Source organism: Ambystoma mexicanum, chromosome 2q (assembly GCF_040938575.1).
Source record: "Ambystoma mexicanum isolate Mex_15411 chromosome 2q, UKY_AmexF1_1, whole genome shotgun sequence".
NCBI classification, from domain to species: domain Eukaryota; kingdom Metazoa; phylum Chordata; class Amphibia; order Caudata; family Ambystomatidae; genus Ambystoma; species Ambystoma mexicanum.
In genome coordinates this window covers 1,042,272,062-1,042,416,240 of record NC_090924.1, presented here as the reverse complement: position 1 = coordinate 1,042,416,240, position 144,179 = coordinate 1,042,272,062, and positions in this window count along the sequence as shown.

Genomic DNA, 144,179 nt, shown 5'->3' with positions numbered 1-144,179 from the left:
TTGGTAATTATTTGGGTGCGCAGCTTCTCCCTCTCCTGTATTATTACACCTGTATGCTGGCCGTCATCTGCTGGCATCAAGGGGTGCATTCCCACCATTTCCAGCAACTCGTCAGTAGTGCGTGCCTTTCGTGCCTTCCAAAATCTAATTATGATCAGGGTAGCTCCAGCCAATATAGTACAGCCCACTATTATTTTCAGTCCATCTGACAGCCAGGATGGCATCCATGACCATAATAGTGAAAACCAGCTCTTATCCTTGTTCACACCGTTGCTTTCATCCATCATTTTGGAGTGCATCTGGGCCAATTGCGAAACTGCTTCTGTCAGTGTACCATTGTCAGCATCATTGGCAGGTATGAACGTGCAGCATTATTGTCCTATCTTTGCACAAACTCCTCCTTCCATTGCTGTGAGAAGGTCCAATACATATCTGTTCTGGAGTGCTACCATCCTTACAGCTCGCAGCTCCTCTTTTATTGCGTTGAACCCATTTACTGTAGAATTGATGGTCATCATTAGTTCCCATCTAGTTATTTGGAGCCATTTTGCGTTTGCGTAAGCCTGTAGTCCCGGGTGTATTATTGAGGAGAAGAACATTGCTGCTCTGCTAAATAGTCTGTGTTCTGGCGGTATTGATGTTAGTGCCGTTTCCGACCTTCCCCACAGGTAATTTCCTGTCAGCGGCTCTCCTTGTCTTTTTCTTCTATTTAGGACAGTGTCATTGCTGTTGGTCCTGTTCCCTTGCTCCTCCTGAAGTGGTGCAGATCTCTTTCTTCTCTTATCCCCTTCATTCATTCTAGGAAATTTCGCCACATTGACGTGCTTCTTAGGTACCACTAGTGATGGTACATTGACGTGTACCATTGTGCACACACCATTCCACAGGGGAGGCAGTGTATGGTATGCCTTTTCTCCACAGGCCCAATAATGGTCCATTATTACTGCTGTTCCCGCTCCCCCCTCAGGTAACTCCGTCACACTTGCGCAATTGGTGTTATATCCTACGTCCACCTCTCCTTTATGCTGGTAGCATACCTTGGGCGCAGTCAACGGTAGTATCGTTATTGGGTCTTCATCTTCTTCTACCCACGTGAGCATTGGTACATACTTGATCCACGTCGTCCAACATCGGTGATTGTGTGTCTCGATGGTTGAGATAGTTTCTTTTGTTACCATGTTGCTGCCAATCACTCCTATCTCCCAGCTGTTGTCCAGATACACCTTTCCTGTTATCGTCAGTAGCGGCCTCTCCCAGCATCCTTGTTTACCCGGAACTTCAGTGGCGTACCAATCACATGGTAGATACTGCAGTGTTACTTTCTGTGTTTCTCCTTTTGCAGGGCCACTTGTTATATATTTGAATGCTTCAGCATGTAAACTGGTCTTGTGATAACTCAAGTAGGTCTTGAGGAAGTTGTTTTCATATGGGTATGAGTCTCGTGTTTTCCATGTCATGTGCACTACAGTTCCTTGGAATCTTCCTTTCGTCTGGAACAGTGCCAAGTATATTATGCACTGCGCTATCTTCTCATTTATTTCTGTGGCAACAAATGTTCGTGAAGCACTCATGGCGTATGGTATTAATGAGCAGACGTAGCAGCTATCCTCAGTTGTCTGCTTACCAATGCGGGTCATGTGTTGGTACCATATGTTGTTTGTGACGTGTGCTGAATCTTGTACATAATTATCAATACCTTTATTGTCTGAGTATGTGCTGCGTTTAACTCTATTTTGCTTGGGTGCAATGTTACTACTACCACCTGACGTAACACCTGTTGCAGCAAGGAACGGGGGTATATTAGGTTTGGGTGCAGCAACAAAATTGATAGCACAGCTGTACTGCCAGACAGAGGCAGCCAAAAATCCGGTGATCATCAAAATCCCTATTATTTTTATTACAACTGCTAATCTCACCGGCATTTTGCTCTTACCTTGCTGCAGTCCTGGCAGCGTATTCTTGCGACGTTAAAGTTGCCCGCCTAAAAATTCTCAGAAATGCTCGTTTTTAGATGTTAGTTTTGTTTTATTTAAGCTCTCCCTATCAAATAGTCATTCAGTGCCCAGGCGAAGAGCTGCTCCCACGCTACTCTAAGTGATTGGTCTCTTAGGACCGGCAAGTATGGGCGGAGGTGGGGCATGTAATATTCTATGGCCAGGAGGAAGGCTGTGTAGTAGACACGTACCCTTCTTCTTTTTAGGTATGTTGGCCTTTTTATTTCGTATACAAATTGGTGTGACAATTCTTCTGGGTAGTTATCGTCTGGGAGTACCATCTACGCCTGGACAGTGGACTTGTTAATTAGCTTTCTACTTAACAATACAATAATACGCAGTTCCTGTATGTGCGAGAGAAAAAAGAGAACATTCACGTGTTTACATGTGTATTTGTGCGAGAGAACATTCAGTTTAAGTTGCAATTATACAATAATACGCAGTTCCTGTATGTGCGAGAGAAAAAGAGAACATTCACGTGTTTACATGTGTATTTGTGCGGCCAGTGGCTTTCAGTTTAATTTACAACTGTCCTTGGGAGTCAATGGGCGGGGGGGGGTTTTTAGCGCTCAGATGGCGGAAGTATTTTTACTCTTTGAACGTGTGACCATGGGGTGGGCAGTGTAGTGATCACCCCTTTCTTCGTCAGTTGTTGTCTCTGGGGTAGCTGGGTAGTGACACGGTAAGGGAACAATTGGGTCGTTGTCTGTGGTAGAACTTCCTTCCGCTGTCGGGGATGTTGTTGCTGTTCTTCCAACGGACCTGTCGTTGGCGCTGGGGCGGGTCTGCAGTTTGTATATCTTTACATCATGTAGGTGGTTCCAGGCACGTTTGTCCTTTAGTTTTACTGCTCTTGTTGATACGTCTTCTACCAGGTGTGGGCCGGTGAACCTTTTGTCGTTCCACCTCCTATTGAAATTGCGAAGTAGCACGTGGTCACCTTTGGCAAGTTTGCACAAGTTCTCTTTTTCTAATTCTGTACTTGCGCCTTCTTCTTTATTTCTGGTGGACCCGCCCCGCGTGCGCTCGAGCTGTTGAGACACAAACACAACACTAGTAATCAAAGACGACACATATTGATACATTTCATCACCTAGTACACTCGCTGAACTTTCGTGGTCAGTGAATGCCCTTGACGTTGGCGTAAGGGGAAGGCGCATTTGACGTCCAGTAACCACCTCGTGTGGGGTGAGGTGGTGGTCGGACCCTGGCCTGTTCCTTAGTTCGAATAGGGCTAACGGAAGGCAATACAACCAACTTTTCTTTGTTGTTTGTTGTATCTTTGCAATTGCCTCCTTCAACAAGCCATTTAGGCGTTCACATACACCGTTAGCCTGTGGGTGATATGCACATGCAAATTTGTGCTTTATGCTCAGCAGGGCTGTGATATGTTGGAACATTTCGTTTGCGAAATGTGGCCCGTTGTCTGATCTTAACACCTCGCACACTCCCCACCTGGGGAAGACCTCCCTTACTATGAATTTGGCTGCTCTAAATGCATCTGGGTGTGAACAGGGCCCTGCTTCAATCCACCTAGAAAATGGGCATACTACTACAATCATGTACCTATTACCTTGACATATGTTGATCATATCAACATAGTCAATGTGAAGGTGCCGAAAAGGTCCTTCTGGCCGGGGTATGGTACCTCTTATCACTTTTAGGGTATGACCGGCCGTAAACTGTTGGCATGTGAGACAATTGCTGATAAAATTTGACACATGACAATTTAACTCGGGACAAAACCAATCTTCTCTAATTCGTGCTGCAATTATTTCCTTGCCTGTATGGGCTGGGTGATGTAATTGGCTCAGGGCGGTATTTAAAAGTGCCAACGGTATTACAATTTTCCCAGTACCACCCTGGCGCCATAGTGCGTCGGTTGGTGACATTGTACATCCTCTTTTTACCCATATTTCCTTTTCGGCCATTGGTGCTGCTGCTTGTAATTCCATAATCTGTGTGGCTGGGAGATGGGTGTACCCTTCTCTTATTAACATCTCCCTAGCCATTCCCCTCCCTCTCCCTCTCTGTGAGTCTGTGGGGTTCCATATCTCACCAAAGTATGCAGCATATTTCGCATGTGCGTCTGCTGCTGCATTCCCTTTTGAGACGTGGTCTTCACCATTGGTGTGTGCGGTGCATTTTACTAGGGCTTGCTCTTGGTGGTCGATTATTACTTCAATTAATTCAGCCAACAAGAGGGCATGTTGCACTGGAGTGCCATCAGCTCTCCTAAACCCTCTTCTCCTCCATTTTGATAGCCCTGAGTGGACAGTGGATGTAACATATGCACTGTCGGAATATATTGTTACACGTTTGTTAAAACTTTCCTTTAACGCCAATATTAGTGCAACTAGTTCAGCGGCTTGAGCAGAGTAATGCTGTGGTAACTGTACACACTTCATAGCCACACACACCGGAGCCTCCATCATTTTTACCACTGCTGCCCCAGTTCTCCGTATCCCATCTCCTTGATCAATAGTTGATGACCCATCAATAAACAAAAGCTCACCTCCCTCTAGTGCATTTTCTTCAACTTTTCTAGTACATAAATATATTTCATTTAGTTGGGTGCAGTCGTGGGCGTAATCTCCCTCCTCAATTATTTCTGCTAGAAATCTTGCAGGGTTAACAGTGCTACATCTAACAATCGCTAGTTCAGCCCTAGACAAAATGATCTCATAACCTGATGCCCTTTGTGTCGTTAGTGTTGACTTGGGTTTATTCAATATTGCAAATAGTGCATGTTCCACAAACAGTGTAGTTGGACACCCCATGGTTATTGCTGATGCCTTTTCTACTGCAAAAGCAGCTGCAGCGAGACCTTGTTCGCAATGGAAGTGGCCTAACATCACGGGGTCTAAGTGACCGCTATAAAATGCTACTGGTTTATAGCCCATGCTTGTTTTTTGGGCCAATACTGCTTTCATTACTGCTGAGTCGCAATGTGAAAATATAAAAAAGCGTCGCTCATAGTCTGGGGATGCCAGTACTGGAGCTGTTGATATCGCGTCCTTCAATTCGTCAAATGCCTCCCTCATTTCCATAGTCCACCCCAACTTTTTCTCCCCTTTACTTGCTTCCTTCAAACCCTCAAGCAGGGGTCCTATGTATGAGCTGTAATCAAATACCCATGCTCTACAGTAGTTGCATAACCCCAGAAATTGCTGCAGTTCTCTCACAGTCTGTGGCATGGGAGTGCTTGAGATGGCCTGTGCTCTTTGTGGTGCAATTTTTCTTCCATGTTGTGATATCAGTTGGCCAATGTAAAGTACCTGTTCCTGACAGTATTGTATTTTTTCCATGTCTACCTTATACCCCTTTTCAGCCAATATAGTCAACATTTTTAGAGAGTCCTCTCTGCATTTACTTTCGTTTATACTGCAAATTATTATGTCATCCACATACTGTAACACTGTGCTTTCCACCTCAACGTTACCCAAATCCATCTGTATTACTCTATTGAAAATTGAGGGTGATTCACAATACCCCTGTGGTAACCTGGTATGTTTCCTTTTTGTATTTCGGTAAGTGAAACTTGTCAAATCTTGTGAGTCGGGGTGTAATGGTATTGAGAAAAATGCATTTTTAAGGTCTATTACTGTAAATCGTGATGCTTCTGCTGGAATGCCACACAATATTGTGGCCGGGTTTGCTGTTACTGGATATTCTGCTTCCACTATGTTGTTCAAGGGCCTGAGGTCCTGTATGAAGCGCCAAGACCCCCCTTTAGCCTTGCGCACTGGGTACACAGCCGTGTTACATGGTGATTCTGAGGGGACCAATATGCCATTGTTTATAAGGGCCGTTATAGTTTCATATATGCCCTCATCTGCCTCTTTTGACAATGGGTACTGCTTTACTCTTGGTAGTATGGCACCTTTTTTCAATTTTATCCGTACACCCCCTATGCTTTTTATGCATCCTACGTCATAAGGGCTAATGGTCCATAATGATTTGGGCACCTTTGACATATCCTCCTTAAAGAAAGGGACTGGGGTGCATGCAGGTGCCTCAAGTGCCATCACAATTTTCTGCGCTATTTGTTTGTGAGCCACTCTTAACCATATTTCTACACTCATCATAAACACCATTTCCCCCTCCTCCTTTTCTTCAGAAAACAGCTCCTCATCTGACACCTGGGTCAACCTACATCCTTCTGCTAGTGCTATCACTGCCCTCCATGCTCTTCCTTCTTTGTCTTGGGCGTGCACAGCAATATACTCAGCTGTTGCAATAATGCTCTCAATGTCTATTACAAACACCTTTCCTTCTTGTTCATTAACAGGTGTTTCTGGTCGAAACAGATAAGCTGCTGGCCTCCTCCATATTTTCCCTTCTATCCCTGGCATCCATGCAAATGCCATGTCTGTTCCATACTGGAATAGCTCGCCATCTACTGGTTCCGCCCTAATTGCTGTCTGCCCGCAGTATGCTTGCATAATCTGTCGTGCTGCTAGCATGTTAATCCCTGGAGTAGAGCAAATTATACCATCCTCTGTAAAGGAGATTGTCATATTTAACCTATTCATTATGTCCCTCCCCAGTATATTTACTGGTGAGGCACTATAATACAAAAGTGGAACTGACAGATCATAATCTCCGATAGATAAGGGAACGTTATCAGTAAAAGGAACCAATCCTTTAGCCCCAGAAAATCCTTGGGTGTTCATGGCTTCGCCTGACATCTTAAATTCACCTTCCCTTATGCAAGACCGGGTTGCCCCGGTGTCAACAAGGAATGATAACTTTTTGTCACCTATCGTTACCTCTATGCCTGGCTCCTCCGCACTATTAGGTGTTATTGACAGGATGGGACACACCAAGGCCGTCTGTGGGCTGTCCTATTGGGGGTACAATGATTGGCCATTCCCTGTGTAAGGGTTGTGTCCCAATACCGTCACCCTACCCAATTGCGTTTGTTCAGTTTGGGGTTGTTGTGTTAGCGCTACTTGTTGTTGTGGCAGTGGCTGTTGTTGCGTTATTTGTTGTTGTTGTATGCCCTGCTGTTCTTGTGGTGGCCTAGGTTGTGCCTGCTCATTCCATGCTGGTGTTCCTGGCCTGACCCTACACGTACGTGACATGTGTCCTAGTAGTCCACAACTCCAACACACGGGTGGTTCTCTGCTCTGCCATGGGAAGCTCCCTGTGTTGTCCTGGTATACCGGTTGCCCTGTGGGGTAGGAATTTCCAGGTCCCCCCACCTGCTGTTGGGTATTATATCCGTATCCTCTCCCTCTCATAAATCCTCCTCTCCCCATGTTATAACTATAATACCCTGCTCCTTGCATTGGGTACCCTCCTCCCACGTTTGGTGCGTGTAATTGCAGTGGCGGCACTTGCTGTATTATACTTTGTGGAGGTGCTATTTGAGCTGGATCTTGTGCAGCCACTACTTGTGTGGGGCTTTGGGCCATTGGTGTGGGCGCAGTTATTAGTGCCCCTTCCATTGTGTATTTAGTAAGTTTTTTCTGTACTAGTTTGGCCTCTTCTGTTTTCCTGTCCTCTTCCTTTTGTTTCATTTTTCCTTGCCATATCCTGCAATGATGTACTATAGTCAACTGTATTTCTGGCCATGGTTTTGCTTCCATTCCCACTACTTTCTTTAGTTGTTTCTGAACTCCTTCTGGGAGCCCTTGTACTAGTATATGATAAAATATGGCTGGTGTTTTATCCCATTGTTCTCTAGTTTCCATGCGCCACTTCTCTTGAATATCCTGGATATAATCGACAGGATCCTCATTCTCACGCATCTTACGGGAAGTAATTGCTCCTATGTCTGATGTGTCTGGGTACTGTACTCTCAGTGCCTGCCATAGCGCATGTCTGCAGTTTGCAAATGGCGCCCCATCATGCGATGTGTTCGTTATTGTTACCCCATGGAATCCCGCTCTCTTCCAGATGTCGTCCGCTCAATCCCCTAATATTGATATTAACAGGCCCTTCACATCTCCCACTGCTAGTTTCTGTCCTGCGGTGTGTTTTTCCATTTCATATATCCACTTACCCGCACCTCCACTTAGTGATGGGAGCCTACATTTTATATTTTCTTTATCCGTATGCTTCCAAGGTACATACTGCGGTCTAACCCCTCCTCTCTCCAACAGTGGCATTAAGTTGTGTCTTGTGTCACCCTTTATGCTCCATAATATTGAGTCCTCACACCCCTCCTCTTCCCCCGTTTCCTTTACCACTTCAAATTCTTCCTTACTACCCCTCCTCCTACCTACCTCTCCGTCCTTTCCCCTTTTTCCGTCATTTCCTGTGTTTAATATGGGTATGTTTATTTGTCTGTCTTGCCTGCGGCTAGGGAGGTCTCTAAGCCGACATGCATAGGGAGTCAATTCGTCCATGAAGGGCGCAAGCTTTATTGTGCGCAGCGAGCGTGTGGCGGTTGAGCATGTAGGGTGCGATGGGGGAGGGCGTGATGGAGATGGCGATGATGTGGCTTCATGGATGGTTTGTTTTTCCACTAGTTGTTGCACCCTCTCCTCACTTTGTTCCAGCTCCTCCCTTCTCTTACTGATCCATGGCGAGTCTATGTTTGTTCTAGTGAGGTACAGCTTATCTAAGCTTTCCCTTTCACTCTTTCTTCCTACCCTCTCTACTCCTTCTTCCTCCTCACTGCAAAAATCAGTCATAAATGGTATCCCCCACTCTGCCTTTTTCCCTTTTACTGTTACTGTTTCTAAGTCTATTAGCTCCATTTCTCCTCTTCCTTTGTTACCAACTGTTCCCCCTGGTGTTGATGTTGTTGCTACTTCTCTACTTCTATATACATCCCTCCATTTTTCACTCTCCTTATTACTCCCTCCTCTTTCCCCTTCACTCCTCTCCTCCATCTCCCTACTATTTTCCTCCCTTTTCCTTTTTAATTCCTCCATCACTTCGTTGCTCATCTGTTCCAATATTCTTTCATCTTCTTTCTTTCTTTCCCATTTCACCCTTTCTCTTTCTATTGCTTTCCCCTCTTCATATTTCTTAGCTGCCTCTGATACTACCCTCCTCCTCCATATTTCCAATTCCCTTTCTTTATCTTCTTCTTCCTTCTTTTTTTCTCTCAACACTACTCTTGACACCCTTTCTGCTGCTGCTTTTACCCTTTCAGCTTCTATCTTTTGCTCCTCATTTCGTTCCCTTAATTTGTCCAATTCGTCTTTACCCTCTTTCCTTTTCCTCACTCTCTCTTTTTCCCCCTTCTCAAGCTGTTTTATTAATTCATTCTGCTCATCCCTTAGTTTTGCCAATTTTTCCTCCAAAATCTCTTCTCTTTGTCGTAATAGCTCCTCCCCCTTCATCTCACTCTCCCTTGTACTATCCTCGTCTGTTCTCTTTACTGCCTCCCTCTCTTCTCCCGTTAGTGAACCCCGTAATTTTAATAATATCTGTGCAGCTACCCACTCATCATGTCCTATTTCTACAATCTGCTCTTCTCCAATCCTCCCCTCCCCCACTATCATCTTCCTATGAGCCACATATGGTGGAGGGCTGTATGCCGGGTTCGAGTATCCTTCAGCCGCCCTTAACTGTCCTTCTATTTCTCCTAATTCTCTTAAAGGGTACAACCCTTCTCCCTCTGTTTTCACTCCCGGTGTTATGGGTATCTCGTTGCTCGGTTCCTTTTTTATGTTTTCTAATTTATCAATCTTTTCTCCTCCCTCTCCTTCATTCCCCGTATTCTTTATCCTTTCACACCCCTTTTCCCCATCCGTTCCCTCTTTCTTAATCTCCTTTACTTCCGGTGTTTCTCCCATAGAGAACATTCCATTTGGTCCTGGTCGGGACCCCTGGAACATCCTCCATAAGTTAAACACCTCCACATGGCTCGCCAACTTCTTCCCCTTGTATGTATTGTGCAGGTGGTTTAGCAATGAATGTTGGGCATATGGATCGAAACTACCATTAGGCGGCCATGGTGTTAACATTTTGTTATCCGTCCCCTGGGTCCACTCTATGCTGTACTTAATTAATTTCTCCCTATGGGGTGGCAGTGTGGTGCATATGTGTTGTAGTGGGGTAGTGAGGGTGTTCCCCCACCCTCCCGACCCTGTCCCATGTGACATAGTGGTGCCCCACTTGTTACTCCTCCCTTCACTATCAGTTTGCAATTTACAACCTTATATTGTTTACCTGGCCCCGTAAGTGTGGGGACTTACGACAATCCTTGACAAATTATGCAATAATAATAATTAATAAAAAACAAAAAATAATAAAACACAAATGTATATATGTATAATTTTGTATTGTATATTCCTTCCCCTACGGCCCCCTGCGGCCGAGGCGCACGCAGCCCCCTGTGGCTGCGTACCCCTTACGACGATCTTATACAGTCGTCCTTATTCCTCGTTCTCCTCCCCCTTTTACACTTGCCGTGGCCGGCGTTCTCCGTGCGCAGCCACGCCCCTCTCCCCTTCTCCTCTTCCGATCCTCTCGTTTATCGTTTATCTTCGTATCCGCTCCCTTATCATGTTTCTCTTCCCCACCACTTTCAAAACCCAATGTTCCTTGTGCTCGCGATATCCTATTAAATCCCTACTGGTGACGTCACCGATGTCTTTACGCTACTGGTACATTCTCATTATTAAATTTCAAAATACACTTGCAATCTACCCCCGCTAACCCTACAGCTGTCTTCCTGTCTCTCCTGGAACAAGGTAATCTCATCAATAATATAATCGGACTGCGCACGCTGCGTCGCCTCGCGTGTGATACGCCCCTCAACAGGAGGGCTTAACCAGCCAATTATCTTCCGTATTGGGCAACTATGCAACTAGCTACCGCCTACAGGGAAACGTCATCTACCTATCGAGTTTCTTGCTCGAACAATAGGGAACCTCGTCATCTACCTATCGAGTTTCTTGCTCGAACAATAGGGAACCTCATCTACTCATTGATCAATAAATGCCAAATCGTAGGAAACCACACACACCCCTACACGTTAGTCGCGACTTAGGCCAATCAGTGTCTACGAGCGGCCACACGTGATGTTTCGTGCTCCGCCCCCCTCTTTCGCGTGACGTAGCCGACTGCTCTCGCACTCGTCTCGCCACCATTCATTCCATTATCAACACTCAGTTGTTAATCCTTCGCCGCACATCTGTACAATACCTCCCTCCTCCCTTATTTACTTCCTCCCCCTCCCTCACAATTTCGCATTGCTCGTTGTGTGTGTCATGCTCACCAAGTTCTCTCGATGCAGGGCCGCTCGACTGCGTGCACCCTCCAAGCGGCTCGCCACCTCCCCTCGTCTGGACCACGTCTGGACACTCGCCAACCGCGGGCGGGATACTTCTCAACCGGCTCCCGAGGGCCAATATCCGGATTGCGCTGTCCGGTCTTCTCGCAGCTCCGCAATGGTCCTGTAGTCCTCAGAAGGGGGCAACGGCAGAGGGGGCCGCGCCGCCGGGCCTCCTCGCAACGGGAGTGTCTGGAAAAAGTAAAAATAAAAAGTCGATCTTAAACAGATCTCAGCAGTGCCTCCAACTTGTCGGGGGGAAATTCTGCCGGGGTCGGCCGGGCCGTCCGCGGACCTCCAGGCAGGGAGGCCCCAACTCCTCCCGTGTATATCCCAGATGAGATGAGATAGAGTATGAGACGCACACAAGGAGCAAGGTGACTCTGCTGTTTATTAGACAAAACGGCAGGGATGGGTCAAGGAGCGCACGCGTTCGTCCTGACACACACACAATCGTGGGGCTCGCAGGCCCCTTTTACTGTATTATGACGCGCTACTTGCGTCACTTCAGAAAGTTAACAAAAAACCTATCGCCACTCTTAATTGGGTGTTCGAGTGGTAGGGTTAGTATAGCACACATATAGAGAAAGATATTAGTGGACAAGGTGTAGTCAGGTGGTATATCTGGGTTGTCCCTACAATTAGATACATGAGAATTGTTACATGAAGACTCCTGAGGATTGGCTAAATTTGCTGGCGTCAGTGATAAGAGCCCCATGTTCTGATTGGTGCGCCCGTGAGCTTCCCAGCCTGGGACCACCGTCGTTCCCAGCTCTCGGTGTACCTGTAAGTTGCAACAATGTTTCACTATGGGTACATGCAGACAATGTGAGGACTTATTCATAGCTGGACGGGGTACCGCTCCCACTGTTGCAGATGTCCATTGAGCCTTTCAAGTGTATCTGCCAGTGTCTCGTAGCGAGGGATCCAGACGCCTCTGTTCTCCTGGGTTTGGCATCTCGTCAGGTTCGGCTTGGTCACGTGGGGATGGTCCGTGAAAGAGGCAGAATTCTGCACAATTAATATTGTTTTTCCACTGCGCGTCTGGTTTAATTTGTCGGTGTGACTTTAACGTTGGTGCGCGGAGTACGAGGTTGCAACATCGTGCCTTTGATGATTTGCTCTTGGAACATGGATTTGCAACATTGCGACCTTGGCTGGTTGCTTCGCCGAGCTCATTCTGCAGGATCAGCAACTGACTCTTGCCTTGTTGATGTCCACGGGAGCTCTTGTTTGAGGCCTACTTGGGCCTGGTGCATAAGTTGTCCGTTTGGTGCACAGGTACTTTAGGTTATAGGAGCATATAATTTCATGACCAGTATTGTCTTCATTTTACTTCTCATGGCGGTAACTGGTTTCAAGAGAAGCGTGAGCAAGCTAGTAAAAGAGTTCATGACGCGTCTTGCGTTTCTTCATTCTGAAAGCCTATGTAAAAATAATAAAGATGCACGTCCGTGAATATGCCTGTCGCCTACATCATAGCACTGAGTATATTCTTCGTGTAGGTTGGTGTGGGAATGTCCAGTGTGTACATTTGTCCAGATGTGCTTCCCGTTGTCTAGGTCGTCATGGCATCTCTAACGACGTGTATGTTTTAGTCTAGTTGATCCGTGCCGCAGGTGTCGGCATGGCCAGTGCGGGCTGCTGGGCAAGCAGATGGACACATCCGTATGTTCCTGTACCAGGGTATCTGGTCGTCTGGTAAATGGACAAACTCTTCTCGTGGCGGGTGTTTGGGTCGTGACCCTCTAGGCCAAGCGCGAGAGGCGAAGGACGGGAGCCTGGTCTTCCATTCTCCCACTTCAATGACATGAACAAGTCACAGACAGGGCACCTGTGTGTCCTGGGCCTAATTACATCCCCTTTTCGGGTCAAGTGTGTGGCTGGGTGCCGATCAGGACAGCCACATTGAACACTGCCTTGGGCTGCTCTGCACGGAACTAGCAGGCACTGGTGCATGGGGGAGTTCTGTGGGTGTTTGGTCTAGGAAGGCCTGGAGGAAAATAGCCATTGTCTCAACTATAGATGACATTAAACTGTTGCCCTCCCGTACCCTCCTGGACATCTGTACAATGACTCATATGCAATGGCCAAGTGCACAGCGATTACAATGCCCACTAGCCTGGACGCTCTCACGCATCACTGTGCCACCTGTGGGTACTGCTGCAACAGGGCTGTCAAGGCATCCTGGAGTTGTTCCATGCGGGTGAGTATGCCATCAATTTCCCTCACACTGGTGAAGGGTAGGCATTGTGGGTTAATTGGGCCCATGGGGCTGAATAGCAAAGGCTCATCTTTACTGTGGTCAGTGGTCTCCCCGTGTCCACTCCACTGTCATCTGCTATGTCCTCTACAATGCATGCATGTGCATGTGGCTGCAGTGGTGGTGGTTGCACTGCTGGGGCTGCATGGGTGGGTGCAGCTTGTGGGACCCGGTGGTGGCTCAATATGTTTAGCTTGTGGGACCGGTGGTGGTTCAATGGGTTGAGATTGTGGGACTGGTGGTGGCTCGACGGGCGCAGCTGGAGTGGCAGTTGTGCCTCTTGAGGCCATGGAGTGCTGGGTAGAGGTGATGGTGGTGGTCCATTGGGTTGGCAGCATCGATGACTGCTGCCCCTTGAGGTGCTTGGATGGGCCTCTTCATTGTCAGATGATGTGCCTGAGGGAGACAGAAAAGCAGGTTGTCAGTGAACAGTGTGAATTGATGAGGCAGAGATTCATGCATTATATTGATTGTGCTTGTGCTGTGTTGGGGACATGGCAGGGGACATGGCATGGTGCACACATGCTTGTGTTATGCGTACTGTGCGGGTGGATGTGTGATGTGTGTACATCGTAGGGTGGTGTGCCGGAGATACTGTTGTGGTGTACTGACAATTGCTGGGTACAATGTTAGGGGTGTGGCCTTCACGCTGTGTGATGCTGGGTTGGGCAGGGGGATGCCATGGATGGGGTTGCCATGTGCCTGCTGCCGGTAGCACTTAAAGGGATAGGTGGCCATTTCTGCTCATGGGTCGGTCTGGCTGGGACGAGGGAGTCACATGTTTCCTTTGTGTGTGATGCTGGTCATTTGTGGGTGGAGAGGGGCTTAGCACTGATGTGCCTTTGTACCAGGGGATGCACGGCATACACATGCAAATTAAGCTGTGGGGGATGTGTGTCTGAGTGGCAGCAGAAGCATGTTCTGTTGGGAGTACAGGGTGCCTTTGCTGTGTTCTAGGTGTATTAGTGGTATGAGTGATGTTTTGGGGGAGGGTGTATGTTGGTGTGTGCACCTAGCTTGGTGGTCTCCTGGGGTGGGTCATGCAGGGCTTTATTGTTGTGGACGATGCACTTGACATTCATGTCATATGTTGATACAGGAGTGGGTGCAGGGTGGACAGGGAGATTGACATTACATTGGGGTTACGTGTGCTCACCAGCCTCTTCAGGTGTCCTGGCTCCGGCCCCCGCAGCACTGACCCCTTTGATGGCCTTGAGGTGCAGTACACTGCTGCATGTCTCCTCACAGGGCAGCAGGCGTATTGGGGATGCGCTCCTGCCACCTGTGGCCATACCCTGTCTGTGCTGGGCCGAGAGGAGGTTGCAAACCCTCAAGTGCTGGTCGTCCCACCTCTTGTGGCAGTCTCGCACTGTGCGGGTGTTGTGCCGACTGCAGAGACTTTCTGGGTAAACCTCCTCCCAGATGTTCTTCTTGCGCAGCTGGGTCTGCCTGTGTGGGGAAGTGGAGGCTTTAGCGGTGATGGTGGCACCAGAAATCTGTGTGCCTTTCAATGGAAGCGAAGAGTCAGAAGGATAATGCTACAATCATAATTTCGAAAACCACACTGAACTGTCAGCACATTGTTATTGGGTTGGAGATGAATAGGTATCGCCTTTGCAAGTAAATTGCACTCTGGCAGAACTCTACATGCAGAGTGTATTTGTCAATGCATGCAGTCCACCCCCATCTGGAATAAATATGAGGTATTGGCAAATGTACTTTGTTATTGACCTCCTCTCATCCAATCAGAATGTTAAGAATGCAGTGAATAGCTACTGATATTAACTGCATTCTCAATATTCAGACTCTAAAAGCAGACAAGGAAAGAGCAATGAAACTTCCAGGTATGATTTTGTTTAACAAAACGCTACCTCTTTGGGAGGATCTTTTTTCCCTCTACAACTCCAAATTTACCACACCAAAGAGAAAGCTAAAATGTGAAACGCTTTCACCTGCTTATAGAGAAACCATTTATTTTTACATTGCACCTAATGCATGCTTATAGTAAATCCTTTCCAGCTCAACTAAGTTTGCAATTGAAATGCTTACCCTATAAAGATAGCCTTGTTTATTAAATATTACATAATAAACGCACATTTAGTTTACTATCACAGTGTGAGTATCTATTTTACTCTCTATTAAATGTGTTCTACTTTACAACCACAACTCCGAAATGTATTTATTCATTTTTTGATTTTATTGTGCATTTGTAAGGCACTTATACATCAATACATTGTGTTTCAAAGCACTCATTGGGCAAAAGGGCGGGAACAAGTTAACCAAAGGCAAATAAAATAACAATGATGAGCAAAGACAGAGGCTGTCCTACTAAGCCTTATGAACATTTGGAACGTACAAGTGTAGGGAGAGAGAAGCGACATGGGAAGGGGGGTAAGTGCTAGAGGATCCTCAGAGGGGGGAGAGCCAGAGATGCAGTCTCTGGCAGAGACCACTTACCTGGCAGTGGTCTCTGCCAGGTAAGTGTCTGGCAGAGACCACTTGGTAAAGGGTAGTCACCTGCCAATACAATAAGTGCAGGTCATTAATCCTTGGGAGAATTACCATTCCCCAATTTATGCGTGGGTCATCATCCCACTATAATGACCCCTCCCTCGGTTTATAAGTCTATAGTATGTAACCCCACATTCCCAAGACAGTCTTCCAATTACCTCCCTGCCAAACCACAGTGAAATGCTTTTTCTACAAATCACCTTCAAGTCTTGCTGCATCATCTACAAGGCAGTCGCCCTCAAGTCACCCAGCCACCTCGCAGAGAAACACATCATCTCAACAGACAGCGCACCACCAGAAGCCAGCACATGTGCAGACTTCAAATCCACTGCTGCAAAAATGAAAGGACTAGAAAACAAGCCTTCTCTGCGTATCCAACCTCATCAAGGAACCTCCTCATGGAACCTCCTCAAGGAACCTTTTCAAGGAGTCTCTCCTCCTCAACACCTAGGCCATCAATTCGCCCCTTGTGCCACCTGACTCTAGACGCTGGCCTCCCCTCTCCTCCCTGCTGCCCGATACAGCTCTACCCCTCCTCTGTGTCCCTTTGTATCCTACCCCGCTGTTTATCTGTTCTGGTGTTACTTCTGAAAAGCGCTCAGTTATGCATCTGTAGTGTTGTATAACTCTGAAAAGCGCTCCGTTAAGTGTCTGTATTGTTGTATACCTCTGTAAAGTGCTTCATCACACTCAGTAAATACCATAATAATAATAATAATTCTAACATAGCAAGTTTTTCATCTTCATTGTGGTTATTTCTACTGCACTTATTTTTTGCATCTTTTAATGTTAAGTTCTCTGGCTTTAAAGTCTCTTTGAATGTCCCCTTATCTAAATTCAATTTTACCAAAGTAACAAATACAACCAACCTACTAGCAAGCAGAAGGATCGATTGGCTGCATTTAATGTTTCTAGGTAGTTTTTTTATGGGGTGATGTTTCACAAATATCCACTTTCAGGAACATTACTCAATGCTTCTGGCCCCTTCAGGAGTGCCTCCTGCAGTTGCTCATAGGCAGGTGATTTTGAGGATGATTCCCTCCAAATCATGGATGGGGTGAGTAGTGCCTCCTCGTTCTCCTAGACCGCTCAGCTGCATTCAACACCATTGATCACTGCATCCTTCTCTCCCTTCTTGCTGACAGGATGGGATTCTCTGGCAATGCCCTAAATTGGTTTACTTCCGAACTCTCAGGTAGACATCAGGGTGTCCAGATGAACTTGTTGTGTTCTAACTGACTCCAGATCATCCAAGGCTCCATCCTCTCACCAATCCTTTTCAACCTTCACATGAAGCCTCTGGGCACTCTCCTCAAAGATCCTAATATAGCTATCCACCAATACGCGGACGATACTCAGTTGTACATGAGAATAAATAGCATGCAGGACATCACATTAGTCCCCACAATTACCTAGCCATCATCCAGTCTTGGATGTCAACTGCCTACCTCAAAAGAAACCCATCCAAGCCTGAATTCATCCTCATAGGCCGCTCACTAAAAAAACAACTTGTCCAACAATGGCTCAATGAAATGCGTCTAGAAGTATTTGATCCACAACTCTCAAAATCCTTAGGCTTGACCATTGACAGCAGCCTGTCCTTGCAGAAAAACATAGCCAAGAAGTCCCATGTACCTTGGATCAGAATCTCTAACCTTCGAAAAAGCAAACCATCATCCTACCGCAGGACTTCCGGACCTTACTGCAGGCCCCTGTGGTCTAGCACATCAATGGGGGAAATGCTATCCTTACAGGGCTCCCAGGCTGCTCACTTGGCTCCCCTAAAAGCAGTCCACCACGCTGCAGCACCTCTTATTATGGGAGCACAGACATTTGACTGAATTACCCCATTTTAGGTGAACTACGTTGGCTTCCACTTCAAGCCAGGATACTGTTCAAGACCACATGTATCAGGTACAAAGCAGTCACGAGTAGCACACCAGCGTACCTGGTGGCTAAATTCCACATATCTGGTGGCACACACTCCTCACGCACAAATCGACCAACCTGCACAACTCATCCGGAAAGGGAGGCCCCGCGAACAATCCTTCTCTTGTCATGCACCCACCCTCGGGAACTCCATCCCGGTGTCAGCTCAGAATGCCCCCACAATTCTCCAATTTTTTTAATCTCTCAAAACCTGGCTCTTTCATCAACACCTGACCAATGACTAATTCCAATGGATGCACATACCGATGCACAGACCTCACATTACTGCGCTATTGTTGTTAAAATAACAGTGCCTGAGACCACCAGGGGTTGCAGACCAAGATGGCTGCATAGAGATGGAGCACCGCTGTATGCCGTCCTTTTAGGAGCTAATAGCATACCCCCCAGGCTCGGAGTGCCGTGCCTAGGTGCCCGGTCGAGCTGGCGAGAAGCTCCGGCAGCTTGCCTGGGAACACGCTGAAGGGAACCGCAACAGAGATGGAGGAGAGGTGTACTGACCTGGCCTGGAAGCGGAGGCCATCCAAGGAGCAGGAGGCCCAGCCGGCAGGGCGAAACCCATGGAAAGCCATGGTGGGCCCACGCAGCGAGAAGGGATCACGGAGCAGAGAAGGGATGCCAGCACTGAACGCAGCCCCCAACCGGAGCCTGCACCGTGGGACGGGCAGCGGCGGGGCTCCCCCTCCCCCCGCATTGAAAGCAGCAGTACGGCAGTCCCAGAGGGACAGAGCCACAGCATACACCGCTCGGAGGGCTAACGTGGAGGGGGCCCATACTGAATAGGAGGCCAGGCTGACTTGGAGGGAACCGGGGCACTTGAGAGGACATAGGAGCAGTCTCCAGTAGGGAGAGTACACCAGTAGTGTGGGCCCTGGTGACACCAGGACGGAGAGGAGTCCTGATCCCACCCCGAGGAGTCAGAAGCTGGAGAACATCCCCTGTATCAGAGGATTGTGGTGGCTGGAAATGGAGGGGCCTAGTGAGAATAAGGTAGGGTGGCATCCCAGTACTCCGGGGAAGACATTATGCACCCTGTGTTATTCCAGGAGTGAGGAGGCAGCGGCCTGAGGTCGGAGAGGTGGGTGCTGCACTTGGAAGTGAGATTGGTGCAGGGGGACAGAGGAGCCCTGCTTGGACTGAGGTTGACCGGCCCATGGGGTGGTGGAGCACCTGGAAAGTGGAGGGGTTTGGTGGGCCCACAAGGATGCATTGGTGGCAAGCGGAGGGCCGACCCATGGGAGTGACACCACCTGGGCCACAACCCAGGCCACAACCCACACTAGAGAGAGCAGCAAGCCCAGGCCGGCTAAGGGAGCGTGCGCTGAAAGGGATCATGTCACTACAGCGCTTCCAGGAGGAGTTCAAGGAAGGACATGGGGGAGCCATCGGGCAAGGCAGATAAGATGGCGGTTGGGGAGGGCACACCGGCCCCAGCCCTGACCAGAGAGGACCTGAAGATCATTTTTACTGAAATCAGGGCAATTCGGACAGACACACAGGCCTCAATCTGTGACCTCAAGGGCAGGGTGGACAAATTGGAAGACAAGGTGGAGGGCATGGAAAACAACCACTGACAGGTACACCTCCTTGATATGAAATATGAAGCGAGATTGACAGACCTCAAATCCAGGGAGGAAGATATGCTCCTGAAACTGGATGACCTCAGAAACAGGGAGCGGAGAAATAACTTGCGTATACTAAGGGTGAGAGAACAGAGAGGCGAGACAGTGGCCAACGTCGGCAAGAAGGTGCAAGTTCTGATGAATCAACATTTCAACTGGAAAGCGCCCACAGAGGGGGAGGTGGTGGAGGGAGAGCCTTGAAGTCCATTGTGGTCTACTTCCTCAGATACAGGGAGAAAATGGAAGTCCTAGAGAAGGGTCAAAGTGTTACAGGACTTGTCGGGCCTCACCCTGTTTTGGCGTAGGGACTGCCGGCCACTGACCCAATGACTGACCGAGAGGGACATCATATATCTGTGGTCCTTCCCGTTTGTGCTGTCTTTTGAGAGGGGGGAGGTGGACTGGGTCACCAGTGGTCACAAAGCGCCGCAGGTTCTATAGGAGGGAGCCGCAAAGGAGAATAAAGACGAGGTGCTGAACCTGAGGGGGCTCTGTAAGATGAGGTGGTGCTCGTATGGGAAGGATGGGTATTCAGAAATTATGCAAACATCAATAATAAGGTAGACTCAAGAAGTTTTCAATGTGTACACTGTTTTATTAACAATTATCTAAAACAGGGAGTACAACGGACATCGACAGACATCTCATAGCAAAATCTCAATGATGCACATAAAACATTCTTTTATATACTAAATATTTGTCATCATTGATGTCATACTTCGTGGCAAACTGTAAAAATGTATGTGGGGCTGTGGTTGGGTAACAGGAAACCTCTACATATACTCTCTGTGGGGGTTTAAGTTGTGATTGTGTCTCTACTGTCTGGTGGGCAACTAAGCCCTCCTCTAGTGCAAGTCATCTTCATTGTCACAAAATACGTGACCATCTATTGGGTCTCAAACTATAGTGCTCTTTGATACGTGGCCCTCTTTAATTGGTTGGCACACTTGTACCCTTCTGGAACATTCCCCTAGCTAGCAGCGCACAAACTGGTACTCCAGGTGCTTGTGGGTTGGTCTTGACCATACCTCCCCACCCAATTTGCCCAACATCTATCATCTCTCTTACTTTCTGTCATCAATTAGCCTTTAAACATGGTCTAGTAGACTTCACAACTACTGGGAATGTTAGGCAGTGTTTGCTTGCTTTTAACTTCTGGTCTCTGCAGAGTCTGCTTAAGTCTATTTCATCCAGGTCAAATGACTGATGACTATGGTTCGAGATTCTTTTCAATATTAAATGCTATTAAAACAAATAGAACTTGGCACTCATTGTCTCTTAGCTGCTCCTTGGCAGAAGCTTGGCTCATCTCTTGTATTAATTGTATCCTTTGAATAAACAACCAGTTCTCAGCTTCACTGGCCTTCTTGACACTGGGCCAGACAAGCCTCCTTGATTCTTTCTTGCTCACAGCTACTGTTTGTTAACTCTGGCACACTTTCAGGCTTCCTGCTCATGAGATCTCAGTTTGCTAAAACATGCTGTGGATTTCTTATGCTTATACATACCCTGGCAGCACCGCCTGCAATCTATATACTACGTGTAGCTAGCTTCTATGATCACTTAGTCTACTTGCGTTGCTGGCTCTGTACAATTATAAAACATTTTCCTCTGTGCTCTTCACACGTGTAATCTTAATTTTACACATAACAGGTTATTGATTCTTTACTTCATCACTGGATTCTATATGTTCTCTTTACATTCTCCACTATTATCTCTTCTCAGTGTGTCACTTTACATCATGTGACATCACCAGTCTGTTGTATCATTCATCTTCTCCCACTCTTCAGGGATATTTCCTAAGAGGCTGTCAGCTCTTCGTGGATACACAAAGAATGGCTTTCTCAATGGGTACTTTGCTTCAAAGGCTGCTTGTGTTATTGGCATCATTACAGGTGTCGCCGTTGTCACTATCTCTGGTTACCAACATATAGGCAGGTTAGGGACGGGGCTTCTACTGGAGGCTTTTGGCTCCTGCTCTCCAGTGCGGTTGGAGTAATGGAGGAGTTTTCCCACGAAGGATCCCTACCGACCAATAAGCGGATGCCCGGAGGGAGGAAGTTCAAGAAACTCAACACTCCTCCACAGGAGAAACCTTGAGGCCTTCCAGTGAAAGATGTATTGGTGGACACGGGCCCAGGCCCAGCAATGCTGAGAAACATTGAGCTGCTACAGGGCAGGGGAGAAGGGGTAAGGAGAATCAGCTGGTGAAGCTGCTACTCGCCCTTGGTGGCCCATCACATTGTGAATGTCTGGGTACAGGGGGTTCCTTTTTAGGGGATCCAGAGGGGAAAAGGGGGGGAATAAGGGAAGGGAGGGTGGGCTCAGAAGGGGAGGTAAGGGGAAGGTTGGGGAGAGGTTCAAGAAGACATGGTGATTGACCGGGACGGATTGTCTGTGGGCTGCGGGGGGCCTGCAGGCCAGAGTGATATCCGCCAATGCACAGGTTGAGAATAGGGGCCGGACCAACGAGCTAAACTTGGGGACTTTTAAATGGTAGGGGACTAAACTCGCCCACAAAGCTGTCATTGTTGGGGAGGAAATTTCGTAATAGGGGTTTGGATGTGATGGTGGTCCAGGAAACAAGACTTATCAGGGGAGAAGAAAGGCGTATCCCGGGATCTCAGGTTGGGCAGGTTTTTTGGGATTCAGGTTCAGTCAAAAAGATTGGAGTAGGGATCCTACTCAGTAGGAGGATTAGGATAGCTGAGCCGAGGGTATGGAGCGGGCAGACGGGAGTGCCCTGGTAGTTTCAGGGATACCGAAGGGAGTGCAGGTAGCCATAGCCATGATTTATTGCTTGAATATGGGGCAACCACTGTTCCTCCGTGAAGTTATGGGAGAGATACTGAATTGAACGGTGGGGTTTATTATTTCACAGAGGAGACTTCAACATGTGGGCAGACAGGAGTATGGACCACAGTGGTGGAGAGGGACCCGAGGGGAGTGGGAGAACACAGGAAGGTTGGGAGGGCCTCCTAGACTATATGATGGAGCAGGGCCTGGTTGACGTATGGAGAGAGGGTCACCCGGCTGACAGGGGTACAACTTTTATCATAAGCCCATGGGTCTAGAATGAGGATTGACTACAGGGTTATGTACCAGTCACTTGGGCAGCGGGTCTCCACATGTGGCATTGCCCCAATTAGTTGGTTGAACCACAATATGGTTGTGTTGACAGTTACACTTTGGGACCTCAAAACACGTGAAACCCTCTGGTGCTGTAACGACATGTTGTTGAAAAACGTGATCTTTGTGGAAGAAATAAGGGTTGCAATAGAGGAATATTTTCACACAAATAATAATGGGGGGTTGAACTGGATGTGTGGGATGCTGCTAAGGCTATATTGCGGGGCCTCCTGATATGGGAGGGTACTACCAAGAAGAGGATCAGGAAGCATCAGACGGAGAAACTGAGGGAGTAAATCTGGGCGTGTGAGGCGAGGGGGCTGGAGGGAGGAAGCCCTAGGGAGGAAGGACAAGCCGTGGCCAGGGAGAAATGGAGGGAACTGAAGGAAACTGAGGTGAGGGTCTTCGGTCTGCAATCACTAAAGCAGTGCTATTGTGGGAAAGGGGACAAGGCGGATGCCCTGTAGGCATCGAAACTCTGGGAGAAAAGGGCAGATCACTGGGTAACGTCAGTCGAAGAATCAGAAGGTCTCCTCCATTCCAATACAGGGGAAGTCTTGGAGGTATTTGCGGGGCTCTACAAGCAGTTATACAGGGAGGAAGGGAAGGTAGATGAGGGGTACTTGGACGTATACCTAAATGAAACACTGCTCCCTACTCTGGGTGAGCGGGATAGGGATGTTATGGAGTCTCCAATCACCCCGGAGGAGGTGCTCAGAGCAATTGGGGATTGAAGGTAGGGAAGGCCCCGTGGGAGGACGGATATACCTCCGGATTCTATAAATCATTTTCCAGCAGCCTGGCTTGCAATATCGCAAGACTATTTAACAATATCCTGTCGACCGGGAAGGAGCCACCCTTGTTTGGTAAGGCGTTTATAACGGTTATACCCAGGGCGGGGAAGGACCCTAGCAGTTGCACATTTTATTGCCCCATTTCCCTCTTGAATATAGATGCTAACATTTTTACTAGGTTACTGCCGACCAGGATAAAATGGACAATGCCGCGATTGGTGCATTCTGACCAGGTGGGGTTCATCCAGGGAAGGCAGGGGGCAATGCACTGCGAACGACGCTGCACCTAATGGAGGCGGCGGTGAGGAGGGTAGGTAACCCAGTTCTGGTGGCGATTGACGGCGAAAAAGCTTTTGACCAGGTAAACTGGGACTTTCTATCCAGGGTACTGAGGAAATATGGCTTCGGAGAGAGAATGTTAAGGGGGATTCGGGCATTTTACAGGTTCCCAGTAGCAAGAGTCGTGGCCAGTGGTAGACTGTCAACACCCATTAACTTAAGGAGGGGCACAGGAAAGGGCTGCCCCCTCTCATTGCTCCTTTTTGTGCTGTCAATGGAGCCGCTCTGGGAACAGCTGAGGTGCTCCCTGCAGGTGGAGGGAATTAGGGTAAGGGAGAGGGAGTTTAAACTAGGCTTCTACGCAGACGATGTCCTGCTACACCTGGTCAATCTGATTGACTCGATCCCAGCAGCAGCACTAGATGTGGGAGATACGCGCGCTTTCGGGTGAATAGGGAGAGGTCGGTCATTTTCCCCTTCGTGCTGGATGGCCAGATAGATGTTGAGGCCCTGCGACCACTGGGACTTGAAATCTAACTGGAGGAGATGCATTACTTGGGAGTTACCATTGTAAGGCAGGCCTGAGAAAGACCTGGGAGAGGCCAATTACCCACCTCTCTTCAACAGATTGTTTACAGAAATGTCAGAATGGGGGAAAGGACAGATCTCATGGATGAGTAGACTGAATGCTCTAAAAATGAACCTGTTGTCCAGAATGTTATAGTTTTTCTAGATGTTACCAATAAGGTCCCAGAAGCCCTACTGAGGGAGGCCTAGTCTAGAATGCTCCGGTTTCTATGGCAAGGAAGGAAGCCAAAGGTGGGATACTCAACACTGATACTGGGAAAGGATGAAGGAGGGGTGGGGTTCCCGGACCTGAGGTTGTATTATAGAGCAACACCAATGTGAGCAATGGCCCCACATCTGAGGGAGGACAGGAATAAGCAATGAGTCTTTCTGGAAAACTCACACTTGCACCCGGCCATGGTGGTAGAGTGGCGCTGGGTCCCAAGAAGACGTCTTCCAAATAGAATTAAGGAACACAAATAACAAGGGACCTACTGTGAGGTTTGGGGTAAGGGGACCGAAGGGCAGATGGTCACCACATGGCCCTCCCCAATGAGTCCCATCTGGGCCCACCGGGTGAGGGATGTAATACCTGAACAAGAAAAATACCAGGAGTGGTTTGAGGCAGGGTTGGCCAGGATGGGTCAGCTGTGGGTGAAGGGGAAATTCATTGTGATACAGGAACTAGAAGCAAGTTTGGGGATTGGGAACTGAGGATTGATTCAAAGTAAAAAGGTTTGAGGCTTTTTCCCACATGACATGTTGTACCTTTGCTCAATGCTCTTAAAATTAATAAAGTTCGTTTTCAACAAAACAAAAATAAAACAGCCCAAATGGTGCCTACCCGCATGTTATACAGGGCTCCACTGCACTCGAGTTAGGTTCATGCTTTAAAAAATAAACACATTAATAAACAAATAAATGCATTGAACAATTTTCACTAATTCTTTGCAGTAATTAAGTACTGCATAATCTATCACCTTCACATTGCACAGGGCACTGGTGAAGGTTCACACTCATGCATTGGCCTGCCAATAAGTATCTCATGTAGACTTCATCATGTCACGTTATTCACTGTGCCTTGTATGCTCATTAGAGCAAGTGGCAGTACATCTGGCTACTTCAAAACACTTTCTGCACATATTTTAGTGATTTTATTTTTAAGAATGCATTTTGACTCTTCACCAAGCTTGCTGATTGTGTGTGATTAGAAAAATTGAGCTTATGCTGTGTATTAAGCAGTTTACATATGCCATGTACTAGTTTCTGCACAAAATGTGTACCTTTATCAGTGGCACCCAAAAACTAGGGATACGGTCATGAATTGGAGCCTTATGACCAGATTATCTGCCTTAAATGTCAGACATGCGTCTATCCATTTGGAGAACATGTCAATAACAAATAACTTAAACTCAGACCTGCCACTTTCAGAATTTAGATACATCCTCACTGCAAATGTGTAATCAGTGAAAAAAGGAAGGAGTATGCCCCCTGCCTCTCGTTAGCTGATTTTCTAATATTTTGTTGCTTGACAAATCCAAAACTGAATGACTAATTGGTCTGCAACCTGTGAAAAACCAGGAGCCTTTCTTTCTTTATCTGTGCTGTCCTTACCCTATCGCAACGTGTGCGGTGCCATGCAGAATATGTGCAAAATAATGTTTGATCAATTTAGGAACAACACGTGTTCGACAAAGCTTATCACTGTGAAAAACCTACTACCATTTCTAATTCCTCACACAAGAACCATCCACTAGCATTCATAGTCTGCGTTTAATAATTGTATTTACTGCAAATCCTTTTGCGGTTTAGTAAGCACTGATGTTATTAGAATGCAATCATGTGGTTCCTTATCTGCTGGACATGGCACTAATGATGCTGTATTTAACACAGATTTAATACAGGACAACATGCAAGGGTGACAATGGCTGAATTCACCAATTTTGATTCATATTTTATAATTCTCAAGTCAAAAAATTCAGATCTTTGGTTTTGTATAATAGTGCTGTGACTGAGTGTAGTACTGCTACGACAAAGGGTGATTCTGGCACCATATTCTTAGTGTTCTGCTCTAAAAGCACAACTGTGGCTTCAGATCACAGGTAATGCTTTATCTAGTGCTGTAATGTAATATGCTCTTAGCAATGTCAATCCCATTGTTAATTGTGCTTGTGCATAACCTTATTTTTTAATATAGAATACATGGCTTTTTATCGAGCAACACAAGAGTGAATGAGCTTGCTGACTCTTCTCGTGTTATTTAACCTAATATCAATTGCTGGCAATATCCGGTTGAGCCAAAAAGGACCTTATTTGTTACTGGGTTGTGAAAATTTAGAATCATCTTAATTATTGATTCTGCACGGTTTCAATGTCACGCTGATATGTCATGTCCTAAGTAATGTACTTTACATTTACATAACTGACGATTGTGCTTAGCAGCTTTGTGTCCCTTTCTTGTAATACTAACATGTCTTCCTATGAGAATGATGTGACCAGCGTGTCGTCTATATACAGTACCAATGTCGAACGCCCTGAAAATGTAATATCTACATCTTTTTTTAGAGCCTGTGAAAAGAAGGTAGTACTTTCTGTGTAGCCTTGAGGTGAAAAGGTCAATATAATTTGACAACACAATATGCAAAAGCAAAGAGACATTGACTATTTGGGTTTATTATGACTGGAAAGAAGGCTGAACATAAACGGACAACTGTAAAATACGTGGCTGTGTGTGGTACACATGTCAATGCAGTTGCTATATTGGGTGCTATGGGCAAGGTCTGAAAAATGAATGCATTTACTGCCCTTAAATACTGTACAATTCTATAAATATCATGGCCAGGTTTCTTTATGGTATATCGAATTCCTCCCTCTGCTTCTCATTTAAATGGATATTGTTTTTTTTTTTCGTTAATAATTTTGTATTATCTATCTGAATGTTGTAAGGGAGGCATGGTATCACAAGTATGACACTGACACAAAAGGTACAATTTGTAAAACCTTTTTTGAAGTTTCAATAGGGTTGGAGAAGCTCCTACTTTGCCATATGGATAAGATGGGAGTATTCTCGACCATCAAATAATAAATTAAACAGTCCTTGTTGAGTCTGTCAAATCAAAATGGCCTATACTAACAAAATCCCAATGCCTTCCCTATATTTTGTACAAAGGTGTAAAAGGAGAAAATGTATGCAAAGGAAAGTCAAGAATAAATGTGGCTGGGTCAGCTCTTCTCCCCATGTTGGACAGCACGGAATAAGGCGGTCCCTGTAAGCAAGATGACACACTCTGGCTCAGGCTCTTAACACACAGACAGTTCATGACATAGATCAAGACTCACCTGGTCTTTCACCTTAAAGTCTTACTTTCCAATTTCCAAAACACAGTTCACCAAAAAGTTCACGTTGTTCCCCCTCAGCCAGACTCAGACCTCTTAAAGCAGAAAGTTCACATCGGTCTCCCTCAGTCGGGCTCAGACCTTTCATAGCTAAACAAAACACTTGCAGGGTTCCCTTTGTCAAGCTTATTTCACCTACTTTAGGGGTTCCCTTCCCCTAACTTATTACAACTTCGGTCTCCCCCAGTTGGGCTCAGACTGTTTACCGATGCCGAAGACTTTCAAATGGGCATGGCTTTTTTCTACAGACCTCTGTAGGACCACTTTGACTTTCCAGCTTTCAACTCACACTCCTATGTTATTTGCCCCAGTTCTTCCTGGTCTGGGTAGTTCACTGTGTTATGCACCAAAGTTCATTGTTCACCTTTTTACTCTCCCCTTTTCTCAGGGTTAATTTCAATCACCTCGCTTTTACAGTTTATTCACTTTATAAATACAAACTTTTCACATTTCACAGAGACTTTCGAGTGGGCTACTTCCTTTCGCCGGACCACTCCATTACTCAGTATAGCTGACTTTACAGATATCGTTACTTCAAGGTTCATTCGCAGGTCTGCCTTTCTTCGAATCTCATCCAAAAGCGCGCAGCTTTCAATTGTGCAATATAATGTTGCCACTTCAATCTTTCTTTAGCACACATCGGTCTCTCACGTTGGTTGCCAACACACTGGCTGTGTGCGTTTCTTTCTTGTCTTTACTGTCCTCCAGTTTACAAATCAAGGTTAGTACCACAGGCTTGGCCTTGTTCACCCGGGAGGGTCGCTGGTGTCCTTGAAACACAGTGCAGCATTCTTGTTTGGGATTCAACCTTCTCAACATGTCTTTTGCAGCCCTTTGGAGGCAACAACATCCTGCAGGGAACTCCTGAAGTTCTCCACCCATGGCTCTCGTTCCTCGGTCCATTGCTCTGCTCCAGTAGGTTCGCCTTTGCCCCAAAAGTTCTGATCTTACTCGTATTCCACCTTGCTCGGAATGTGTCTCGATATCCCGCCTTTTATCTGTGTGAGGAGAGCTAATTGGTATTGGATGTATGCACTTAGAGTCAAGAGCCTGACTTTGCCTGACCCAATTAACATGACATGTTCAATGCAATGTGTAAGAGTTAGCATTATTACTCTCAGTCGCCCTCTTCCTCGCCCAGTGTTTGTGTGGAAAGGGGGGGGGGTTTGGACACCAGAGAACCCTATGAAATAGGAGGGATCATGGGTACAGCAAAGGGAGGAATACCGTGTCAAGCCAGCGGCTGCCTTACCCCCACTCTCTGAACACCCCACACCCAGATAATCCTCCCGCACAGGTCCACCCCCAGGGTCTGGATGCAAAGGCGATGGCCGTGCACTAGCCACCTGAGAGAGAGAGAGATCCCCAGGGACTGGCAGGTGAGACACCCTTTGGTTTCTCACAATGTGTACTGGTTCTTTATCAGACAGTAGCCCCACTTCATTTGCATGCTGTGACCATAATTCTTGATGCAGCTTTCACAACAATATGTCTAAATCTCCCTATTTTGCCTCTTGTACACTTCCCCTTTGTTTTCAATTGTCCCTGTTCTGTTTGCAATGTAGCCATCACGTTATTCTGATGCATATTTGTAGTATCTAAAAACACTCTGTGTCTGGAATCCAATATATGCAACTTACACAACAGGACTAATTCTAGCAAATGTACTGGTGACAATGGGCCCACATGAAATGCATATTTAGCTAACATTGGCCCAATCGATTCTGTCAAGAGTTTTGTTACTGTGTGAATCAATGGATTGTTTAAGATTCCTACAGCTTTCTCTGTTTCTGAAGACAATGGTACATTCATAAAAGCCTTACTCTTAATTGTGCCCATGTAAATAATACATAGCATACTTGTTCCATTAATTTCACAATCTAAAAAGGGTCCCCCTTGATCAATGGATATTAAAGTTTTCATGATGATGGCAATTTCCCCTTATCATTCATAACTATTATTTTGCTGTTTTGTACATGAAACGTTTTATCATTTGTGTTTGGAAAAAGAGGGGCCGAAAGAGCAACTGCTTCTCGATTTGCTTGGAACTGAGGCCAATTCTGGCACTCAATCTTTGGTATTCCTCAGAAGTAAGTAAGTAAGCAACTACTGGGACAAGGAAGATGAACATTACTCCTAGTCCTACTGTTCCTTATCACAGCACTTACGACCTGCAGCAGAGTGAAAAGGACCATGATGTATGAGGTAGTATTAAACTGATGCATAATGGTGTCAGTGGGTGTTATGCTCTGGTAAGGAGGAGTGGGATATGTGTATAGTAATGAAAAGGTGGAATGAGTTCCTGCCATGGAAGGTTGGATCTCGGAAATACATATTTGACAGGGCAGTGGGATGTGGAAGTAATATGCTATTTTAACCCATCTGCCTACACATGACCAACCTTCCACATTATGTACCAATCTTTAGCCTTCCTGGACTCTACTAACTTCAACTTGGCACCATCCCAGCTTCACCTTCACACATACTTTGAAACTCTCCTTTTCAAGTCAGGCACATCATTTTCTTCCCTTATGGCCTAAATTCTTTCAGCCTAGTCAGGTGCAGGTGATTGAGTGTGTGTGTGGGCGTCTTCTGGGGTGCATATGGATATGTGAATATGGTGTGTGATGGCTTGGTTGTCTCTCATATAGTTTCTGTGTGTGGGAGTGTTTGATGGTGTGTTTGTTATGTAATGAAAAGTGGTTTTGTATACATGCGAGCGAGTAGAGAGAGGAGGGATTCTGAAAGGTAGTGGGGAGCGAGAGCATGGCTTGATACTGTGCTTCCTGGCATACCAAGAGAACGACATATGTAGGATACTGTCTCAGGATCATAAAAATCCTATTGGTGGATAGGGTATCGTGGTGGAAGTGAGGGAATTGCATACATTATGATTGCTTTTTTTCTCGCCATGCTTTTGGATTTACTTCAGTGAGATCATTGGCTGCAGGCGTAAACAAACAATAGCAAATCAATGTGCAGGCAAGTGGGATTTCTGAAAAATCATATAACTATCCTGTGGACACTGTTAGAGGACTTTCAAAGCAACATGGAATGCCTACGAGATATACTGGGTTAGTAATTATCTTTCTCCATTTGATTGGTGTGCATAGTTACCCCATGTTTTATTAATCTGCACCAAAAGCTTTCTATTGGGTATCCCCAAAAGGTTAGGTCTGTGAAGCTTGCTGCGATATGAAATGCTCGCAAGGTGCATGCCAGGAGGGGTGGTGACAGCTTTCACCTTGAAGCCCCCTGGGCATCTGATCCACTGCAACATCTCTGTGCCTGTCTTTTTGTTGCAGGTGGATCCAGACATCATTGCTTGCACGACAAGTATTGCTTTAGACCAGTGATCACTGTTAGCCTAAACCGGTGCAGTTTGCCTGTAATCAGCCTAAGCTCTTGGTAGGATGGAGCAAGCTCTTGCAGCCCCCTTGGTGACTGGTTCATGGCAACATCTTTGTAGCTGTATTTCCCTTGAAGGTCAAACCAGACATTGTCCCTCCCAAAGGTAATGCTTTAGACTAGGGATCGCCACTAGCCTAGCCTGTGCAGTTTGTCCATTCTCGGTCTCAGACTGTTTTCCATTGCCTGCTTTGTTGGGGTTTGGGAGTGCTGTGGCTGGTCTGCCTGTTGCCCTTGTGCCGCTGGTAGGACCGCCATTGCCGTGCTTTGGCTGGTCCACTGGTGGAGAATGGGGCAATGCCCATAAGTATGGGGGCTGCTAGGAGCTGTTGGTGGTCACAATTTAATTGTCTTTAGTCCCGAAGTCTACAGTGCTTCTTCATGGAGTCTGGCGTCTCACGTGGCAGTCTCTTGTTGGTTGCTTATGGCGTCTTGCTTCATAGAGTCTGAGGGGCAGAGGATTGCTGTGGTCTCCTTTTGACATCAGATTCTGCAGGACAGGACTCTGGTTGCTAGCCCTGGACTTGCTCTCGTGGGGCTAGGAAGGTTCTATCCATGGACGTTTTTTAAGTCTTTATTTGCTGACCCAATAATGCTTATTGGAGTTGCCTGTAATGATGTCTTGTAACTATTCATTTGGTTACTTGACCTGCAACTTGACTGGTTTCTGGACTATCATTGCATTTCGTCTTTTTTCTTTCTTTTCTATTCTGTTATATTTATTTCTTCATTCTTAAATATTGTACAAATCCATTACGTTTTGTAAAGGGCCTTGACGAATACGAAGACATTGTAGAAATAAAATAAAATAAAATATAAATTCAAAATATCCAATCCCCCTTTTTAAGTGCTTGGTGGAGCCACAGGAGCTTGCCCATTAAACTGTGATGGGCACCGCATCATTTCTGCAGCTGTCTTTCTCTTTCAGGTTTATCCAGACATCATCCTATCCATGACAAATTATGCTTTAGACCAGGGATCACCACTACCCATATTCAGTTCGCCAATTGGAGTGCTTGGTGGGATGATGCCGGCTTCCACCTTGAACCCCATTGTTCAGCTGGTTGATTGCAAAATCTCTGAAACTGTGTCCTTTGAGTTTTACTCACGCCCTGCATGTTGTAGATCCTTTTTTGTTTAAACTAAATGGGGAAAAGCTCTGTATGGGCAGAGGCTGCATGGCTGGCTTGAGCTTGACTTAACTGTACAGTTTATACAAGGCTACAGCAAGTTATATTTACTCCAGGTTGTGGTGGTGATTTTCCTTTAAAATTCAGATAGCCCATCATACTCTGTAGAGTAATATTTAAAAAGCATTTTGCCCTTTCACACAAAATTATCCCAAACCAAGAGCTTGGGTCAAATGTTTGGTAGAGTATTAAGGTTCCCTTTCATAAGTTGAAATGAGCAGGTCACCCTTACACACATATGGTCCAAAAGAACATACAGGGTGTGTGTAATGAGGTAGGTGCTTTCTTTTGGGAGTGTGAGTTGGAAATATATATATGAGCTTGGGCCAAAGGCTTGCCTGTGCTCTTCCCTATCATCCACTATAAACTAATCTCTGCTCCATGCACCAGGATCCGGCTCCAATGCAGTCCATAGCCTGCCCAATGCACCCAGTCTCTTGTCATCTTTGCATCAAACTATTTCACCCTAAATATTCTGTGTCTTCTCTGTGCCTGCATGTGAGTCTCTTGTATTTCCTTTTTCAACCCAGCTCGTCATCTTTTTCTATTTCATTTACCATGCTAACTGGTGTCCAGTAAATGTCTATGCATTCCCACTTTTTTTCAGCTGAAGTAAACAAATGTGTTCTGCTATGCATGTTTGCAGTTTGAGTGTGCCATGTAGATATGTATATATATATATCACTAAAAAAAACATTGTTAAAGGGACGTTATGGTTAAGTTGCACTAGCAAAAACCTATGAAATTCAATGGAAAAACGTTGTTGCAGGGATGTTATGGTTACAGGTCAAACCGAAAAATGAAACGAAATTCGCCAGTTATGCTAAGCTAAGCAACCTTAGCTCGTGCCACCAGTGTGCACTGCTATGACTAACACCCAGGACATCAAAGATGCCATCACAAATCTCATTCATGACATCACTCATGACATCACATGTGTGGCTCCCTCTGTTTTGTTCACTACCACTACGAATTTCAGGGGCTGGGGGGGGGGTTCCCTGTAACCATAACGTCCCTGTAACAATCTTTTTCCATTGAATTTCATAGGTTTTTGCTAGTGCAACTTAACCATAACATCCCTTTAATAATGTTTTTGTTAGTGAATTTCATAGGATTTTAGTAGGGCACTGGAAGCAGAACGTTGCTTTAGCATAGAGATTTCTGTAAAGAGGATAGGTATTTGGTACGGCAACATAACCATAACATGTGGCCCTCATTCCAACCTAGGCGTTAAGGGTTTAAGGGTCGGCGCCGTTGACCCTTAATGCCTGATTTCAACCTTAACGCCTGCTTTTAGCTAAGCGTCCTTGGCGCTAATTACGGCCCTATGGGGCAGAAATGGGAATGGGGAAGGGTAAATGGGGATTGGAGATTTACCGCCCCACTCACCTTGGAATGGGGCGGTAAATCCGCCATCCACCATGGTGTAAACAGAGTTTACACCATGGTGGTAAAGTAGGGAACTTACCACCTGGGTTGGAATGAGGGCCACTGATTCCTTGGCTGCCCTCATGATAAACGTGTGGAAGGGCAAATTGTCTGGTGTATGCATCCATTTGCGCTACCTCTTACTTTTCTGAATAGTGTTGGTGTATCATACCAATTACAGATATACACAGTAAATGTGTTTTAGTGTGTCAGTAGGCTCTCTTTTTGTGGTCTTTGAGAGGACTACAGATGAGCAATATGGATGTTTCCTAGACTGCACCTGGTTGGCGTATGTGCAATCACACTGCAAGTATCCGTAGGACTCCATTAGTGACCGCATGTCCGCATCTTCGAATGCAGTAGTTGTGGAAGCGCTCGTGTTTCCGTTCCACACCAAGACCCATGCATAGGTCATCCACTGTATGCTGGTAACACCGCCCCTGCCGCCAGCGCTATGGATTCATGCAGCAGGCTACCGCATTTAAAGTACTGCTGTCGACTTCGTGGGTGGCTCTGCAAACCTACCAATGTGTGGCTAAAGTACTCCTAATGGTATAACGGCCACTGATAAACAAGGAACAGCAACCTGCAGTGTCACGTGGGCGTGTTAAATGTCGCATTTCTTTGATTAATCTGCTGCTTGCTGTTCCATGACCCGTGAAACAGATACATTGTGTCTGCATTCAGCAGTGTGACGGAAAGTATCAGGAGGTTGCCTGCCGGTCGTATAGTTTAAGAAAACATGTAACTGAGTTTGCAGTGAGTCTGCAAAATGGCAAAGCAGGTACACCTTCCTCATGCACATACTAGTGGATGTAAAGGCAAGTAAGGAAACAGCAGAATATGCAGAGCGCAAATAATCTTAGTGGTGGTTAGAAAAGCACTTTAGCTGCAGGGGTCACAGAATGAATGGCTTCCTGCTGCACTTAATGAAGCTGTGTTTCACATTGGTCTAAACATTCTTGTATTCCGCAATGTATGTATATATGGGAATGCTACCCCTAACACTAATGGTGTAGATAAAGTGTCTGTACTACATGTGAAGACAACTGAAATGAAAGCATAAGGGTCCAGTGGGCCGGCTACCGCACTTCCAACAATTACATAGGGTACTTTCATATACAGCATTTGCCACATGTGCTTTGGGCACCAATAGGGGCACTCCTGTAGGGCAGCAAAGCTGTAAAACAACCTTTGCAAACCATATGCCGCGCTACAGACCCTTAACCGGCAAAGGGCATTGTATTGTGCATGTACTGCAATGCGCTACTGTACAAAGGGAAGGTACTTGGAAGCACATGGGAACGGTCCTTATAGGAAAATTACAATGACTGCCCCCTATGTAGGTAAGGGCCACCCAATAAATCTGTCTCCCAGCACGTCCCCTATAGTTTACAGACAGGTGCTGGCCTTCTGTACCAGACCTTTCCTGCTGTTCCTTCTGTGACGTGTGTTAGAACACCATAATAAATGAAAAAGAACTGGGAAAGTAAAAAAGATGAATAAAGAAAGCACCTTTCACAGATCAACAACGGAATTGCCAATGCACGCATGCAGGGCGGGAGACTTGACACTGTGGTAAACACTGTAGTTCAATTGGTTAGAAAGGGGGTCACTGTGCAAAGAGGTTTCTTTACGTGTTGCAGAGCGTTTTCAAGAGAGTCAGTGCGCAAAACATACAAAAAGAAATATCACTACTTCCAAGAAGGGCACCAAACCAATTTAGATGGGGTGTGCAGAAATCGGGATGGCTGACATAGCAAGAAGAACGTTATAGCTGGGGAAATGTTTTGAGCTGTGAAACGTCATATTCCCATGGGCGAAGTATGCCATTGGCACATGCCAAACAAAGGCACAAATACACTTCTTTGCAATGTACCGCGCTGTCTGCATTCACAGCCCAAATAGAAAATGACGCCGCCACATAGGTGGCTGCATAATGCGATGGAAACGTATGCAAGAGATCGGAAACAAACGCATGAACTCGTCAAGTGCCTCCATCGCAAACGGCTCTGAAACTTGTGTAACATGCTGTGAAATTTTCCCTGCACAATGAACAACAATAATATTGGCATGATTGCGTCTCACCAAAGTGTCACACAGAGAAACCAAAATCAGGCACTCTATTGTAGCTACTCCATAGCACTTCACATGCACATGATAGATTGCAAAATGAGAAGCATCTGCACAGTGTTTTCCCTTCATTTTCAGTCAATGTATGTCAAAATTCCCTAAAATCTGCACGCTGTGCCTCGTGAAACACGCAGCCATAACCGCACCCTCTGCATTTCTGTCGACAAACACACCGTGTAGCACAGTCTGTTCGTACACACCACACCCAAAAACTTCATTGCCCAAACCCGTAGCCTCTGCAGGCCCATTTCTATGGCTAATATTCGGAAGGGTCCTGGTTACTGCCTTGCTCTGCCCAGGTCGGTACAATAATATCAACAAACGAATGAGCAAGGTCAGGTCGATCTCTGCTGAAGAGTAACCACTGCTACACCCTGAGTGGGTAACCCCTTGTGTGGGTGGTCACAGAATTCTCATGAAACTGTTCTTCTGCACAAAAGGGTTTTATTTTGAAGTGCAGTGGTGTAGTAATACACCAGTATTTTTCAAAAACATAGGACATTCACATTTGAGGGCATACAAAGTGTAGTAGCTGACACCCAAAGGGATTGACAGTGGCTGACATCATCAACGTGCACCACACCTTCCATGACTTGATTTTAGCCCTACTGACTGCCTGCATTAACTCTAAACAGGCATTTAGGTAGTCACCCCACCACAGGGCCCTTGTTCTTCAACACGGCCCTAGCCCCAGACACCCTATGCAATTGACAGGGGCTGACCTCATCATCCTGAGCCACACCTTGCATGACTTGCATTTTGGCCCGACTGACTGCCTGCATCAACTCCAAACAGGCATCTAGGTAGTCACCCCACCACAGGGCCCTTTTTCTTTAACATGGCCCTAGCCTGCATTCTACACACTAGCATCCTCGACATCTGAGATGACACACTGCTGCTTCAACTATCCTGGCAGCTGAATGCACTGGCTATAGGTAAGCTCTACTACACACAGCTTTATGCACAGAAACTGGTAGGCCTACCCTCACTGTAAGGAATCTCTAAACAGTATGACTCTGCACATTTAAACGCCCATAGCCCTTTGTAAAACCTACACCATAGGCTGCATGACACGTGTTGTGGCACTATCTCCAGAACTTGCACAGCCCACATAGATCACAGTCCACCCATCCCCCAGGACCGTTGAGAAGGGGCACTCTTTTTAATGAAATTGTATTAAATACAGATTTGTACTAATTTCTCCGTACACTTGATAAATGACATTTGTGATTCCACAGAAGCCCTTTTTATCCCATTTAAGCGCATTCCACGTTTTGTGGGACCACCACTAGGTCTACTCTCACCAAATCTGCTAAGACCTACACCACCACCTACCTAGTCACACACCAACTTTGGGCTAGAGAGGAACCGCACCGTTGGGGTGCCATTTAGTAATCCTACCTCCTTCTCCCCTGACAGGCGTGACCGCGCCTGTTGACAAGATGATGACTGCATCCTAAAGAAGTGGATCCTTCCACCTCTTAATATGAGCCACTAAGCTCATGGCTGTCATCTGCAAAAGAGGCTTATGTAACATATGCCACCCTGAAACTATCGCGATATTCGCTGACTTTTTGTGCTGGGTGTGCGCAGGAGTGGGAAATAACTTTCAACCAGGGGAGCGGACCTCGTTAGTTGTGACGGCTCTTAAAAGAACCTTGGTGTTTCTTTTTTTTTAAGGTGCTTCCCTAGAAGCACTTTTTTGCGGTTTTCATATATAAAGGTGTGTTTTCAACATCAGCTCACCTTCTTACAATAGGGTCTTCAGTGCAGTGTGTAGATTGTGAAACAACATTTCATTGCCACTGGTCGACAAAGACATGCCATTTGCCTTGAAAAGGTATATGTATCACAAAACAATGTTCTCATTCTCACAGAAGAACTTCCCAGCAGCACTTAAGAAGTCACACATGCTTCTGTTGATGAGTCCCCTTCCGACCTCTGGCTGGCGACAGGAATAATTGAAATACTTCCACACTACTCTCGGGGGTATACATGAGAAAAACACCTTGGCAGTAGGAAAACTGCGCTGCACTTCTTTCATCATAATCTTCAGTTGACGGAACACACAGGAACAAGGCATGTAACCCAAAAAGAAGGCTCCAAAGTGCACGATCACAACATGTACAGTTGCAGAAGAGGCCACGCGTCAACATTCTACAAGCAGTCCGCCGAAACAGCATGCTTCGACACTACACCACAAAGCATCCACTCCCTCCAAACTGAAATTGCCAGACAAGTCTTCTTGGAGGGCATACATGCACAGATCTTCCACAAAGCCATCACCCACGATGAAAACTGTGCATCTTGCCATGTTTGCCAACCGCAGTACACAAAGTAATGGAAAAAGTGAATGCCACCCTTTCCTGTGACGCACACCCAGAGCACCTGATCGGACAAAGGCCATAGCCCCATTCCCATTGGCCAGCATAGTCAGAAGCACAAAATGTGCCATGTGCCTTTCCCCAATGACTGCGCGGGCCGTGCCACGGTAAAGCAGGAGGACTCCTTATCCCTATTGGTGCTCTTTCCTGTGACGTACAACCTGAGCACCTGTCTGGCCAAAGGCCATAGTTCCATTTCCATTGGCCAGCATGCTGAGAAGCGCAGAATGTGGCACGTGGCTTTCTCCAAGTACCACGAGGGCTTCACTCCAGTAAAGCAGGAGGAGTCTCTCTTCCTATTGGCATGCTTTCCTGTGACACACACCCTGAGCACCACCTGATAGGACAATTGCTACAGTTCCTTTTCCATAGGCCAGCCCAAGTACATCGAGGGAGGGGCCCAAGTGAAGCAGGAGTCCCTCTTCCTATTACCGCACACCCTAAGCATCTGATTGGACAATCCCCACAGTTCCATTTCTGTGGCCGCCACCCGCAAAATCCCCAAATGTGGCTTTCGTGCTGCGTGCAGGCGTGGGTGAATAACTTGCAACCAGGGTAGGTGGAGTTTGTGGTAAGGGGCTTCTCTTAAAATAGCCTGTTATTTTTTTAGATGCTTCTACAGAAATACCTTTTTTATGGTTTTTATTAGCTTTTGTGTTTCCTTGTGCTCACATTAGTACAGTAAACTCTTCACCGCATCCTGTAGACGAGCAAACAAAACTGCATTACCAATGGGTGACAACAAAATGCAATTTTCTTGTGGGGGGGGAGTGGCAGGGTAAACAATTTCAAACTGGGTAGGGGATTCGGTGTTCCATCATATATGTATAAAGGTTTTTTTTTTACATGCATGTGAGCAACTTTTTTCATATTTTCTTTTTATATGCGTTTCTGTTTGCCTCTCCTCACATTTTTACCAGATTCGGATCAATGCTTTTGTAAAAGAAAATGGAATTGCCAATGGCACGCAAATAAATGCCATTTCTACGGAACCACTGCATATTTTGTGACCTCATGATCTCATAGTGGGTGGAGAACATGCCAGCAGTCTGCATAAATTCACGCATAGTTCTGTTTATAGCACACCTTCCGACCACTGGCTGGGGACAAATTACACCGTCATGGACCCATACTCCTCTTGGTGTTATGCATGAGAAAACGACCTTGACAGTAGGAAAAATATGCATCACTGCAGTCAGCAACCTCTTCACATGACGGATTAATCGTCCACACAAACTGTAACCTAAATGTAGACTTCCATAGTGCACCACAACAAAGTCAACGTTCGTGACAGATGCCACATATCTGCAAACGCGAACCATCCCGCTGAAACTACCATCACCCTGACAGGCCCAGAAATTGCCCTCTCTTTCCATCCCGAAATTACCAGCAACGCCTCTTTGCACACAACACCTGTGCAGATGGCGCACAAAGGCATCACTGACTATAAGCACTGTGCGTCTCTCCATCTCGACCACCCTCACGACACAGTATTTGGATGAAATGTGACCATACCTTAAACTCCTAATTGCCTATCTCCCACAGTTCCATTTCCCTTTCCACCCTGCTCATAATGGCAGGATGTGGCATGTGTGCTTTCCCATCAACAGTGAGAGACACGGCCCAGTAAAGCACACACACAATACTTCTTCCCTTAGCACAGTTATTTTTGCAGCACTCCCTCATTGGGCGCTGCTGTCAAAACATGCATGTAGCAATCACATACAAAACCTCTGCATGCAACACTGTCATTTTTATACACCACTCCATATTTACCGTTAAACACTCTCAGCACATGTTCCGTTTGATTGCAAAGCCCCTCCACCAGAAACTTCTGCTAAAGAATGCACAATTGCAGCATCCACAAAGATCCTAAGATGCACCCAGCACACCTTTGGCAATGCACACAACAGATCAGCCCTTTCCACACCCACCACAAAACTATGCATCCAAGCAAGCGACCATGTGAGCACCTAACATTATGCACAAATGTAACATATGTAGCGGCACTTCTACCCAACTCCCTCACACCATAAAACACCCATTCACGAAAACATGTCACACTTAGCACAATCCACAAACATACCATAGCCTGCACCACCCCTGCGCCCTGCACGCTGCCATTCACAAAGTATTGTGTCACTAGCAACCTATGCATAACAGCTTCACAACATTGGGCCTACTTCAATAAATCTGCACACAGCTTTTCTTTTTTTTTTCCAAGATGGGCGCCGGACTGTGAGGACGCACTCCTCGAGTCCTCCGTGCAGGCACATAAAAGGAGAACATTGCAGCGTATGAAAGTTTACCCGCAAGCCAAAATGAGCTACTGGAAAGCACAACAGGACTCGGATTGAACATCCGTGCGGTGCAGGTCTGGGGAAAAGGATCTGGTGCGTGTGGCGGAGCCCGCAGCAATCAAGCGCACACCCGGCGGTGGGGAAGGACATACCCCGCTGGACGACTCAGAAGGAAGCACGGGGGCCCGGAGCAGCAACAGCCAGCAACTAATAACGCTCGGCCGCGGTTGGCCGGTGGTGTAGTCCCTGCTCCCAGGTCACAGAGCCCCGAGCTCCGACGGAGGATACACCCGGGGACAAGAGAGTCAGTCTGTGACAGAGGTTTCCCTCCCCCGCCCGACGGCGCACTTTGGCAGTACGGGAAGGCCGCGGAGCACCAGCTGCTCCTGCAACCAAAGTACCAGCAGCGGCGGCCAGCGGGGCGAGTGCCCAGGGGAGAGGCAGCGGTGCGGACAGATGGGGGGGCAGACAGGCACCGAAGGAGGGCCCCGTGTGCTGAGGCATTAAGCGGCTGAGGAGGAGGAAAGGAATAACGTTGCGGGGGTCGGGACCCCGCCACAGAAGAGCAGGGAACTGACGCCAGACGCGTCCAGCGGTCTGTGGTCGGGCCGGTCCCCAGATGGTGGCAACCTGGGGTCCCCTCGGGATGTTGAGAAACTCCTGAGGCCCAGCCGGGGGAGTCGGATGCTCTCCCGGGGGGGCGGCAAGGCGTAGGAGGCTCTGGATCTGGGCCAACTCAAGCGGCTCGATTGCAGAGGCACCAATCCCGCCACATTCCAGGGGCCAAGTTGTGGTTGGGCTCCGTGGGGAGACCGGCCCATGTGCGGGGCCCACTTGCATACTGGAGGAATAGCGGTGCAGGGCCATAAAATATACTTGAAGCGGGCACAGGGGGGTGACGGCCCATGAGAAGTGAAAAGCGCGGAGACATAGCAATGGGAGCCCTCCTTCCCACTCGTGTAACAGCACGGTGAGACTGAGCCAGAAGTGGTGCTGTGCGGACACATAACAGCCCGAGTACTCAAGTTAAAAAGGAAAAGGCAACGGTCACAATAGCAACATACATACTGCTTCAGGCATAATACCAGCCGACAGTAGCCAGATCGATTCAGATGCCAGGCACCAAACCCAAAACGGGCCCATCAAGAGCACGGACCCCAGCAAGACCCCAGGAGGGGCAGATAGAGAAGTGCTGGCGACAAAGGCACCAAACACAAGCAGATTCGCCATCTCCTCCACCAGGGTTGTCCACTGAAGCAAAGGACCACCCAACCAGCATAATGGCAACCGACAAAGACAAACTCCTGAACTGCTTAAAAGGTATGGAGGCCAGAATGACAAAAGCCTTCCATACTCAAATGGAACAACTAAGGGAGGACCTGAAATCGTCCCTCCAGGAGGTCAATAAAGAAATGGCAGAGATAGGCGAAAGGGTGGACATAGTTGAAAGTGGCCTCTCGAATATCACGGAGGAGACTAATCAAAACAGCCTGCTACTAGACCAGTTGGCGACCGCGACAAACAATTTGGAGCTCCAGGCGGAGGATCTGTAAAACCGCTCGAGAAGATCCGATATTAGGGTCAAAGGCCTGGCGGAATCGATACAGGACAAGGACTTAAGATACACGATGCAACTCTGCTTTAGCAGCCTGCTAGCAGATGCCCATCCTGAAACAATCGGCTTCGAAAGAATACATCGAGTGGGCCCAATACGCAATGAACCAGGGTCGCGACCAAGAGATGTCCTAATAGCGATGACATCGTATGGTCTGAAAGAGGAGGTGCTACGTGCCAAACGGGGACCTTACGATTAATGGGTCCCACATACAGCTATACCAAGACCTCGCCTGGATCCCTCTTCATAAAAGACGGCTAATGCAATCTGTCACAAAAGCCCTTCAAGCACATCAAATCAGATATAGATGGACGCACCCGTTCGGCCTGTCATTTACATGGGAAGGAAAACAGAGGAGAATTGGGAACTGCGCAGAAGGTCTGGCTCTGCTACACTTGGAGGACGAGCAGCTGGAGGCACCCACCGCCCAAGGCCTAACATGACTGGCTCGCCCCGAAGACCATGGGAATGGTCAACAGGAAGAAAGTAGAGATGGGGGAGGACAGGAAGAACCGGCAGCTCTCAACCGACTCAGGTCTGTCAACAGAGAGGCCGACGGATCCGAACGCGGCCCATCACACGGACAATGAGTGAAGCGCTACCTAAATGGGAGAAGACCGCAAAACTGCTCCGAAGCACCTGCACAGAGGTAGGAGATCACTAATCTTGGAAGCAGGGTCAGGTAAAACAACTCCTGACAATTGTGAACTGGGGGGGAATCTGGAGGCCTTACACCCGTTTTGTCCAGCGGGGGGCCCATCAGGGGCCCAGGCCTCATATACTCCCAGGATGGGGGGAAAGGGAATGGGTGGGAAGGGGAGGGTAAGGGAACAAAGGATAGGAAAGCAAGAAACCCAAAAACCATGAATAAAGATGAGCCACCTCCACAACTGTGTAATAACAGAAGGAAAACAGACAGAGAAAAGTACAGTAGCAGAATATGGGGTCCAATATGTATAGACTCTTCACTTAGGGAGCAATGGAAGAAGTGAACATTGTCTTGATTAATGTCCAGGGGCTAAACTCCCCCGCTAAAAGACGATCGATCCTAGGCAGGCTGGAAGCCATTCAAACGAAAATAGCAATCCTATAGGAGACCCACTTGCCCAGCGAGATGAGAAAAGGATGCGTAATAGAACATACCCTCTTCAGTTTTTCGCCTCAAGCCAGACTAAAACAAAAGGGGTGGCAATCCTGTGCAGCAGAGACTTAAGCTTCCACAAACGACACATAATGAAGGATCAGGAAGGTAGATACTTGGGTGTGAAGGGTACCGTCCATGGCCAAATGTATACTATTCTAGCAGTATATGTCCCCAATGAAAAACAGGACCAGTATATTCCCAAACTACTCCAGAAGGTGGGAGGATAGTGTGAGGGTAGAGTGATAATGGGAGGAGACTTTAACTGTGTGATGGACCCAAAACTAGATAAAACACTCCCCTCAACGGCTGCAGACTAGCAAAACAGACAGGCTCTGGGAAAACTCTTCAGAGACTTGGAGGTGATAGAAACGTGGCAGTTCTTCCACCCGGAAAGCCGGGAATACACACATTACTCAGCGGTTCACAGGGGGTACTCTAGAATTGACATGATCCTGGTGTCCTCCACTTTAATCCCCAATGTCAAGAAAATAGAAATTGGGGTCCAATATCTCTCAGATCAGGCCCCAGTGGTGACCTGCATAGAATTGCAGAGGACAATGAATAGGCCCCGCCCACAATGGAGGTTAAATTAAACCATTCTGAGGGATATAGCGCTTAGGGCACGCATGGAAGAAGTCATAAGGAATTATTTCCTGAAAAATGACAATGGGGAGCTGGACTGGAGGGTTGTGTGGGACGTGGGGAAAGCAATAATTAGAGGGGAATTTACAGCACAAGCAACACAATACTACAGGGGGAAAGCCCTTATAACACATAAATTAGAAGAAGAGGTAGGAAATGCTGAAAAGCTCCATAAGATCCGTCAGACGCCCAAGCCTGGCGGGACCTTAAAAAGGCCAGAGCCAAACTAGAAAATAATATGGCGGATAGAACAGCGCAAATACTGCGAAACACTAAACAATCGTATTACATAAAAGGGGGAAAAGCGAGCAAATTCTGGGCAGCCAAATTACGCAAACAGAAGGCGCGCAATCATATGACCCGGTTAAGAAATAGTAGTGGGGAACTGCAAACGGGAGATGAGGAGAAACTAGAAACGATGGTCCACTTTCACAAAAAACTGCTGACTAGCGAGATCCTGAATGCAGCAGAACAAGTGTCCTATTTGTCGGCCATAAAACTGCCACAGATATCGGAACAGCAAAAAGAAAAATTGGGGGCCCCTTTCACTACACAGGAAGTGGGTGATGCGATAGCAGCGCTACCTAGGGGAATGGCACCTGGCCCAGATGGCTTAGGAAATGGGTTCTACAAAATGTTCCAGACGCAGCTGGCAACCCCCCTTACTCGCCTTTTCAACCTAATCAGGGATAGGGGAGCAGTTTCCAAGGATGTGGGACACTCGGTCACAATTTTACTCCTAAAGCCCGGGAAAGACCCGGTAGAATGCTCCAGTTACCACCCATAGCTCTCCTCAATACTGACGCAAAACTGTATGCAAAAATACTGGCGCATTGGTTGGCGACAGTATTGCCCGAGATAGTACACGCAGACCAGGCAGGCTTCGTACGGGGGAGACACACTCAGGATAACGTCAGGCACGTAATTGACATCATAGATTGGGGGACCGAGGGGCCCAGAAATTTGCTATTGCTGCGCTTGACGCCACACGAGCATTCGACAGCATAGACTGGGAGTACTTAAGACTGGTATTAGAGGGTTTTGGCTGTGGGACGACATTCACCAAGATGGTTTTGGCAAATTACCAGCATCCATCTACGCATCTAATGGTGAACAGCTACTCCTCAGAAAGAATCAATATCCGGAGAGGTACTCGGCAAGGGTGCCCTCTCTCTCCTCTCATATTCGCCATGGCAATGGAGCCATTTGCCTACAGAATTAGGGAAGACCCGGGAATTAGAGGGGTACAAACTGGGAAGATCCAAAATAAGATAGCCCTATCTGCAGACAATATCATCCTTTACATGGCAGACTCAAAGCACACGTTACCGAGAATAATTAAAGAACTGCAGAAGTTCGAAAAGACATCAGGGTTCACAATAAACTATTCAAAATCCAAAGCGCTGAACATAACCCAAGGTAGCGGGGACATAGCACACCTGAAGGAACGGTATCCCTTACAGTGGGAAAAGCAGTCCCTGGAATATTTAGGAATCCGTATCACTAGATCCATAAAGAACCTGCTCTAAGCAAACATTGCACCTCTATGGAAGCGCCTGCAGGAAGACTTGCAGAGATGGGACGCTCAGGAATTATCATGGTTTGCTAGGATAGCGGTGATAAAAAATGAGCTTGTTACCCAAACTACTGTATGTTGTAAGCTCAACCCCGGTGGTGATCCCCCCAAAACTGATTCAGGAACTCCAGAAGGCTGTGTTTAAATTTATCTGGGGGAATAAGAAGCCGAGAATCCAAAAAAGGATCATGATGCGCCCCACGCTTATGGGGGAGTTCTGGATATAGGGAGATACGTTTTAGCAGCTCAACTGACACCAGCACTGAAATGGGCGGGTAGAGACACCCTTCCGGGTTGGGGGGAAATAGAACAGACCGCAACAAACATCCTATTGGGTATGCTACCATTCCTGAAGCCAAAAGCTCGAGAGAGAGAGAGAGAGAGAGAGAGAGAGAGAGAGAGAGAGAGAGAGAGAGAGAGAGAGAGAGAGAGAGAGAGAGAGGGGAGGAATCCTATTGGAGGCCACAAAAACAACTCTACACATCCTGGGATAAGGCTATCCGTGGCAGGGGGGTCAAACAAGGCCTGGGCCCACTGTCCCCTATCGTGCATAATCCAGACTTTTCACCTGGGCTTCATAAAATGTTCTGGGAAGGTTGGAGGGAGCTGACACAGTGTCCCTACAAGATATGTATCAGGATGATGCCCTACTTTCCTTCGAAATATGCAAACAAAGATTTGGCATTACCAAACATCACAGATTTAAATATATACAATTGCGTCACTGGATCTCACACCCAGAGGTAAAAAGGGCTGGGTTACGACCCCCAGTAGGCCTAGAACTCACGATATGGGAGGGGACACATGAAAGAGGGATTACCAGACTGTACAAGCTACTAGAGAAAGAGCAAATAGGTGATACCCTCCAATATATGAAGGACTGGGAGCGGGACATAGGGGAGGACATCACACAGGAAGAATGGAGTCAAATCTGGAGGAGGGCTCGCAAACTATCCAAATCCACGGCAATTAAAGAATCTGCATACAAATTATGTTATCGCTGGTATTTGCCCCCAAGTAGAATACATAACATGAACCCCACGTATTCCCCAGAATGTTGGCGTCAGTGTGGAGAAAGAGGTGACTTGTTCCACATGTGGTGGTCATGCCCAAGGATAAAAGTGTACTGGAAAGAAATACTGAGCCTAATCAGAGACATAACGGGCGCAGACCTACCATGGTCCCCGAAAGTCATCCTGTTGGGGGCAGTGACAGAAGGGATATATACAGCCTCAGGGAACAGAGCGGCCCTCATACCCCCTGCTGGCTGCAGCAAGGATGACAGTGGCCCAACGATGGAAGACAGTGGAAGGCCCTACAGCCCCATGGTGGTGGGTGAAAGTGTGGGGAGTTATGGCAATGGAGAACATCTGCGCAACAAAATCAGGGACGTACTTGAAATTCTTGGCCATATGGGATCCACTTCAGGACTATGTGGGGGAGAGGGAGGCCCAATTCTTTAAGCCCAGGATTCCAAGAAACATCCATATTAGATAAAGACAGCAGAAGACATGGAGCAGAAGTGGGCTCATGAAACTGCTCTGGTTACAACCATGGTTTAGATTGGTTCGAATAATAATAAGGGAAGGGGGCAGGAAGGGTGGGTGAGGGCGGGAAGGGGTTGGGGGAAAAGTTTGAAAACAATACTAGTCTTAATGACAAAAGTTCAAGTATGTTGAATAAAGGGTTCATATGGGTTATAATGTTTATAGCACATGCTGTAACTAAAGGCCAATTATTGTCTTAAGTAAAAATGAAAATAAAGTTGATTAAAAAAAATCTGCACACAGCAGAGTAACCAACCACATATAAGTGGCTCTACAACCATACCCACATCTATACTCCATTACGTATACACTGCACCCTGTGGCCACACTACACAACTTCTCACTGCACCATCTCCTGCCGCACACCAAATACTGTAGCATGTTTCAACTATCACCACAACCATGTAACGCACAATACACACTTTGCAACTCACTTGTGGTGCTGTAGCACGTCGTCAATGTGCTTCACACCCATTCTCCAAAGATCACCACCCTGGCCTCATGCACTGTCAAACCTGCATTGCTCCAATGGGTGTGCTCCTTTCACACATTCCCCACACCGTAATGCAACCATGCATGTCAGCATGTCACCAACTACTACTATGCACATTTGCAGCACTGGCACCAGCACTCCTAACCAACCTCCACACCGCAATGGACATGCACAGTGTTACATGCAACAGTTACCATAATGTATAAACATTACACTGTCTCCGGCACCCCCTACGCTCTTTCATTCACATACTATTGTCTTACCCACTTCCACTCAGAAAGTATTGTGTCACTGCCAACTTAACAACAAAATGTTTACAACATTGCCCATGGTGCAAGCATTGTGCACACAGCATACGATCCAAGCACATATAAGCTGCCCTTTAACCATATCCTCTACCATACTGACAGTATGCAAACACTGCACTCAGTGCCCACACTGCGTGACTTTTCACTGCAGCATCTCCAACCACAGTGCACCGCCATGGAGCTATGCAGCAACAAATTGCAACAGTTACCTTAATGTACAAAACACTCTCTCCTGCACCCCTGTGCACTTTAAATCACATACTATGGACGTACCGACTCCATTCACCAACTATTGTGCCACTGCCAGCCTACCCACATTCTTTTTGAAACACTGACCTATAACGGCTGAAATGTGCTCCACAACCATTCCTTACATGGCACCACCCTCTAACTGATGCACAGTCAAAACTGCATTAACGCTGTGGGTGTCCTCAAGGCCTAGGCTCTTGAGTGCATGGCCTAAGGCCTGAGCCTTTCGGTCATGCACCCAATAGTCTAGGCCTTGAACATACCCACAGCAACGTAATGCCACCATGCATGTCACCATGTCAGAAACTACGACAATCGACATACACACCACTGCCACCAGCACTACTACCCAACCTGTGCTCCACCATGGAGCTATGCAGCAACACATTGCAACAGTTAACATAACCCCCATGTGGGCAGGTAACATTATGGACCAATGTAACATACATAGGTAGTGGCACTTCATCCCATCTCCCCCACACCATAAAACACCCATTCACGAAAACAGGTCGCAATTAGCAGAATCCACAAACATACCACAGCCTCCACTACCCCTACCCACAGACATTCACAAAGTATTGCGTCACTAACCACAACATTTTCACAACATTGGGCCTACTTCACCAAATCTGCACACAGCATAGGCCTTGAACACACCCACAGCAACGTAATGCCACCATGCATGTCACCAACTGCGACCAACCACATACACACCACTGCCACCATCACTCCTACCCAACCTGCACACCACCATGGAGCTATACAGCAACACATTGCAACAGTTAACATAATGTACAAACAAAACACTCTCTTCTGCACCCTTAGGCACTTTCATTCACATACTATGGGCATACCCACTTCCATTCACAAAGTACTATGTCACTGCCAACCTACCCACATTCTGTTCGCAACACTGGCCCTACTGCAACCAATCTGCACACACCACACTATGCAAGCACCATCCTCTACAGGATGCAGAGTCAAACATTTGTTCCTGCGGTGGGACTGTTGCAGCCCTACGCTCTTGAGTGCATGCCCTACAGACTACGGCCTACAACCTTCAGCCATGCACCAAATAGTCTAATCCTTCCACAGACCCACTGCACCTTCATTCACCCATGCATGCCACCATGTGCCCAACTACCGTATTCCATCCGCAGCGCACAGCCACCCGCGCTCCCACCCAACCTATGTCATGTGCAATTCACTCACCTTCTGCAATTGACCTGCCACCACTCACCACGAAAAGAGGTTCCTGCAAACAGTTTGCGACAGAAGTTATGGGGCTGTTATGACAGCTGCCTCCAATCACCACACAAAGTACTCGCCTACATGTGTCACATGAACCACTTCTCACTCCCCCACTCCCCTTATTGCCGCCAACACATTGCGTATGGTACATTTTCCAGACCCTTCCGCCGCCCCACTGTCCTCCGATACACCATGGTGACTTTCCCCAAAAAAAGTTGATGCACAGCACGCTTCCCTCCAGCCAACCACCGGCCGTGTCCATACTTCTCTGACAGCACACCGTACCGCGAGCCAATGACACTTCTGTCCGCTGAGCGAACAGGGAAATGGGTCTGCGGAGAGGACCCAGATATCACACATTTTTTGGGACATGCATTTCAGTATTTTGAAAAACAATTACTGGTCAGATTTCCACCCAACACACAAAAGCACGTTTTCTGACCCATGTCCCTGCTCCTGCTGTGAATTTGGTGAAAATCTGTCCAGCCATTCATCCTGTAGCCGTGCGCAAAGTTTTTCCCCATTCAGTCAATGGAGAAAAAAACATTTGGGACCCCCTATAGCTTTGCCCCCTCCGCCCCTCGTACGAAACGTTGCCCAACTAGGCAAAAAAATTCAGAGCCAACCATATACTTTTTTAAACAAAGTTTGGTGTTTTTTGCAAAGTTTGTTGAGTATTCGTCCAGGGGGAGCAAAGTTATAAACCGCCGAAAAAAGTGCTCTTCCTTTGAGTTTAGCAACATAACCATAACTACACTGCTGCCACATATATATATTACACACTTTGCTGTATTGTTGTGGAGTGCACCTGTTTAAGTACACTCTCCCCATACAGCTGGTAGCAAAAGCACTCAATCCCATAACATGGTGCTTAAAATATAACTTTTATTTCATAAAAAGCATTAAACGTAGTGCAGATCAGCATGGACTTACAGAATGTTACTGGACTCCATAACCGTAGTACCAGCGTCATGTATTCCGTCCCAACTCGGGGACTTCTTCAGGCTAAATTCAGAGCCTAAGGTTTACGAGACGTTTATTTAAAGTCAAACAGGAAATGAAAACAACTTTTTTCCGATCATGTGATCACTGCGCAATGTCCTTCATGGACACTAAAAACTAACGGCCATGTTGTACTAGTCAGATACCCCTGATTTCTAATCTTTCAGTCAATTATTTCACAATTTGTCAACAATAAACATTTCATTTTCATTTTCATTTTGTCAAGTTTCTTTCCCATTTCAAACATTTGTTTTTAAAAAAATCATTAGGCTCTTAGATAAAATATCTAAGAAGTAGTTAAAAAAAACCTATGCATTGCATCATGGATGGCTACGGTGCAGAGCCCATAACTTTTGCCCAGAACAGCAGCTTGTTAATATTTCTCCGATACACGTAGTTTCTCATATGTTGTTTGTTCTTCCCAAATGGGTGTATTTACTTGCCATAGACTGTTTACGCTATTCCAACTCTTACATGAATGCTTTTCGAGCCAATGGGGATAAGTGGTAGTTTGTTTATATTTCTTCACTGCACACATTTTCTCGTGCGCTATTCGTTCTTCCCAAGTGGGCAGGTTCATTGACATCAAGCTATTTACGCTAATATACCATTTTCCGTAACTTCAAAAAACTGTAAATGCATATTGTTCATTGATTATTCGGCCCTATTGGGCTCCATTTGATAAAGAAAATAAACACTTTACTAGCACCCGTAATAGATATACTGTCTCACTAAAATCAACCATAGCTAATCATTGAAATTGACTCGTGCTACAGACCAAAATCTTGGTAAAGTGCAAGTGCATATCAATTGATTCAATTACATTCCAGGAATCATCTTATTCCAGTCTCCTCAACAGATGTTAATTACCATCTGTTTCATCACAATTCTAACTAAAGTGCATATGCATCATGAAACCAATTTCAATATCATGGTCCACATTTATGTTCTATTAGAGTGCAAATTCTAGAAAAACTGCTAGTGCGTTTTTCAATTCCATTGTTTCAAATGAGAGTCGTCTCATTTACCAATTCCTCTATAGAGGTAGATTGCCATCTCGTCTAGCTCAACCCTTACCAAAATGCCAGTGCATATTAAAACCAGCTTCAAAGCACAGTTCACGTTAAATCCACATAAAGCATTCAATTATAATAGCCAACAGTCCAATTAAAATCATATTCATAACAACATATTCTCCAAATAACGTGCTCATGCATATTCAAGAAAGTGTATTAAATTACTCATAAAGTGATTTTCTACATTCAAACGATCATCTAGCAGAGATTGTTCATTCTCAATCACCTAACAGGTGTACTGCAAGTTCTTCTCCTGCCTTATGGCCATGGGGTTTCTTAGTACTAGAATTTGGGTTGAGTTTCTGTCCTTCAACAGACATTGACTATACAGAGACTAGGATAGATCTATTTAAAATTCTCTGCAAAATAAAAGTTCAAATGTTTTTTGCCACCCAAGTATGAGAAACTCGAACGCTGCCCCAAGAACCTACTCCTACTCCTCACATTCTGAGCATAAAGGACTTAACAGCAATAAGTAATGTATCAACGTTAGCTGTGACACAAATAACAGACATTGAGACAACCATTGATTACCACTTTATTTACGAAAATTTAGGAATCTGCACAGATCTTACTACAGAGAGTGATTTAAAGATCAAATCGACGTTTAATCCTGCAACTGTATGCAACAACATAGTCATCTTTGAAGAATGTGTCCTTAAGGATCTCAGAATTTTAGCATCTAAAACCATGAATAATAAATCAAACCTAACGTCCCTGCAACAAGCTGCGATTATATCTCTGAAAACTGATGAAACAATAGTCATCAGACAAGCAGACAAGGCAGGGGGAGTAGTTGTCTGGTCAAAGAAAAAATACATGGAAGAAGCCTACAGACAGCTACAAGATGAACAATGCTATTAGGTTATAGAAATTGAACATTTGAAAAAAATCTAAGAAGATCTGGATGCAGTGTTGTTGTATTACAAGTAAAAAAAATGTACTGGAACCAGAAGAAGTATTGTTTGTGAAAAAGGACTTTCCTACCTCTCCAATATTGTATTTCATACCTAAAATACACAAAGATGAAATCACACCCCCAGGGAGCTCCATAGTCTCGTCCAGAAAATCACTGCTTGAATGCATATCCAAATATCTTGATGTGCTTCTACAAACTTTTGCAAAAGATCTGAACTCATATATTAGAGACACCACAGATTTACTAGCCAGAATACAGGACCTACAATGGGAAACATCTTACTGGCTAGTGTCATTAGATGTGGTGTCTTTATATACATCGATCAAACGTGAGTTTGGACTTGAGGCATGTCAATTTTTTTTAAATACAAGGTCTGTGAGCTTTAAACAACAAAATAACATGATTATGGTCCTGCTACGATTTTGTTTGGAACATAATGTTTTTTTATTTGATAACAAGCTGTACAGACAAAAGAATGGCACAGCCATGGGCTCTTGCATAGCTCCCACATATGCAAACTTATATATGGGGTGGTGGGAGCAGACTATAGCCTGGGCGGAACAAAATGATGAATTTGTAAACCAGGTGGTGTGCTGGTACAGATTTATAGATGTTTTATTTTTGGTGTGGAATGATAGTCAGGAGAGTTTATTGGAATTTGTTGAAAAACTTAATACTAATAATATGAATTTGAAACTGACTAGCATATGTAATAAGGAATGATTGGTCTTTTTGGATGTGGAACTCTATATAAGAGAAAACAGAATAGAAAGTAAACTGGACAGAAAACAAGTAGCATCCAATGCAATACTTCATAGTAAGAGTCATCACCCAGATAAATTGAAATCCCGCCTACTATATGGAGAGATGATTCGGGCCAAACGGAACTGAGTTAATGGGAGCCCAGTTCTCAGAAAGAGCGTACAAGAAAAAAGACATAATCAAGGCATACACTTTAACATCAAAAAGGCAGAGAAAAGATCTTTTGAGAATGAAATCACAGAAACAGCAAAGGATCGAACCTATCAGATTTATAAGTAGATATAATAATCAATCTACAGCCATTATGAACATTTTATATAAACATTGGCCTATCTTGTGTAAAGATAGTACTATAAGTGAATCTATTGTTGAGAGACCGTTAATAGGTTTTGGCAAAGCAAAATCTCTCAAAGATCTGATAGCACCCAGTATGGTGGATGGTGAGAACATTTCAGAAAAAATGGCTTGAAAAACTTAAACAAACACTGGGATTTTTCAAATCCAACAGTTGCAAAATGTGTCCATTTGCAGAAAAAACAAACATGTTGCATTTTGGATATAATATGAGTAAGGTGTGGAAAATCAAAACAGAATAAACAGCCTCACGCAGTTTGTAGTGTATGCCATAATTTGTCCATGCAAACTCCTCTATATATGTTCTACTATTTGTTAATTAAAATTGAGGATTTTGCAACGTTATAGGGGCATACTTAATCAGGATGTAACCTACCCATTGCCATTGCCAGTACATTTTACAGAGGAACATTCTAGTGATGCCACACACATGATATTTCTGGCATTGGCACATGTACCTGTCCATAGGAGAAGCGGGAATAGAGTACATACCTTGAGAAAATTGGAATCTAAACTTATTATTACGTTCAATACTAAGAAACCCCATGGCCATAATGCAGAAGAACTTGCAGTACCCCTGTTAGGTGACTGAGAATGAACAATCTCTGCTAGATAATATTTTGAATGTAGAAATTCACTTTATGAGTAATATAAAATTGATAAACTTTCTTGAAAATGCACAAGCACTTTTAGTTGGAGAATATGCAGTTATGAGTATGATTTTACATTACGGAAAAAGGTATATTAGCTTAAATAGCTTGATATCAATGAACCCGCCCACTTGGGAAGAACGAATAGCGCACGAGAAAATGTGTGCGGTGTAGAAATATAACAAACTGCTGCTTATCCCCATTGGCTCGAAAAGCATTCATGTAAGAGTTGTAATAGCGTAAACAGTATGTGGCAAGTAAATACGTCCATTTGGGAAGAGTGACCAACATATGAGAAACTACGTGTATCGTAGAAATATTAACAAGCTGCCGCTTATCTCCGTTGTTTCCAAAAGTTACGGTCTCTGTACTGTAGCTTTGCATGATGCAATGCATAGTTTTTTTAAACTACTTATTAGATATTTAATCTTGGAGCCTAATGATTTCTTTTAAAACAAATGTTTGAAATGGGAAAGAAACTTGACAAAACTAAAATGAAAATGAAATGTTTATTGTTGACAAATTGTGAAATAGTTGACTAACGATTAGAAGCCAGGGGTACTAGTGAAACATGGCTGTTAGTTTTAAGTGTCCATGAAGGACATTGTGGAGTATGATCGGAACAAAGTTGTTTTCATTTCCTGTTTGAGTTTAAATAAACGGCTCGTAAGCCTTAGGCTATGAATTTAGCCTGAGGAAGTCCCCGAACTGGGATGGAGCGCATGGCGCTAGTACTACGGTTATGGAGTCCAGTAACATTCTGTAAATCCATGCTACTCTGTACTACTTTTAATGCTTTTTATGAAATAAAAGTTATATTTTAAGCACTATGTTATGGGATTGAGTGTTTTTGCTTCAAGCTGTATGGCGCGAGTGTACTTAAACATGTTGGTGCACTCCACAACAGTACAGCAAAGTGTGTAGTAAATTTGAGGTTTGTTGCGACCTGCAATAAACACCCGCTGATAGAGGTTTTAGTGTACCATGGAAAAAGGTTTTTTCGCGTTGCAATTCATTGAAAACAAGTTGTTAAAGGAATGTTATGGTTAAGTTGCACTAATAAAAACCTATGAAATTCAGTAAACAATCTTTCTTAAAGGGACCTTATGGTTACAATTAAAACCGAAAAAACCCAGAAATTCACCAGTTATGGTAAGCTAAGCAACCATGACTCGCGCCACCACCGTGAACTGCTAAGACTAACACCCAGGACATCAAAGATGACATCACATTATAAGATATCTTGTGACACTTTACTAAGCTTGTGCTCGAATAGTGTACATTTTTAATATAAATTGTTAATATTGACATTGTTTTACATAATTTAATTATAATCAAACTTTAAACATATGCATTTGAAGTAATTTCACATGTTTCTACGAATTATGATACTATTATTTGTATATGTTTTTCATTCATAATGTTTTAGCTTGCTTATAAATGCCACAGGACACTTCAAACTTTCAGAACGTTTACAAAAAAAAATCTGAGAGTCCCGCCCTACACGTTTTGCATAGTTTGACCACCCTTAATCTGTGGTTCAAAATAGAATAGCTCAATACACCCTGGTCTGCTCTTTGAGATCCAGTAACTCCAATGCACTCCTTGTCCCATCTTTGTCATGTAAGTGAGAGTAACTGTTAAGACATATGTTTTCTAGGCTTGCTTCGATCTTAGCACTCTTTTTCCACTCTCGCTGTCTTTCCCTTCCTTCATCCGCCGCATTTGACTCTCTTACGGGCTCCATGTCTCTTCCTGTCTCCGGTCCTTGTATTCTTGTTTCATTTTGTATTCCTTGTATTGCTTAATATTTGGTCTGTAATGCACAAATTAGGAAACGTAAACATTAACTTTGGCCATACCAACATTCAGCAAACTGCCAATTGGTTTGGGATATTTTCCAAAACATTGCACATAGATTAAATGTAAGTAGGGTAGAGATGTGAAGCATAAAAAATGTATCTTAAATGTCCACCCTCTATATGTGGGTTAGATAAAGAGGAGAACAAAACATGTACCATGAAATCGAATGTTGAGGCACATGTCGAGATGTATGACGCAATGGGACCGCATTACACCAAAGTATGACTTAGTTCCAGATCCTTACCATAATAAACTGTATAAGGGAAATCATTTTATTTTGTTTAAAGATGTTGAAACAATCATAAGCGGCTGTAAAATAAGGAGTAGAATTATATGGCATAAGTGCATGACCTCATAGAAACATGTGTACGCCTTTGAAGAGAGGAAATGTATTAGTTAAGAATGAAACACACCTAGAGTAGTTTACATCAAGGAGAGCACTTTATTGATTCCTTGGAGGGATCGTTCATTTAGCTGCTAGAGGAGCAAAAGTATACATACACGGATATGGGTCACTATTTTAATGTGTCAACTATCAACAATAATTCATTGGGAAAAGTGTTCAAATACATATATGAAATCCTAGACCTTTAGCATTGTAAGCTCTTAAATGCATTGATTGTACATTGTACTGATGAATTATATAAGTGCTAGCTCTACCAGGATGTCATATGTCAATCTAGAATTCTTACCCTTTCTCTCTGCACTGTCTCTCCACTCTCTATCTCTCCCTCTCTCTCTCACTCTCCCTTTCTGTCTTTCACTCTCTCTCCCTCTCTCTTTCTCTCTCTGTGGGCGGGAGTCGTGTTGTCAGGTGCCCTTTTGGAAGAGTCACCCCAGCTGTTGTTGATAGAAGCTCAACCAGGAAAAACACATATATGTTGAAGGCAGATGGTCAACTGTTTTTTTTATATAGTTAGAAGCAGAATGAGAGCAGCAGCGACAGGGTATACACCAGTCTGGTATTTGAAGACATGCATTGTCATGATGTGTGTCCTTAAGGAATGCCACCATCGCATTCAGGTCACATTGTATGTATGGAAGGTAAGGGCGTTGAGGATAGGCTCTGCGGGGAAGTGGGTTCTAGGGTTCTGACAGATCTTGTAAGGTAGCACAGTATACAAATGTATTACTTGTTTTCTTTTTTATTAAACATTGGTGTTAGTGCACACTGTAACAAATGCACAGATTCAGGTGCACTGCAACCAATCAGTGGCCAACACACAAAATTAAACATTGCCTTGAGGTTCACAGAAGATATAGATCAATGGTTATAAACCGAGTGCAGCCCTTTTCAACAAAGAAGGACATTTTGAGAGGTAAAAGTGTGTGTTTTCTTGGCAATAGAAGATATTACAACCACATTATTTAATTGTACTAACAATGTAAACAGACAACTGTACAATATTCATTTCTAGTGACCACTTCAGTATATATTGTGTTCATAATAAGAACATTACACTTGCCTTGCTGAGCAAAACACATTATCAAAACCTACATTAGCCATTTAAGTTACTTTCTGACCGAATGTTATGATTCCACTTTGGGCAGTCAGGTGCACGCCTGTTGTACTTTAAAACTCTATGAGGAAGGGGAATGTGACAAATAGCACAAATGTGGGTCCTTTGCTGCTTTGAATAAACCCATACCGTATGTTGGGAGCATAAGAATGACAACAGAACTTTATGTCTAAGAAATGTGTCTGTGATAAAGGGGTTCTGTGATTGAATCACTAAGTACGTAAAAAATTGATGGCTTGGTTCTCATGTCATTTGTCACAACATTCGCCATGATATTATAGTGTGTGTAACCATGCACCATGTATAATCATTAGGAGAGATAATGACTCACAGAACTTTAGAAGAGGGGAAGGGGGCTTAGAGCAGAAGCAATGCTCAGTCATCCTGAGAAAATGTTATATGTAGGATGTCAAATATTTGAAATATCAATCATACATAATGATCAATGTTATTTCTTGTGTTAGTTTCCCCTTTCAGAATTGGATGTAATCATCCACTTTTGTTGTAAGGGAGTTTATCTTCTTTTTCATTGACTCCTAGTATGTACTTTCTGTCGTTTTGTGCACATGGGTGATGTTGGTGTCTTTGAGTTTTGATGTTGTGAATAAAGAAACATTCTCTGCACACAGTTAGCACTGGTGAGGGTCTATATCTGGGTATTAAATATGGTCCACTGGCATCCTATTTCCCCACCTAAGAAGTCTCTGTGTGTGGTCAGTGTTTTATTTCCCACCCCGACCTCCAACGAACTACTAAACAAATGTTGACTTTGTAATGGCCTGGAATCATGGCCCTTAATCATTGGACACAACATTGCAGTAAAGTTAGTCCACGAGGAACAAGATGTTATGGGACCTTTATTTTATAGTAGATAACTGCAGGGAGCTTCGCTAAGCAGTATCCCCGTGACGTCATTCACGCGCAGCCCCTTCAATGTTCTACATCCTGGTCCACCCCCTTGGGAACCATTCCCTCTGCAGGGAGCTAGATGAAAGATAATGGCCAGGTGCCAAGGTAGGCCTGAACATAAAGATTCAAAGCCCAAAAGCAAACATACTAAAAAACTGGAAATGAAAACAAAGGATTGCATTACCGTCTTATACTGGCCTGTGTGGATGTTGTTGGAGAGCAAAATGTATTGCTGACAAACGAACTGCAATGCGAATAAAAGCAGCATTTGGCTGAAATTGCCACCCCAGTGGCGTTCCCATTATTTATTATCTGTCTTTTGTAACATGTCGCCAATTGGCCGTTCTAGAACATGAAGTAGAAAGTGATGAATGGGCCTTTAAATACAGCCAGATGCATGACTGCAGGAATGCACATTTTTTCTCTCCCAAAAGCACAACTGTAAACGTTAATCAGAGTCTTTAAAAGCACATTGACCTTTGCCTAATCTGTACTATTTTAGGACTGTCTCAAAAGGATACGGGTCCTTGAGCCCAGAATTAATCAAAATTGCACATGCTTCCTAAGTGTCACTTCCCTATCCGTGGGACTCAGCATCAGACTTTGGGGGTCTTGAAAATGAAAGACATATTCTCACTGTTCAGTACACACTGTGTAGAGATGTCCATGTTACATGGCCATGCACAATGAGGCATGGATATGAGACGAGTACATTGCCAGCAACAGTGATGGAGCCAGGCACATGAAAGAACTAGGCAACAGGAGTCACATGGTGATGACGTAACCCTTCTGCAGCACTGCACCAGATAGTGATAAGGTAGCTTCTGTGTTGTCAGAAAGCTCATTGCTATACTCTGCGAGCGAATAGTCCTACTGTTTCCGTTTAAAGATGCCAACAGTATATCTTCCTTCCAACTGCTGCATAAACAAGGTTACCAGATGACTCAATTTAATCGGAACATCATGTCTCAGTCCTGGACTTTCATTCCTTCATTAGTTGCATTTTGGGAGTTGTAGTCTTGAATCAATTAAATTAAATTTAATTAAATGGAAAGGACTAAAGTAAAAGCAAAGCCCAGAAATATACCAGGTTTGTGCCATTTGCTGGTATATACCCATGGGTCCACAGGATAGGTGGGCATGGGATAGCCATGGGTAAACACTCCCGGCCGTTGCTGTTGCTAGACGTGAGTATGGAATATAAATAACAAAAGAGACAATAATGATAATATGGTACTTAAAAGGGTTCCATGTGCTAATATCCAAGTAAAAATATCGCCATACAAAAATGTTGCCATATTTTTGTGGTGATATTAAGGCATGGAACCTGTAGGGGACACCTCTGGAACCCACATATTATTTTAAAGGGAGCGGGGGACACCCCTAGAGCCCCCGCTCCCAATAACCCTAAATATTATCCCCACTAAAAATATCACCTATGGCCGTTCCCGATGACCCTAAATACGGCAATATTTTTGGTGGGGATAATATTACTAAAGTATCAATACAATAAATGACTGTTCTTGGACTTATTTAAAGTGGATGATGATAAACTAGTTAGGATATAAAAGATTGGGGTTAGGTAGGGTGGATAAGGTTCAAAAACAGGTAAAGGGCGTATTGGACACAAACAATGAGAGTATAGTGCATAGAGAGTTATACAATCAAAAGGACAACATTGCATACAATGATACTTTTATACTTTCCAAAATCAAAACCACTAAAATAGGACTATATTCACTAACCAAAATACTAAACACATTTTGAGTGTAATCTATCACAGAAAAACACAGAATTATAACAGTAACATCAACCAATTACCAAAACCAAGACACACACATCATACACACCCTACTCAAAGAAATTACTAGGAACAATTTTCCTGAAGACGGAGAAAGCCTGCAGATATTATGGCTGGTTTTGAAAACTGTGTGGTTAATCAGAGACAGTTGGCTGTATATTTTTATATATTCTTTTTAAAGTTTGTTTTTAATTTTTTATTTTTTATTGTGCATTTAGTTAAAAAAAGACTACAACCTTAAGCACAAGTAAAGTAAGTATAAACTAAGATACATTGAAAGAAGGAAGTTAACAAGTTATGATAATACATAATAATACTGTAGGATGTCTTAACCCACTTATGCTCTACCCTGCGGCATCACTGTGTCCTGGTGGTTCCAGAATCATCGAAATGGCTGCAAAACCCTATGCGCCAAAACCTATGGAATTGCACTCTACAAAGCACAAATAGATGGCTGCCAAATCTACCATGCATGTTGTCAGGGGTGGAATGGGGACCTCACTTCTGAAACATGTCACTGGGCTGCCCAACCAGTAAAAATGGAGACTGCATGAAAAGCAGTGCTTGAGGAAAGAAATCAGAAATCTTGCATTTTAAATCTTTTCTTGGTTGCTGAAAATACAGAATTGGTCCAAAAACTCCCACAAACACCCAATCTTCTTGTTGGGTGTCACATTTTACTGAATTCAAGAAATCATTGTGAAATTGCAATATCCTGGAAAGCTGAATTTATCATCAAAACACCCACAGCACCAGAAGGATCTGTCAAAATGTGGGCGCAGTACCAGCGGCTACCTGAAGGACTATTTCAAAAGCCTGCATTAAAACTGTGAACTTGTACCATTAAGATCTAATGTCTAAAATCTAAGTAACCTGTTATCAAGAGTAACCTAGGTTGTAACTATTTAAACTTCATGGTTTAGTGTCTGGAATCAGTGTTCTAGATGTTTGTTTGAAAATTGCAAGTTTATTTTAAACAAAGAAAAATGTAACAATATGACATTTAAAGTAAGCCTGACTCCAAAGCCAAAACTACAAACAACTTCCCCCAACGGGCCAGTCACCTCCCTTTTGCACTCTAGACCAGGCACTCACATTCATGTGTTGATTAACAGGGGAGGAGCACTTGGGCTGCTCTGGGAAAGGACACAATGGACTTCCTCTCAGGCAAGGAGATGCTAATTAGGATGGATTGTGAAGGGCCTCTGCCAGAAGGAAGGGGGCAGAGATTATTTCTGAGCTGCAAGCAGGAAAAGGAAGCGGAGACAGACAATTTTTGTTGATTCACAATGGACAGAAAGTATATTTCTAAAAAGACGGAAAATTTACTGTGGACAATTGTAAAAAAAATATGGAAACCCCAGACTTCTGAATCTAATTTTTGGCTGTACATTTTAAGAGGAGACAGAACTCTGTGCTATGTTCTGAGACGTAACTGTAGAAATTGTGGTTTTATAGCAAATGTAATTATGTCCAAAGCATGAAACTTCACACACTTATGACCATATGCAATGCGCACAGTTGTACACATTTTTGGACAAACTAGATATTGTGTTATGGCCCAAAAGTGCAGAATTCTGTCAAAAGCCGACACAAGATCCTACAAAGACGGGGCTTGGAAGAGCACTTGCTCCACAAAATATGTGATCTAGATATGCTATTGTTATAGAGTCTGCAAAATTGTAAATATATATTACACGAAAGGTAGTTTTCATGTTCAAAAGGCAAGGGAGGATTCCCTGACTCATAAAACCCACATCATCATGGTGACACCCTGTTTTCTCCTCCAATCAAGGGAGAGGGAAGATTCTAACCTATAGCCAACCTAGGGGGCGCGCTTAGGATAATTCAGCATACACACCCCTTTACCAAATGCATAAATAGAGACAGCTGAGGACTTAGAGACACACAGATCCACCCACCATCCCGAACGTGGCGAAGCACCCTGAAGGAGATCGATCCATACTCCTTGCTACAGGCTCCAGAAACTTTGCAAGCAGAAAGGCCCACTTCTATAGCTGAACCATTCTCAGCTAGGCCTTAAAATTCCAGAAACCAGAATTTACCCCAGACATCTAAGGGGAACCAAAGAACCGCCAGACTGTGCTGTATCTGCTTTCCTGCTACGAATTATTACCAGAATCCAGAGACCCAACCAAGTAGAGCCTTGCTGTGACCCGATAGCTGTGAACCAGAGCCATTGCCGACCAGTCCAGTCCGGTGTACCCAGCAGCCTGCACCAGTCCGGTGTGCCCAGCAGAATTTCTGACCAGAATTCCTGACGATTCTGTTCAAACCTATATAGTGAGTATCCTTAGTATAGGACTGTCACTAGCCTATGTACTGTCCATAGTCATCCCTATCCAAACCCATCCTCTATTATATTCAGAACTGCATTGTTAGAAATATCTTTGCATTGCCTGAACCCTCTATCTCATCCCTATTATTTCCTTCTGTCACAATATCGTTGAACCAATCTTTGCACTGATATATTTCATCTGGAAAAGGCAAGCGTCTCGGCAGGCAAAAACCTGATCCAGAGGCGTCCTGGTCTGCTGGCTGTGCTGTTGTGTAGTATTGCTTCTTCATAGTCCATCCCTAGAATAAAGAAATCCTGGTTGTCTTTTAAAAGCGCATCCTTGTTTTCCAATTTGCCTCCATCTGAAAAAAACAACCTCCATGAAAACGTCCATAACGTCTTTAATTTTCATGTTAGAAACAATATTCAAGTGTATGCTTGTAGCTAACAGCCTAAGCTTTCCAGAGAACCATCTTGAATCCTTATAGGTCTCCCGCGATCGCGATTACCCCGCGCAGAAAAGTTTGCAACAAATTTTCGTTTCGGCAAAATCATAAACGTGTAAAACAGCTTTCAATTGCACCCAACCTCAAAATTAAGTTTTCACATTGCTTCTTGCCCTCAAATCATTGCTAGTGTTTGTGTACAACCAGATAAAGTGGCTCCCATTAGAATTTCAACAATTCCAGTGATTTAGCGCATATTTAGTGTTTTACCTAGTCCATTCAAAGCCAATTTTAAAACCATTTTTGACAGTTTGCCAATTAGTTCTGTTTCTCTCTTGTGTTTGCTGGGGTAAATTGGGATTGACCTTGTATTTGAATTCTGCATTCCTGAAACCTGTTCTCTCTCCTCTAATCTCTCTACATTGCATATTGGGGGGTTGAGGGGTGTGCAGGGAGAAAGAGTAACCACATTGCCATTTGATTTGAACACACACCCACAAAAGTATTATTGCTGTGCTGCATTGTTTTTGCTCATTATTACTCCTTGTGATTAAAGAGATTGCTTAGTGTGACATCACCCCATTGGTGATTATTGTATCCCCATTAAAAATAGTGTGATTATATTGTGAATATATATAAATAAATATTTAACTTTGCAAACCAGCCTGATTCCTGGTTCAGTGTGATGGGGGGGTTCCAAGAGAGGGGCGTGATATAAGTGGTACATCGTTCAGAATAAAAGAACTTTTAGATACAAATAAATAAATAAGGATTTCAGTTGTGCATTACACACTAGGCATTGACTTAGGTGAAGTGCCGGATTGAAGTCACTTACAGATTGGGGGCTCGTCGTGGATCCTGAATTTGACATACCACTTGTGACAGTCTAATACAGTGTGCTAACTGACGGGTATACATAAACTCTGTTGGGCTACCACACTGTGTTTGCAGAGTGTTTGGCTGCAGGAAATTAAAGAACAGGTCACTGCCACAGGATTAGACAATGGCAGGATCAGGGTCCATTACACATGGCACTGAGTGAACTGTACATGGCCCCTAAGGTAAAAGAAGAGCAAAGTAAAATTGCCAAAATAGCTGCACATCTGTACCTCCATATTGGAGCAATACAGGAGAAATATGCTGAAAACCTAGATCTGGAAAATAGGCGAGTACAATCACTAGAAAAAACCCAAACTGATCTGGACTCTGCTGAGCAAAGGCTACAAAAGAACCTAGAATCAGAAAATGAAACCAAACAGTACCTGGTAAAAGTAAAAGGAGATCTGGGTATCCTGCAGCAAGAGAAGGTAGGGCAAGATACCAAAGTACTGGCGCTGCAAAAAGAGTGCCAAGAAAGTTTGGACTCCCTGCTAGAGAGCCAACAAAAGCTGGAGCAGCAATTGAACTACAATAGAGTATGTGCAGAGCAGATAGTCACCCTGCAAAACTGCCTACACCAAGTAAAAGAAGAAAATAATAAATTAATTCTCAAAGACCTTGACACCCAGTCAGAATTTGATGAAGAGCGCCAGAAAGCTGGTGCAATTCAAAAACAAAGGGACGACCTGGCTGCACAAAGGGGAACTCTCATTCAAGAAAGGGACACCCTAGGCCAGGAGGTCAGTTATTTAAAATCTATAATGGAAGAAAATCACCTGGCCCTTCAGGGACTGGGTGAACTCCAAAAAGACCATGAAAAACTGTTAGAGCATGCCAGGAGGGTGGAAGATACTCTAGCAAAGAAGGACCAGGGCAGTAAGGACAGGACTCAGTAGGTTACCCTCCTGCAGAAAAGAATTGGCTCAATACTCTATAATTACCCAGGAAGCATGGAGAGACAATGAGGCTTTCTGTGAGAAAAATGATAGGCTCCATAGACAGGTGGCTATGCAGGAACAACTATTAGAGACTAGTAAGGCATTGATAGAAGAGCAAAAGGGCCAGATTCTTGCATGGCAACAGGGAGTAGGGGCTGAGAGAGATGAGGTCCGCTGGGAGAGGGAAACACCTGAGCATAACCTCAGGAACCCTGGTACCAGAGTCTTTCATCTCTTCAACTCCATGGACTCTGCTACGCCCATGTCCACCGGCACACATGAGCCAAGGGCCACGGGGATGGGAGACTTCAATCCAATGAGGAATATGGGGCTCATAGATCAGCACCTCCCAGGAATGGATGGGCGGGCATCTGTGTATGGGTTCCCAAGTGCTAGGGCCATCTTCTCTGATCAGGGATACTCCAATGAGGGGAGGGTCAGAGAAATGGATCCTCAAAAATATAATTTACCCAGAGACCAGATGGTAACATTTGGTGGGGAACTCCATGAGAGTAGGTCCACTAAGGGCATCCTGAAAACCTCTTCCCAGCTAGGACAGTGGGTGGGGTACTCAGCCAATCCTAGGAGCACGGAAGAATTAGAAGACTGTTCTGAGCACCACAGGACCCAAGAACTAGGCCCTCACATTCTGCCAGCCATTCCCAAGCTTGCAGAATCCGGGAGAGCCTAAAAGACCAGACAGGCACCTCTGGTAGCAGTGCCTCTGAGTCAGAGGATGAGTGGACCAGGGTGACCCAAACTAATAAAGCCAACAAGGTCAGGAGGGCCTTTCTCAAGGATCCCCCAAAACAAATAAAAGCCATTAGGAGCGTCATCACGCCCTATCATAAGAATGCAAAATATTCGGTTTGGGAGCACCTTGACCTACTTGAACAAATGATGGAAACTTTCCATTTCAAGGACAGCCAAAGCTGTATTCAATATGTAAAGTGGACCTTTTCTCGCGAGTACTCCAGCTTCTTTGCGGGGCTGGAGGATCAGAATCATTCCAGATGGTCCACCTACAGGGCGGCCATCTTGAAAAAAAAAATCGGTTCACAGGAATCCTCTGGAGGCTTGCAAGGCAGCCTATAACTTGCAATGTGGGGAAGATCAGGCCCCACAAGAATTTGTTCAAGAGTTAAAACGTGCCTTTGCACAGACCACTCGAAGGGTGCACACTGACAGCAAAGAGTTTGTAAATACTTTCTTCCATGCTCTCCCTAAGTATATCATGACCCAGCTAGTGAGGGACTTTCACGAGAAAAGATCACTAGACTGGGTCATCGAACAAGCCACATGCATTTATGAGGTGAAAAAGCCAATGGAAAATAAAAATAATCCCAAAAGCCCCAAAACAACCAACACCCCTGCTGCTGCTAAGGTGGCAGAGGTGAAGGTTGCCCCCATCTTAGATTTGGAGATGGGGGGCCTAAAAACCTACCCGCACAGATTCAAAACAACCCCAAACCCAGAAGTCCCTTGGGCCAATCACAAACAGGGAGCCAGGGAGGCAACCCTACAAATGGGACCCCTAACTCCCCTAACAACATCAGCCCGCGCTACAAGGGCAATAGACCCATCCTGGCTTATGTATGGATTCCCCCAGCCCAATGGGTGGGGGGATCCAACCAGACAGCAGCTAACCCAGGGAACTTCCCTCCTCACTTTCCCCAGGTGGGCAGTAATCCTCCAAATACTGGACAAAATGTCCTTCCTAGGTACCCGCCAATCTTTAACCCCCAAAACAATCCATCCTTCTTTCCCCACTTTCCTGAGCCCAGACAGCCCAACCTGGGAGAGGGGAGGCCAAGGGTGGAGGGGTACCCAAACTTTCCTAAACAGGGTATTTTGGGGGAAGGGATAGCTACCCTTCCCGGGATCAGCCCAGGGGAGACATGAGGACCCCGTACCAGCCAGAGCGGGTGTCCCAACTAGAGTGCCAGGTCCAGAACATGGCACCGGATCTGGGTCACATGCTGAGGGCTCAACAGAACCCTCAGATGAGCATGGCAGTGCAGAATGCCTCAAATCCAGGACCTGGTTGTCCAGAGCAATGACGGGGACAGAACCCCGACAACCCACCGGTTCCCAGGAAAGAGGCACAAGGGGAAGGGGGTGTAAAGCCTTGGAGGAAGCTTCCTTCCCCACTTGTAAAAAGCCCCTGGAAACCCAGGAACTGGAACCAAAATCTCCTGCCCCTGAAAGTCTGCCACCCAAGGAGCAGAGGGGTGGTAGGAGAAATAAAGAGCCCAAAAGGACCCATTTTGAGGAGGAGGTACAAATCTTCCAGTTTGAAGGAGAGGGATCCTCAGAGGATCCTGGGAAAAGGATCTTCTCTTTCAGAGATGGGAGAACTCCTCCCAAAGAAAAATGGGTCCCAAAGGATCCAAATCCAGACTGGGTAGATGTGGGGACTGAGTTAGCACCGCCCATCATCAAAACCCCAGAATCACCAACACGAAAATCCCCTGGTTCAAACCCATCCTGGGGACTGCCTCCAAAAAGGGGGGGGCAGCCCAGAATCAGAACCAGGGGAACCCAAAACTTCCCCTATATCTAGCGGTCAGCTTTTTCTTTCAGATTCCCAAGACTCCAAACAGAATCCTGCTCAAATCACCTTTCTGTCAGTGTCCAAAACCAAGAAACTAACCCACCAGTTGTCCAGAAATGTACATTATCTTTGCCCCCTTGAGGAGAAGGAGGGGAGATTCTATGCCCCGGTCTAAATACAGGGGAAATGTACAATTTTGGCACTGGTGGACACTGGATCCTAAGCTACCATTCTGTTAAAAGGGCCTTTGATCAACTGAATTCGGGCAGGGGGGAGAATTACCAAATTCCTCTCAACCCTCTTCCTGGACAACTTCAAACCTTGGACGGGAAGGAAATTCCCGTCGAAGGGAACTGTGGATTTGTACATTAAAATTGGGCGACATAAGGTGAAGCACCCGGTCATATTTGTGACTCCAGAGTGCACACCTTGTTTACTAGGGAATGACATCCTGCGTAGGTTGTCACCCCTCATAGTTTGTGTAAACAAGGTCCTCTGGACCCAGACTAGCCAACCAATAAAATTGAAACATAGTGTCAACCATGTTAGTTTAAACGGCACATGCCACATGGTTGAACAAAAACCTGACCAAATAGAATTTCACTTAAAGAATAATCAAATCCCAGACGTGACAGTAATTGCAGTAGAACAACAAACTGGTGATGGTGAGTCCTCTCTATTTCTGAAAAATCAACCTTCCTTTCAGTCTAAGGTGGCATTCCACACTGGAAGGAAACTCTCTGAGATTCTTTTACAAATTCACAATCAGAAAATCCCACTCCTATACTCCAGAAAAATGAAAAATCAGCTCAAAGCCTGGCTGATATTCAGAAAATTGGAGAGCAGTTGTTCATCCCTATTCAGTTAAATGAAGGGAAGGACTGTATTCTTGCCCAAGTGTGTGTGAACCATGGTAAGAGCTTCATCAGCGAAGCCATGTTCCGCAAACTCCCAAAAGATCCAGTCATTCCCACATTTAAACTGATAGACAAATTGGAAATGGACCTGGAAACACCCAATTCCAAACATCTCCTGCCAAGTAGGTGTATGCTCAAAATGTCCATAGGCAACAAGAGCATAGTCCATAATTGTTGGGTCGTGCGAGATGTGCCTGCTGCATTTTATTTAGGCAGTGACATTCTCAATCGCTTTGCCATTAGTTTGGACCTAATAAACTTCAAAGCTTGGTCCTGATTAGCGGATAATCCCATGGACTTTGATGACCCAGAGAAAGCATTTCGGTCAGCACAACTGCTGCCTTATGCAGTTGAAATTCAGATTGGAGAGGAAGTCACCATCCCAGAACGGACCCGACAATTCTCTCTGGAAGTAAAAGTTAAAAGAGGACAGAAACTTGAAAAAAACTGACGCCTATGTCCATCTGAATGCTCATTTCCAACAGCAAGGGTTGGGGGTAAACCCAACACATTAGTCAACATAAAACATGACACCATTCCAATAGAGGTGGATAACAGTGACTTAAAGAGTATCACTCTAGCTGTAGGCACCATTATTGGAATGGCGGTTGATGACCAACATTTTTCCATAGATTTAGGTAATGAACTGTTAGGACCAATCCTCAAGGATTGTTTTGACAGTGATAGCGATGATGACGCAATACCAGACAGGATCTTCACCCGGCATGGGGGGAATTTCCTGGTGTACACTTCCTGGCCTTATGGTAAGGAAGATGTGACCTGTGACTTTAGGAAGGATGAGGTGATCTTCCAAGTCCACGAGGACTGCCTTCCCCACCTGAAGCCACCAGTCCAAATCAGTACTTTGACCAGGGACTTCTCCACCCAGTTGGAGGAGGACGCTGAGATAGCAAAACCAGAAGTCCTTCCAGGCTTCAGGCAGATGGTTGAAGAGAGAGTCAACCTAGCTGATGCCTGTGAGACTCTGGAGCAAAAGCAAAAATTGATACAAGTTTTCTTAGATTTTCAAGATTTCTTTGCGGTGGACTCATATGGCTGTGGTCGTATCGACATCCACACAACAACAATTCCCACGGACCCTGGCATGACTCCAGTGTTTGTGAAATGATATCGCTTGCCTCTCGCATCAATAGAGTCCCTTACTAAAATAATTAAGAACATTGAGTCCTGTGGGATAATTCGTCCAGTCCACACCACCTTCAATAATCTGGTGCTGGGGATTTTGAAACCAAACGGCCAGTGGAGACTCTGTACTGACCTTAGGGAGCTCAACAAACGGGTCCATACTTCCTGACGGCCTCTTCCCTACATTGACCAAGGAATGGCCCAGATCCAGGGGTCACAGGTATTCACTGCAATAGACCTGACCAATGGGTACTGGACTGTACTTGTCAGTAGGGAGGACCAATACAAGCTGGCTTTCACCTTCGGGGGGCAGCAGTACACATGGACCCGGACTGCCTTCGGGTACATCAACTCCGGCAATTAATTTAACATTTTTCTACACAAGGCTATGCCCGACCTGGGTGAGAGGTGTAACCTGGCCTATGTCCAAAGCTCAACTGTGGAGGAACACAGAGTGGAGATCCGTTATGTTCTTACACAGTTGAGGGCTGCAGAGCAAAACTCTCCTTTCAAAAGACACAGTGGTGCAGAACCTGTGTCAATTTCTTGGGGCATGAGATTACTCCTAAGGGTCTCTGTCCCCAGGAAAAGAAAGTGGAAGCACTCCAGAAATTAAAAGACCCCACAACTCTGCAGGAACTAAGGAGCCTCTTTGGACTAACTAATTACAGCAGAAAGTTCATTGAGGACTAAGCAGAGATCACAAGACCCCTGATCCATCTATTGAAGGGGGGTGTCAAGTGGGAGTGGGGTCCAGAACAAGCCGAGGCAGTAAGACAACTCAAAAGAAGCCTCTTTTAAGTGCCTTGCCTAGCTTACCCTGTCAAAAACAAGGAGTTCTTCTTGGAGACAGGGTTCTCAAATACATGCTTGACTGCAGTATTATATCAAAAGCATGACAAGGTCTATAAAGTAATCTCCTATGCGAGTAAAACTTTATCCTCTGTGGAGGAAAAACTCAACGATTGTGAGAAGGCACTCCTGACAATGGTGTGGGCATTGAAGAATTACCGCCCGTTTATCCAGGGGGAACACATCATATTGGAGACTCCACACCAGCCTCTGCAATATCTCCAAAGTGACAGAAACCTGGCCGGAAATGTGAGTACTTCCCAAATTACTTCCTGGATTCTGTCAATGCAAGGCTTTCCTGTGGAGGTCAGATATGGCCAACACAAGAAGAGTCCCCTCGCGCAAGGTCTGTCTGACTTGCATGACTGTGCCAGAGAAAACTGTCTCAAGGACGAAAGTCTTAAAATCAAGGACAACATAGAGGCATAACTTAATTCCCCACAAAAAGTCTATGAAGAAGACCAGTGTGAGGGAATGCCCACTGTCTATGTGGATGGATGCTCCTACCATGTTCACAACAACGGGGAACAAGAACTTGTGGCCGGCGAAGGGAATGCATGGGTGAATGATGCCCCAGAACCCTCTGCTGGGTACTAAATTGGTCCCGAAGTAGTCAAGCGGCAGAGTTGATGGCTGTGCATCAAGCCATCCTCACTGCTGTGCAACACCAACTCCATGAACTGGTCATAATCACAGATTTGGATTATGTACGGAATGGGTTCGTGGAGCACCTGGTTAACTGGAAAACCAGAGGCATGCTATGTGCTAATAACAAACCATTGAAACATGGGAAATGAATCCAAAATATTGATGATCTGGTCACTTCGAATGGGATGACCATCTACTGGAAAAAGATCAAGGGTCATTCTAAAGTAGAGGGACTGGACAAAACTGGAAATGGCCTATCGGATCAGCTGGCCAAAACCGGAGCCATCCAAGGGGATCTCCTTGAGATTGAGTCCCTGTTGGGTGAAATCCAAGGCACTGCTATCACTAGGTCCCAGACAAATGCTCACAATGAACTCTCAACTGCACAATGGAGTAAGGAAACCCCAGATTCTGATTTGATTACGGTTTAAAAAGGGGATCCAATAATTGGTAAGTTTTATCAACACATTGAGGACCCTGATAACTTTCCCCTGATGGATACCAATTACATAGGGAAAGAGGACCTCAGAGTCTTGATGAAATGTCCACAAATGTTCAGAATCCAAGACGGTTTGTTGGTAAGGAGATCCATAGCTGGCCATGATCAGTGGGTGATCCCTAGCTCATTCCGAAGCCTGATGCTAAGTCATGCCCATGATGCGGCCACAGCCGGTCATCGGGGGTTTCATACGACACTAGAAATCTTGGGAGAGGTTGCATACTGGCCACACATGGGGCAGGACCTCGACCAATACTTGAAGGGTTGTCTTGTGTGTGCACAATTTCAGCCAACATCCCTCACACTCCGTGCTCCCCTCCAAAAGAGGGGGATGACACTGCCTTGGTCAGATTTACAAGTCGATTTTATTGGGCCCATGATTCACTCCTCTAGGGGGAACAAGTACATGTTGACCGTGACATGCTTGTTCACTAAATGGGTGGAATTCCTCCCGGCACCGAATTGCAAGGCGGAAACAGCAGCTGCCCTGATCAACCACATTTTCTCTCATTTTGGACTACCCCAAAGGACTGAGTCAGACCGAGGTAGCCAGTTCACTAGCGAAGTGATGACAAAGATGTGGGAGATACTTGGAGTCAAAAGGAAACTACACATTGCCTACCGGCAGCCTCTAGTGGTCGAGTTGAGAGATACTAAAAGACAATTTTGAGCATATTAAAAAAGTTTGTGGCAGATTCTGGGCCAAGTCGGGACATTCGATTACCTCTTGTCCTGATGGCCATCAGATCTACCCCTTCTTCTGCAACAGAAATGTCACCATTTGAGCTGATGACTGGACGAAGGATGGTGCTTCCCTAGCATCTGCTCTACAGAACCCAAGAGCAGACCTTAATAAATGCCTCCATAACTCATGAGTATGTTGAGAATCTGAGAAAACACAGTCAACATGCTTTTGCCTATGCTCAGCGGAATCTAGAAAGATCTGCAGACAGTATGAAGACCCACTATGACCTTAAGACTACTAGAAAAGAATACCAAGTAGGGGACCAGGTCTACTTGTACAATTTCCAAAGGAACCAGGCCAAACAGTGCAAATTTCTTCCTAGCTGGCGGGGTTCTTTTGAAATTGTAGACAGAATCTCATCGGTCACCTACAAAATCTGTATCCCCAAAGGCAGTTTGGCAGAAGGGGAAGATAAGTGGGTCCACATCAACCAACTGAAGTGTTGCCATCCTAGGCTCACTCTGCAGCAACTAGAGGATTCATCTGGAAACCCAGAGGGAGGCATTCCAGCTCCCTAGAAAATTCTGATTGTAAAAACCATTCCATCTGTTATAATCAGTAACAATTATAAGCAGGAAAGATTGTCATTTATATGTCAAATGTATGTGTCTGTCCCACGACATGAATAGTGGTGGGGAAATGTCTACAAATATGCTCTGTTTTGTCATCCTAGGACTGAAACCATGGATCCTAAGAACCAAGGAGGACCACTCAGGGACCGGAACGAAAGACCCAAGGGGCCCGGGGTACTGCTCCACACTTCCATCAGAACCGGCGAGGAGAACCTGTCGATCCAGTACTGATGGGAGAAGCAGACAAATATTTCCACTTGGACCAAAAAGAAAAACTGAACATCCCAATCTCCTGACTTCCCCTTGACGGGCGGTCAAAAGTCAAGTTGAGAGGATGGCTTTGTGGTATGTCTTAACCCACTTATGCTATACCCTGCAGCATCACTGTGCCCTGGTGGTACCAGAGGCATCAAAATGCCTGCGAAACCCCTATGCAAGCCAAAACCTATGTAATTGCGCTCTACAAAGCACAAAAAGATGGCTGCCAAATCTACCATGCATGTTGTCAGGGGTGGAACGGGGACCTCACTTCTGAGACATGACATTGGGCTGCCCAACCAGTAAAAATGGAGACTGCATGAAAAGCAGTGCTTGCTGAAAGAAATCTGAAATCTTGCATTTTAAATCTTTTCTTGGTTGCTGAAAATACAGAATTGGTCCAAAAACACCCAATCTTCTTGTTGGGTGTCACATTTTACTGAATTCAAGAATTCATTGTGAAATTGCAACATCCTGTAAAGCTGAATGTATCATCAAAACACCCACAGCACCAGAGTGCTTGTCTGTGGGATCTGTCAAAATTTGGGCGCAGTACCAGCGGCTGCCTGAAGGACTATTTCCAAAGCCTGCATTAAAACTGTAAACTTCTACCATTAAGATCTAATGTCTAAAATCTAAATGACCTGTTATCAAGAGTAACCTAGGTTGTAACTATTTAAACTTCATGGTTTAGAGTCTGGAATCAGTATTCTAGATGTTTGTTTGAAAATTGCAAGTTTATTTTAAACAAAGAGAAATGTAACAAAATGACATTTAAAGTAAGCCTGACTCCAAAGTCAAAACTACAAACAACTTCCCCCACCGGGCCAGACATCCCCCTTCTGCTCTCTAGACCAGGAACTCACATTCATGTGTTGATTAAGAGGGGAAGAGCACTTGGGCTGCTCTGCAAAAGGACGCAATGGACTTCCTCTCAGGCAAGTAGATGCTAATCAGGATGGATTGTAAAGGGTCTCTGCCAGAAGGCAGGGGGCAGAGATTATTTTTGAGCTGCAAGCAGGAAAAGGAGGCGGGGACAGACAACTTTTGTTGATTCACAATGGACAGAAAATATATTTCTAAAAAGACGGATAATTTACTGTGGACAGTTGTAAAAAAATATGGAAACCCCAGACTTCTGAATCAAATTTTTGGCTGTACATTTTAAGAGGAGACAGAACTCTGTGCTATGTTCTGAGACGTAACTGTGGAAATTGTGGTTTTATAGCAAATGTAATTATGTCCAAAGCATGAAACTTCACACACTTATGCTCATATGCAATGTGCACAGTTGTACGCATTTTTGGACACACTAGATATTGTGTTATGGCCCAAAAGGGCAGTATTCTGTCATAAGCCGACAGAGATCCTACAAAGAGGAGGCATGGAAGAGCACTTGCTCGACAAAATATGTGATCTAGATATGCTATTGTTATAAAGTCTGCAAAATTGTAAATATGTATTATACGAAAAGTAGATTTCATGTTCAAAAGGCAAGGGGAGTATTCCCTGACTCATAAAACCCACATCATCATGGTGACACGCTGTTTTCTCCTCAAATCAAGGGAGAGGGAAGATTCTAACCTATAGCCAACCTAGGGGGCGCGCTTAGGATAATCCAGCATACACACCCCTTTACCAAATGCATAAATAGAGACAGCTGAGGACTTAGAGAAACACAGATCCATCCACCATCCCGATCTTGGTGAAGCACCCTGAAGGAGATCCATCCATACTCCTTGCTCCAGACTCCAGAGACTTTGCAAGCAGAAAGGCCCACTTCCATAGCTGAAACATTCTCAGCTAGGCCTTAAAATTCCAGTAACCAGACATCTAAGGGGAACCAAACAACAGCCAGGCTGTGCTGTATCTGCTTTCCTGCTAAGAATTATTACCATAATCCAGAGACCCAACCCAGTAGAGCTGTGCTGTGACCAGATAGCTGTGAACTAGGGCCATTGCCGACCAGTCCAGTCCGGTGTGCCCAGCAGCCTGTCCCAGTCCGGTGTGCCCAGTAGAATTTCTGACCAGAATTCCTGACGGTTCCATTTAAACCTATATAGTGAGTATCCTTAGTATAGGACTGTCACTAGCCTATGTAGTGTCCATAGTCATCCCTATCCAAACCCATCCTCTATTATATTCAGAACTGCATTGTTAGAAATATCTTTGTATTGCCTGAACTCTCTATCTCATCCATATTATTTCCTTCTGTCACAATATTGTTAAACCGATCTTTGCCCTGATATATTTCATCCGGAGAAGGCAAGCATCTCGGCAGGCAAAAACCTGATCCAGAGACGTCCTGGTCTGGTGGCTGTGCTGTCGTGTAGTATTGCTTCTTCATAGTCCATCCCTAGTGTAAAGAAATCCTGGTTGTCTTTTAAAAGCGCATCCTTGTTTTCCAATTTGCCTCCATCTGAAAAAAAGACCTCCACGAAAATGTCCATAACTTCTTTAATTTTCATGTTAGAAACGAAATTTAAGTGTCTGCTTGTAGCTAACAGCCTAAGCTTTCCAGAGATCCTTATAGGTCCCCCGCGATTAGCCCGCGCAGAAAAGTTGGCCACAAATGTTCGTTTTGGCAAAATCTTAAACATGTAAAACAGCTTTCAATTGCACCTGACCTCAAAATTAAGTTTTCACATTGCTTCTTGCTCTCAAATCATTGCTAGTGTTTGTGTACAACTAGATAACGCTGCTCCCATTAGAATTTCAACAATTTCAGTGATTTAGCCCATATTTAGTGTTTTACGTGGTCCATTCAAAGCCAATTCTAAAACCATTTTTGACAGTTTTCCAATTAGTTCTGTTTCTCTCTTGTGTTTGCTGGTGGAAATTGGGATTGACCTTGTATTTGAATTCTGCATTCCTGAAACCTGTTCTCTCTCCTCCTATCTCTCTACATTGCATATTGGGGGGTTTAGGGGTGTGCAGGGGGAAAGAGTAACCACATTGCCATTTGCTTTGAACACACACCCACAAAAGTATTATTACTGTGCTGCATTGTTTTTGCTCATCATTACTCCTTGTGATTAAAGAGATTGCTTAGTGTGACATCACCCCATTGGTGATTATTGTATCCCCATTAAAAATAGTGTGATTATATTGTGAATATATATAAATAAATAATTCAACTTTGCAAACCAGCCTGATTCCTGGTTCAGTGTGATGGGGGGGGGGGGGGTTCCAAGAGAGGTGGTACATCATTCAGAATCAAAGAACTTTTATACACAAATAAATAAATAAAGATTTCAGTTGTGCATTACACGCTAGGCATTGACTTAGGTGAAGTGCCGGATTGAAATCACTTACAATACAATAAACAATTCTTAAAGGGATATGCTTAATATATATTACATCTTTAAAAAAATATAATAAAAGCAACAACGGAAAAACTACTATCCTATTCCTTAATTCCATGAGAGATTAATCTGAAGCGACAGACACAACAGCCTTCATCATATACAATGCCTCCTTCCATACATAATATGCAGCACTGGTAATCATTAGTGCAGTTAGCTCTTGTCAATGCGCTCCCACAATTGTGCTCCCTACACATTCTCAATTTGCAATACAAAGGTGTGATGGCTCTTTTGATATTGTTTGTTTAAGTTAGGATACTTTGTTAGTATTTGTCTAGCTGTCTCGACCTCTACCCTACATAATCTACAGCGCCTCTTGTCATAGGGGACCTTAATCCATGCCCCAGTATGTTCATAAATCAGCAATATATTGAAGTGCAGATAGCTCACAAACCTCCTCAGATCTCTAATGCAAATTTTGGTTACATAAGCACAGGGTTTGTTGGGCGAGGATCAGTGCCTGCTGTATTCTGCATATCTTGAATAATCCTGTAAGTGTTTGGCAATTATTAAGGGCAGTGATCAAGGCAAATAAATAATCTGCAACGTTTCACACACCAGAGGGCTCTTAATGATTGCAATCCCAGTTCCAGGCGGAGGGCCTCCACCAGGACTGAGCTGGGGACCCCCAAGATTGTTCTTAGGATCTTCCCCTCCAGTTTATCCAGCCATCCCACGTAGTGTTCTGGAAGGAATTCCAGTCCATAAACCAGCCCGGGGATTATGCTGGAGGTGTACACAGCCAACAGTCCCTCAATGTTATTCCCGCATTATATGCCGACATATCGTCTAATAGCTGACCACTTCCTCAAAGTTTTTGTCTAAATGTATTCCTCATAGGCCATTTGTGTTGGTGCTGCATATACAGGGAAACCCAAATATATATATTTCTCAACTACTTCTAGTTTGGAGTTTCCAAGCTTCAAGACAAATTGGGCCTCATTACAGGTCGGGCGGTCCGGAATTAACAGTGGCGGTAAACCCGCCGCCACTGTTATTTCCGGACCGCCCAATCCCAACTCCTGCAGGCGGGAGGTGATGTTCCCGCCAGGTCTGACCTGGCAGGTTTAACACCGCCCACCTGCAGGCGGACGTGGAAACACCAGCACCATCACGAGATGGTGCCGGTGTTTCCACTTCCAGATTCCCATTGAGACCTGTGGGACTCAATGGGAAAGGGGATTTACCGAATTCCGCTTCCGGAATTCCCGGGACACCAGAGTCATAATGCCCTGGTATTTCCGGGAGTCACGGAGTCACGGAGGCGGAATGGTATACAAGTCCGGCGGTAACCAGGTGGTTTTACCGCCTCAGTTACCGCCGGACTCATAATGAGGCCTAAATTGACTTTTTCCTCTACTTCTGTGACCAAAAATCATTATCTTAGCTTTAGTTGCATTAATGACAGGTCTGTTGGTGGTAGCATAACTCCGGATGGCATTGATTAAATGCTGAAGTCCAATCTGAGTACAGTCCATAAGGACTGTAACATCTGCATAAGTCAGCCATGGGCAGGGCACTGCTCCAATCCACTATGGGAAGTTGCGGGTCTTTCTCAGAGTTCCTTCTAAATCAGGGACATATAGGTTGGATAGCAGGGGAGCCAATGCACACCCCTGCCTAAACCAGACATTTACTTCAAGCTCAGATGAAATATCTCCCTCTTGATTGAGACGAATGGCCACCCTGGTGCCCTGATATGAAGCCATAATAAACCACAGAGGTGGGGGGTCCAGGATTAAGGGACCCAGTTTTTTTACAAGGTAAAGGCTGGGAGATGGAGTCAAATGCTATAGAGAAGACCACATAGCACAGATACAATTTCAGTTTGCTGGTAAACGTTTCTGCTGCAAAGTATTGCAGTACACAGGTACTAAGTACTATGCTATGGGACTTTCTGAAGCCAGTTTAGGCCCAGGCAGATTTTAGAGCAGGAATCCCGAATGGCAGTATCCTAAAATAGGTAGGGTCTTGAGGGTCACCCGTCTTGAGTACAGGAATAAATATAGATTCAGTCCAACTGCTTGCCAGTGTGTATAGTATCTGTAAACAAAGACCTGTGACCAATAGTCTGGGTTTGCGTTGCATACATTGTTAGGCACTGCGTCAGGGCCCAGTGCTCTAGAAGGGCGCATTCTCATGATAATTCCGCTAATATCTAGTGAATCAAAAAACAATTTTAATGTGCCATCAGCATCAGGATGGCCACATCAAACGAAAGATAGTTACGACAAGGGGGGCACTGAAAGTACAGTGTACAGGGTGAAGCCCTGACAGGCAGGTGTATTAACCACAAGCTCCTGAGCTGGGCTTGCCACTTGAGAGCATCACGCCAACCCCTAGAGAGACGTAAATGTCTGATAATCTGAGTAAATAATCAAGGCAACAGGCTCACATGGTGTAATGCAAATATGTTAAGACTCAATTTATATGTGCTTTTTGGGTATGAATGGATGGTCAATTTTTTGGCATATTACAACTTGGATATGATTAAAGCCATGACATTGTTCCTCACCTCACAAAAACTACAACATAGGACCAACTTCAAGAAGTGCAAAGCATGGGTTTCGTTTGATGTGGGCAACACACAACTGTATGCAGTTTTTAAAGGGGCAGTGAGGATTTCGTAGACCGGAAGGTCTAATAGACATGAAACAGTGACCAAGGAAATACAGGGTCGGTGTAGAAGGCAGAAGGATAGATGGGAAAGACTCACTATCCCTGCCTAGTCCCTAGTGGAAAAACTTTCCCTAGAGAGCGCTGGTGTAATGCTTACAAAATAGGGACAGGAAAAGAGGGCAAAGAGAAATCATTTTTGAAGAAAAATGTAACAATTTGAAAATTGTTATACTCCTGTATGTCCCCAGTCACTGATATCCTCCTGGGTCAGTATGGGCGAGTAAATGTTAAAAAGAGTCAACACCTAAGGCAAAAAGGAAAGGGGTCAACCTTCTACTTAGGGTACACACTACTTTATTATCCCGTAGCCAGGTTGAACCAACTTAGGGTAGCTCTGGTTAAGAACTAGGAGCTCAAAAGTCCTGTCAATTGCCAAAACAGTGCTATAACAGGCACTCCCAATCTGGGTGAGCTTCTTTTTGAACAAAGACAAACAGCCCACATCACCTGTCTAAAAGGTGCTATGTGTGCTATGTGTGCTATGTGTTGGACAGAGTGTGGGACAGTTAAAACACATATAACAGGTTATTCATGGTATAGGTAGGAGTGATTTTGACCTCCACCATGTCACAACCATGTCACAACCACTGTCTACCGGTTTCATTGGTGTATACTTTAGTGAAACCACTTTCATCAGGACAGTCTTCTTAAAAAGAATGTTGGTGATATTAAGCATTCAGTCACCATTTTCTGCGACAGGGTGTATACTTTACCCTGCTTCTCATCGCCATTGCAGGGAAGTTCAAGAGGAGAATGTATGGACAGACAAAAATAATCCACAGTCACTCCCCACTCACTGCTACAGGCTCAGATGCTCAGATACTACAGTATAGAGTTACGTGTTTCTCTACAGTTCAGTGAACTTTGAGACATATCTATTTGTCACACATTAAGTAAAGGGGGGTTAGCTCTAGCACCAAAAACAAGGGCCCCTCTGTGAGGCTACCCATCCATCAGGTTGTGTTTCTATTTATATATTCTTCCTTCTGTATGGAACGGTTAATCAAGGCAAAACAGGTGAAGAACGTGTGAAAAAGGGTACTGACCTTCTAGCTGCCATGGGACAGATATTATTAAGGATTTAGCTGCTGTACCAAAGTATCCGGAGCTACGAGTGTCAGTTCCCGAGTCCTGGAAATGCCCGAAAGGGTAAGCTGGTCACGTGTGACAATCACGTGCTCGCGTGCGGATGTTCGCACACTCACCTACACGGATGGACTGTCTCGGGACAGTACAGCTTACTAAATCTGCCACAAATATTTACAAATAGCCGCGGGTACACGTAATTGTTCCATGCATTGAAAAACACATATTGCAAAGGGTTCAAATTTAAATCACACGTGCCTTGAGACGAGAACATCCAAACAGAAAGACATCTAAAATTATGTGTTAAATTTAAAACATTCAGAGAATAATATAATCACTGCACCAAAATACAAACAGTTGTAGCCACGGGTAGGGCAGACGGGCTCATACCCGCAGCTACAACTGCCCACCAAAATGCTTGACGTCCAATTGGAGTGCTGATAGTAGCGGGTGTGAACCTATAACATTTTTACAGAATCAAAAAAAGACATGTTAACAAGGTGTAAAAATTCAAACAACACAAAGGTACGCATGGAGGCATAGAATCAACACATATAAAATTGTGTAGTGTAAAATCGATGAATAATCATGATCAACACACACATATTGGTACCGCTATAAACTAAGGTTATAGTTATAGCCACAGCTGCACCCGCCAAAAAATACACAAAGTCCCATTGGTTTAGTGTTACCCATGGATATAACCCCTCTGACAGGGTGCAATGTTCGATTGGCTGCTTAACCAGGGCTATTTTAAAAATAAGGCCTCAAAAGTATTTTTCTTTTCAAATATGGGTGGTACTTAAAAATGCCTTTGGGTTCTTTTACCAATGTGTGTGTGTATGTGTGTGTGTGTGTGTATATATATATATTCAGTGAAAGAACTTTGTTAAAGGGACATTATGGTTAAGTTGCGCTACTAAAAAGCCTATGCAATTCAGCAAAAAAACATTTTTAAAAGGGCGTTATGGTTACAAGTAAACTCAAAAAACCCTTGAAATTCACCAGTTATGGTAAGCTAAGCAACCATAACTTGCACCAGCACCGTGCACTGTTAAGACTAACACCCAGGATATCAAAGATGACATCACAAATATCATTGATGACATCACTGATGACATCACATGTCTAGCCCCTTCTTTTTTGTTCACTGCCATATCTAGGCCAGGGGGTTTTATTTACTGACAGTCAGAAATGTAACATTCAAAAGGTATTACTTTTATAGATGTTTCTATTCTCACATGTTCTTACACTACTTTCCTTAGAATGTAATTGCATCTTATGATGTACATATATAGGGGAAGAAGCAGGCCTGAAACACAGCAATCATTTTTGTGCATGAACACAATCATGTAGGTTATACACAGTTGCTAATGATACTGCCTCTTGTTTGCTTACTTTACTCTCCATATATAAGCTCCATATTTGTATGCATCGTAGTCTATTTATGTTTTGTGTGTATTAGTAGAAATATTTAGTAAGTGATGCATTATTAGCTACTTAGTACATATTTCACAGTACGGAAAAGTCTGATCCAGAAGCATTCACTGTTTCATTATATAACTTTGGAAAGTTACAAATATTAGACCTCTATGGTGTATGCTACAGCCAATACCTACATTTCTGTATGAGTAGGTTCCTGTACTAGAAAGAACACTGCAATGGAATGTTCTTTAGAACACTACATTGCGTAATGAAGTATATAGTTTATTACACATCTCCCGATAATCCCTGATACATTTTTGCCAACATTACATTCACAACCCCTTGTATGAAAAGTAAATGCACATGTGATGTCATCAGTGATGTCATCAATGGAATGTGTGATGTCATCTTTGATGTCCTGGTTGTTAGTCTTAGCAGTGCATGGTGGTTGCGCGAGTTATGGTTGCTTAGCTTACCATAACTGGCAAATTTCAGTTTTTTTTTTATTTTACTTGTAACCATAACGTCCTTTTAACAACGTTTTTTTTACTGAATTTCATAGGTTTTTAGTAGCACAACTTAACAATAACATCCCTTTAACACCTTTTTTTCATTGAATTTCATAGGTTTTTATTAGTGCAACTTAACCATAACATCCTCTTAACAAAGTTTTTTCATTGAATTTCATAGGTTTTTATTAGTGCAACTTAACCATAACGTCCTCTTAACAAAGTTTTTTCATTGAACTTCATAGGGTTTTTATTAGTACAACTTAACCATAATGTCCCTTTAACAAAGCTTTTTCATTGAATTTCATAGGTTTTTATTAGTCCAACTTAACCATAACGTCCCTTTTAACAACGTTTTTCAATGAATTCCATGGGTTTTTTACCAGTGCATGCTATTTTCCAACAATTTACTAACAATTTACTAACATCATACTTACCCAATATAACAATATTTGTGTCCAATTTACAAAGTGTCACCTTAAAACTCTGCCATTTCCCACCGTCTAGAATCATTTTTAACATGTCTATACACTTTCTGCAACTATTTCAACTAGTTTTCCCTCTCTAGATGTCTACGAACATCTGACTTCTTTGCGGACCTTTCGGACAGTGCCACATGACCATACGCTGGTGCGGAGCATGATGACGTGTCCGAGAACCCGTCCGCACTTCACGATAAGATCTGTGCTTCGCGGACAGTTCGGAACTGCATTTTTTACTGATCTAGGAACTTTCAACTTCAAAATTTCCCTTACACCGCTCCAACACCTATTCCTACTCATTATCTATTAACAATCTAGTACACAGTACATACTTTTAGCAAAACTGCTATTTATCTTAAAATGGCATCAGCTAATGCCTTCCCTCCTCCCCAAGAGCCACCACCACTGCTGTAATCAAGGAGCATGAGAAACACTGCCCCCTACCTTAGAAATAACACACGTGCAACATTTTCCCCTGTCCACCTGCCCCTCCATATTAGTGTTTGGTGCCTCTACTGTCATTTCCCTCCCCACCTTTCATTCTTAGCTCTCCAACCAAAAAAAAAAGACTTTAGGAACCACCGTTCGTAGTAAAAAATCGAACTAAAAAAACTTAAAGACTCCATTTACTTTATATTTCTCAGTAAAGTACATAGACTCAATAAGATTTTCCAACATTTCCATTTGAATTTTGTGTTATGCTAATCGGAATATTGTGGCATTCATCCCCCATTCCAGGAACTGCAATGGTTGATACCGGCCCAGCAGCCCAAGTTATCAGCCCAATGAAGCAAGGGTGGATAACGAGGTCTCCGGACCATTATCCCCACATTCTAGCCCCTGTAATGAGGGATGAAGGCCATTCACAAACTAGGTTCCCAAAGCAGGAACCCGGGGTACCAAAAAAGGATTTTCCAAGATGGCCACCATGGAAAGGGAAGGTAGGGTTCCATACAGGGCCCCTCTTTGCTTTCCATGGCAGCCTGCAGACGGCGAAGAGAAAAACCCTATGACCATATTACTACAAGCACATTTTTCTTCCCTTTCAAACCTATCCCAATTTCGAACAACTTTACCACAAAGCCTGTCCCAGGTGGACATGGCCACTTTAACCCCATGTGCTGTCCCTCGTGGTCATGGCCAGTAACCAGATTGTCCGGATCATGACTGTAGCCACGACCCGGACAATCTGGCTACTGCCCATGGCTACCGGCTATACCTCAGTCACTCTTGTACCTACATTATGACACTTGTTCAAAAATAAAACACAGGCACATTTGCAAAAACATGTTTTCAGATCCTTGCCAATAAACCTTCCACAAGTTTGCTGGAAATCCACACATGTTTTATTTTTTCAAAAGTGTCAAATGTATGCACATACAATAGTCATGTAACCTAGCCCCCACTTGACAAAATCCATATAAACATTTATATCTAGATCTAAAATCTTTTTGAAAACTTTTGTGTAGATCCGTGAAATTGCACCTCATTTATAAGTCTTTACAATAGTTTGGGACCCTCCTCTAATTTTTCCACCTCTCTTGACAAAATCCCATCAAACATTGCAAAAACATGTATAACTAGATCTATAATGTTTTTGCACACCTTTGTGTAGATTCGTTAAATGGCACCCCATTTTTAAGCCTTTAAAATAATTTGGGACCCCCCTCTAATTTTGCCCCCTCTTGGCAGAATCCCACCTAACTTTGAAAAAAGCATTTAAATCTAGGTCTATAATCTACTTACAAACCTTTGTGTAGATTTGTCAAATTGCACCACATTTACAAGCCGTTAAAATAATTTGTGACCCCCCCTCTTTACAAAATCCCACTGAACTTCGCAAAAGCATTTATACCTAGATCTATTATCAGTTCCCCAACTTAAGTGTAGATTCATTAAATGGCACCTCTTTTATAAGCCTTTATATTATTTTGGGACCACCCCTCTAATTTCACCCTCTCTTGACAGAATCCCGCCAAAATTATTCCTAGTTTGAATTTTCTAATAGTTTGCATGAGCAGGGTGTGTTTGATGTGTGTGTTTTTGAAGTTTTGATTGGTTGATGGTACTGTTGTGCTTATCTGTGGTTATGCAGCAGCCACTCTGTGCGCAGTGTTGTTACCCATGGGTAAATGTGACACAGTTTTCCAGCCACATCTATATTATGGCAAATGGGACATTGTGTATTTGTAGCCACGTCAATTGAAAACCACGTGTGTAGGAGTGTCGATACTATTCAGCATTTAATTTGTTGTGGCTGGAACCGGGGGTATATTTAAAGCTGTGACTATAAACATACATTTTCTGTGCAATAATCATATTTTTATCTGGACGATACAGTACAGAATGTCATTTGTTGTGTTATTGTATATACTTAGTTATTCACTTATCTGATTAAAAGGTTTGGAGGCCCATTTATTTTGATTTTCATCTTGCAGAAAAATGTACATGCAGCTGGATACAAAGCAAGGTCTGCAACTGCGTCAAATAGTTACAGCTATAAATGAGGCTGAGTTTCACTGTTTGTTATTGGTTGTTGGTCTTTTTCTGTAGCTGTCAGTGATAGGTTGTGGGGAAAATGTGTCATCCATTTTAGTAGTATTAGTATATAGTCCTCTTTCTTTGGTGTTCATTTTGGAAAGTATAAAAGCCACCATGTTCTGCAGTGTTATCCTTTTGATTGTAGAACTCTCACTGTGGAGATGGCAGGAGTGTGGCTGATGGGAAAGTAAGTGTGAATTCATTTTTACATTTGTGAAGATTTATTTACAGTCTTTTTTGCGTTCGTTATATTTGCCAGAGCTATCATTTGGTCATTCTGATTGTCTTTACCTGCTTTGATTGTGTGGCAATTATTAGATATATGTTTTAAGTTTTAGAAATATGGACCTATAAAATTAGATTTTTCAATTCATGACATTTTCACAGAGCATTTAGTTTTTGTATTTATACTAGTGAGATAGAAATTTTATTTGATTTATTGTAATTTTAATCCACTTTCAGGTATGCAGTAGTGTTCATTTTTTTTAGTGTTTTGTGATATAGTTGTAAATTTGAAGGTGGTTTGCAAGTTCAGTTTAGTATGTTTTTTGTGTTTATTGTATTGTAGCTGTATCGATCTCATCATCGCAGTGGACTTTCACTAGATATTGTACAGTTTACTTCTGTAAAACGCCAACCTATATTCAGAACATAGTGGTTCTGTTGGACATGACTTTTGGATGCAGGTTCTGGACTTGGTGCTGTTTTCTGTGTACATAACGCATGAGCCCCATGCAGTTTTATTTGTGGTGCTTGTGTGATTTTTGATAGTCATCATCTACATCTTTGCAGTGAATTTGCACCCGATTTCTTCACATTATTGATGTTCCTAGGCTGTGTGATGGAACAACCTTTGCCTCTTTTTTGAACAGTCTTCTTTCACTTTTGCAAACAATTGGGAGATTTTGATTTCTGAGACTGCATAAAATACATTTCAATAGATATTGTAAATATGTTTGCAGTCTGTGCTCAATTTGATGTATTTTTGTAACTTAAAAGGAGAGCTTTTAATGGGCCATTTTAAGAGCTGGTAAAACAGGAGTATGTGCAGTTGAGACCACTGCTGAAGTTGAGAGTTAATTTGCAGTTGGGGATGTTGCACTAGTGGATGAAGGTGCTGCAGACGGAATATAGGAAGGCCTATGGCGTAAAGTTGTATTGCAGTATGTGCAAACTACCTCTTCTGCCTCTTTTTCTGAACAGTGTTCTTTAATTTTAAAGAAGTGTCAACTGTTAGCAGTGGTTTTCAACTCAGTTGCCTTTTTCCTCGGTGGTGATGAATTTGGAACCGAAATGATAATGTCATCACTGATGTTACTATTGTGGACGGACATGTTGGAATGTTCAATGGGAGAGGACTATGTAACACAGTGAAAATGACAGCACAAAAAAGACAATTCCTCAATATTGCCAACTATCTATAGTGCTCTTCATTTTTTTTACAAAGGTATAGTACTGGCATTTCTACCTGTGTGATCATTTTCTTTCCCTTATTCTCCAAGTTTACTTATCCCATTCTATTCTCTCTTGTTCTCCAAGTTTACTTAACTTACCCTATTTTCTCTTGTACTCCAAGTTCACTTAACCTTCCCATCGTTTGTTCTGCAACCACCCGGTATAATGTTCTTTGTTTATTTTCACTCAGTCAGTTTATATATCCCTGTTTGTTTCTTGTAGTGGTGTTTTCTTATACTTTTTTACATTGTTATATATTTTTTTTAATCCAAGCTGGATTTTTTTTCCCAAAGACCCGATGATTATTATGTTAAAGAGAACAACAGTGTTGTATGCATGGATGTTGTATGATATCTAGTGCATGTGATGCACTGCATACAAAATATGAGGGTCATAAAAACGTGTGTATTAAATTTCTGTTTATTAAAGTGTGTGGGTGTGTGTGTGTGTGTGTGTGTCCTTGAACTGATTATGTTTTCTTGTTTTTCAAAGAGAAGGATATTATTATTTTTTTAAACATAGATGAGTAACCACGGCTATGGTGCAGTCCAATGCACGGTTGGATTCTGCAGGCATGGGTAACCTCAGCAACAACTGGTTGGGGCTCCTGGACACTGTTTCCAGGAATTATATCCACGGATATAGCTGTGATGCACAAAAAGTGCACTCTTTATGAGCTCATTTTTACTGGTTCTTCCTGTTATTAATATTATACAATAGGTTTAGTAAGAGAAACACATGCAAGTCTTGTAGCCCCTGCTACAAGACTTGGGGAATCATAGGGTTCTTTTGTAATCGCAGCTATACAGAATTATTTTTAAAAAATTTAATGTGGAACATTCTTTTAAGGTGTATTTGTGTGGTGTTTGAAAATAGTTATTGAAACATTTTAAGCACTTTGATTACATTCATATTTCATATAAGTTTACATATTTGAAAAAGATAAATAAATATGCAAACAAAGTTTGTTCAAGACAGATTTATTTGGGTGGGGATGTGGTTTGGGGTTTTTGTTTCATTTTGGAACACATGATACATCTTCCCTTGCCCAATTTCCCAAATGTTTTACTGTCCATGATTTCTTTTACATTTTGATTATCCTTTTTCATTGATTGTATTTCTTTTTTAATATTAATTAATAGTTCTTTTAGTTCTGTTAAGTAATCCATAATTATATTTGTGGGTACTTCTTGTGGTGCTTTCTGCTTGAATCTTCTTGAGACTTGAACCACTTCTTCATCTGTTTGAAAATATTTCAAATATTTTTAAACAATGAAAGATATAATACACTTTAAAATATTTGTGTTGGTTGCATAAACATTTCATAGTTTGATATTAGGTAAATAAATTATATGTGTTATATTTGTTCCTTTCAATATAAGTGTTAGTCTCATGTTTAATGAATATATAGAATGTAAATTTTTTTTTAGCATCTTCTTGTTGATTTCTACCTCTTTCGGATATTTGTCCTCCAGCCATTGTATGCAGTTTTCCATTTTAGTGTGGTTAATAGAAATACTGTGTGTTACTCCAGATATTAGAATTAGCAACGGAGGAAGAGTACATGAGGAGAGTACATGAGTAGAGAAGGCGGAATGTTTGTGTTAACCTTCTGATTGGTTGTTCATTGCCTGTGTGGTGGCTGGCTGCCAATAGGATGTCAAGTACCTCAGATGCTTTTGTATTGTTGAACCTATGAGAGAATGCTTTTTTTATGATCATTATATATGCCAATAAAACTCCATATTATATTGCATGATTGTCTTAAGACTTTTGCTGCATATAAAATGTTTATTGCTTGAGAGTGAGGTATAGTTCTAAGAGATTGTGGTATTTTGGGGTATATGTATTGTTTGATTAGATATTGTGAATATGCAGCCAATTTCAGAAGTAGTGGATTGTGATTGCTTAGAGTACTGTGGAAAATTTGAGAATTTTGAGAATGGTGTTAATAGTGATGTTGAGGACATAGGTGATGTGTTCTCAAAGGATTGGCTTACAACATTTCTTTGTTTCTGTATTATTATTGTAGATGGAGTGTTTGAAATGAGAGGTCCATGCTGCAATTGTGGAGGAATATTTTTGACTCGGAGTACAGGTTTTTTTCAGCTTGGGAAAAGGATATTAATTAATCATCTAAAGAAAGAGCACAGAGAAATGTTCCAAGATAATTTTCTTTGTAATAGAGGTAAAGAGTATTTATCCAATTGAAAATTTATTTTTTGTTATACATTGGTAAATGAACGCATAGGCTCTTTTAAGAGCCGCCCAAAGAACTTTTCAAGTATATTGGAAAAGGAAAATACTTGTGATGCCTTTTTTGTAAATAGCTGCAGTTACGAAACGTCATGCCCTGTCAGCAGAATTATAGCTGCAGGTACCTAGCTCATAGATGAATTATGGCCATGGGTACTATTAAGCCAATGGGACATTGTGTATTTTTGGTTGGTGTAGCCACATCTATGACTGTCATTTTAGCCATGGGTATGGCAATTCCAATTTTTGTGTATTGATCATGTTGTTCCATTGATTTTACACTATACAATTTCACATGTGTTTCTGATTCCATGCCCTCATGTGTACCTTTATGTTGTTTGAATTGTTGCACCCTGTTAGTATGTCTTTTTAGATTTGTAAAGATTTTACGGGTAGCCGCGTCTATTGGCGGTTGACTCAATCCACAGCTATGAATGCTGCAATCGTACGTCATACTTTGTGGCAGGCTTTAATAGCCGCAGATGTAAACCGTGGGTTTTTCCTGTCGTTATAGTTGTTTGTATTTTGGTGACGTGATCATATTATATTGTGGGTGTTTTAGCACAGATTGTGTTCAGCTTTTTTTTCTTGTTTAATTTCTACAGTCTTCTTTTTGTGCTATTGATTTATGAAAGATATGAAAGTGACCTTTTGCCAAACTTGTCACATTCTGGTTCCAGAACTGAGAGTGTGCACATGTTCTGTGTTTGGCTATTGTGAAGATCTATTTATTAATTGAAGCTGCTGAAGGTGAGTGATAGTGTGTTTTTATATATTGTAAGATAAGATAAATGAAATATATGTAGGTGTCTAATTTAGTCAAGTGTATAAGTACTGTTTGAAAAGTAGGGTTTTCTATATTTTACTTCAGCGTTTTTAGGAGATTGATGAAGCTGTATGACATGTTATGCTATGCTTATGTGTGCAAATATATTTCCAAATAAAGATTGTTTCTCACTTACATTGGAAGATGTGATAAGCTTGTGGGTGCATAAGAAACTTTACTGTGAAGCAAGTAGTTTATGTCTACCCTTGACAAATATTTTTGCTGTTTGTGTGCTTTGTAGTTGCATATTAGGCTGTTTTGGTATGACTTTACATTGATGATTTTGTACTGTCTTAGAATGTTCTCAGGTTATGTATGTTATATGTGCTGTTCAGTAGTATTCCACATCACTCAAGCACTTAAGGTAGAGGTGTAGATGGGGGATTTTTTTTTATATTACAGAATTTCCACTTTCATGTAATTGTTGGCAATAATTTAGAAAAAATAATCAATAACCATATTTAACAGTTTCATAATTTGCTTGGAAATGGTGTGATTTGGAAGTGCAGGAATCTATTTGAGTGTCATGGTAAGTAATGTGATATGTTGTTACGCAATGCACTGACATAGGGAGATTTAATATGAATAAGGGTGCATAGTGGGTTGGGGGAGACAGTACTATAGACAAGTGTCGCTAAGATAGCTTTCTGGGTCTTCCCACAGCATTTGGTTATTGAAATCCTATTGGAGTAGGGATGGGCAGTTAGTAGAGGACATCTATGCTGATATGGTTCATTGAGTAGAAGTAGTAGTGATTCGTTTGTAGGTGAAGTGTAGGATAGTGGGTGAGTCCGTTGGCTCTATGATGGTTGAGTAGGTGGGAACAGGTGAGGCGCTTGACTTTGCATTTTATTTCTGAGGATGAGTAAGAAGGATGTTTTAAATGGGTGGTAGGAGAGGAAAGGTTGGGACGGCACACAGTTATGGAACTTGCAGTAGATGGGATGCTTTCTGTCTGGAGTTGGCCTACAGTTCTTAAGGAAAGGCATATAAATTGTGAAAACTGGAGTTCGGTGGAACAACTATGAGGCAGTACATCACTTTGCAGCTCTTTTCTCTTATTACTTTTCTCATGAATTGAGGACACACTAGAGATGGATGAATGGTTGGTTGCTACATCAAAGCAAAGATATGTTAGACAGAGCCCCTCTTCCCTTTCCATGTCAGCCTGCAGAACCCTATGACCATATTACCATGTGCACATTTTCCTTCCCTTTCAAACCTATCGTACTTTCAAATAACTTTACCAAATAGCCGGTCCCAGGTGGACATGGCCACTTTAACACAATTGTTAGTCCCACACGGTCATGACCAGTAGCCAGATTGTCCAGGTCATGACCTTATACCATGATCCGGACAATCTGGCCACTGCCCATGGCCACAGGCTATACCTCAATCACCAAAGGTATATCACTATTTATGTACCTACATTATGACACTTGTCAAAAAACCATGCTTTAAGGTCCTTGCCAATGCTCCTTACACGAGTTGCTTGAAATCCACCCATGTTATATTTTTTCAAAAGTGTCAAAATGTATGTACGTACAATAGTCATATAACTTAGCCCCCACTTGACAAAATCCATTCAGTCTTTACACAAACATTGAAAGTTTGGTTTATAATCTTTCTCAAAACGTATGTCCACAATTGTCAAATGGCAGCAAAGTTACAAGCCTCTAAAAATGTTGAGACCCCCCTCTAATTTCGCACCCTCTTGAGAAAATCCCACCAAACTTTAGAAAAACATGTATATGTCAATCTAAAATCTTTTTGCAAACATTTGTGTAGATTCGTCAAATGGCACCACATGTATAAGCCTTTACATTATTTTGGGACCCCCATCTAATTTTGCCCCCTCCTGACTGAATCCAACCAAACTTTGCAAAATCATTTATATCTAGATCAAAAATCGTTTTGCCAACGTTGAGCAGATTCGTCAAATGGCACCACATTTATAAGCTTTTACAATATTTTGGGACCCCACCCCTCTAATTTTGCCCCCTCTTGAATGAAATCCCACCAAACATTGCAAAACCTTTCAGAATTAGCTCTACAATAAAATTCCAAAATTACATGTAGTTTCATTGAGTGACACCAAAGTTATAAGCCATCCAAAAACTGATTTTCACCAACCCTGTATGAAGAAATAGCCGTGTCCGCGGACACCACAGGACTGTCCCAGGACATCTTGAGTGTTCACGGACTTCAGGGATGGAACACACCTGTTTTTTGGCTTCTTATGGCCATATAGCATCCCATTCTCATCGCCCCCTCCTCCCCAGAGATGGTTTGTTGGGTTTGACAAGTGCAATGTTGCATTTCTTTAGGTTTCTACCACGGTGTCCATAAACACCGGCAAAAGTCTGCAAATCCGGCATGGCGGGCATTTCAAGAAAACTGACACATTTCCCACTTTTCTCCATCCAATCGGCGGCACGCCCGATGTCCGCAGACTTCACATCGCCTGATAGACCAATCAGATGACTATCCGCGGAACTAACAGCAAAATGGGTCCATGGACCGAACCCAGATATCACTAATTTGTTTTACCTACTTTTTGGAAGTTTAAAAATAATACTGGACAGATTTACACCAAATTTTAAAAACTGTTACGCTCACCTGGTATCCACGGGGGCAACACATGATACTGGATGGAAGGCTGTGCGCAATTCCGGACCGCACTTTGCTTGGTTATGTGTCAGATATTGGGTAGCGCCTATAACAGGAGAATGGAGGGTTAAGATACTGGGCCCGTGATGGGTAGACCCCCACCTCCCTCTGATCCAAATCCCTTCCCTTGGGGTTACTTCTCACCTTAGGTTTTTTTGCGTTGAACTCTCCGTCCTGCCTCTCTGTGCAGGGGTGCGTGGTAGGTGCGGGCGTTCTGTGGATCTAGTTGCTTCACTGGTCCATGTGCCCTTATGTTGGGTCCAGACCAGCTGTGACTTCGACTCTGATTGTTGCGTTCAAGTGAGTTATAGTGTCTCTCAATTTTTATTCTGTCTCTTTCTTCTCCCTTCGTTTTCTCTGTCTTATCAGCGTTACTTTGCTCCACTACGCTTTTTCTCTAATAATGTCTCTTGTTTCCACAGGGATGGATGCGGTTTCAGAGCTGCAGTGCCGGTTGGCGAAGACTACGGGTAAATTGTTGATGCCGGAGCGTGGCGCTATTTATTTAGAGTTAGTTGATAACCTGTGTTTTCTTCCCTTCTTCGTGCAGGTTGCGGTGGTGTTCCGGAATGATGAGCGATCGAAGCGTTGCTTGCCCAGGTAAGTGCTTCATTACTGCTGTCCTTGTTTCTTCACCCTTGCAGGTTGCGGTGGAATCTGGGGATGGGCGAGGTAAATGAAGCGCAGAGTGATGTCAGGATCCGCTGCTTGCCCAGGTAATAGTTGTTATTAATGCTGTCCTTGTTTCTTTACCGTTACAGCTTGCGGTGAAATCCGGAGATGGGCGAAGCAAACGAAGCGCAGGATGGATTCAGGACCTGCTACTCACAGGTAGGTGTACTTGCTTGCTAATGCTGTTCTTGTTCTTCCAGGTTGGTGATGTAATTCGGATCGATGGCTTCAGGATCGGAGCACGGGAAGAAGCAGATGAGCAGGAGCTGGACACAGTGAGCGTTACGCTGCAAGAGTGAAGAATAATGCGAAGTGTGTATCCCAGTTTGGGCGTAGCTTATATAGCCAGCCACACCTGAAGGCACGACCACACCCAAAACACTAGAATGCATAGCTCAATTCTAGGAACTGAGCTGTGTAACAGACCTCCATGTTGGATTAATGTCCAAAACTGGTACTGACCTATTCCTAATAATGAGCCTGGCGCCAAAGGCCTGACTCCATGTATTTTTGGGGCCACTTTGAAGGGCTGTAGTCCACTGCTGTCAGGGGGCTGTTATACCTGAGGGGGGCAGGGGCATGGATTGTGACAAAAGCACGCTTTCAGAACCAAGCAGCCTCTCCTGCTGCATATTTGGTGAAAATCCGTCCAGCGGTTTGGGCTGTAGGTGTGAGCAAATTTTATTCCATTATGTCTATGGAAAAAAAAATGTTGGGACCCCGCTATAACTTTGCCCCCCTTCACGAAAATTCACCAAACTTACCAAAAGAAATTAGAGTGGGCCATATACTTTTTTGCAAAGTTTAGTGAACATTTATCCAGGGGGAGCAAAGTTATAAGCCACCCAAAAAGTGCTCTTCCTGTGAGATGGATATTACAGGGCCTGAGCTAGCGGCCATGTAGTTATGGTTTAGTTGCTAAACCCATAGGAAGAGCACTTTTTGGGCGGCTTATAACTCTGCTCCCCCTGGACTAATCCTCACCAGACTTTGAAATAGTCTTTTACAAAGCAGAGTGTTTGGATTTTGGGAAACTCGTGGATACATTGGTTGGAGGTGCATGCACAGAAATATGGAGTAGCTGCAGATCTTGGATTCCATCATATGGATGTGCACTGGTGTGGAGTGCGTGGAATGAAGTGACTGGATTTGGTCCCTCTTTGTGCCACTTTGGTGAAACACCATCATCCAGACATTATTATTATTCATTGTGGGGGGAATAGTTTAGGACATGTTACTGGAATCTCGTTGCAGTTTTCAATGAAAGAAGGATTTGGGAAAGTGATGGACATGTTTCCAAACTCCCCAGTAATTTTTTCTCGTATTGAACAGAGACAAATGTGGCTGCGCTCTTCTTCATTTGGTCCACAAATGGAGAAGCGAGACGCAATGTCAACTGGGTTGTTTGTGCCTTTTTGAGAGATGTTGGCATGTCCCCTTTCCAGAATGAAAATATTATCTTTTGCAGCACAAACATTTTTTCGCAGGGATGGAGTCCATCTGATTGATGTTGGCAATCAGATTTTTCTGCTAAATATTCAAAATGCATTACAGCCCTTTTTGGAAGTATAGCAACCATTTTTGCAGTAAGACTTGACCAATTCAACTTTTCTGAAAACAAACACCACAAAAAGGATCTTTTCACCTCTTGAAAAACAGTGCAGTGTTTTCGATACCCTTGCGGCAACCTTTTTTTTAAAAAAGTCTGCAGACTGGCCGCAGACTTCTAAAAATGCAGCATTTCATTGGCACTTCTATTTTTAAACTGTGAAAGGTGGCTCTGAAAAGAGCCTTATTCTTTTGGTGTTTGTGGTTTTGTATTTTTCTTGGTGTTTATTTACATGGCACACAAGGAAAGGAAAGGTAAGGAGGGTCAGGAAGGGAAACCAACCATGGGGATAAGAAAAGACAGGTGGAGAGAGGAAAATGTAGGGTGGGCCTTACTCAGGTAGTTGGCAGTCTTTCTCATGCTCCCGGACCGCAGCCTCGAAAGCATTCCGAAATGACTCCCCCGGCAGAGTACCGTATCGCAGTACATACATAATACAGTGACCCTTGAAAGCTAAGGGTCTACTTCATCTCGTATGGCCTCAGAAGCAGGTTCAGGGATGCGCTGCTCCACAGGAGTGTCTCTTGTGGTGATAGGAGCGGATCTAGAGAATGTTTTAGAAGAAATCAACCTACTGGTTCTATCAAAGGGGACAACCCTCCGAAGTGCCACCTTGTGGAACGAGTTTAGGTGTCTCCACATGGTAGTGGTCCCATAGCTATACAATCCTGGTTTGCCATGACTGAGCTCCACCCTGCACTCAGTGCAGCGTCCCTTGTTTGCACGTGCCTTGCGTACCTGTCCAATGGTGGTAAACAACATCCACACCCAAGCCTCACACTGGCTGGCCCTAGTAGGGATTTCCTCTACCTCATCCTCGTCTTCCTCGTCATCCCTCTCTGCATCTCCATGCCTGTTCCCCTCTCCAGGCCTTTGGGAAGGTAGTGGTGGTGAAGTGGGTGGTGCTGAGGCAGAAGCAACAGCAGCAGGAGCAGCCATGGAAGCCATCTCCATAGTTCTCAAGAATCTCCAAGAAGTCAGAAATCAGCAGACAGGAAAAAGCGATCCAGCAATGTGGAGCAGTTTCTGTTCTGGAAGTGCAAAAACAGGATGAGGAGCAGCTCTGGGGTGTGGCCTTTTATAGGGGGGCTGGGGAGCGCTTCGCGGACAGCCGCACTGTCCGCTGACACTTCGAACACCAAAAAAGACTCAAAATGTTCCAAAAAGTATCTGGATCGTCTGGGGCATGTTCTGGGACATGTGCAAGGGTGAAGTTTCACAGTAAAACACGTTGGATTGCCCCAAAAATCAGTGTTCGCAAACAAGAGTCTACGCTCAGCGTGGGTGCGGTCACATGATGACATTGTGGACATGTTCATGAATTGTACGGCTGTTCATAGGACACCTATTGCGTGGCATCGGTCGTACAAATGCGTGCAGGTGTTCGACGGACAGGGTGTGGGACCCCGAACTAATTAAAAGTGTGATACAGGTGTGGCGGACAGTTACAGACAGGCACAATGTTTGTGGGATCCTGAGGGTGTGATGTGCATGTGCACAAGTGTTTGCCAGACAGGGTTGGGGTCCACAAACTAATTAAAGGTGCATCACAATTTTGCAGACATTAAGACAGGCTCGGCGTTCTACAGACACCTCCATTTTGATTACGGACAGCCCGGACAGATAAAGTTTTCTTAGCACACCCCCATTTTGGTTAATTACGGACAAGCGGACAGGTTATGTGTCCTGCGGACACCCCCATTTTGATTAATTGCCGCCAGGCAAACAGGTTCTGTGTTCTACGGACACCCCCATTTTGATTGCGAACAGTACAAACAGGCATAGTGTCCTTAGGACACCCCGATTTTGGTTAATTATGGACAAGCGGACAGGTTATGTGTCCTACAGACACCCCCATTTTCATTAATTGCCGACAGGCAAACAGGTTCTGTGTTCTACGGACACCCCCATTTTGATTGCGAACAGTACGAACAGGCATAGTGTCTTTATGACACTCCCATTTTGGTTAATTACGGATATTACAGAGAGTTACGCTGCCCGCAGACTCCCAAACAAGCTTTATAAAAAAAACACAGACACATACAGAAACAGTAGACATATAACTTTATTTACACACACTAATATTTAATTTAAATTATAAAAGAGAGGGGGAAGCAGAAAGGGAGACATATAAAGGGGAATTGGGGATTCCTAGAGGTTGGGTGTTAGGGGAGGAAGGGATTGAGGTCTCATCATACCCTTTTTTGGTGATGGGGAATTTTTGGGGATGGTTGACTGGGGCATCGAGAAGGGGTACAGGTGCACGTAGGACAGTGATATTGAATTTGTTCCATGATATGGTTTTCTACAAAGTTCTTCAAAATAATGAAATTTGCCAAAAATAGATCAATTTTTTGTTCTAAATGCTGTAGATGATTTTACACAGTGTCTGTTTCTTCTTTGATATGTTCTTTTACATGTACATGGTTCTCTGTTTCTTTGGTATTGCTGTTATTTTCTGTATGTACTGTTAAAGAAGAAAAATGTGTCAAATATATGTAGTACAATGTGTATCAATTTGCTTAATTTCAAAAATGCATTGTGTACCAATAGTATGATTGTGTTCAGTCATGTCATTGTGGGGAAAATGTTCTTCAAGCCAGTCCAAGGTGTTAGACATTTCTATGTAAAAAAAAGAACATTTTTTTTTACTATAGTCTATTGAACAAAGTGCTCTGCTGTAGGAATACATGTAGTGCACTTACCAATTTGTTGTTCAGTTGTCCTTTTAGAGGTCTGGAAAATGTGCTGTTCACAGTTTGTTCACAGTTTTTATATGCAGGAGCTGTGAGGTAATTCTGGTGAAGGCATAGGTTATTTTTGTTTTTGGTATGTTCCATAATGTTTTATATGTTACGTGATTGCAATGTTGCTGTGTTAAGTGCACAATTACTAGATATAGTATTTTATTTCTTTGTATTTTACCTATGTGCTATTTATCTAATTTGTATAGTGTCTTCAATGTATACTAAAATAATATGAGATATCCCCTGAGAATTTTGGTAGTATGGATTTTACCCGATGTCCGTGGACAAGCGCACAGTCCGTGGACACTATGGCTATCAACATGGGTCAAGGGGTTTTAGAATGTTGCATGGTACATTAGTAAAAGTATGGTTTTCTTGGTAGAAACCTATGAAATTCAGTTCAAAACAATTTTATTAAAAGGATGTTATAGTTCAGTTGTGCTACTAAAAACCTATGAAATTCAGTGAAAAAAACTTTGTTAAAGGGACATTATGGTTAAGTTGTGCTACTAAAAACCTATGATATTCAGTGAAAAAACTTTGTTACAGGGATCTTATGGTTACAAGTAAAACTGGAAAACCCCAGAAATTTGCCAGTTATAGTAAGCTAAGCAATCATAACTCGCATCACCACCTTGAACTGCTAACTGTGTACACTACAATGCATACTACCATATCACTCACAAGAGCATGGCCGTAATATTGCTTGTCCTAACAAGACTGGATTACTCAAGCAGTGTATATCTAGGAAGAGTGCCAGATGACTCCTTAGGATGAAAAGGTTTTAAAAACGTTTTTGTTCAGATAGGTAGTCTCTACTAAAGCATGCATGCACACACGATTTATACATTGTTAATTCCCTTTGGGTGGTTGTCAACTGTGCCCAAATATAGTTGATTCTGTCTGGTGCACATTATAAATGCTGAAAATCAAACTGAATATTAGCAACGAACTTGGCGTTGGTGGAACCTGGGGGAACCCAGATGTGGACTCCATGCATTTCAGTGCTGGACTGCCCATGTGCCCGGGACAAAGACAAATATATACAGGTTGTGTTTGTGTGTTGTCACAATATGCTCCAAGCAACAACCCATTACAATGTAAGCCATCAATGCTGGTCAGAAAATGAAATCTTAACTCGTTTGTCTATAAACTCACCTACAGTAAAACATTATATTTGGTATTTCCATTCTATTCTCTTGGCGTAACACAGAGTGTCCGCTCAGATCAACGGTTTATATAAAATGAAATTACATGTTCCTTTGTCCAGTTTTGAAATGGTGAACCTTATCATTTTTGCGGGTATTACACACCTCCCGTCATTCAATCCATAACGAATCCTCCCTTTCTTCCAAGGACGAACAACAATTGAACCTTCTTAGGAACGCGTAAGCTAAGTTTCCTTTTGGTGAAGGAAAGCCACAAATAAAAAACATACTGTACAGGATGCATCAGTGTGAACAGCCCACAAGCAACATCAAATGCAATGACCTTCAATCCCATGGGAGTGATTAGCCCGGCCGACCAACTATATGTTCGAAAAACAAATGAATTGATTTCTGGCATTCACCAATGCCGCGCTATCGTGAATATTTGTTTACACTTCTATATTGATAGTGATTTCGTTATTTTATGACAACAATTCCAGTTAGTGTCCGCCCCATTGTCACATCTGCGAGTGCCCTGTTTTTGCGGAGGAATGTGCTCTGCGGATAACATGAGACACTGACAAGTCATAAATCCAAGTGCCCTTCCATCTCCACTGAACTTCCCGTACATTAACAAATGTTGGAGGAGAGGCGGTATATCCCGCCCCCTGCACCATTCTCATACCGGGCAAATGACGTAGAAGCTAAGGTGGCAGACATCTCCACCTTCCTGTGCCTATTTGCATCGCCCATGTTTTATATTACTGTATTAACGCTGTGCTAATGTGTATTCTTTGAACTCCTTTTTGTTCCCTTCCAAACACCTTCTTTTTCGAGGCCCTCTGCTCCTCTGGCGAACTGTTCACTCTCCCTCTCCCAGTGCTGCGCATAGCCAGCTCCCACCACCTCTGTCCTCTGTCAGCTCAGCGCGTCTCCTGTTCTCATGGAAATGCAGCTATTCATTTTTGCAAGTAGCGAGTATCGAGCCCTGAGAAAATGTGCTCATCCAAGAATGTGAGACCAAGGCCTGCTCCAACCCCTCCCTGCCAGGCCGCAGTCCCCCGAACCCATCGCCCCTATTCCCTTTGAAGGCATCTGGTCACCAGACCCTACCCCCGCACCACCTCAAATTCACCTACCATATACCTAATCTAGGGTGGTTCAATATTTTGGTAACACTAGCACCTATCCCACTGTGTTTGAAATCGTACGACTCCAAAGGCTGCAAATCTAAGATTAGCTCTTCTGATAAGGCATCCGAAAGCAACGACCCCTAACGCATGCCCCCATAAAAATATAGGTCAGAATGCACCTATTTCACACCAACAGCCCCCTTTCATGCAGTGTTTTACTAACAGTCATTAGTTCTTCCATGCCAAGTTTGTTATTTAGCTTAGGTCTCATTCCTTAGTGGGACACATATTTATTCTGTCTATTTGGACACGTGCATGTTAATGCAACTGCAGACCCCGCAGTTGCTTTCATGCTGATATGCATCTGACCCTCCCATGCCCTGATCAGTAAAGGACCCACAAGTGCTGGCCAAAAGCGGGAAGGGGGAAAACACGGAGTTACACTGTATGTCATCCTCCAACAGGCACTTCTTGCAAAAACAATTGACAAAGAGAATACATTTGAAAAGACAATTTGGACGCTTAATCCTTCTTAAGAGTAAAAGAATATACATTTATTTACACAATCATTTGTAAAACAGTTCACTAAGTAAAGATTCAGAAAATCACAATCGTACTACACTCCACACCACCCAATGAATTCTGGACAAGTTAAGCTCAAAATGAAGTGGGAGCAAAATGGCACTCCAGCAATTTAAAAAGGGAGGGAAAGACAAGGTTATTCAAAATCAAGCAGCACCAACAAGTAAGTAGGCAGGGCAATCTAGAAAAGGCTTACTACAATGAGGATTCAAATCAATAGGTCTGGGAAAATGTTAATGGTTCAGAGTTTTTGCAGAGGCTCACACAGTTCAGAGTAGTTTGCGGTTAAGTCTTTGCCAAGAGTTTGAAATGAAGTTGGTCGGAAGAAAAGTTACTTAAAAGAGTAGAAAAGGACAAGTCCTCGGGTTGGCAAAAGATTTGAAAACACTTTCACCGTGGTCGGACCAAACAAACAACCGGGTTTGAACAGTAGCTTTTGGAGAAGAAGAATGCTGTAGCTGCGGCAGTAGTTCGTGGGATTTCCTGCATGCTCACGGTTCCTGAAGCAACTGTCAGACTGACAAGAAGGAGGAAGACTGGAGGGTCCTGCGCTTCCTAGGGAAGAAGCCAGCAACAGAGCAAAACGATGAATAAAAGGTGCGTTCCTTAAAAACACAAGGGGACTCTCTCAAGCTGGCTATCCGGTTTCCTGTGGCAAAGCAAATTCGACCAGGTTAAAGAGAGAGGTCCTGGGGCTTTGTGAGCTGGTTGGTCGCACCAAGCTCAAGGGGAGAAGACTCCTTGTGGATCTCCTCTGTCGACGAAGTTCAGGCGATTTGGACCTGCAGCAGGGCTTCACCGGGATGTCCAGTAGTTGCAGCAGTCATCTTTCTTCAGCTTCTCGTTGGCTCTCTTGATCCAGTGATGACTCTGCCTTCCAAGTCCCAGAGACCTGCATTTTATGCAGTTTTCCCCCAATCAATCGCACAGCAGGTTGGCTGCCCTGGCAGGAGAGTCACCTAGCCAATCAAACAAGAGTGCGACCTGGGTCTCCAAGGAGACCCTGTGCAGGGGTACCAAAACCCCTCCCTCACATCCTGTCTACCTAGACTCTCAGGCACCTAAGAGGGCTTCTGTGCAGAAGCCTGCCAAAGGACGGCGAACAAAGGAACGAAACCTGGTTTGGTGCGCAGAGTAAAACACGAGAAAGACCTTTACAGAAAGAAATGGTGAATAAACCCAGCCGGAACCAAATAAAAATAGAAGGGGTCCAGCGGATTAAAGTTCGAGGCTACTAACTTAGCCTTAAACAGTACCAAGGCTAGGAAAAATACAGTAGATACCACTGCCACCAGCCAAATCTTAAAGAAAGGGGAACAAAATAATGTTCCATAAGAAACAGACAAAAAGGGATAACTATAAACCCTTTCCATTACTCTATGGAAGATAGTTTGTACTGAGTCTGTGGATTTAAAAAGACTAATAAAGTCAATGGCAACTTTACATAGTCTGGGAGACAGTAGTCAGTCCCAGAAAATGGAGTTAAAAGTGAGTAGTCTGAAAAAGACAACCCTGTGTCTCTGCACTAAAGGTGCTGTGGACACACAGTAAAAAGATGATGCCTATGGAGTAGGTGAGGCTCCACAGTCTATGAACACAAAAACGTAAAACACGCAGCAAAACACATGTAAGAGTGGGAAAAAAAGGCTCACACTCTTATCAGGTGAAAAAAAATAGATCCTAGAAATCCAACAAAGCTGCTGAGGGACTCAGTAGGTAAGGGAAATTAGCCATTCTGGAGAATTCTCCCTAACAAAGGCCAATCTTGCTCCCAGAAACAACCAACCGGTAAAGAGAGACTTTGACAATTAACCACAGCTCTATACCCATCCACTTCAATGGGTACCTGTACATGCTTTGGGGTCTGCGCAGAGTGATCCGGACCTCCTGGTATTCACACACTGGAATATACAGACTATCTGAGCATGGGATTTTTGGTTTCCAGATTATTTCAATATTTTGCCATTTGCTGGCTAGTGTTTTCTCTACGTTGCTAAACCTATCAGCATGTTTCTATCTGTGGCTCTTCTGCCAGGCGGCATGGACGGGATTCTGCCTCCTCATGACCCCCAGACAACAGTCACAAAGGTTAAGGGCATGGCATGATGGTATTTCACTATATCGCTGATATTATGTTTGCAAATCATCCTCATTTTGAACATGGCACATTCTCCTCTAGCTATGGCTGTTAGAGATATTCACCCTCTCTGAGGTTCTCTGTTGTCCTCTCAGTGACTCCCAGTGAAAATATACTTCTCGGCTGGAAAAACCAATTGAACGTCAAACGTAGCAAAGTGCAAGAGTGGAGAAAGCACAGTTAGACAGCTGTCTGATGATTGCAACAGACGGTTTTCCCTCATCTAAGCTACTGTTCCTCTATAACATTGATTGATTGGTTGTTTATTTACTATGCGCTTATACATAAGTGTTTCGAAGTGCAACCACGCAAGGGAGGGGAAGACATAGGGAAGACAAGACAAACGATCTTACTAGGCATGGTGCATTCAGATTATGCAGGCAAACAGAAAGGAAGTGCGTGGGGGGGCAATTGGGATCAAGTGCTCCCAGTCTCATCAGAACATAGGTTAAGTGCAGAGATATACCACTCTCATGGGTCAGAACCAAAGTATAGTAGTGCTGCAGCAAGTGAAAGGCCTGGTGGCAAGTGCAGGAGACTGGCGAGGAGAGCTTGGGACCTGTGAGGCTCTGAAGGAACGAAAAAAGAAGGAGGTGGGGGGCATTACGTATTACAGACCGATAGGTTAGGCTCTGAAGGTACACCATGCAGCCAGTCAGAGTAACTGAGCAGAAGTAGAGGTGTTACGCTCACCTGGCTCCCACAGAGGCGTCGATCGGAAATGGACAGCTGCGGTCTCCACCAATGTGACGCGTAGGGCTGAGGTGACGGACTGGACTGGCCCACTTAGCTTCGTTTGCTTGGCCCGTAGGAATATTCTTCTGCAAATGGAGAAAGGGAATTAACCACCCGTGGAGTTGAGCGTAAATCCCCCCACCGCCGCTGTTCTCCCCACAGATCCCCTTTGATGTCCCCTCTTATAGTCTCACCTGATGGTTTGAAAAGATGAGCTCTCCATCCTGCATTGAGCGCAGGGGCGTGTTGATAACCAGTTGCTTCACTGGCTCGAAGGAATTGGTGAGTTCCAGATCAATATTGACTCTGAGATTCCCGGCAAGACGAAGTATAAAGTTCGTAAGAGTTCAATTGCCTGACTTTCACTCTTGTCCGATTCCTTGCTGGTTGCAGCTTGTCCCTAATGAAGAGTTCCTCGTGGCAACCGGTAGTATTCTGGTAAGGATTTGTATTTTCCAACACAGTTCGATAAAATAATGTCAATATGTAACCTGTTGCTTTCTCCATTATTCAGGCGCTGAGAGAAAGTATGAAGTCTTGGGGAATAATACCTCTGGCGGTAAAATCAGGTAAGTCTATTGTGGTGAGGAGGGGTCCCCTTGTTAGTCCCTTTGTTTCACCTTGCTGTCCTTTTGTTCCCCCTTAGGGGCCGGAGTTCGGCGAAGATGCAGTGGAAGCTGCGCCGACCCGTGAAGAGGAATAGTACCCCCGGTGGTAAAATCAGGTAAGTCTATGGGAGGGTAACTAATATTCCTCTGTGTATTCCCTTGGCTCACCTTGCTGTTTTTGTCTTCTCCTTAGGTGCCGGAGTGCGGCGGGAACATACAGGAGGATGCGGTGGAATGTGAAGATGCTGCAAAGGCCGGAGAGTTCAGCGCGGCGCTGCAGCAGGTGAGGCGACACGCATAAAATAACTTCTTTCTTCCAGCTCGAAGGCGCGATGGATCGGGAATTTAGGTAAGGATTAAAGGTATTGCTCCTGTTCTAACCTTTTCTCCTTCTTTCTCCCTTTTTCTAGGAGCTCCAAACTCGAGGCGGGCGTGGCAGAAGGCTGGATGGAGACTTGCAGGCACGGTGAGCATTACGCTGCTGGATGCAGAATAACGCGAAGCGTGTGCTGCTCTTCGGGCGTGGTTTAAATATCCTCCAAAGTAGTCCCGGGTAAGTATTCCTCCCCAGCCCCGCCCGAGTAAAAAATAGTCCCTAAGTAAAGTAGTCCCTTCCAAGCCTCTTTTGGCTTGGAGCTCTTGCAGCATGGTCTGCATCAGGTACGTTTGCAGCGTGGTCTGCATCAGGTAAGTTTTAATCTATGAGGCTGGCGCCATAGGCGCCAGGACTGGACCCAAATAGCCCCTAGCAGGGGTTGTTGGGCTTGCTTAGGATAACTTGATGCCTGCTTCTGGGGTTGCTGGACGTGGTCTGGGTCCCCGGGGGTAGGCATCATGACAGCACTCCCCACAAGGCCCCTCCTAAAGTCGTTCTTCCCTGTGATTTCGGTTTGTCTGGGAAATTTCGGAGGAATTTTTTCACCAGTCGGGTGCATGAACATGGTCACTAGGTTCCTATGACCTCTCCTGTGGTCTGTAACCTTTCCAGTCGATTCAATAAAAGAGTTTTGGCTTTATCAGCTTGGAGTCCAGGATGTTCTTAACTTCAAATTCGGGTTCTCCGTCTACCAGGATAGGATCTGGTGGCTTGGTTAGTCTTGTCCCTGGTTGCACTGGCTTCAAAAGTGACACATGAAAGACGGGGTGAATTCGCATATTAGCAGGTAAGTCCAACTTGACAGCCACCGGGTTGATAATGGCCTTAATAGAGTAAGGTCCCTAATATCTGGGGTTAAAGGTCCGTGTTCCCTTTAGAGGTATATGTTTTGTGGCTAACCATACTTGGTCCCCTATCTGGTATTGTGGAGTATCACTTCTATGCTGATCAGCATCTTTCTTGTATTTTTTGCCTGTTTTAAATGTGTAGTTGCTTCCTTAAAGGCTTGTGTAATCGTAGCGTGCAGATGGTCCACTGCGGGCATTTCTAAGTGTTGGGGTGAGTCAAGGTCTGAGGTTCGAGGATGGTGCCCATATAAGGTATAAAAGGGGCTTTGTCCAGTTCCAGAGTGTACTGAATTATTGTATGCATATTCGGCGATCCAAAGAATGTCTTTCCAATTACTCTCAGTCTGATGTAACATACAACGCAGGTATTGTTCGAGAGTCTGGTTGGTCTTCTCCGTTTGACCATCGGTCTGGGGGTGGTGACTGGTCGATAACCTCACATCGATTTGCGCCAATTGACAGCATTTTTTCCAAAAATGTGAAATGAATTGACTGCCCCGGTCAGAGACCAATATGGACGGAAATCCGTGTATGCGAACAATGTTTTCGAGGAACTCCTTGGCCAGGATTGAAGCTGAAGGTAATCCCTTTAAAGGAATAAAGTGGGCCATCTTGGAAAAAAGATCCACAATAACTAGAATGGTGTTAAATCCATTGCATGGGGGTAGATCAGTAATAAAGTCTAACGATAAGGTGTGCCATGGTGTAGGCGTAATGTCTAAAGGTTGTAAGAGTCCAGCTGGTTTTTTCTTTTGACTTTTGTTTTGGGCGCAAATGCCACAAGACATTACAAATGATTTAATATCCTTTCGCCAGGTGGGCCACCAGAATTGTCTTTTAATTTTAGCTTCAGTTTTTTGCAATACCTGGGTGCCCCTCCATTAGGGTATCATGATAACGGCAAATGACTAGCTCTTGTAGTTCCTTGTGTGGCAGAAATAGCTGCCCTTGGTAATAAGGCAGATCATTGGTGACAGAATAGTCCGGGCTTTTTTTACCCAGTCCTGCAGGGCTGTAGGATCAAAGAGTTGCTGGATCTTTACCTGAATGTCCTCTAGTGTCTGTAGAGTAGTCATGCCAAGAATTCTTTGTTCGGAAATTATAGGTACTGGTTCTGGGTTCACTTCTGCCTCTCCCATCCCTATTCGGGATAAGGCGTCTGCTTTACCATTCTTACAACCTGGTCGATAGGTTATTACGAAATCGAACTCGGCAAAGAACAATGCCCATCGGAGTCGACGTGACGATTGGGGCTTGGCTGTATTTAAATACTGTAACTTCCGGTGATCGGTGATCACAGTAATGGTATGCCTGGCACCGAGAAGATAGTGCCGCCAAGCCTTGAAGGCGGATTTAATGGCTAATAACTCCTTGTCGGTAACAGCATAGGTTAACTCGGGTGCCGAGAACTTTCTGGACCAAAATGCTACTGGGTGAAGCTGGCCAGTTTCAGGGTCATTTTGAGACAGGACAGCTCCCATGGCTAGACTGGATGCATTAGTTTCCACTATGTATGGAAGTTCAGGGCGCGGGTGCTTTAATACAGGAGCAGACGTGAATTTCGCTTTCAGCTCTTGGAAGGCATTTTCAGCGTCTTTAGTCCACATAAAGCGTTTATTTTTTCGCAAGAGTGCTGTGATGGGATGTACAACATGTGAAAAATCCGGGATGAATCTGCGGTAGAAATTGGCAAAGCCGAGCATGCTTTGTACTCCTTTAACTGAACTTGGTGATGGCCACTTAAGAATTGCATCCACCTTTCGTGAGTCCATTCGGACTCCCTTTGGGGTCAGGATAAACCCAAGGAATTCAAGTTCTGTGGCATGAAAAATGCATTTTTCCAGTTTTGCATATAGTTTGTGCTGGCGCAATTTTTCAAGGACTGCTCAGACGTGCTTCACATGGTCAGATTCTGAAGAGGAGTATACTAGAATATCATTGATATATACGACAACACAAACGTCAATGAGTTCACGAAGGACATTGTTCATGAAGTATTGGAAGGCATCACCTGGTATTCGAATAACCCATACTTAATGCAGAAAGCAGTCTTCCATTTGTCGGCTTCTTTTACACGTACCAGATGGTATGCCCCCCGGAGATCAAATTTAGTGTATATACAAGCGTCCTTCACTTGGTCTAGTAGTTCAGGGATCAGAGGCAATGGGTATCGGTTCTTAACAGTTATCTGGTTCAATGCGCGGTAGTCTATGCACCTTCTGAGGTCACCTTCCTTTTTGGGCACGAAGAACAAAGCTGAAGATGCAGGGGACTTGGATGGGCGAATAAAGCCATTGGCAAGGTACTGGTCTAAGTATTGTCGTAGGTGAAGGTTCTGAGGTTCCGTAAGGGCATAGATCCTGCTACAAGGGGGTTGTACACCGGGTATGAGATCGATTTGACAATGGTACGATCTGTGAGGAGGTAAGTTGTTTGCCTGTTCTTTTTGGAAGACATCCTGGAATTCTTGGTATTCTGGAGGTAGTTGCATGACTGCTGTGGTTACTGTGGCCAGGCCTGCGTTCTGACTTTTCTTTGGGTAACAGGTTTTTGCACAATCCGGGAAGGTTATTCTCTTCTCTCGCCAATCAATACAAGGATTATGTGTTTCCAACCAAGGTAGCCCCGGTATTATTTGGAACTGTGGGGCTTTGATTAGATCAAACACAATAGTCTCTCGATGCCCATCCTGACCCAATAGTGTCGTCTCTGCGGTGGAATGAGTTACAGGCCCAGAGGCAATTTCAGTTCCATCAACTGTGGTGATGACATCTGAGGTGTTTTTTTGGCAGAGAGGTAGATTCATCCTGGAAGCCAATTCATAGTCCACATAGTTTCCTATGGCCCCGCTATCAATGTATGCCCTTACTGCGTGCATACGCGATGGCTGCCCTGGATCTACGAGGACCATTGGTATGATGAAATGCGAGGTCTGAGTATCCTTCTTCAAGCTCGGCAAGTGGACCTCTACGCTTGTCGAGCGTGGTCATTTCCCGAGTCTGACTCCATATGGCTTTTATCAGCAGCTCCTATCACCTTCTTGGGTGGTTTTACAGGGCAATCCCATAGAAAATGCCCAGAAGTTCCACAATATAGACACAATTGCATTTGCCGTCTCCTTTCTCTTTCCTTCTGGGTTAAGGATCCTTTAACCCCTCCGATTTACATGGGTTCTGAAGCATCTGCTCCTTTGGGGTTAGCGTGGGTTTTGACCAACACCCGATTCTCAAACCTGGCTCGATCAGCCTTTCTGTTCTGAAGTCTGTGATCTAACTGGACCACTAAGTCTATATATTCAGCGCAGTCTTGAGGTGGGTTCACGACTTGAGCCAAGACATCCTTGAGTTCTCCTCGAAGCCCTCGATGAAATAACATGATTCGTTTTACCTCAGGCCATCCAGTTTCCACTATCAACCTATTAAAGGTTGCGATGTAGGATAGAAGGTCCTGGTTACCCTGTCGTAGGGACAAAAGTTTGTTATCCAGGGCCTGTCCTTGGGAGTGCCAGGCAAATAGTCTTTCCATGCTTGTTTGAAAGCCCTGAAAATCCCGAAGAATTGGGTCATCCTGAGTAACTAGTGGAATTGACCAATCAGCTGTACTGCCACTGAGATATGACAATACAAAGGCTACCTTGGCTTGATCGTTTGGGATGGCTCCAGGTCTGCATAAAAAGTGCAAGCGGCATTGGTTCATAAACACGGCGAACCTTTTGGGATCTCTGGCAAAGCGTTCGGGTGGAGCTATTGGAATATTTCCTGATAGGTTTATTTGCACAGGGTTACTCGATACCACTGGAGCTGGATTTCCCCCGGAACCATGAAGGGGTGCTTGTCCAGCCTGGCTTTGCAATAGTTGCCTAGCAAGGTCATCAGTTCGCTCCTTTGACAAAATCAGTTCTCTCCTAAGAGCATTGGTTTCTTGACGGGCGGAATGCACTTCAGCCCTCAGTTCCCCTAGTAATTGGGCCAATTGGTCAGTCTCTGAGGTATCCATAACGCCCGGGTGGGAATTTGTGGGTAGGCTTCGCGTTCTGTTACGCTCACCTGGCTCCCATAGAGGCGTCGATCGGAACTGGACAGCTGCAGTCTCCACCAATGTGACGCATAGGGCCGAGATGACGGACTGGACTGGCCCACCTAGCTTCGTTTGCTTGGCCCGTAGGAATATTCTTCTGAAAATGGAGAAAGGGAAGTAACCACCCGTGGAGTTGAGCGTAAATCCTCCCACCCCCGCTGTTCTCCCCACAGATCACCTTTGATGTCCCCTCTTATAGTCTCACCTGATGGTTTGAAAAGATGAGCTCTCCATCCTGCATTGAGCGCAGGGGCGCGTTGATAACCAGTTGCTTCACTGGCTCGAAGGAATTGATGAGTTCCAGAACAATATTGACTCCGAGATTCCCGGCAAGACACCGTAAGCATAAAGTTCGTAAGAGTTCAAATGCCTGACTTTCACTCTTGTCCGATTCCTTGCAGGTTGCAGCTTGACCCTAATGAAGAGTTCCTCGTGGCAACCGGTAGTATTCTGGTAAGGATTTGTATTTTCCAACACAGTTCGATAAAATAATGTCAATATGTAACCTGTTGCTTTCTCCCTTTTTCAGGCACTGAGAGAAAGTATGAAGTCTTGGGGAATAATACCTCCAGCGGTAAAATCAGGTAAGTCTATTGTGGTGAGGAGGGTTCCCCTTGTTAATCCCTTTGTTTCACCTTGCTGTCCTTTTGTTTCCCCTTAGGGGCCGGGGTTCGGCGAAGATGCAGTGGAAGCTGCGCCAACCCGTGAAGAGGAATAGTACCCCCGGTGGTAAAATCAGGTAAGTCTATGGGAGGGTAACTAATATTCCTCTGTGTATTCCCTTGGCTAACCTTGCTGTTCTTGTCTTCTCCTTAGGTGCCGGAGTGCGGCGGGAACATACAGGAGGATGCAGTGGAATGTGAAGATGCTGCGAAAGCCGGTGAGTTCAGCGCGGCGCTGCAGCAGGCGAGGCGACGCGCTTAAAATAACTTCTTTCTTTCAGCTCGAAGGCACGATGGATCGGGAATTCAGGTAAGGATTAAAGGTATTGCTCTTGTTCTAACCTTTTCTCCTTCTTTCTCCCTTTTTCTAGGAGCTCCAAACTCGAGGCGGGCGTGGCAGAAGGCTGGATGCAGACTTGCAGACACAGTGAGCGTTATGCTGCTGGATGCAGAATAACGCGAAGCGTGTGCTGCTCTTCGGGCGTGATTTAAATAGCCTCCAAAGTAGTCCCAGATAAGTATTCCTCCCCAGCCCCGCCCGAGTAAAAAATAGTCCCTAAGTAAAGTAGTCCCTTCCAAGCCTCTTTTGGCTTGGAGCTCTTGCAGCATGGTCTGCATCAGGTAAGTTTGCAGCATGGTCTGCATCAGGTAAGTGTTAATCTATGAGCCTGGCGCCATAGGCGCCAGGACTGGACCCAAATAGCCCCTAGTGGGGGTTGTTGGGCTTGCTTAGGATGACTTGATGCCTGCTTCCGGGGTTGCTGGACGTGGTCTGGGTCCCCGGGGGTAGGCATCATGACAAGAGGAGAGCGAGAGAACAGAAAGAGGTAGTTAGCAGGGGAGAGGGAGAGCGAAGGAGGAGGCGAAGAGGAAAGTCTTGAGGTGTTTTCGGAAGTTAAGGAGATCTGGCTCAAGACAAAGATAGATGGTGAGGCTGTTTCAGAGGGAGGCACTTGCAGTGGATAAAGATCCCCTCCAAGTCTCTGCTTGGAGAAGCTACTCACCCACAGAGAGTTGGAGGAACACGAGTGCAGGGCTCCGGAAGATGAGTATTTAGGAAGAAAGCGTTGCAGATAGAGTGGGGCCAGGCCCCAGAAAGCCTTGTGGACAATGCAAAGGGTGTTGAACTTAATCCATGCAGCCATGGGGAGCCTGTTGCAATAGTCCAGCCTAGAGAGGACCAGGGCTCTGGAGACGGTGAGGCTCTGGTGGAAGGTGAGAAAAGGTACAACACCTCTGAGGAGGTGCAGTTGGTAGTGATGTCTGTGATGTGAGATGGGTAGGAGAGAGTGAAGTCGAAGATGATCCCCAGGTTTTTTGCCTTGTTTTTAGGTGGAGGTGCAGGGCCAAGGGAGGCCGGCCAGAGATAAAGAGGGAAGGTGGGAGTAGGGGTCCCAATGAGGACAATCTCTGTCTTACTGGCGTTGAGGCAGAGGTCGTTTGCAGCACACCACGCCTGAATTGTGGACAGACAGTTAGGCATGAGTGAGGAAGAGGAGGAGGCCAAAGGTAGTCTGAAGGAAAGCTCGTGTCATCAGCTTAACACTGAAAGTTGGAGGAGAAGGTGGATATCATACGGGCCAGGGGGGAATGAAGACATTGAAAAACCAGGGGGATAGGTAAGATCCCTGGGGGACACCGCACATAAATAGAGTGATAGGGGAGAGGAAGGACCCCAATTCCACCTGGGATGGGATGTTGGCGAGAAAGGAGGTTAGCAATGTCTAGGCCTGATCAATGATGCCCAGGGTATCACAGAGACGTGTGATCCGGGTGTTGTGGTTCACTGTATCGAAGGCAGAGGAGAGGTTGAGTAGAATGAGGACGGGGAGAATTAGAATCAAGATTTGAGAGCAGATTTTCACTGGTGTTCCGAAGAGCATATTCTGTGCCTTTGGAAGCTTTAAAGCCAGACTGGTGGTCATGGAACCAACCAACAGATTCAATGTGGAGGGTAAGATGAGAAATAGCCAACTTCTCCAGGAGTTTGCCCAGGAAAGGAGTCATAGAGATTGGGCGATAGTTTGATGGAATTGAAGGGTCAGCAGAAGGTTTTTTGAGGAGAGGGTGCACAAAGGAGTGCTTAAGAGCAGTGGGGAAAACTTCAGTGGCGAAAGAGAGGTTGCAGAGGTCAGCCAAGGCTGGGGCAAGACGATGTTGTCCTTGATGGTTTTTAGAGGGGCAGCGGTCCACCTGTTTGGAGGAGGCTTTCATAGACTGTACTTGTCTAGTGGCCTCCTCAGGCGTGACAGGGGGAAGAGAGAGAAGAAGGGGAGGGGTGGGGGTGGCCAAGGGAAGTACAGAAGATGTTGGTGCGTGAGGTGGTTAGGAAGAGCGAGAGGATGGGATCCATGGCATGGCATACATTCGTCTAATCATGCTGCCCAATAGAGTCCTGCCATTGTCATCACTGGGAAACAATTCCCTAAAGTTTACAGCACTTCTGCACATCTGGCCCCCTAATTCTCTGCCAATAGAGCCCCCCAATATGGCTAGTCTCGTAGATTGCCTATACACTTTGGTTTTAGGCTCTGTGTTGTAAAAAAATATGCATAGTGCCTGTCAATTGCACTTTGCAGACACCATTTACGATGGATTCAAGAGGAATCCATCTGCTTTTTAGCAGGTGCTAAATGGAGGCGGATTTCATAGGATTCTATTCATTTTACGACTGCTTGAAAATCACATGCAGGTTTAATAAAAACATTTTTTTTATTAATGCCTATGGCTATACAAACAAGCCATTTGTATACAAAGCAAAGTTGAACATCACAAGAAATAATTCATGTTAATTCGTTCAAAATAGAGCAGGGCTATCTCATCGACCCCCTCCCCGCCCGGCCCTCCGCCCATCCCCGTGCCCTAACCAGGTTTAAAACGAAGTGCACTTTGTAGGAGGAGGAAAGCACGGCGGAAACGTTAGTTCTCCTTCGTGCCCCTACTCCACCTTCAAAGGGAATGAAAATGTGCCAGGGTTGTAGACCAAATAGTAAATGCTTCATGCCTTCGTTTTACACCTGGGTTTACTGCTCCGCCCCTTCTTAAACTACCCTTCGAGTCTGTTTCCCACAAGCAAAGAAGGGGCAGTGGTCGAAGTGAGCGGAAGCGGTCGGGAGCGGTGTTCCTCTACTTTTTTAAATTACGTTTTACAGCTCCTATACTTTTATTTTAAAAAGAAACCGCTCCTGAATGGTTTCGTTTTAAAATAAAAGTTTAGGAAGACGTTGCAGCTTGCACTTTCAGTGCACTGCACTGAACGTTACCTCAAACAGCAGGTGCAAGAGTTTGGGGGTTTGTATTGTGTGTGGGAGGGGGCGTGGTGATGGGGTTTGTGGGGAGTGGGTGCAGGCCAGCAGGGAACATAGTTCCACTATTTCTTTTTGGACACTTGGAACACTGAGGAGGGGAGCCATTTAATTTGATCACGTATGGAGATGATACTGTCCTCATTGAAAATGCCCCAGTAGTTCTTCAGTGTCTGCTAGCCACGCTAGATGTTTATAATGAAGGCAAGAGGGCACAGGTAAAAAGGCTGAAATAAAATGCTTTCAGAATGGAGCAGCTGAGTGTGAATGGTTTGTTGACGAAGGGGAACTATAGAAGGGGAGACCATATTCTCAGTGGGCGCTTTAAATCAAAAGTCAGATAGAAAAGACAGATCGTTTTGCAGCCCGAATAAATCGAATGAAGGATGCTTGTTGCCGAGACTCATTAATTATAGCACATATCAGAAAAATAAATGCCCTTTTCCCGTTTCCCTCGTTGCACCCTACTCCAAGCCAAACAATTAATGTAAAAAAAGGGACTATATTACCTACTCTCGCCTGGTACTGGTGGAACAACTTGGGCAGGCCTGCAAATCCTGACTGCTGGAAACAATGATGGCAGGCCATGCCTGATCAATTAGTGAAGGAGATCCGCAATAATGGAGGGAATAAGCAAAGGCCTGTCTCAATTTTGCTGCTAGGACAAAAACCATGAACCAAAATGGCTCCTTTTCAGACCCCTTTACTGCCAAGAAAGAGTGTGAGCACCGCACGTGCTGCAACCCAACACTAGCCCAGTTAAATAGCGTAATAAGCTACGAGAGACTACAGTTACTTGTTGTCTGCTGTTATGCTAAGAGCCAGTTCGGGGCAAAATTTGGAAACAGACAAGCAGTAAGCAAATTTAAAACAGGGGCCTGAGTGAGGACCAGGCCTTCAAAATCTGAAGTTAATCTACAACATATTATTGTCCCTTTAGTAACTAACATTCATTCATAGGATCTAGCTGTTACCCAAAGGCAGTAACCGAAATGAGTTCCTCGTGTGTCGGGGTGGAGTAAGCCACATTTGCTTCTAATTTTGTCTTAAATGTTCTTGAGTGTCGTTTGGGGGTTATATTGAACTGCGCGGCTTTTTCAAACTGCACTCCAAGCTTTTAACACTCGCGTCTCAGCCGCCTGTCTCTTTGGCGTCCCGTGAGCGATAGGCAGCCCTCTTTGGCAACAACTCGCCGCATTAGCTGGAATGGAACCATATGCAACCACTTGAAAGCTGCAATAATTAATTGAGATGGGGAATCGCAGGCATTAATGGGAAATCCCATGAAGACAAGTTCATTCCACTGAGACAAAGCACTTCCGGTGCACATCAAAGGGCGGTCTCAACCTTCGCCCCTCTCTAGGGAGAGCGTGTTTGGCAGCTCTGTGGCCAGTCTAAGGAGCATTTCCTAGTACAATGGACACCTGCGTCTTTGCTCATTATACTGTGAAACATTTCATGCTTTTATATTTTTGTGTGTAGCGCCTTCCTTTATTCTAAAAGACAAACAGCCGAAGATGCGGTACCCCATGCTCTATTAAAGGAGACATAGGCAAATTCCTATTATCTTTCAGTTTGGCGTCTGTCCCACTAACTTACTCAAATTTCTGGAATGAAGCAGGTTGCCTCCCCCAAAAGATGTGCACAGCCGAGTTCATACCATTTGGTCCCCGGCTATCATTTGTCTGCCTTTAAAACTTGGCAGTAGAGGCTACGGATACGCAATCAGAACGAGCCTGCCAACGACTTTACAGAGCCACATGGCGTGTCTGTGTGTCCAATTGTGTGCTTGCTCGTTTCCCATTTTATCATTGTTTAATGTATTGGGAAGTGTGCCGGTGATTGGACAAATGTGTTGGAAATGGAAATTGTTTTGACAGAATTCACATCTGCGCTTTTAGGAACTGTAATACATCTGGAGTTATAAAATACCGACTTTGTGTTCTGAACTGTAACCATGCAGCACGTTCCCTAACATCCAGTGAATTTTAATAAGCGAGCGGTCAGTGAAACAACTTCTGTGGTGACTTGCCCAGCTTTCGGCCAATCCGTAGAGAGGAGTCAAGGGGGGTCATTCCGAGTCTGGAGGTAAGGTACAAACCATGCCGGTATTGATTTACCGGCATGGTTTTCCGCTCCATGCCATTCCGACCCCTCAGACCGTAAATTACGGCACCGTAAACTACAATGCCGTAATTTACGGTCTTGGGTCGCGCGCGCGCACCACCATGGCGAAATTAACGCCATGGCGTAAACCGGAGCAGATTCCAAGTAAGGACCACACGTAAATTACGTCCTCCTCAAGGCCGTAAAGTACCTTACCGGCATGGAGTACATACAGGCATCTCAGAGAAGGAGTAAAGAACCCTGAGCAGTGGGACCCAGAGCCACAGGTGCACACATGCAACACAGACGGAGGCCAGGAGTCTGGCATAGTAGAAAAGGAACACACCCACACACCACCACCCTCCCACACCAAGATGACACCAATTGAACAATCAAGTCCACAACCACACAAACCCCTGCAACAACACCAGGCCCCCCCACTGAGGAGACACAGGGGTAGAAGGAGGGGGGAGACAGGCCCTGCATGCAGCACCAGTGCATCCTCCGTTACCACCCCTGCAGCCCCCATGCACATGTAGCATGACTTGACGCTCTAGGAGAAGGCCTACCAGACAGACACCCCTGACCACCTAGACTGTGACACCGTCACCACCATATTGCGGCACAGACACAAGACAAGCGAGCACCATACAAATGTACAGTGCCAACCCGGCACAAGTGATGGTGTTGCCTGTGCCCCACACCCATGCCAAAGGCACCCACCAGCACACAGTGGCATGTCACAACCGTCCATTATGCGGCCACATATCCAAGTGCCCTTACACCCCCCAAACACATCCCCAAACACACAAGGGTCCACCGATCCCCAACATGGACCACCCATGAGACACACAACAGTAAAGCTGGACCAAAAGCAAATGGAGGCATGGCAAATGACAATGTTGCCCCTGACAGCACCCACCGGTCGTATGTGGACCAGCTTGGCATGCACGTTGCGGACATCAACTGCAAACAATACCACTCCCCCTACGTGCAGATGGAATGCAACACTACCAAGAACCGCACACATGGGTGGGCCCAAACCCAACAACTACACATGACTCAAAGGGCCTGCTGAAATGACATGATATGATATGATATGTTATTTGGAACGCGCCCATACACAAGTGTCTCAAGGTGCGACGAGGCAGGGAGGGGGGAACAAAGGGAAGACAGACAACGATCCCACCAGGCCAGGTGTGACACAGACCGCGCAAGTGCAGGGGTAGTGAGAATGGAAAAAGTGCAAGTGCAAGTGGACGGGGGAAGTGCAGTACAAAGTAAGTCGAATATCCAAAAATAAATTAATAGGGCCAGCTGGTGGCAAGTGCGAGGTAAGTGCAGACAAGTGCTGGGAAGGGGGGGCTGTAGGGATAGAGAGACAGTCCCGCAGTGCAGGGGTTGCCAGGGAGGCAGTGCAAGTGGAGGGTGGCTGGGCCCAGGACCGAGGTCGGCGAGAGTGGCCCAGATCCAGATCCTGTGCAGTTTCAGTGAAGAATTCAGCAGGGGAGAGGGAGAGAGAAAGCAGAAGCAAAGAGGAAGGTCATGAGGTGCTTCCGGAACCAGAGATGGTTCTCCTCAAATATCAGGGATGCAGGAAGGCTGTTCCAGAGGGAGGCCCCTGCCGCGGGGAGAGATCTACCCCCAGCTCGTTGCTCCGAGAAGCAGCTGAACCTGAGTGAGTCGGAGACGGATGAGCAAAGGTCTTGGGAAGGAAGACATTCAGGAAGAGAGAGTAGAAGGTATTCATGCCCCAGGCCCCAGAAGGCCTTGTGGACAATGCATAGTGTTTTGAACTTAAGGGAAGGAGGGAGTGGGTGTGCCGATGAGGAGAATCTCAGTCTTACTAGCATTAAGGCAGTCTTCATTGGCTGCACACCATTCCTGGATATCAGACAGACAGTCAGAGATGAGGGAAGGAGAGGAGGACGCCGAGGGTAGGCTGAAAATTTGCCGGGTATCGTCCGCATAGCGCTGAAAGTTTGGGCAGAGGGTGGCGATGCGGTGGCCAAGGAGTGCCAAATACTGGTTGAACAGCCAGGGAGATTAGATCCCAGGGGAACACCACAGGTGGAGGAAAAGATGTCAGAGAGGAGGGCCCAAAGTTGGACCTGGGAGGGTCGATTGAAAAGGAAAGAGGTCAGCACGCTACCGCGCCACATGGCCCAACATGCAGGATGACCTATCTGGCTGGCTGTTGAGTCGTCTGACTGGTGCCACAGGGTGGGTGCCTGCATGAACCAACTGCGTAGAAAAGATGGAGCCATTGTATGTTGCTCACCCTGACAACAAACCTGCCAAAGAACCAGGGCAACGGCACATATGAACATATATTCACTTTGCCAGAATAAGGCACCCACATCACACTACATCTACACCAACTGACAAGGGATAGGCACACTACACCAGCACCACTCATTGGCAGACACCACAACCGCAAGTGCATATCCGAGGGCACACTGCACATTCACATTGCGGCATCCCCCAGCCTGGCACCACATTGGAGACCCACCCCTGGAAGTGGAATTCACGGAGGACAGCAGGGGTACGATATCACGTCACCGGCATGACACCCCCATAGGAGTGTTGGGAATCACCATAAAATGGATCAGAGCTGGATGATGGACATGATCCACAGCCAAATGAGAATGTACACAGTACACAGCACCTGAATGATCCGACATCAGAACAGCAGCATGCGACAAAGGAACATGTACCCCAAGATGTCCACACCACCGTTCACGGACCATCATGTAGACACGACACCCCACAGCATTACATTGCATCGGACACATATTTGTGTCCCTGATCGTGCCGAATATATCTATGTACATGTACATATGGCCATCATCGAAAGCCTATGGAAAAAAATGGTGTTCCTATTGATAATAGGAACTCCCGTCCCCTGCACACCTCTCAATATTGGATTGCAGTATCCAAACAACATATAATTTTATGTCAATCTTTTACTGATATTTAACTACTCAGTCTACTGGCTTTGCGAAAATATTGAGTATAAACATTTAGTGAACCAACTTATTTAGATGACCAAAATAATAGTATTTTAATACCATGTATTAACAAATGTTTGAGTTCAATTCACTCAAAGAAATCTATAACATTCAAGAAAATAGAAAAACATTCTTGATTCAGAGCTCTACGCGTTTCGAGAGTGTGCCTCTTTTCTTCAGGAGCAATAACTTTTCCCTTTTAAAACACAAAACTTCTTTGTCGTAATCATAATTCCAAATCAACAGTTAAAGCAACAATATATTCATTTGGTTTCTTTTTTCTCTGTGTCTTTACGACTTCAAACACCCCTTCTTGTTGTGGAATGATGCAAATGTCATCTACTGGTGTAGTTTAAAGATGAGCTGTGAATAACAGTAACGTGTGTGTTAGCTATTAGTTGCACTCAAATGTTCGATATATTATCAGCCCGGAAAGTAGCACTGATCGTACCTGTATTTCCTGATCATGTCTTTTGTATTTCGTAATTCAAAGGTGAACCATTAATTATTGGCATCCGTGGCATCTACCCAGTTTTCATTCTGTTTGTGTTGAAATAATATGTGTCAAAATCTAATCACACATTTAACTAGAAATATAGCCTAATTCCTTATCAAAAAGGTGAATGTGTTACCTGTGTGCCTTGTTGTTAGTGCTACTGCAACAGTGAGCACCTTGTGTTTCTGTCCTCAACGTTACAGGAAAAACCTACGTGAAAAAACGTTCTGTCAATATGACTAATTTTTAGTTCACTCACGGTCATTATGTAGATTCCCCCATGCCTTTCTTACCTTGCTGGTAGTATTCATTCACTCCAAAACCTGAAATTTGCAGTCTCTGCACACAAATCTGTGTAAACCGTGCGTTACTTAGATCCACTATTACTGATTAATGTCATGTGACATTTAGCCATGTGTCTGTCAAGGTCAGGTGGTTATTTAAACTTCTGGGAATCGTAGTGTTGGCGAGCTCATATGCGAGATCACGCCGACTGTATAAATTCATTTTTATTCAACAAAGGTCATATTGGTTGTGTGCTTTTATCTGTGTGTCGTCATTATACCGACTTACAAGTGAAGCAGCACGCTTCAATTATTCTTTGTGCTGATTATAGCCCTGTTAATTTCTGGGAATTGTCATACCCATCTAGTTTATAAAAATGCATAACAGATGTCATATTCATCTCTCTTGGAGTCTTCTAGGTGCTGTTATTAACTCAACTCGCGAGTAAAACAAAACCGCTATTTTTAGCCAAACTGACTTCTGGGAGTTGTGGTCCTTAATTTTCTGATCTATATGTGTAGCCTTTATTTGGCTAACAAATGAAGTCAACTGTTTCACTTAATTCACTGGCTATTTAGGCCAGAGGGATTTATGCAAATTGAGCCCATCTTCTTCATTTAGTGATGCTTAAATGTGTCGCCATGGGATCACTAAGAGTTACATGTTGGAAAGTGAATAAGGACAAAGGAATTGTTTATAGATTGTCTTGCCATCATTCCACAAAAGTAAGTAGGAAACAGATAAAAATTATCCACAATTAGTCACATTGATACGTATACAGTACAGCTCCTATTGAGGGTGTTTTTCATATAAATGTGGTCATACACCTATAGCAACTATAAAACAGAAAGAGTTTAAACACAATAAGAGAATAACTGTGAATTTTCCATACTCGTGTTTCTTAGTGTAGAAAATAATTACATCACTGCTGTTTAGTACTTTTTACAAGAAAACACTCAAAGAGTACTCCTCATTCATCCCTCTAGGCTCTAAGGAGTCCAATTTGTGCACCCAAAACATCTCTCTACGAGATAAAATTTGTTGTAAGTTGCCTCCTCTAGCTGGTCGTGTTATTGTTTCCAGAACTACAAATTTTAATTGTGAAACTGTGTTTATGTTCCCTGAAATGTCTGGTAACTGGTGACTTTAAATTACCTGTTCTTATGTTGGACTTGTGTTCCGAAATACGGTCCTTTACACGTCTCAATGTTTGGCCGACATAATACTTGCCACATGGGCATATCAGTCCATAAATTACACATTTGTTATCACAAGTAGCAAAATGTTGTAGCAAAATGTTGTAGATTGATCTTCTGGCCTGTGTATGGGTGTCTAATTACTGGTCCTTTTTGGACATTGTTACATTGGCTGCAATTTAGACAAGGAAATGTTCCTTTGTCTGTCTTGAGCAAAAGTCGTTGTTGTATTATATTCACCCTCTCTGCTTTGACCAGTGAAATTCAGGGTGTGCAATTTCCCTTTTTTTGTTCATCATCGAAAGCCTGCCATGACAGCCAAGTGCTGTTCACCACCATGACAGTCCACACACCCACCTCATTTTGCGACACATGCAGCTGTTAGTGGATGTACCCTAACAGCAAGCCACATGACCCCTGTCATGAACCCCCTGAACAGACCCATGGGGTAACCAGACCATGGCCATACCCGTGCATGCGTGTAGATGCAGCAGTCACCAGGTTTGCGTGATGCACATATGTGCCCGCGAACCAGGACTGGTGGCTGACCCCTCCACTGATATCTGGTGTCGAATGGGCCCAGGCCATATGTGCAGATGGACAAAAAGTGCAATGAAGAATGTCCACAACGGTTCAACTTTGCAACACCAATTGTGTATTGAGATAACAAGAAATGAAAAAACAGTGCTTACTTCAGCAAATGCCCATGCCCCCTCCCCCCTCCCCCCAACTCCAGAAAACATCACCCCCCTCCCCCCAACCCCAGAACACATCACCCCCCTCCCCCCAACTCCAGAACACAACGCCACCCCCTCCCCCTCCCCCCAACTCCAGAACACAACGCCACCCCCTCCCCCCTCCCCCCAACTCCCGAGCAGTCGTCCCATGTAGGATCTTGGGACCACATGTGGCAGGAATGGCTAATATCCCTTGGAGCCCTTGTCTGGGGGAGGCAAATCCCGTTTGCGCAAGGAACGCCGGAGGAGTCTCTCCGGGCTGCCTTGCGTGGCCTCACTTGTCTCGGACGTGCCCTCCTGCTGTGGCTCCGTATTTTGACTCCCTGCCTCAAGGGCATTAGCAATGCGATTGAGGACATGGCATAGCTGGGTTGTATTGTCCGTCAGGGAGTCGCACAATCTGGTGGTGCAGTCGCTGAGGGACTGGCGCATTTGATCGAGTTCCTCATGCAGTCCAGCCCTGGTCTGGCGATTATCCTCAATATAGTTCCCTATGAGATTGCTCAATTGCTGGACTCTGAACTGGTCAGGTGAAGGGGGGCCATCGGATGATCTACTTGCACCAGCTTGCTGTGCAGGGGGTTGTATGGGTGGACTGGGGGGAACTACATCACACCCCAGCGGGTCAAGTTCAAGGCTGTGCACTGGTGATGGTGCATCCCCGGAGTCACTGCATGACGCCAGTGTCACGAGGCATGGTTCCAGCATTTGCATGCTCTCCTGGTCGTCCTCCGACATGGGCCCCTGGATGGGTGGCGGGCTGGGCTCCCACTCATCTGGTGCGGTAGCGGCAGCCTCCCCTGAAATGCTCGATTGTGCTGAGGTAGGGGTCTGCTCGGCTGCTGCCACGGATGTTGTGTGGCTTGCTGGTCTGCCAGCTTCAAGTGGCCTTTCCGTAGGCTGAGGGGTGGTTTTCTTGGCTGCTGGCTTCGGCCTGGCCCTGCCAGTACCCGCAGAGGTGCTTGGCCGGCTTCCTTGGGGCTCTGTGCTGTCATGGTCTGTGCCTGTGGGGGTAGGAGAGAGGGACAACATTAGTGTATGTGCTATGTCCTATTTGCATACATGGTTGCATGGACATTTCAGTCATTCACGGGTTGTTCAGTTTGGGGGATAGCTATGGCAGTGGTACATGTGCATGGTGATGACATATACACATGTTTGGGAGTGATTCGTTGTGCCCTGTTCATGTACATTTCGGCAGGTACTATGCCTACCACGCTGGACGGTGTGCATGATGGGCTGTGCAAGTCAGTCCAGTATGGTTGATGTGCGTTATGTACTCGCACTTGGGCCAGCATTAGGCGGCACTTGCCTCAGCATTTGTTGGATGGGGGGATGCGTTAGATGGGGGGAGGGCAACACGAGAGGGTTCCTTCGATGGCCCCTGGGTCAGTTTACATGATGCAATGGACATTGCCAGTGTGCACTGTCAACACTCACCTCCTTCTGCAGAAGTCGTTCCGCCGCACTCCACGGTCCCCACGCCCTCTATGGATTCCGTGCCAATGAGCTGCGTGCAGGTCTCCTCCCACGGCACTAGTTGGACCTGTGTACTTGGCCCACCTCCCGTCTGCAGGGCCTGGCTGCGGTTGGTGGAGAGGAGGCCCCGCACCCGCACCCGCAGGTCATCCCACCGCTTGCAGCAGTCCCTTGCGGTGCGGGGGGTGCTTCCAACAGCGCTCACCCTCTGTGCCAGTTCCGCCCAGATGGTCTTCTTGCGGAGGGTTGATTCCCTGCGCATGTCGCCGCTGAAAACTACATCAGCATGCTCTGCAAGGTGGTCTACCATGACCTGCAGTTCATCGGTGGAGAATTTCACCTTGCGGACGCGATCCGCCGCCCTTTTTGGTGCTTTCGGCATGTCCTGCGGTACCTGGTCCGGTTCACGACTTTACTTTCCTCACAGGGCTGCTGGCAGCTGCGGATGGCAATGGATTGTGTTTTTAAAGATGGCCGCCACTCTCCTTCCCGTTCCTGTGCGATGTCGTAATTTCCGGATCCGTTTTTCGGCGGAGACCGTAATTTACGGTTTCTGTAAATTACAGTCACCGTAATTTACGGTCACCGTTATGCACTGTCGCTAATGCTTGCAGGGCGGTGTAGTACATTACGTGTCGGTTGCATGCCGGTAGGGGTTTTTCGAGGGATTTTGCGGCAGGCCGCGCGGTCCTTTTCCGGCATGGCGGAAAGCGCGTGTCCGTGAGCTCAGAATGGGCCGTAATTTTCAGACTTCAACCAGCACGGTGGCGTACTTTACGCCATGCCGGAAAATACAGTTACTTACCGGCATGACTCGGAATGAGGCCCAAGATCTTCTGTGGTGACTTGCCCAGCTTTCGGCCCATCCGTGAAGAGGAGTCAAGATCTTCTGTGGTGACTTGCCCAGCTTTCGGCCCATCCGTGAAGAGGAGTCAAGATCTTCTGTGGTGACTTGCCCAGCTTTCGGCCAATCCGTGAAGAGGAGTCAAGATCTTCTGTGGTGACTTGCGCACTTTCAAGTCAATCCATGAAGATGAATCAAGCTCCTTCTGTGGTGAATTTCCCACCTTTGGGTCAATCAGTGGAAATGAAGGCTAAGGCTTTTGCCTGTCCAGGCCCGCCTTGCTCAGCAACAAACTGCATGCCTCTTCAGATGAGCCGCCAGCCTCCAGGTCGGGTCCCCTTCAAGAAAGCCCAGCCAGGCTCCTTAACACCACTTCGAAGCACACACTCTCCCTAAAGATGGCTGCTACAACATATATCAAATAGAACATCGTTGTAGTGGTCCAGCACTCCAGTCTGCCTCCTCCATGAGCCCCAATGATTGGCCTACTGCAACATTTCGGCCAGAACCCTACATACGCCGGCAGGCGGAGCCGGCCCACAACAAAGGCCTACCACTAAGTCTTTTGCCTGTGCCTCACTCACCAAGCAGCTGCATGCCTCTTCAAATGAGCCGCCAAACTCCAGTTCAGATCCCCTTCAAGAAAGCCCAGTCGGGCTTCTTAACACCATGTCAGAGCACAGGCTCTCCCTAAAGATGACCACCACCAACACAGATCAAATGGAACCACGTTGTAGTGGTCCAGCTCTCCAGTCTGTCTCCTCCATGAGCCTCCATGATTGGCCTACTGCAACATTTCAGCCGGAACAGGACATACGTTGGCAGGTGAAGCCGGCCTACCTCTAAGTTTTGCCTGTCGGGCCTGTCAGTGCACGCATGGCCCTGAGGCACTAGGCCCCTCACCTGTCCAAGTTCCCCACACAGTCCAACAGCAATCAACTACCACCAAAGCAACTAGCACCAGACACGCTACCTTCAGCTTCCTCTCCTCATCTCTGGCCCTCTCTACACCTATAATGGGCTTCCTCCCCTGCCTCTAACTACAGGTAAGCATATTTCTGCCTCAGTGAGCTGCAGCATGCGCCCTATCCTCAACCTCTTTGGTGTTACCTCTCCCCCACCCCTGCACCTAAATGTTTTCTACCTCCCTTGTCTCACACACAACCTCTTGCTGTTGCCCCCATGTCTCTGCAACATGACCCCACTATCAAACACAAAGTACCTAATTTTCATCCCTACCATCCTTCCCTACCCAAACCTTTCCCCTTCCTGCCTCCAATGATCTTCGCCCTTCATAGCAACACCTCTCTTACTGGTCCTAATGACACCCATTCCAAATCCATACCCTCTAAGCCGTGCCTGACAGCAAAGAAAGACTCATCCATTTGTGCACCCACATGTGCCCCGCATCATCCCCTCAACCACCTGTCCATTTCCTCTCCCGAGGCCCTCTCAGGAACTCCAGACTTTCATCTCGTACCACACCACCCAATCCCTCCCCATAAGCAACCCACCTGCCCATTCCCATGCCCACTCCCCCAATACTTCCCCTTCTGACACCTGTGCACGACTCTAGTCTACACTCTGACCTCATCAACGCACGATCGCTGTGTGCACATGCACTGGACATACATGACCTTATTAAAGACAAACACCTAGACATCCTAGTGGTTACAGAAACCTGGCTCCATAACGCAGTCATCCCTGCCTTATCTCTAGCAATCCCTGATAGCTATTCCATCCATAAAACCATTAGGACTACTAAACAATGAGACAGAGTAACCCTCATCTTTAAATCCAGCTTGTCCATCAGAGATCTCCCCGCGTCCACTCTGCAAGGCTATGAACTCCTCTTCACCAAGCTCTCACTGAACCCGCAAACCACTGTCAATCTCATCCTCCTCTACCCAAAACCCCAATAACTTAAGTTCCCCCAAAACTGATCTACCCCTCCTTCTCACCCCTCTCATCACACACACAACAAACTCATTCAATCAGGAGATTTCAATCTCAGATGCAATGACCCTGCCGACAAGTGATCTGCCGCCCTCACCACCACCCTCCCCGAAATTAATTCATTAACCTTTACCATTTGGTAAACTCCCCCACTCACACTAAAACCCATACCCTTGACTGGATTGTCAACCTGGACACCAAACTCTCTGTTACTGCCATCAAACACTATGCTCTGGTCTGACCATTCATTAATTCAGTATCCCGCTCAGCCTCACATCATCCACCCTAACCCCTGCCTCTGTCAGCATCACTTTAAGCAACACACACACAAACTCACTAATGCAATACTAGCCCCTACTGTTGCAAGCCTATCCGTAACAGTAACCTCTGTACTCCGAGATCCCTGGCCGGCTCATAGAGCCTAGGCTTGCTCAGAAGTACTTTCCCTTGATATGGATGGGGGTGCAGATTCATTACTCCAACACCAATCAATAAGGACAACTCAATGGTTTGGCAAAGGGAGTCCGTTTAATGACAAGTACAGAAAACAGGGATTCATGGATATCAGCAGTGATGCGATCCTCCTTCTCGCTTCAAACTGCAACAAACTTCATACAAGTTGTAACATTTATACTCAAAAAACGTCATCATTAACGTGTAACACTCAAAAGTTAACATGCAATTCTATTTGTTAGGAAAAGGTAACTTTACTATAGGTACTATATCTGTATATGGTAACAGATTAAGGAGATTGGGTAACTCTGTCAGGTGGGCATTTAAGCCCTTCCTTCAAAAATGACCACTGTAGACGTCACTAAAAGTATGACGTCTCATTGGTTCTACTGACTATAGACCCTTGATTATTTGGTCCACTGTGATTGGGTTGGCACCACCCCATGCATACTTTTCCACTTTGCTTAGCAGCATGTAGAATGGTCGGCCAGGTGCGGGGTGCCCCTTAGTTACCCGGCCTTCCTCCGATTAAGGTTACAATCAATCATCACTTTAGTGTCCATGTGTGAATTAGTTCACTGTGGTTGGCCTCGAAACTGCATCTTCTATCTGGAAAAGTTCTGATATCTCCTCCTGGTCTGGTGCCAAGCTTAGGTGTGAACCCTCACTTCTTCACACTTGGCTGGTCACGCGATTCCCACACCGTGAATTTTCCTATTTTCTCTCAATTTGTGTATTTGATTCTCATTTAGCCCGCCACCTGCCCACGTCTTCTTATCTCAACCTTTCAGAGGCAGGATATCCTGTTCTCAGTTTCAATTAGATGCAGCTACTGTTTGCTTCTTTTATTCGTATGTCCTTGGCTTTCCTGGCACGAGTTGCCTCTGCCGAGTTTCGATTCAGCCATCTCTTTTCATTTTTGCTAAATATGAATCTGTTCTCGTTTGGCCTTTAGTAACCTGGGTTGATTCTGCTTCTTGTGCAAAGTAGAAATACACTTATAATACTGTGCTTATTTTGAGATAGATTACGTATAATGGCGCTTGCCGCACTATTCTTCTACTAAGCATAGCAAGCCGCACTGTTTTCTTAGCTTTCTTGCGGTTTCAAGCATATTTACAGGTGTAAACTGGCCACTATCTTAATCTTGCTCACAGCTTAAACTTGTTTGTATTTCGACATCGTCCTTTCACTTTAGGTCCACGATATCCTTATTCATGGCGTTTCGTCTCTTTGTGTCATTCTCTGGTCGTCATTTCTTCTATATGTGAGTCAGTCCGGGTTCTTGTGATGTCAATATTCAACTTCCATTAAGACCTTTTTGGTTTCTTCCGGGACTGTACTTAGGCAATCCTCATTTCTTCTTATTTGTTGATAGGGTTTCCTCAATGGATACCTTACTGTCCATGGTTTTCTTGGTACTGGTATTGCAATAGGTGCTGTTCTTCCGATAGGCACTGGGCAAAACCCTACTGCGGCTCTCTGCTGGTTTACTTGCTCATCATACGTCACATATCTCAGTGTGAACGTTCCTGGAACTTCAAAATGGATGATTGGAGTGCAGGCTTTATTTGGGATCTCCTTTACAGTCCCCCCTCTGGGTGATTCATCAACCACTTTCACTTCCGTCTTTGGATTCATCTTACTGTCAGGAATTCAGCTCGACACACATGGCGGAAATGGAGAATGAGTCATTCACGATACCAACAATGGAACTCAAGATGGCGGCTCATCAGCGCTATTACCACACGACGATTACCGTTCTAGTTGATTCCAACATGGCGACCGCGTCTGCCCATTCTATATCTTCCTCTCTATGGTTGGGCCAGACGCGTCGCTTCTGTTCGCTTCACCTCGCTTCGCGCTGGTGCTTTTTCTAACTTTCTGCAATACTACCGCTGAGGTTTTCTAAGCCTCTCATCCTTTCTTTTGCACTCTGCGCACTTTGTCTGAGTTCCGTCTCAACTTATTCTACTTTTCCTTACCTTATTTTTTCCCCGTTTCTCCTCTTGCCTTCGTTCCCCGTGCACTCGTGTGCGGTTCATTTCTACTCTACTTCCTTTCTCGCTTCCTTCTTACTTTTCTCCTTGCCTACTACATAAAGCTCGACCGGACTTCCTTCCACGTTGCTGCTCGAGTTCCTTTTCGCCGAGCGGATTCCTGAACCGTTCCGTCCACAAGCCTGCTGCACTCGACTTCCTCTACATTGCTGCTCGACCCTTCTTCCCGAGCGGATTCCTGGAATCGTTCCTCCTTCAGCCTGCAGTACTTACCATTCTTCCACAGCTACTCGGAAGACACCATCCTCTACGAGACACAATTGGGTTTTCTTCCCCACGAGGGTTTCCCAAGGGTACTGCCCCCGGAGTGCACTGAGTCCAGTTCTCTGGCCTCTGACCATTTGGGGGAATTACCTATATACCTCAGAGCTATTCTACTCCTCTGCTGTTTCCGGACATTCGTGAGTACCTAATTGTAACAGAAAGCGACGCCTAAAAGATGGAACAGCAGATGCAACAAGTAATGGCAGCCATGCAGAGTCTCAGTACTGAAGTACAGATGTTAAGAAACGAAAATGCAACATTGAGACAAATGGTTGCAAACAGGGCAGAGATCCCTCCAGGATCATTACCCATGGGAAAATACGATGGCAACCCTAAAAAACTAAAAGAATTCTTGGATTCTTGTTTGGTGCAAATAACTTTGAAAGTCTCGTTTTTCCCAAACGATAGAGCTAAAGTAAGTTTTCTGATATCTAATCTCGCCGGCAGCGCCCTGGCCTGGGCCACACCATTAGTCACCACCAACAATCAGCTAATGGATTCTTACGCCGGATTTACCAATAGTCTGCAAGCCATGTTTGGGAGAAAAGAATTAGTGGTCTCAGCACAAGAAAATCTCTTGGATCTGAAGCAAGGGAATACTGATATCCTAACTTTCATCACACAGTTTAAACAATTAGCCAATGAGACGGCATGGGCTGATGATGCTCTCCTGACCATATTTCGTCGGAACCTATGTGAAGAACTCAAAGATGAAGTCTCTAGAGTTCCTAGACCTCATAACTTTGCAGAAATGGTTACATTAGTACTCCAGATGGATTACCGGATACAAGAAAGAAATCTAGAAAGAAAGAAAGGGAAATCACGTCCACTGTTAGGACCTTACAAGTCGGATATTACAAGGACCAGTAAAAACCAAGAATCAGGGGAACCTATGCAATTGGGAATAGCTCGAGGACCATTAACACCGGAAGAAAGACAAAGAAGAAGAACATTAGGTTTATGCATGTATTGTGGTTCCGATAAACATGTTCTAAAAGATTGTCACCTGACTACTCCTAGACGTCAGGGAAACGACAACTCCCACCCATGAAGGGAACCATGAGTGGGTCTTTGGTACAAAGTTCCCAGGAAACAACCTCAACTCACCATAAGATGGTGGTAATCAATGTGTCTCTACAATTTCTAGACAATCATATCCAACAAATACCTGCCTTAGTAGATTGTGGAGCAGCGGGATTGTTTATGGATTCCGAATGGGCATTCAGAAACAACATACCCTGGGTGACTAAAACCCTGAGTCTGCCAGTGGAAGGAGTAGATGGAAATCCTTTATCATCAGGACCCATTAAAGAAAACACAACTTTTCTCACCATGAAGATTTCTACTCATGAAGAAGAATTATCATTCGATTTGATAAAAGCCGCTCACTATCCAATCATACTGGGTCTCCCATGGCTTGTTAAACATAACCCATTCATTAATTGGACTGCAGGAACATTATTTTTGGGTTCCGAACACTGCTTGCATTCTTGCCTACCCAAAGGGGTGGTGGGGTTGTATACTACAACTGCATCCCCAGACAAAAGCCCGGTATTATCTACCATATCCCACCTGAATCTACTACCGGAATGTTACCACAAGTACAGCTCTGTTTTCTCAAATGATGAATACAAGGAATTACCACCCCACAGAAAAGACGATTGTTCTATCGAATTACTACCAGATGCGCAAGTACCCTTTGGTCGCATGTACACTCTTTCTATTTCCGAGAAGGTTGCCTTAAAGGAATACCTACAAACTAACTTGTGTCATGGTCTCATCACAGAGTCTAGAAGTTCTGCAGGTGCTTCACTCTTCTTTATACCCAAAAAAGATTGTAAAGAGCTCCGCCCTTGCATCGATTATAGAGGCCTAAACAAAGTTACATACAAAGATCGATACCCACTGCCCCTTATCCAGGACATTCTGGAAGCAGTCAGAGGTGCAACTATCTTTACAAAACTCGACCTTAGAGGGGCATATCATCTGATCAGAATTAAAAGTGGAGATGAGTGGAAAACAGCCTTCCGCACGCCTTTCGGACATTATGAGTATCGGGTGATGCCTTTTGGGCTAGCAAATGCCCCTTCAGTCTTTCAACGTTTTGTTGATCACATATTTGCGGATTTACTCCTTCATACCCTAATCGTATACTTGGACGATATCCTCATTTTTTCTAACAATCTGCAAGAACATATTATCCATGTTTCCGAAGTTTTGGAACGGCTTCGTCAAAATAGATTGTTTGCCAAAATTGAAAAATGCTTGTTTCATCTACCCAGTATCCCCTATTTGGGTTTCATTTTATCTGCAGAAGGAGCTGCTATGGATCCAAGGAAGGTAGAAGCCATCTACAAATGGAAACCTCCTCAGAACGTAAAGGAGGTACAACGGTTCTTAGGGTTCACTAACTTCTACCGAAAATGTATTCCAAATTTTTCTAGAATCATCAAACCCTTCACTCTTCTTCTTCGAAAAGGAAGATCTTTTGAGTGGAATCCAAACACTCAGAAAGCCTTTGAAGGTCTCAAGATAGCCTTCTCTACAGCACCGATATTACGGTTACCAGATCAGACAAAACCTTTTATATTGGAAACCGATGCCTCGGATTCAGCCATAGGAGGAGTACTCAAACAAGTTTCAAAAGAAGGGCTCGAACATCCAATTGCCTACATGTCGAAATCCCTTACAGAATCAGAACGCAATTATACCGTACTTGAAAAAGAACTCTTAGCTATAAAAAGGAGTTGCCAGGAATGGAGACACCTCCTTTTAGGGGCTCAGCACCCTGTTCAAATTCGCACAGATCACAGGAACTTGAAAGTGTTACAGAACATGGAGTGCCAAAACAGTCGACAAGCCCGGTGGGCATATTTTTTTTCATCCTATGACTTCATCCTTACTTACATACCTGGAACCAATAATCAAATCGCTGATGCTCTATCCAGAAGTTCACACAATACTTCGTCATTCCTCCCGGAAAAGATGTGGTCACACGCCACTTTTCTATTCTATGTTTCCTCTTACTTACAAACTATACGAAAACAATACCAAGAACTGAATCAGACAGAAATCAGTGATCATGACCTGAGAATGGAAGACGGACTTTACTTTCGAGCTAACCAACTATACATACCTGAAGGTACATCAAGAAAAAGAGTATTACATATGTGTCATGACCATAAAGTCGCAGGACATAGAGGAATCAAAACCACCTGGGAACTCATCAATAGACACTTTTGGTGGCCTGGAGTTACACAAGACATCAAGGATTATGTGTCCTCTTGCTCCATCTGCCAGCAGTCTAAGGTTCCTAGACATCTGCCTACAGGGCGGTTAGTACAACCTAAACTTCCCACTCAACCATGGGAATGCATATCTACAGATTTTATTGTAGATTTACCACCTTCTTCAAACAATACAACCATCATGGTATCTATAGATACTTTGACCAAACTAGCACATTTCATTCCCATGAGCCGATTACCATCAGCAGCTCAGATGGCATCTTGTTTTTTACAAACCATCTTCCGCCTCCATGGACTTCCAAAATCCATCATATCTGACAGAGGTTCACAATATGTTTCCTCCTTCTGGAAGATACTATGCAAAACCTTAGGTATACAAAGAAACCTCACCTCTGGGTATCACCCGCAATCCAATGGGCAAACAGAGAGACTAAATCAATCCTTAGAACAGTATCTGCGTTGCTTTGTTTCAGCTTCTCAAGACAACTGGAGTCTTCTTCTATCATATGCTGAATTCGCATATAATAATTCCTTTCACACTGCCATCAAAATGACACCTTTTTTATGCACATATGGGTTCCATCCATCCAGCTTCCCTACAGTAACTCCTCGATCCACCAAAATCCCAGCGGTGGATGAGTTAGTCTCCAACATCCAGAAAGGGCATGCTACAGCCCTTGCTACCCTTTCTGAAACCAGAGACAGGGTAAAACAACAAGCTGACAAGAAACGCTCACAGGAACCCACGTACAAACCTAAAGATCTGGTATGGCTCTCCTCTAAATACCTTCCTAAACATTTGGTACCATCGAAACTCTCAGCCAAGTATTTTGGACCATTTCCCGTTATTGAGGCCATCGGGAAGGTAGCATATAGAATCCGTCTACCAGTATCCTGGCACCGGATCCATAATGTTTTCCATGTCTCTCAACTCAAGACACAGATACTGGATAGGTTCAATAGGGGCTTCAATCATACTCCCCCTCCAGTGGATACTGAAGATGGTCCTGAGTACGAAGTAGCAGCAATATGTGACTCCAGATACTATCATGGGAAGTTGCAATATCTAATCGATTGGAAAGGCTACAATCCATCAGACAGAACTTGGGAAAACGCTTCATCAGTTCATGCCTCCAGACTGGTAAACAAATTCCATCGATCTCACCCTTGGAAACCTGGTCCAATCACCCCACGGGGAGGGCATACTGTCAGGAATTCAGCTCGACACACATGGCGGAAATGGAGAATGAGTCATTCACGATACCAACAATGGAACTCAAGATGGCGGCTCATCAGCGCTATTACCACACGACGATTACCGTTCTAGTTGATTCCAACATGGCGACCGCGTCTGCCCATTCTATATCTTCCTCTCTATGGTTGGGCCAGACGCGTCGCTTCTGTTCGCTTCACCTCGCTTCGCGCTGGTGCTTTTTCTAACTTTCTGCAATACTACCGCTGAGGTTTTCTAAGCCTCTCATCCTTTCTTTTGCACTCTGCGCACTTTGTCTGAGTTCCGTCTCAACTTATTCTACTTTTCCTTACCTTATTTTTTCCCCGTTTCTCCTCTTGCCTTCGTTCCCCGTGCACTCGTGTGCGGTTCATTTCTACTCTACTTCCTTTCTCGCTTCCTTCTTACTTTTCTCCTTGCCTACTACATAGAGCTCGACCGGACTTCCTTCCACGTTGCTGCTCGAGTTCCTTTTCGCCGAGCGGATTCCTGAACCGTTCCGTCCACAAGCCTGCTGCACTCGACTTCCTCTACATTGCTGCTCGACCCTTCTTCCCGAGCGGATTCCTGGAATCGTTCCTCCTTCAGCCTGCAGTACTTACCATTCTTCCACAGCTACTCGGAAGACACCATCCTCTACGAGACACAATTGGGTTTTCTTCCCCACGAGGGTTTCCCAAGGGTACTGCCCCCGGAGTGCACTGAGTCCAGTTCTCTGGCCTCTGAACACTTTGGGGGAATTACCTATATACCTCAGAGCTATTCTACTCCTCTGCTGTTTCCGGACATTCGTGAGTACCTAATTGTAACACTTACTCAGTTCTTCTGCATTCATCTTCACTCCATCGCCTGGGTTCATTCCTTCTTCATCTTCTAGGTCTATACATGATGGTTTGAAGAAGTGTCTCTTTGGAGTCCGTGGGCCTCATTACGAGGTGGGCAGTAAGGGATTACCGGTACGGGTAATCCCTTACCGCCCTATTACGAGTTCCCTTTGCGGGTCCTCCCTTAATGCCTGGTTTTACCAGGCGTTAAGGACGGGACCCGCAAAGGGACCTTGGTGCTAATAACGGTACCGCAATGTGTGGTACCATTATTAGCGCCTTCCCCATTCCCATTGAGACCTATGGGGGCTCAATGGGAATGGGGAAGAGCCATGGTGAATGGGGAATTACCGCCCCCGCCAACCTTGGAATGGAGCGGTAATAGCTCCATTCACCAGAGCGGAGTCGGTAAGGATTTGGAGGCAGCCATGGCGCTAATAGCACCATGGTTACCTCCAAACTCCTAATGAGGCCCCATATCTTTATTACTCTTTTCAAGCTTCCTGCGGTCCTTACATATTCGTCCTTATTCCATGTCATTAGTTGACATTGTCCATTTGGGCTACAGTAAACCCATCTTCCACATAGTTTCTATGCTTCCTGGTGTAGAAAAACTTTGTTCCTTCTGGTGCGTGAATGCTAGCCTTCACAAAGTCTCTTATTTCCTCATCAGTCAGGTCTTTGGGCTTCCATCTTGGCTTGACATCAATCATGATCTTCATTCCTATGGCTTTCTTCATAGTTTTCTGGCATTGGGAAATTATTATCTTAATGACACAGAAGCCTAGTAATATCATTACTAGCAGAGCTCCCAGGAACTTGAATGCATCTGCCATCCATTGTGGGACCCGTGAGAATAGTGATCCAAACCAGCTGTCATCGTCCACTTCGTCAGTTTCGTCAATCATCTGGTTCTGCAGTTTTGTCCGCAAACCTATGGCTTCTGTTAAAGTTCCATTTTCCTCATCGTAAGAAGGTATAAATATGCGACATGATTCTCTGATTTTTGCACAAACTCCTCCATCCATAGATCTGATCATGTCAAGCACATATCTGTTCTGGAGAGTCATCAGTCAGATGGCTCTTAACTCTTCCTTGATTGCATTGAATCCTTTTATGGTGCTGCTGATGGTATGCAGTAACTCCCATCTGGTTATCTGCAACCATTTAGTATTAGCTCCAACCTGAATTCTTGGCATGAAAATAGTTGTGAACACTGATGAGGTGAGGCTAAACAGCCTGTGTTCATATGGGATTACATGAAAAGCTTCTTCTGATTTGGCGGGGAAGTCATTCTCTCTCTTCATCCAAGTTAGCAGTTCCACAGATCGCCTTTTCCTCAGGTGAGCATCTGCTTTTGGGAAACTGTCAATGTTCAGGTCACTTTTCGGGATCACTAATGCCTGAACGTGGTCATTCACTATTGTGCATATACCTTCCCAGTTTTCAGCAGTCTGATGTAGGCTCTGGATCCACATGCCCAATAATGATCCATAATTACTGCTGTTCCGTGCACCGTTGCTGGAGCATCAAAAACTCATCCACAGTTCTGGTTCTCTCCCATTTTACTTGTGCTATTATTCCTGAATCAGATTTTTGGGTTTTCTAGTGGCACTATCTGCAGGGGTCCTCATCTGTCTTCGACCCATGTCAGCAGTTTTGCAAGCTTTGTTACCACAAGTGTGTGTGTGTCATTGCTAATCACATCCATTTCAAGCTCATTCATTCCACCAGATCTTTGAGGGACAGGAATGACTATGTATGGTCTGGGTGTCTTTGTAGGCTTCATGTATACATCATTAGGTGGGTGCAATGGATTTGGAGCGCTTTGTGCACCAATGAAAAATGTAGTTATGATTGTTAATGACAGTAAAACAATGATGAATATTATACACAAATACATTATGCCCCTGTATGTCAGGCGGCAGCATTTACTTCCAGAGAAACGTGGATGTCTTTCCTCCTGCGGGAGGACAAGGTTGCTGCTCTAGATCCCCATCTCGATCATTCACCAAAATGTTACTTTATAATATTTAAACGATTGTCCCCCTTTGTTTGAATAATGGATTGTCTATTGTCTCAGGATGCAGTGTTCTTACTTAAGTAATAATTCAGCAAGACTCTTTACTGTGCATGTTCAAGGTATGTCAGCTCCCAGTCTGTGCCACTGATCTGCTTTAGTCCTGAAGACATGTTGTCTTTGTCAATGGATTTTAAGAAAGGACATCTCTGGCGATGCTCTCTCGATCTGTCCCTCAGCGGAAAGCTTTTAGAATCTTCTCAGATTGCTCTGCTGATGGTTAGAGAGTTCCACTTGCAGTATTATTCCATGCAAGAGCATACCCATTTGTGCAATATTGTCTGTGTCTCTGATGAATGTGAGGACGTCAACATCGATTGGTCTCCCCACTAGCTCTGGAAAATTAGTGACTAAACGAAAGAGAACATTGTGGGCCAATCTACTGTCTTCTGGGGATAGGGACATCTGTCCCATTTTGATGGTGTTCAGGACTGTATGCTTTCACTTCACTCTAGACAATGGGCCTCATTCCGAGTAGGGCGGTAAGGGATACCGGGCACCGGTAAGGACACCGGTGCCGGTAATCCCTTGCCGCCCTACTACGAGGTCCCTTTGCTGGTCCCTTCCTTAATGCCTGGTCTCACCAGGTGTTAAGGAAGGGACCCGTTAAGGGACCTGTGCGCAAATAACGGGCTTGGCATACGCCGGCCCGTTATTTGCGCCCTCCCCATTCCCATTGAGCCCTATATGGGCTCAATGGGAATGGGGAATGGTTTGGTGAATGGGGATTTACCGGACCCGCCAAGGTCTGACTAGACCGGTAAGTCCCCATTGCACCAAACCGGACACGGTACCGTTATTGGTGGCAGTCATGGCGCAAATTTCGCCATGACTACCACCAACCTCGGAATGAGGCCCAATGTCTGCACTGTCCGTTTGCGTGGAGTGCAACTAAGACCACCATTTTATTTAGGAGTTGGCTTAGATGTTCTGTATTTGCTGGGTCTCAGAGAAAGGTGAGTGTGTCTGTCGTTCTTCTGACAAAATTGGGACGGTCTTCAATTTTTTAGAAAGACTAATGTATTGACAAGCTCATTTACTTCCTTCTCTGCTTGGGACATTTGGCTTCTCTTCGCTGTACTCAGGAAGTAGGATAAATTGTTCGGCAATTACAGTAAGCAATCTTCTTATTGCCTTTTCATTTTCGGGATCTTTAAGAAAGTCAGTGACACTGGTGATTCTCCCCACCAATGACGGGTATGATCTTAGTACTAGATTGAAGTATGTCACCACATCCTTGGTGATGCTGCTACTGCGGGACACCATAAGTGATTCTGAATATAGTCTCGGTGTGACATGAGTCTGGATACTGTATTTTCTTCCAATTTATGTGTCCTCAATCAAAATTTGGCATGTCCTTTCCTCATCACAGTTGTATTGTGTCTCTATTTAAAGTTCAAGTTCAACAGACTATATTGTGGCTTCTATGTGCAATTCTCTTCTTCACCCTGCAACTAGGATGCACAGAGTGTCCTTCGTTTATGTCCTTATCCTCTTTTTTGCTCAGAGAAAGTGTTCAATTTTAAGCCACGATTTGCAAAAGGTTCCTTGTCTTTGTCTGGCTGGTCTTGTGTCCTTTCTCGTCATGGATCTCGTCTGCACATGCTGTGGTTCTTCCCCGTCGCTCGTAGTCTCCTCACATGTGGAGGCAGGTGGCCTTCTCCGATGTAGGGTTTGATATCGCCCAGGAAAATCCAAGCTCTCCTGCCTTGTAGTTTCACTGCGGAAGGAGTGCAGTAAAAGGACTGTTAAATCTTGGTTCGTCCACCTTTTCCTCGTATGTTCCTTACAAGGACGGTATCTCCAGGGAAAATGGATGGTACACAAAGTCCATGAGCTGTGTCTGCAGTAGTATCTCCTTCTGTGTTCCGTGCTGCTCTGCACCCTTTTAATCGTCGCTGCAGCTGGTCTGAAATTGCAGTAAGCAAGATGTCATGCAATTCAGGTAATTTTGCATTTCAGACACTAAGATCTCTCCTGTGAACTGGGCATCACTTCTAGCTCTATCTCAGGGTGTCAGGGGAGTACACATTCTTCTTCTCGTGACTATCTCGTGTGGCATCAGATGATGGTCAGAACCGGGCTGGTTCCTGAGTGCATACAGTGCCAAAGGAAGGCAGTGCAACCATCCCTTTCTTAGAGAAAGCTTCAACTTGGCTATCCTTTCCTTTAATAAGCAGTTGAGCTTCTCACAGATCCTGTTACCTTGCGGATGATACACCGACGAGAACTTGTGCTTTATACCAAGCAGCAAGCTAATCTGTTCGCATGTCTCATTTACAAAGTGCGGTCCATATCTGATCTCATGACTTCACATACCCTGCATGGGAACACTTCTCTCACAAAAAAGTTGGCCGCACAGGTAGAGTCTGGGTGTGTAAATGGACCTGCCTCTATCCATCTAGAGAATGGACACACCACAAAAATTAAGTATCTGTACCCGTTACATACTTGAATCATGTCGACGTAATCGACATGCAAGTGCTGAAATTGCCCATTTGGCCTGGGGATGACTCCTCTCATTACTTTTAATGTGTGCCCAGCTGTGAATTCTTGGCAGATTATACAGTTCACTATAAAAAATGCAACGTGCTCTGTTAAGTTCGGTATGAACCAGTCTTCCGCGAGCGTTGCTGCAAGATTCTCCTTTGTCATGTGTGCTGGGTAATGTAACTGCTCCAGCGCTTATTTTAACAGGGCTTATGGCATCACCGGTTTACCAGTGCTGTCTTGTTGCCACAAACTGTCAGAGGGGTTTAAAGAACACCCTCGCCTTTTCCAAAGATTCTTCTCTTCCTGTGATGCCTCCCCTTGGAGTCCATCAACTGTGTCTGCCCTAAACTGTTATAGCTTTCAGGTGTGGATCGTGCAACCATCATTCTCTCGTTTGTATGGGTGACTTCTACTTCCATAATCATCTGGCTTTTGGATGCCATCCGTTTGGCTTCCGTGTCTGCTGCCTGAATTCCACGTGAGATCAAATCTGTCCCTTTTGTGTGGGCGGAGCATTTCACGACCGCTATGCCTACTGGGAGCTGTAGTGCCTTGATCAGCCTGTTCAATAAGGCTGCGTGCTGCACTGGTGTGCCGTCGGCTCGGAGGTAGCCCCTCCTTTTCCAGCACGCTAAGCCTGTGTGCACTGTCAACTTCACATAGGTGGAGTCACTGTACACCGTTACTTCCTGGTCTGTTTGATTCTCAATGGCGAGTATCAACGCCAATAGTTCTGCAGCCTGTGCTGAATAGTGAGATGATATTCGTGCACTAAGGAGTACTCGAAATTCTCCCTTTGTGGTGTGTTTCATTACCGCTACGCCTGCATATCTTTGCCCATCATTTTATTGATACTTGAAGAACCGTCAATAAAGACACTTTCTCCTTCTGCCAAAGCGTTTTCTTTCACTCTGGAGATCTCATCATCGAATTCTTCATAATTTGCACAGTCATGGATCGGTTCTCCTTTAGTGACTGGCTCTGCTATAAACATAGCTGGGTTCACTATCTTACATTGGACTACTTTAATCGATGGATTCAATATGATCACTTCATAAGCAGAAGCTCTTTGAGATGTCAATGTACCCTTAGGTTTTTCTAGGATAGCAAATAGTGAGTGTTCTACGTACAATGTAATTGAGCATCCCATTACAATGGTTGCAGCCTTCTCTATGGTGAACGCTGTGGCAGCTAAACTTTGTTTGCATGGGAAATGGCCTTTCATCACTGGGTCCAAATTCCCACTGTTATGTGCCAGGGGCTTGTACCCCAATGTGGTTCTCTGTGTGAGCACTGCCGTCATAACGCTGCAATTTGTGTGTGAAAACAGGTAAAATTCCTCTGCATAATTAGGAATCCCTAAAACTGGTGCTGTGCAAATAGCTTTTTTAAGTTCAGCAAAACTTTCCTCCATGGTCTCAGACCATTCAATCTTTTGTCACTTGGCCTTCTTTAGGGCCTGAAGTAAAGGCTTAGTGTAGGAGCTATAGTTGAATACCCATGCCCTGACATAGTTGCACAGGCCCAAAAATCTCTGCATCTGTTTTATCTTGTGTGGCTTAGCCGTGTTCAATATGGCTTCAGCCCTTTCAGGGGTCACTCTTTTTCCCTCGTGTGGGATCAGCTGGTCTATGTACAGCACTTCTTGTTGACAATATTGTAGCTTTTCCTTGTCAACCTTATATCCTTTCTCAGCCAGTATAGTTAATAGCTGAACAGCATCGTGTCAGCATCGCTCCTCTGTCGTACTGCAGATTAAGATGTCATCCACATATAGCAGGACACCGCTTTCTAATGCAATATTGCTGAGGTCCATCTGCAGGACTCTGTTAAAACTAGAAGGAGACTCACAGTACCCTTGGGGTATCCTCATGCTTTTCAGATGCATCTGTCTGAATGTGAATGACATCAGATCCTGTGAGTCACGGTGCAATGGGATTGAGAAAAATGCATTTTTCAAGTCGATCACCATGAAATATATTGCCTCAACAGGTATATTACATAGAATTGCAGCCGGGTTTGGGACTAAAGGGAACTTGGCTTTAACAATATCATTTATTGGGCGTAAATCCTGAATTAGCCTCCAAGACCCTCCCTTTGATTTTTTGATCAGATAAACCAAAGTATTGCATGACGATTCTGACGTCACTAAGATGCCTTGCACCATCATAGCTGAAATTGTCTTAAAATCCCTTCATCTGTCTCTCTGGACATGGGATATTGTCGGGCTCTTGAGAGAATTGCTCCTGGTTTCAGTTGATTTTCACTTCTCCAACCCCTTTCAATAGGCCTACGTCATAGGGTCTTGTGGTCCACACTGAGAAAGGCAACTGGGCCATGTCGTCATCAAAATATTTCTTCCAAAATATTATATCTTCTATTTTACTCAGAAAACATCAATTTGTATACTATAATATCTCAGTTATTCAATCACGTAAACTTTAAATCAGTTCTCAAGAAATGTTTCAACATATGACATCACAACAAACAACATGTAAGACAGACTAGATGAACATCAGCTGGCCACATGTATCTCTGCCTCTAAATTTTACCCCGACATGGAGTTTAAACGTATCTCTTCTGCGGCGTCTTTAAACGCCATGGTAGCCTTTTCGTTCCCCTTTTATTTGGGACCCTAGATACACATTTCTTCTAGCCACCATATTAAAGCGTAGGAATAAGACGAATCCTCTCTCTTCTCGGGTGTTCTCCCCAGAATCCTCTCTCCTTTCTCTCAGGTATCCTCCCTGGTATCCTTTCTCTTCTCGGGTGTCCTCCCTGGTATCTTTAGTTACTTCTCAGTTACTCTTGAGTCATTATTCCCTTCCCCTTAGATATATGCATTCTTCTCTACTTCTAACTATATTTTGTTTTCCCACCTCCCTCTGTTACCTTTTCCCTTTACTTGTTCTAGAGCATGCACTTTTGCCAAAACACTCAATCTTTTTCACTCACCATTCGCATGGTTCCTCTGTGGACCCTCGGGATCACTGCCTTCGTTATCGCCTTCTTCGGCTTTTTGCCCGCTCTGCTGCCCATAGCAATGGGAAAGGGTAAGGTGGGTAACACGGGTTCCTTTAGAGCCTGGTCTGCAGATTTCTCTTACACTACCACTGTCTATGGGGAGCTTCACGGTCTATCCGGACGAATGGCAAAGGACTCGTGATATTGCTGAGGACCTAGAGTTACTTTATGTCAACGGCCAATGGGTGTCTTATTCTAATCACTAATCGATAATCGATAACCATCAATCTCTGCTACCAAGTGTACTCCAAGACCCCCCGCCGGCCCATAGAGCCGAGCCTTGCTCAGAAGTACTTTAAGATGAGATAGCTGCACCCTTGAGATGGATGGGGGTGCAGATTCATTACTCCAACACCAATCAATAAGGACAACTCAATGGTTCAGCAAAGGGAGTCTGTTTAATGGCAAGTAAAGAAAACGGGGAGTCATGGATATCAGCAGTGATGCGATCGTCCTTCTCGCTTCAAACTCCAACGAACTTCATACAAGTTGTAACATTTATACACAAAAATGTTCATCACTGACGTGTAACACTCAAAAGTTAACATGCAATTCTACTGGTTAGGAAAAGGTACCTTTACTATAGGTACTATATCTGTATATGGTAACGGAGTAAGGAGATTGGGTAGCTCTGTCAGGTGGGCATCTAAGCCCTTCCTTCGAAAATGACTACTGTAGATGTCACTAAAAGTACTACGTCTCATTGGTTCTACTGATTATAGGACCCTTGATTATTTGGTCCACTGTGATTGGGTTGGCACCACCCCATGCATACTTTTCAACTTTGCTTAGCAGCACGAAGAATGGTCGGCCAGGTGCGGGGTGCCCCTTAGTTACCCAGCCTTCCTCCAATTAAGGTTACAATCAGTCATCACTTTAGTGTCCATGTGTCAATTAGTTCACTGTGGTTGGCCTCGAAACTGCATCTTCTGTCTAGAAAAGTGCTGATATCTCCTCCTGGTCTGGTGACAAGCGGAGGTGTGAAGCTTCCTAGCTCGGCTGGTCATGTGACTCTGACACCATGAATTTGCCTCTTTTCTCTCAATTTGTATATTTGATTCTCATTTAGCCCGCCACCTGCCCATGTCTACTTATCTCAACCTTTAAGAGGCAGGATATTCTGTTCTCAGTTTCAATTAGATGTAGCTACTTTTTGCTTCTTTTATTCGTATGACCTTGGCTTTCCTGGCACAAGTTGCCTCTGCTAAGTTTCAATTCAGCCATCTCTTCTCGTTTTCGCTAAATATGAATCTGTTCTCGTTTGCCTTTATTAACCAGGGTTGATTCTGCTTCTTGTGCAAAGTAGAAATACAGTCTGGGTTCTTGTGACGTCACCATTTGTCTTCCATTAAGACCTTTTTGGTTTCATTGCGGGACTGTACATAGGCAATCATTATTTTGTCTTATTTGTTGGTAGGGTTTCCTCAATGAATACCTTACTGTCCATGGTTTTCTTGGTACTGGTACTTCAATAGATGCTGTTCTTCCAATAGGCACTGGGCAGAGCCCTACTGCGGCTCTCTGCTGGTTTATTTGCTCATCATATGTCACATATCTCGGTGTGAAAGTTCCTGGAACTTCAAAATTGTCAATTGTAGTGCAGGCTTTATTTGGGACCTCCTCTACACTTCTGTAGACACTAACAAGCCTTCCAACACCTCTGGAGAAAGCATCCCACCACTACCAACAAGGATGCCTCCACTTCCACTGCAAAAACGTATAAAACTGCCCTCATCACCACCAAACCCAGCTCTTACAACACCAGCATCACCAAAGCTAGCTCCAACAAAAGAGAGCTTGAGACCCCTACCCCTCCAAATTTCCACTTTCTCAAAGACAAGACCTGGAGCACCACCATCCAATCAGCGCTCTCTGATAGAATTCACAAGCTGAGAGACAGAACCATTTCCAAAAAGTCCTCATTCATCTCCAAAACCCTCCTCCACTCCCACTCCCCTCCCCCTCCATCCCACTGGCTTTGGCCCTCTTCCAATTTTCCCCAGTCACCGTAGCTGATGTCCTCAATACTATCAAAACTGTCAAACCCTCTAACTGCAAAAGGGATGTCAACCCAGTGAATTTCATCCAACTCTGCGCTGAAACTCTTGACCCCGCCATTTCATTAACTCATCATTTGCCTCTGGTGTTGTACCAATGAATATTAAAGAAACCTGGGTTACCCCACTTTTTGAAAAACCTTTACTCAACCCTACCATCCCGACCACTATCAAACACAAAGTACCTCATTTTTATCCCTACCATCGCACCCTACCCAAACCTTCCCCCTTCATGCCTCCAATGATCTTCGCCCTTCATAGCAACACCCCTCTTACTGGCCCTAATGACACCCATTCCAAATCCATACCCTCTAAGCCGTGCCTTAGACAGCAAAGACAGACTCATCCATTTGTGCACCCACATGTGCCCCGCATCATCCCCTCAACCACCTGTCCATTTCCTCTACCGGGGGCCCTCTCAGGAACTCCAGACTTTCATCTCATACCACACCACCCAATCCCTCCCAATAAGCAACACACCCACCCATTCCCATGTCCACTCCCCCAATACTTCCCCCTTCTGACACCTGTGCATGACTCTAGCCTACACTCTGACCTCATCAACGCACGATTGCTGTGTGCACATGCACTCGACATACATGACCTTATTAAAGACAAACACCTAGACATCCTAGAGGTTACAGAAACGTGGCTCCATAACGCAGCCATCCCCGCCTTATCTCTAACCATCCCTAATGGCTATTCCATCCATAGAACCATCAGGACTACTAGACCTGGAGACCGAGTAGCCCTCATCTTTAAATCTAGCTTCTCCACCAAAGATCTCCCCACGTCCACTCTGCACGGCTATGAACTTCTCTTCACCAAGCTCTCACTGAATCCACAAACCACTCTCAATCTCATCCTCCTCTACCCAACACCCTAATAACTTAAGTTCCCCCGAAACAGATCTACCCTTCATTCTCACCCCTCTCATCACACACACAACCAAACTCATTCTATCATGAGATTTCAATCTCAGATTCAATGACCCTGCCAACAAGAGATCTGCCGCCCTCACCACCACCCTCCACGAAATTAACCTTTAGCATTTGGTAAACTCCCCCACTCACACTAAAACCCATACCCATGACTGGATTGTCAACCTGGACCCCAAACTCTCTCTTACTGCCATCAACACTATACCCTGGTCTGACCATTCATTGATTGAATTCAGTATCCCGCTCAGCCTCACATCACCCACCCTAACCTCCGCCTCTGTCAGCATCACTTTAAGCAACAGACACAAACTCACTAATGCAGTACTAGCCCCTACTGTTGCAAGCCTATCCATAACAGTAACCAACCCCAGTGACCCTCAGTCCCACGTTGTTGCTTACAATGCCTCCCTTCTATAAACTCTAGATTTGCATGCCCCTTACAAC